Source organism: Neofelis nebulosa, chromosome 15 (genome assembly GCF_028018385.1).
Source record: "Neofelis nebulosa isolate mNeoNeb1 chromosome 15, mNeoNeb1.pri, whole genome shotgun sequence".
Lineage (NCBI taxonomy): Eukaryota > Metazoa > Chordata > Mammalia > Carnivora > Felidae > Neofelis > Neofelis nebulosa.
In genome coordinates, this window is record NC_080796.1 from 16,764,563 (window position 1) to 16,906,323 (window position 141,761).

The 141,761-nt window shown below is 49.8% G+C and overlaps 3 protein-coding genes and 1 long non-coding RNA gene across 10 annotated transcripts in view; 1 reads left to right on the plus strand and 3 right to left on the minus strand.

The window, feature by feature from the left end:
* Positions 1 to 14,021, plus strand: part of POU2F1 (POU class 2 homeobox 1) — a 185,903-nt gene extending 171,882 nt beyond the window's left edge. For all 4 annotated transcript variants that reach the window (XM_058701609.1, XM_058701610.1, XM_058701612.1 and 1 more), the window contains 3 exons: positions 2,299 to 2,641; positions 3,631 to 3,719; positions 7,208 to 14,021. In XM_058701609.1, coding sequence (XP_058557592.1) covers positions 2,299 to 2,641; positions 3,631 to 3,719; positions 7,208 to 7,518 — 743 coding nt within the window. In that variant the 3' untranslated portion in view covers positions 7,519 to 14,021. The remainder of the gene's footprint in view (positions 1 to 2,298; positions 2,642 to 3,630; positions 3,720 to 7,207) is intronic.
* A 9,286-nt stretch (positions 14,022 to 23,307) lies between these two features.
* Positions 23,308 to 96,287, minus strand: CD247 (CD247 molecule). Of its 2 annotated transcripts, none has more exons than XM_058701620.1 (8): positions 96,100 to 96,287; positions 29,083 to 29,186; positions 28,056 to 28,112; positions 27,461 to 27,541; positions 26,239 to 26,274; positions 25,385 to 25,441; positions 24,674 to 24,715; positions 23,308 to 23,457 (listed from the first exon to the last, which is right to left on the minus strand). In XM_058701620.1, exons 1-8 carry the CDS (start codon positions 96,206 to 96,208, stop codon positions 23,392 to 23,394), a joined length of 552 nt encoding a protein of 183 aa, XP_058557603.1. In that variant the 5' UTR covers positions 96,209 to 96,287; the 3' UTR covers positions 23,308 to 23,391. The 2 variants fall into 2 exon arrangements, with proteins under 2 accessions (XP_058557603.1, XP_058557604.1); XM_058701621.1 differs by having other exon boundaries at positions 26,239 to 26,271; positions 96,100 to 96,286.
* On the minus strand, positions 72,162 to 77,603 carry LOC131496232 (uncharacterized). The gene is made up of 2 exons (XR_009254389.1): positions 76,286 to 77,603; positions 72,162 to 75,959 (listed from the first exon to the last, which is right to left on the minus strand). It is a non-coding gene; the product is annotated as an uncharacterized LOC131496232 (long non-coding RNA).
* Positions 96,288 to 112,124: 15,837 nt separating the features above from the next.
* Positions 112,125 to 122,318, minus strand: CREG1 (cellular repressor of E1A stimulated genes 1). Of its 3 annotated transcripts, none has more exons than XM_058701617.1 (4): positions 121,918 to 122,315; positions 118,508 to 118,627; positions 117,117 to 117,301; positions 112,125 to 113,445 (listed from the first exon to the last, which is right to left on the minus strand). In XM_058701617.1, the coding sequence occupies exons 1-4, from the start codon at positions 122,269 to 122,271 to the stop codon at positions 113,442 to 113,444; spliced, it is 663 nt and encodes a 220-aa protein (XP_058557600.1). In that variant the 5' UTR covers positions 122,272 to 122,315; the 3' UTR covers positions 112,125 to 113,441. The 3 variants fall into 3 exon arrangements, with proteins under 3 accessions (XP_058557600.1, XP_058557599.1, XP_058557602.1); XM_058701616.1 differs by lacking the exon at positions 112,125 to 113,445 and adding an exon at positions 114,858 to 114,894 and having other exon boundaries at positions 121,918 to 122,318; XM_058701619.1 differs by lacking the exon at positions 112,125 to 113,445 and having other exon boundaries at positions 117,113 to 117,301; positions 121,918 to 122,317.
* Positions 122,319 to 141,761: the final 19,443 nt, after the last annotated feature.

Below are 141,761 nucleotides of genomic sequence, written 5' to 3' on the forward strand. Positions count from 1 at the left end.
GCCCAACGTAGGACCCAGCACTGCATCAGAGGCTCAGTGATAGAGTGATCAGATAGGCTTAGAACTGCGAAAATAACGGAACCATGATTATCCGCGTAGACGTAGTTGTACTTAGGGACGGCAGCAATAAAGGAGGAATGGTATATATTTTTGAGAAGGGCAGAAAGAGGAGTAAATGCTCCCCTTTTGATTAGCAATGAGAAAGATATGTTTACCGGATTCACTGAGACCTGTAACACTTTTGTGCAGTAGTATAGGGGGCGGGAAGAGTAGTCTCAATACTGAAATAGAGAGGTCTAATTTCCTCCCAGTTCTGTGATGTGTGAAAGCAACATTTCCTTAGAGTTAAAATGAGAAAAGAGTTGAATTCTAGGTGTTCTTAGTATCAACCAGAAGAAGGGTTGAAAATAGTCTTTTAGAAGGGCCAAACTGAATTTTTTAAGAGTCTTCTTGAGCTTAATGATGTATTTTATCACCAAAAAGTTACCTTTTACATTAAGATCTTTGTTCCAGTGGTTTGAAATATTTGTTTTGATTGGTCTGGTTCTTCTATAATGTATCAAGTCTTTTATACCTCACAGAAGTATTATCCTGAAAATTTATAGATGCTTTTTGAGTCCTCTATCCTGAGAAAATACCACTTAGGTCCTGCTTTATACATATATATGGTTGGTTATCTACTAGAACATAGTAAGTTTCAGTAAATTAAGTTCCAGCTAGTGTAGGCAGCCTGTGTTTGTGATATGTGGCATTGCTGATAACTGAAATAAAAGGGCCTGTTCTCTCTTGCCTCTCTAAATAGCATCAGAATTACAGCTCACTGGGGACGGCTGGCATCTTCTACTTTGTGGAAGGTTTTCTATCCTGTGACTGCCTTATGAGTCATTTCTACTTTAGGCAAAGAGACTTAACATTCTTTTCATCACACTTGCCTTTGTGACTCAACAAGCCCGACTTCTAGATGTATTTCAGACTTGTGCTACCCAATACGGCAGGCCCTAGCCACCTGTGGCTTTTAAGCACATAAAGTGTAGCTAGTTCAAATTGAGATGTGTTATAAGTATAAAATATACACCATTTTCAAAGAGTTAGTATGAAGAAACATCAGTACTTTTTTGATACTGGTTTCATGTTAAAATGATAATATTTGTGGATATATTGGGTTAAATGGAATATAATATTGAAAATAATTTAACCTATTTCTTCCTGATATTTTCAGTTGGACCCCTAGAAAGTTTTAAATTACATATTTATTGTGTTTCTGTTGGACAGCATTGATTAATTCCAGTGAGTGTGTTTCAGTGATGATATTTGTAATGTCAGTCAGTCGTTTGTATACAAATGTTTGTTCTCCTTATAACAAAAAGAAATTTGGCATCTTGATTTTTTAAGGTCTCTCAACTAACAGTTTCCTAGAGCTTCATTTTTCATGCTTTTATGAGATTCATAATATATTTGTATATTATTGTTTCATGAATAAGAAAATATTTACCACAATAGGCTTTTGGAGAGCTGGTTTTTGTTACAGAAGAACTACTTAGACTTTTCGGTGCAAAGAAAGCATCTAGACATAGGCTCTTAGTTATTTTCATACTATTTTCACATGTTATTATTGACACTTAGAAGAATATGTAACTTTTAGTTCTTCTTGCCTTCATTGTGTTGTTTTGATTTTTCTTTTTTTCTTTTAATTGTTTAATGTTCATTTCTTTTTGAGAGAGAGAGAGAGAGAGAGAGAGAGAGAGAGACAGAACACAAGTTGGGGAGGGGCAGAGAGAGGGGGACACAGAATCCGAAGCAAGCTCCAAGCTTTGAGCTGTCAGCATAGAGCCCAAGGCGGGGCTCGAACCCACGAACCACGAGATCGTGACCTGAGCCGAAGTCGGTTGCTTAACCGACTGAGCTACCCAGGTGCCACAGTTTTGATTTTTCTATAGAGACAACTCTATCCAAGTAGCTTTTTTGCTCATATGTTTCTTCCCCAGACCAGTTGTATTCCATAGTCAGAGCTGCTGTGATTCTTTATGTTCTGAATAAGAAATTGGACATGGAAATCTGTGTTCTCTGTTTCTTTCATGGCCGCTTTATTGCTCTTGCCTCTTAAACCGGGGTCCCTGGTTTTGGTTCTAAAGTGTTTGTTTTTGTGGTTAGTTTCCGTAGAGACGCAAAACGAGGTTAATAAAGAAGGACACAGAGGTTCCTGGATGGGAGATTAGCTTGTTCACAGTTGCGGCCAGAGCACCGTTCTTCCAGAAGCAGCCAACCGAAGGGCACTGTCTCCTCTGGTTCTCTCTGCAGGCACCACAGACAGCACCTCCAACAACACTGCCACCGTGATCTCCACCGCGCCGCCAGCTTCCTCCGCAGTCACGTCCCCCTCGCTGAGCCCCTCCCCGTCCGCCTCGGCCTCCGCCTCCGAGGCATCCGGCGCCAGCGAGACCAGCACAACGCAGACCACCTCCACTCTGTCCTCTCCTCTCGGCACCAGCCAGGTGATGGTGACGGCGTCAGGGTTGCAAACGGCGGCGGCCGCTGCCCTCCAAGGGGCCGCGCAGCTGCCGGCCAACGCCAGTCTCGCCGCCATGGCCGCCGCCGCGGGACTGAGCCCAGGCCTGATGGCGCCCTCGCAGTTCGCAGCTGGGTAAGGAGCGTTCGCACCTCGGTCGCCCCTGAGAGACCGCTAGAAGGCAGTGCTCCCCGGAGTCGCTCGTAGGGGAGACCGTCTCCATCTGAGATGCATAAAGCAAAAGAAACCCTCTTTAGAGCCATCGGCTCTTTGGAATGGGAGGCTCTGGGGGGGTGCGAGGGCCTTCCTGCGGCCGGACTCCGCTTTCTTAACGCTCGGGGAGGGCGGCCATCCTCCCGTCATTTCCAGGTGAGGACACGGAAACCAGGCCACCAGAGCTGATCTGCCCGAGCGGTGGGGCCCGGACGGAAGCCCACAATTCCTGGCTCACTCTTCTGCATTCTCCACCTGAGCTCTCTCAGCTGTCTGCTTTCTGATTTTCAAACACGGGCAAGATGCAGAGTAATAAGATCCCCAGTTGTTTATATTATCGAACAGGAAGGATTCGTTTTTCAATATGTGCCTTTCTCTGGCATCTTTTCGTTTTGTTTTGGGGGGAAAAAAAGAATGAGGTAATTCATTTTTTGTTTTTAATTTTTTTTAATGTGTATTTATTTTTGAGAGAGAGAGACAGACAGGACGCGAGCAGGGGAGGGGCAGAGAGAGAGGGAGACACAGAATCCAAAGCAGGCTCCAGGCCCTGAGCTGTCAGCACAGAGCCGGACATGAGGCTCAAACTCACAAACCATGAGATCATGACCTGAGCCGAAGTCGGGCGCTTAACCTACTGAGCCACCCAGGCGCCCCAAGAATGAGGTAATTCGAAGAAAAGTCAGCATGACTCTGCAGGTTTTAGGTTTTGTGTGGATCATATCCTCGTTTCGCTTTGTACAAGTAAGCGTCAAAGAAGGCAGTAACCAAAGCTTATTCTCACAAGGAGAATAACAGATATTTCCATGTGCTTCCCCAGCTGCATTTTCCTTTTTCTTATTCCTTTGGGTGTATTGTCAAAATGACAGATGTGCCTACATTGTAACAAAGTGACTGCTCTTTTGGACTTTCAGAGGTGCCTTACTCAGTCTCAATCCAGGGACCCTGGGCGGTGCTCTCAGCCCGGCTCTCATGAGCAACAGTACACTGGCAACTATTCAAGGTCAGTAGAATTTTGCCCCTTACTTAGACCTTTGGGTTTGTTTGTTTGTTTGTTTGTTTGTTTGTTTTTTAGTGAGGGACGTTTGCTTTGCTAGAGGTAAAGGTGATGGGGAAAGGTGGTTGAATTGACCATGCTAACTTGAGGACCAAGAAAATGTCCTTGTGAAAAAAAGGACTTCTACAAGTCCTTCTACTTTCTACAAGAAGTATAGGTGTTAATTTGTAAGAACAGCAAATATGCTTAGTTTGGAATATTACCAAAAAAAACAAATAAAATAACAGGAATTGTTATGCTGATATTTATCTTCTTATGTGAATAGACTTCAAGGCAGAATTTCCCCCTGATAAATTCATCTAAGTAGTCATCCAAGACCCATCCCCAGGTAAACACCACCAAGATAAATTCCCCAGTCCCCAGCCCCACCCCCACCCCCACGTATGAGAGCCACATAGGAGAAGGTCCTATAAGGATTATCCTTGGAGCACATTATATAGACTTCAAGAGTACTTTTAATTGTTAGGTTCTGCCCTTTGTATATCCCCATCAGTTCAGAATGTATATTCTCTTGGATTGTCTCTTTTCCAAGCCCATTGGGTCTCTTTTGGCCTTCGCATGCTATCCAGTCTAAAATGGGTCTAAATCCATTCATTCCGTATGTGAAGGGTTTGCCTTATTTAGCTTCTGAGCTTTATATGCTAAGATGCTATGTTACGTGACTCAGGAAAACAATTTGAGACATCACTATATAAATCAGAGAGAGAGAGAGAGAGAGAGAGAGAGAGTGTGTGTGTGTGTGTGTGTGTGTGTGTGTGTGTGTGTCTTAAAATTTGAATGGTTCATACTTATATGAGAGCTCTTGGGGCCAAAAATAAGCTCTTAGCCAACCTCAGTTAAGATTAGTGTTTCATGGATGATATCTCTGCAGTATACTATAGAGAATGTGACTTACAGACAAACCTAAGACATGACTTAGATTAGATTACACTTCTGGGTTTCCTGGACCCAGTTTCAACGTGCCCCGCAACACCAAGCAAGCCTTGCAGGCCAGCAGGGTATCTGAGACTTTAACTTAACTCTGACACTGTCTACCTAGAGATAGCATCAGATTCCACAGGGTAAGGGCTCAGTCCAACAAAACCGTTCCTCCCTCCCCTTCAGACACCAGTGGTAAGCCCAGGCTATGATTACCTATGCTTCTGACCAGCTACAGATTGGCGGTTCCAACAACCTTTTCCTTAGATTGATTCTGTTACTTGGCTAGAGCGGCTCACAGAACTCAGGGAAACACATTTACCAGTTCATTAAAGGATATGATAAAGTATGCAAATCAACAGCCAGATAAAGAGATACATAGGATGAGGTCCCAAACAGAGGAGTTTCTGTCCTCAGTGGAGCTTGAGGTCTGGCTCAGTGGCGCATAGAAGTATCCTGGTTCTCCAGGAGTGGAGGCTCTCCAGACAAGACCCCAAAGCTGTCCCCCTGGGTTTTTACGGAAGCTTCATGACACAGTCATGATTGACTAAGAAGTCATTGGCCGTTGGTGATTCAAACTCCATGTCCCCCTCCCATCATGTGAGGTTGGGGGTGGGACTAAAAGTTCCAACCCTCAGATCACACGGTTGGTCCTAGGGGCAACCCGTCCCCGCCCTTGGGTGGCATCCAAAAGTCACCTTCACTGATATCAAGACCCGTTTCATGGTTTTGGCTCTGAAGTGTTTTCAGGAACTGTGGATGTAGACCAGATATATCTGAGAAATACCAATTTGGTCATTTAGATGGCTGAATACATATTTCTTCTAAATATATTATATATTTCTAAATACTCTTTGTATATATATTAGAATGATTTCTTCTAATATATCATTAGAATGATTACCTTACATTATATTGACTTTCTCCTTGATGAAATCATATGTAAAATTGATGGTTAGAGCCGTAAACCTTTTGGTATACAAGGATTTCTTTTCGGCATAAGATTTGTGATAAATCACTTTTGCTCTTACATGAGGAAACCTCTGGGCTTTAGTGATGCTACAAAGGCAAATGCCTTCCCGAGGGCACAGCTGAGTATAAAACAAGTACTGTCTGGGGATATCTAGAACTCTTCTATGCCCCTGAACCTAGAATCTCAGAAAACTTAAAGCTGCACCAAATCTCACCGATCTGTGCTCTTTGTATGATCATGTCCAAGTCAGTCCCTCTAGCTTTCGTTATATATGAAATCGGCCAAAAGTTTTTAATCTAGATTTATTGGAATTTTACTTTTTCTTATTTTTTTTATTTTAGAGAGAGTGTGAGCAGGGGAGAGGGACAGAGAGAGACAGAGAGAGAAAATCTTAAGCAGGCTCTGTGCCCAGCTCGGAGCCCGACGTTGGGGCTCTATCACATGACCCTGGGATCATGACCTGAGCTGAAATCAAGAGTTGGGTGCTCAACCCACTGAGCCACTCAGGTGCGCCCCCCCCACACACAATTTAAAAAATATTTATTAAGTAATGTCTACACCCAAAGTGGGGCTCTAGCTCAACCCCAAGATCAAAAGTCATATGCTCTTCCGACTATGCCAACTGGGTGCTCCAGATATCAACCAAATAATGCCATTAGAAACCCCCTCAAACCTACATGTGAAAATGTAGTTATATGGGTGGGAGGATATTGGAAGGGTTGCCAGATAACAGAAAAAGATACTAAATGAGAGTGCCAGTTATTTAAAAGTAAAGTTCATTAATGCCTTCTGTGGAAGAGTAACTCGGGTGCTATAATGGAACAGCATTAAAAGAGCAATTCTCATGCATGGAAGCAAGTCCCAACCTTAGGTAACCCCCTGAGGCCACCGCGTCCGTACATCTCTACTGCCCTCCTCATTCTCCTTTGTGTAAGTCCTAGGAATCAAATGTGATGCCTCAGCAAGTGAAAAATTAACTTCGCCTTACATCGTATTTGGTAATATGTAATTATTTTAGAACTAAGGTCATCTTGAAAGGTGGTTCTTATCTTGTCCATCGTACCAAAATGCTCAAATTTATCAATAATGCCAGTGAGTTTGATAAAAACTAATTATATTTTAATGCCCCCATCACCGTAGCTAGGCTGTCTTTTGAATGGAAGAGGGTTACAATCGGCAATCTTCATGAAAAACAAAGCAACCAGATTTAAAAATACTGGTAGGAAGAGGGAATAGAGTTGAGGTTCTGAGATGGCAGCGTAGCTCTGATTCATTAGACAGTTCTTAACTCTCCCCTCTCCCCTGTCCTGCTTGTGCTCGTTAAATTAGTTAGAATTTCAGCCTATTTAGGTGCTTTCAAAATCATAAGGAAACTTCGTTTGCTGACAGGATGGCAGTATGTGAAGAACACAAGTCAATTAAGGGCTGCACCATTTCCACCTGGGCTGTACGAAGCCTCAGCACCCTTGATGTGTTACTTGGCTTCTCTAGAATGGTTTTAACATTCTCTTTTCTGCCTGTTTGGGGGGGGTTTTGTCTGTAGCTCTCGCTTCTGGTGGCTCTCTTCCAATAACGTCACTGGATGCGACTGGGAACCTGGTATTTGCCAATGCGGGAGGAGCCCCCAACATCGTGACTGCCCCCCTGTTCCTGAACCCTCAGAACCTCTCTCTGCTCACCAGCAACCCAGTGAGCTTGGTCTCCGCCGCCGCAGCCTCCGCAGGGAACTCTGGGCCTGTAGCCAGCCTCCACGCCACCTCCGCGTCCGCCGAGTCCATCCAGAACTCTCTCTTCACGGTGGCCTCCGCCAGCGGGGCCGCCTCCACCACCACCACCGCCTCCAAGGCACAGTGAGCGGGGCCGCGCGGGGCCTGCCACCAGCCTTTGCCACCTGCCGCGCGAGTGGCCTGCCAGCCAGGCTGAGACTGAACAATGCGATTGGCTTCCTCTTGCCATGTTTCAACAGCAAGCAAGGGAGAGAAGGGAGAAAAGGAGAAAAACGCCTACCAGAGGAAAAAAAAAAAAAAAAAAAAAAGGATGGAGACAGGACAACATTTGCCTAATTTTGTAATAAAACACTGTCTTTTCAGGATTGCTTCATGGATTGGAGAACTTTCTAACCAAAAATTAAAAAAAAAAAAAAAAAAAAGCAGAAACAAAAAATCAAAAACATAAGTGAAAGGACTACTTATCATTTCCAGCAGTCATGATGACAAGTTAAGGTGGGTTACCAATTCCGATATAGGAAGGGGATTTCTTGTTTGTCTAAATTTCTTTTTTTCTTAAAAAAAAATCATTTTTATGGGTCTGTTGTACAGGCCAGTAAGTCATAACAAGGTGTTTATAATCGTATCAATTGTGTTGGGGGTTCCTTTCTTAACTGGTACAATTTAGGCAGGCCTGTATTACTGTATCTCTATTATTATTGTTGTTGTTGTTATTGTTTTTTATATATATATATAGCGTGGACATGTTTATCTCTTGCTCCTGGATCCTACTTCAGTGAGCTCCCACACTGTGGGGAGGGAGGGCCTGGGGGTAAGGGGAGACTTACGTTCTTAACTGCGGGGAATGTTCTTGCTGGTTTCCTTATCCTTGATGACTCTTACAGAGGTGCTAGAAAATTATTTTCTTTTGCCACTTATGCAAGAGGCTTGGTGCAGAAGCTAATGGCAGTGTGTGCAAACACTCCCGCTCCACACACGCCCCCTCCCCCATCAGGTGGTGCCTTCGGAGCACTTTTGTGTAGGAAGCAATTCCTGCTGAACTGTAGCTCTCACTCACCCCGGATCATTGAATGACCCTGAGGCCCAGATCCTGCGGGGCAACGGGGCGGCGTCTGCTGTCCGTGGAGACGGCCGCGTGTGTCGCAGGGCAGGATCTGGTTCCGAAGAGCAAAGACTACTGCAGACACCTGACTCGGTGGTTCTCCTGATTCCCTGTCTCCTGAGAAATGCTCCTACTGTTGGTGTGTTTGTTTGTTTGTTTCCATTTTGTGAAAGTTTTTCATTCAGACTTCCTTTCATTTACTTAGCAGAGAGCGAATTGACTTCTTGAAATCGGGAAGCTCCTCCCCTCTGTTGTGTTCTGAAGGAACTCCCCTAGACTGTTGCCATCGAGTCTGTATCCCCCAAAGAGGTGTGATGGGAAGAGTCTGAGGCTCCCACCTTTTCCGGTGGCCGCAGACTTCCTTTTCACTGGACGACGTGTAACTTCCTCTAACCTTAAGACTCTCCTTGCTTCCCTGACTGGAGAATGCACTTACTAGCTGGGCACGGGGTCTCAGAACCTTTGAAGGACTTTGAGCAGGAACTTTGCACACACCTCAAGTGTCTCCTTGGTTTATTAGTGATGCTCCAGCTCGGTAGGTCGGAACGGCAATACACGTCTCGCTATACGCTGTAGAAAGTGATTAGCTTCCGGAATTGTTTTCAGGGTGTTTCTAGACGATGTAAATGAGCCCGTCGAAAGGAAGAGTTTATGGAAGTAGATGAAGAGGAATGAGGGTAACTTGGAAATTCAATTCCCCTTTGCGTCAGCGTACTATTATGATGTTTTGTCTGTACCAAAACATTTCCCGGACGACTGGATCACTGCGATGCGGCTCGTCTGAGCCCCCCCTCTTATTGGAGATCAGGTTCCCGTCTGGTATCTGTGGCTGCCTGCTTTTATCTCCAGTGGCCCAAGACTGCACTTTCCCCCCTTTGGAGCTAGGGTCTGAGAGAGAGTGGACAGGTCGTTTTCGTTCTGATTGCTCTGCTTATGTCCCCGAGAGAGCTTGGAGTCTGTGTGTTTGTCTCTTCACGGTGTTGGGAAAGGCAGTGATACAGATACAGCGTGTATTTTTGTGTGTGATCGTCCAAGTGGGAGACAGGCACCTTAATATTAAATGGCCAGAAACGGATTTAGTCCCTTTGTTAATTTTTCTTTTGTTGCTTCTGTCTTCCTGTTTTATTTCACGGAGTATTTAATTATCAACCTAAATTTCCTCTTCTCACCGTTCACCTTCCCTAAAATCCCTCCAAAATCAGTGAACTGCAAGCAGGGAAACTAACAAATAATGTCCATCCACCTTTTTTTATGTGTGGTGTGTTTTTTTTATGTTGTCGTTTTTTTGTTTGTTTGTTTTCTTTTTTTTAACTAAGCTTGAACCAAAGTCGATTTTTAGCAAGCTGCTGTACTAATGGACTAGTTTATAACGTGCATTTCAGACACATTGAGGAGATAGATGCTACTGACAATTTCTTGTTTCATTTGTCTTTATTTTATATAAAAGTTGCTGCTTGTTTTAATCTTTTATGTTGGTTAATTGTAATATCCTCTGGGCAGACATTAACTTGATTTTAACTAGTGTATTTAGTTCGGTGTGTAAATAGAATGGCAGTGTCGGTTACTAATTTTTCTCTTCTCCATCTTCTCTGATGTTGTTCAGTTTAATCTTGTATCCCAACTTGACATCTCTAACTTTAGTCTGTGCAAATGGTTTTAGGGCTATCACTAATAGTAGCTGCCCATTATAAAGGAGTCCCTCCCCTGGGAGTGGTAAGTTAGGAGGAAGGATTCAGGGAGGGAAATGCTGATACCCACCGTCCCAGATTAGAGGTTATAGCATTAATTTCCCAAAACTGCTGCCAAAGGAAGTGTGTGGAGTCCTAAGAGACTCAAACCCAGTGGATTAAAAGGAAGGGCAAAGAAAGGCTGTGCTTGCGTGTGTGTTTTCCTGTGTGGTTCAAAAGATGCTCCCGCTCCTAAACAAGGTTCACCAACGGACTTTAATGTTTTAAAGATACTAAGCTTTAAATGTCAGGACGATGGGCTTCTATTCTCTGCCCTGTCTGTGTTCTCTAGTCAGCCTGGGATAAGGGGATTCTGCCTCTTCGCGTGTGTGTGGATCACTTCATGAGGATAAACCTTAAACCGTGCTTAAAAGAAAGAAATCCTTAGACAAAGGTAACATTTAAAAATGTTCTCGTTCTTTTCTTATTTAAAGACAAGTTGTAAAATGAAAGGTACATTTGTACGTGTACACAGGAAACACTAAAACAGTTTGTTGATAGGTATTTAGCTTAAAATCACTCCCCACCACCATCCCTGGACATTTTGCTGATCATATGGCTTCATGACTCAACCTTTAGTCCTTTTTTACTTTACATTATAGTTATCATCTCAAGAAATGCTTTTTGAATTGAGTGAATCTCCTAAGCTAAGGTACTCAGACTTGACTTTGAACCACCTTATATGGGAAAGTCTGGAAGTTAAGGGGGCCATTTGACCAAAAGGAGGTGTTTGGTAGTTTCTGCATTTCTAAGCGTTTGGGCCACATGGGTCATCAGAACTCATTGTACATTCTTCTTCTCCCCCCCATGTTTATGCAGATTTTATTTCCTCCCTGAATTTGGTGAATGCATACTAAACCAAAGACTAATTCTGAATGCATTTATAGTGATACTATGTTTCTGTATTTGCCCATGGTAATGGGCCCTCCCCAGGGAGTGGTGAATGTAATTGAATCCTGCTTATCACAAGCAGCGCAATTTGGTCATGAACTTTATTTATACCCTGTGTGAATCTGAAGGACAGAGCAGAAAGACCTAGAAAAGGGCTTCTTATTGGAACAATATTATTGTTCCTGATTTAAGAAATAAGTTGAGTGCTACATATTAGTTTAAATGTTTCCGAATTACATAAGCAGCTTTTTAGAAGTAACAAAATGTTCATCTCTATTACCTGACACAATACACGCTTCCTTTTACTTATCTGATAAGAAAGACCAATAGCATCCCGATTTACTCAACTTCTTACTCCAGCAACGGAACCAAAGGAATCCAACTTTCATTTCGTGTAGGACCATGCCTATTTGTACTTCATGGTAGCATTATTAGAAGTTAACGATCCTTTTTTTTTTTTTTTTAAGGGAAAATAAGGTTAATTAAAAGACTTTTTGTGAGACGATGCTGTTTTGTTCTACATAATTCATTCATTGTTGGGGGAAAAAAAAAAGCACAATTATACCTCTTTTTTATGTTACTTTGCCCTGTTATCCCTCATGTATTTGGGAAGATGGGGGGATCTTGTCTGTATTATCCAGAAGCACAGATATTTTCTTGACACAAGATTTAAGGTCAGCCCAATCTTTAACATTAAATTTTCTCTTTAAATTGCTGGGAAAGCTGGATACATTTGCATATATAGGAAATCATATTTGTAGATATTTGAAGCTCCAAACCCTGATAGTAAACGTTGCAGTCAGTGTATATAATAAACGTACGGAAGAAACTCTTTGTAGTTCATAGTCTACAGTTGTTCCCAATCCATGTCATCCTCCCCAAACTTTCTTCACCGAGAAAAAAGTAAACCCGTTGAGATAGGAAGAAAAGGGAGAAGTGCCAGCCGGGAGACGTCCGCGTGCACTGAGCCCCAGGGCTGGTGGGTAGCGCTGATGGGGAGCCGGTGGGGAGCTGGTGGGGAGTGGCGCCTGCCCAGACCTCCTGCTGGCAGTATCCGCCGGGGGTCAGACCCCCTAGGGGCACCCCAGAGGTCAGTCTAGGGTTTGATAACCTTCAGTCGAAGAAGAGCCTCAACAGTTCATGATGAGATTTTGGCCAAATTCTTTTCCATCGATTCAGCATCTAAAATTGATGAATTTAAAGTTCATTCTTCAAACATGTTTATTGCAGCTGAAAATATTAAAAGACCATCCATGCTACCAAGAAAATGGCTCTCAAGACCTGAAATTTAAAGTTATTCAAATGGGCAACAGTTGGATTCATTTGATCATAACCATTGATGAGTTCATTTTGTATATGCGCATAAAAAGCATTTAATGTATGACACTGTTCATCTAATCATAGCCCTGGCCATTTTGAAGTCATTTTCAGTCTTAAACCATCTTGAAGATGACACTTGAAGATGGTAAATCTTTCTTAGCATTTACCTTCATTTTTGAGAAGGAAAAAGAATCTTTGCCATTCTTTTAAGAGAAATAACTAAGATCCTCTATTAGGCAGGTTGGCATAGTATAAATGTGAGCTTGAACAGGAGTAGGATAAATAAACCGCTTTTACCATTAAAAGCTGATACCAGCCCTGTTCTGCCTCACTCTTTCGTTAATCCAAAGAGATTAAATGGGACACCCCGGAGATTTCCAGTAAGATCATTTGAGAGGATTTCATCAGGAAGGCAGGGAATGTGTTGTTTCTCAAGATTTGTCCAGTTTACACCCAGATTTCCATATGGTTTGTGAGCTGTTGCTTTCTTCTAATTGTCCTCATTCGTGAAGCACTTAGGTCCTTGTTTTGGCTCTGCTTCTCTCCGCCTTTTCTAATAGCAGTAATTGAGTGAATCCTACTTTGATTCTGTGATCTGGAGCTCCTTTCAGCCCCTCCTCCTCTTCCTTTTCTTTTTGAATGGTGATACCTTAATCTGTGAGGGTAACGCTGGTGGGTAACAGCTAGCTTCTGGCACCTTCATGAAATACCTCAGCATAGCTTAGCATTGTTACAGACCTGGTTTTAATCTAAAAACCAAAAAAAGAAAAAAGAAAAAAACCTTTATAAATAGTGGAAATAATTCTAGCTGTAGCATTTAGTTGAACTGATGTTTATTACGGTTGATAAACATGATTGATGCTGTATGTATTTGGGATCCTGTTTATAGGTTACAATTTATAGGGTTAGGGAGGGTTGGGGTGGGGAGAGGAGAAATTGATTATGTTAGAAGGAAAATGTTGCTCATGTGTGTTTGTTTTTCCTCGTATCTGTCTTGCCAAAGGAAACTTGATTATCTCTGCAGTGGGTTTGGGATTCGTCGGCCTCTCCGTGGTTTGACCTGCACTGCAGCGTGTGGGTTACACATGGGCGGTGCTTTAGCTTCAGGGTCCCCTAAGGCATGTGTGCCCCTTCCTATGGCCACCCTTGCCCCCAGACCCTGCCAGTCCCTCCTAAGGATTCATTACCTCTCTGTGTGGCAAGAGCTTGGGCGAAGGACGCGTGTGTGGACATCCGTGTGGGTGTGTGGTTGAGAAACGGAGGCCGAAGCAGGCATGCGCCATTTAATTCGGAAAGAAAAGACAAGTGCTGCATCCTCAACTAGGAAAACTGAAGTGGAACAGGTTCTTTTTTGTCACCCTCTGTCATGGTGGCAACATTGCAAAGCCCTCCTTCCTTTTCTCATGCCAAGGCTAATTCCGTCTAGACCAAAAACGCAAACAGAAGTAAAACCGACCCGAGCAGTTGAAAGCCAGCCTGCTTGCCTCACGAGTGTGATAAGGCGTGACCTCTGGGGACTGGTAGGTTGGTGAGACTGAGGAGAGTGGTGTTCCTGGTGGGAACGTGGATGAGAAATGCTGGCTTGGGCAATGTCAAAGCACCCTTTCTGCCCATACTCTGGGACAGACTGCCGTGGCTCTCCACGTTCAGGTATGGACTCTGCCTCCAGAAAGGTGATTTTTAAATGAACCATCCGTCTCACCGAACCCGAGTGGGATTTGGTTTAGGTACCAAAGACACTGCTATGTCATTGTTTAGTCTTACGTTTTCAAAACAGGCAGAGAGAATAGGAGTGAAAGGCTGAAATTTGGAAAGGCTGTACCTATGTCTCTTTCCTTTTCCTCTCCCCTCTTTTCTCTCCTCCCTTACCCCTTCCTTTTGAAGGAAGTCTTGGTTGTCCTGGCTTCGGAAAAGAGATGAATTTTGTTTCGCTCTGCTGGCTCTGTAAAGATGGATAGAGTTGCTCAGTGTAGCAGTGATGTTCTCAGAATTGCTGGCAAATTGGGGGGCGGGGGGGGCGGCGCAAAATATGGGGGTAGAGGTGTTTTTTTTTTCTTTATTTCCCTTTATCTAACACTTATAAATAGAACCAGTACAGCCTGTTTGAGTTCAGATGATCCCTAGATGTGCTGTCTCTGTTCTGTCACTTAAAAAGGATAAGCATTTTCAAGAGCAGGATTACATGGAAAACCAAAACTCCTTTATTCTCCCAGGGAGCTGTATTATTCCAGAATGGTTTTATACATGGGTTCTAGGGAGTTGAGAAGTTCATTGTCTTGGTGTATTATTGATGGGACACAGAAAGGGAGAGAGGGAAAAGACATTTATTACTCTCTTAATATTCCGTCAAAAATTGATCAGGTTGCAGAACTTCATGAAAGCTTTATTAATAATCTGATTGTTCTGACATTATATAAAAGTGGTATTAATATTGTGTGACCTTTCAAAGCGCTAGATAGGTTTGTAAGTAGGTGATAGGGATATTGAAGATAAGAGCACTTGAAACAGAAGTTACGGGAAACAAGGTGTGCGTGATGGAACACCACTTTGAGCACGGGTCGCGGAGGGCAGGCGCGGTGTCTGGTTCTTTCTGTGTCGCTGCATCTGCCCCCTCTCGGCACGGGGCTCCAGCCCCCCCCCCCTCCCCCGGCTCCACCTTCTAGTTCAGACCCAGGACACTGTCAAAAAGGTCAGACCCCGAAAGTTAATTTACTGTAAAAAACATTGAGGTCTGCTGCAAAGTTCCCCCGCGTTTTCTTTGTTTACTTGTTCATCCTTGTTTTAAGTCAGCCCCAACCTTACAAAAGCAGCTTTTAAGGCTTCTTTCATAACCTGGCAGCAGCATTGAGTTCTCTAACATTATATCCCAAAGTCTGCAGGCAGACAGCCGGATACAGTGCCGTGTGAAAAATAAGACCTCCAAACGCTTCTTTAAAATTAGAATCTCCTTCGAATGAAACCGTGAAAAAGGACAGAGCCCCGTGGAGGGAAGGCCGTGCCCCCCCCCCCCGGCCCCTGGCCCCCTCCCAACGTCCGTGAGTCCATGAGTCCGTGAGTCTGACAACGCAGCAGGAAAGGAGATGTACTTTCAGAGGCTGAAACGGAGGGGGTTCTGTCAGGAAAGGCTGTAGCTGTAGGCGTGGGGGGATGCCACGTCTGTGGCGCTCGCCCTGCCCAGGTCTGCAGAAGGCACGGAACTTTTCTAAGAATCCAGTGGACCGATGCCAGCCCGGGTGTGTTTAAAACTGCAAATGTTGGGGGCGGGCGGGGGGAGCGGAAGACTTTGCAGGCGTGTCACAGCGTTGGCTCTCTGCGGCATCGGTGGTGTGGCCCCCCGGAGACGGAGACGGAGGGAGAGGCAGACGGGCTTCTCCCGGCTTCTCCCGGCTTCTCCCGTCCGCCTGAGCGCGTTACTCAGTCCCGGGAGGGAGGCCTCCCGCGTTAAGCCGCGTCAGACCGCAGGTCGAGTTCCTCCCTCTATGGTAATAGCAAAGGCTGGGTGAGTAAGGGTGGGACTTCCGCCCACCCCAAGTCCAGGACTGTCGTATACCTCATTTCTAACTCGTGATTGAGTCACTTGCTGTAGCTTTCTCAACCCTCCAGAGTTGCCAAGTCCGCCCCCCCTCCTCTAAGTAACGTTGAACTCTGGCCTATAGCACCACAGGACCTGCAGCCTAGGGTGGGACCTCCTAAAGCCTCTGAATGTCGCTGCTGAAAAGCTACTGCAAACCGAGGGCAAATTGCAATCTTCTGTTTCTTTTCGTTGCAAGGGGGTCTTCGCAGGTCTCTCAACATCCGCTCTCCCTGCCACCCTGTCTCCGGGGGCTGGCCAGCTCTCCCCGCCCCCGCCTGCTGGGGTGGGAGCGTCCTGTCCCCCTCTGCGGCCTCAGGGTTCTGCTCATTTTCAGGACTTTGGGTGGAAGGGAAAAAGACACCAAAGGCTCCTTTAAGCTGACTGCTGCATACACATTTCACTTTTTTTCCTTTGTCATGACCAAAAAAATAATAATAATAAATCCAAATATTTAAGTTTTTATTATTATTAATATTATTATTATTTGACAATCTTGTATCCGACGGGCTCTTTAGAAGCTGCATCCCCAGCCCTTTCACCTTTTCTTTGAATGTAGTTCCCAGCCTTCAATTCCCACCCCCAGTGTTGAAAGAAAGCTTTGCCAGGTCTTAATACTGCTGCTATAAGCCAGGGGAGGGTGGTTTCTTTGTTTTGTTTTGTTTTGTTTTTTAAATTTCCAGCCAAAACCAAAGATTCCTTAATGATTGTATAAACTCAAAACAAACAAAAAAACCAAAGAAAAGAGAAGTCTTCAGCATCAATCCAGTCTGTGGCGTCCTGGCATTTAGAGGAGTGAGGCTAGGGGTGGGGGTGGGGGGCTGTGACCCACGGGAAGGGCAGGGGGTCTGTTTTCCATGTGCTCGGGTTTGCAGAGGTGCGTCCTCGGTAGTTTTGCTCTGGCCAACCTGTGAATGTGCCGTGGAACAAATTGGCATTTCAGATTTTCCAAAACAATAAAAAAGCCGCCATCGCCGTGATGAGCCACCCCCCCAGCAACCACGGTCACCACAGGGGCTTTTAGCACGGGGGAGCTGGGAGGCCAAGGCCTGCTGCCGGGCCGCCGGACCCACAGAGTGGGGGGACGTTGAAGACACTGGTGCAGGACTGGCTGCTCTGCTGGGTGCTTGGACCTCTGGGGTCATGACAGTGAGTACACGCCAAGGTGCCCTTCTAAGCCTTTTCTTCTCTCCTTTACTGGAACTGCTTGGAAGTGGCTCTGCCCTGTTTGTGAGAAAACGTGCAGAATGATTATCGAGCTTTTCGTTTCTCCTTACCGTAGTTGGTTTCCTTTCTGCAGCACCACTGTGCAACTATGCATTGTATTTCACAACCTTTGTGCTAGGTAGATGCCTGTGACTTTTTATCTCGGGGGTGGGGGTGGGGGGGCTTGCAAATGAAGGAACTTTTTACATGGATCTTTTTAATCTCAGTTGATTGGGGGCGGGGCGGGTATTTGGTTCTAGGGTCATACAAGCTCTATCCCAAAGCAAAATCCAAATGTTAATAATATTAGCCTGATGCAGATACCAAAGATGATTTCTTTCCTGCAGAACCTTAGACTTGTGTATTAAGTACGATTACCCAGCACTTGCATTAGTGTAACCTCAGTAATTCCAAAGCTTAGATGTATATTTTGGTATATTTCTGGGATATTAAAAAAAAAAAAAAATGTCGTTTAACTTCTTGTTTGTTTCAGTGTAATGCTCTTAAAGTCATAGCATGGAAATAACTGAACTGTCCTATTCTTAGTAGTTTGAAATAATAGTATTTTTGTATGTTTTGGGTGTGTCTATGTATGTATTAACATAACAGTTTTCACTGCCTAGGTGTTCATAATAAAAAAGAAAATGAAAAAGTTCTGAGTGTACATAATATTCAGTAATAAACTTCCACCGGGTTCAATTTGGATTGCATATTTGCTGATTACCGTTCCCGACAGGGATTTTGTTTTGTTTTAAAGAGACCGTGATCGTGTTTTCCTAAAGATGTTTTGGGTTTTTTTTTCTCTCTCTGTCTTTAAATATCTTAACTCCCCCCACCACCACCACCTTTCTCTTTTCTTCCTTTGACTTTTTTTTTTCTTTCTTTCTTCCTTTTTTTTTTTTTTTTTTTTTTTTAATATTGATTCAGGGGTGTTTTTCCACTGTTGTCGAGGGAGGGTCATAAGGGGTATTGGCCCCTTGGCCTCCCAAAACTTTTGTTTTATGTACTTAAGTTTAAAATGTGAGTTTGAGTTCTCTTTTGTGGAAACTTACGATGTGGTGTAAATGATTCTTTCCAAAATTGTCCAGCAGCTTTAATGAGGCAGTGACAATTCCTAAGTAGTTGATTGGGAGTCCTTTTACATTTCTCCTTAGGTAACTTTGCAATCTGGGTGGCTCTTGTATAGCCTCACTGCCCCAGAGTGCCTGGTTAGCCATTTCCCCTCGGATAGGAATGTTTTGTAAGAATCTGCTGATAACCCGGATTTCGGGGGACCTTGTTATCTGGGTCCCTGGGAAACACACGTTTTCTGGATTTTGAAAACCCAAAACGCAAGCAACGTCACATTTTGGGGAATTAGCTGATGTGCCTCCCGAGGCCTGAGGAGGTGGTGGGGAATATGAGCGGTGCTGTCTCTTGAAAAGTGCCCTTTATATGATTCCCCCTCCTGGGGCCTCCCACCGGGGCTGTAGGCTTGGGAGAGATTGCGTAGGTGACAGTGTTTCAGAATGAAATGGTAGATTTTGTGTAGATGCATTTGTCTGCTGTAATTTTTATATATATATTAAACTTACTGTAACTGTACAGTTCGTTTCTGTTGTAAAACATCATTAAACCATTTTCCAAGTGTTTTCACATTGTTGGAGTTTCCTTGCACTCGTCGTGTTGGTATTCTGGACGCTTCCCGCACACAGACCGTCGCATGAGCCTTCCAGTTGGTCTTTTCCAGCAGGGGCTCTCAGGGGTCCCAGGCACTGGAGGCACCTTGGTTCCTAGCCCACCCCCACCCTGGGTCCTACCGCCCGCTTCCTCCTGTGTCCCCTGGAGTGCTGTGGCCGCCACACCTCTCTCCCTCCCCAGACCCTCAGGGTTCAGGGTAGTCTCCTCGCACCCCAGGGCTTTGTGTGACCGAAGCCACAGGCCCTTGACTGGTCCTGCAAGGTCACCCTTCAGGGCTCCCATTTCTCTTGTGTCTTTGATGGCAGGCCAGGTATTGAATTTGACCTTTCCACCCTTCGCTCTTTATACTCTTTGGTGCCCCTCCAACGTTTCCTGCCACATCCTGAACACCCACTCCCTGAGGGTTCTCTGAAAGAAGCTAGCCCCGGACTTGGCATCTGGTTCTCCTGTCAGAGGGCACACAACTCAACTCCACTCCCTCTAGCTTATACGAGTTCACGTTTAGCGTCTGGAATGCAGTTTGTTGAATGAAAATTTGAGGCTTTTTCTTTTCGTTTAATGTTTATTTTTTGAGAGAGAAAGCAGGAGCCGGGGAGGGGCAGAGAGGGATGGGGACGAAGGATCTGAAGCGGGCCCCAGGCTGACAGCAGAGAGCCCAACGCGGGGCTCGAACTTACAAAGCGGAGCCAAGGTCAGATGCTCGACCGACCGAGCCACCCAGGTGCCCCTGAAAATCTGAATCCTAAAGCGTATTTCCCACAGAAAGCAAACATCGCTTGTTGAAGAGCTTTGGGAGGCTAACTTCCCTGTCTCGCGACCGTGTGCGACCCGGGTCTACGGGATGTGCTCCCTGAAGTAGGAGACCGCTGTTGTCTCAAGACGTGCTTGCACCCTCTGAAGGGCCCGGAATGGGAAGGCCGATCTCGGTTCCTCTTGTCCCCTGATGTAACCCGGCTAGGCTGCTATCCCACCCCTCGGGTTTGTAGCTTGCATGTAAGTTTGGGAAGTTTATCCCTTAAAGCAATTTGCCAGGTCCTTAACAAATCTTCTGTTTGGTAGAGACTGACCTGCTCGCTCGCCAGCATGAGAAAGACCTCAGAAGGCAAAAGCCATCCCTACAGAATGGGGATAAAGTACTGATTATCATCACCCTGTAGGCCTTGTTAAAAAGGGAGTTACGTGCTAACCCACTTCTGCTTGGCATCGGCCAAGCTGAATTCCCCGCGAGAGGGTGTCGATGACATCTGCTCTGTTGCTGCCTTTCCTTTCTCCAAAAACGAGCGCTCGAAGATGCAGGACCTCCGTAGTTAGAACTCAGTCGTAGGGTCACAGAAATGTCCGGTGCCAGGCTGCCAAAATGCATCATGAGTTCTTGTGGACAGGGACAAGGTCTACAGCTACAGCTGAACAGCCGACCGAATGGCCAGGCTTTGAGTCCCCTTGGGACCGACCTCCTCTTAGCTTGAATTGATCACCTGCCCTTTTTGTCCCTGCCCAACCCGGCTTCGGTGACCGTTCTGTTCTTAGGGCATACTCCAGGAAGAAGAAAACTTGATCAGAAATACCCACATCCTACCTAGCTTCAGTGACAACAAAGTGATGCAGGTTTTTAAAAATACCGAAAGCTTCCATTTTAATTTACATGCACACGCAACGTGTCCGTGGTTCCTCAATGCAAGTGAGCGGCCTTCCTTTGTTCTAAAACCCATCTTCCTATTTTAACACTTACGAAACAGGGCTGCATCTTACCATGGATGTTTATGTTAAGAGTTGGGTTTTTTTTTTTTTTTACGTAAAATAAGTTGGCGGCACATCTGAGCCGATCAGTAGCTTCTTGGGATGGAAGGAATCCAGCTGTGCTTTGGAGGGGGGAGCCCCAGGCCCTAGGAAGGGCAGAAACTGGGCGGCACCTGGGAACGCCTCCCCTTGATCCTGGGGCTCCTCCCCCCAGCACTTGTCGCTCTCACCCAGCTGGCTCTTCTGTGCGTGCGGGCGTCTTGCCTGTGGTCCAGTAAGTGCCCTTGCCCACCCAGGTCAGCTGTGGCACCCACACCTCGCTGCTGGCTTTCCTCCCTGCCTCTTGAGCCAAATTGTTCACGGAACTGGGCCAAACTCTTGTTTTCAAGCCAGCCATACATACGGGTCACACGGCCTGCGTGTAACTCCGCGGACCCTGAAACTAGGTCTGACGTGTGAGGCTCACTTTGACTAACAGATGAATCCAACTTCGGGTGCCCGGTGAGTAGAAGACAAAGGGAGTGGCAACCCAAAAGGGGCCATCTGTTGTCTTAGACTCAAGGCCGCTAACGCCACACAGCACCCATTTCCCGTCCCGTTGCCTCGTGACCAGGTTACATAATTAGGGCTGGCTGTCATCAGCCGTCCTACGTTCTGTCCCTCCTCCGAGGCCTTCCGCCCGTGAAACTTGCCCGCTTCTCCGGTAGCTTAGCGGGCTCTGTCCGCACCCCTTCGCTGGCAGCCACCCCTCCCCGCCTGGCCCCTGTGTGTCGCGACACAGCCGTGGGATGCTGCTCTTCTCTGTGATCCGCCTGGAATCCAGCGGCAAAATTTCAAACCCCTAAGCCTGTGGTGGTACTTCTCTGTCCTCCCGGGTGGCTTGTAAAGTGCTGGGCACGGAAAATAGGTAGGTGCAGGGTAAATATTTGTTGAATGGAATTGAATTCCCCCTACGAGGCCGGATTACAAATTGGATGCCTTCTCTTCGGGAGTTGTTACGCGTTTCACCCGGGGCCCGAGATGCACAGCACTCCTGCCGGAATCCTAGGTGCTCGGGGGGGCTTTTAACAGCCACGATCTTGGGTTCTGATCTCAGACACGACCCGATATTAACTGCTAGCCTGATGAGTTGGGGCCTCGCGTACAGCCACTACTTTTAGAGGGAACCTGACGGAAGAAGACCTCTGTCGCCCTCCGGCCCTCCCCGAACCCCACAAGACGGAGGTTTGGGGCAGTGGCATGAGCGGCTGTTTGCAAGTCCCAGACCTCTGCTGACTGGCTGCTCGCTGGCCTCCCTCTGCCACCAGCTGGGCACGGAGCCGGAAGCCCTGCACTCCTGCCCCCCCCCCCCCCGCCCCCACAGGCCTGGCCCAGCCTGACGCTGCCCACTGGTACTGCACTCAAGGCCTCCAGGCGCGGCCACCGACCCAGATGGAGGCACTCCGGGCCCCCGGGCACGCCCGTGGCCACCTGTGCCCCCCAGGGAGCCACGCTCCTCTCCGGAAGTCAGTTTTGTCCCCTGACAAGGGCACCAGACGGACTGCCCGACGACTAAATTACCGTCATCGGCCGGACTGCCAAAATAAAGCCCGAATACACACATTTTCACCAAAGCGTTTATTATGCGAAAGAGTAAGGCTTCAGCAAACGAGTATAAATTAAAACTCAGCAGAGAGGGTTGTCCACTCACAGTCGCGTGCCCCGTAATCACACGGCGATGTTCCCCAGAGTCGCCACGGCCCTCGGGGCAGGGAGGCGGTGTCTCTGCGGGTCTGCGTGGGGCTGAGCCTCCCGCCGAGACCTTCCCGGTGACGTCCGTCTCTCACCTGGGGCACGACGTGAGCGAGGGCCTGGACAGAGTGTGGTCCGGCCCCTTCCCTCGCCCCCACGCTTGCTTGCGTCACACCTGTAAGGGCACCTGCTATGTCCCCTCGGGCCGCTCTGGTCACAACTCGCTTCCCCTCGGAGAGTGTGAGCTCCGCGGGGGCAGGCACAGGCTCGTTGGGTCCCTGAGTGCCTGGGCCACAGACGCTGACCTCTCCGGAGGGAATGTACGCTTGACCGAGGAGGGCCCCCTCCTGTGTGCCCCGCACCCCACCCCGTGGAGCCCCACGGAGGCTCCATGACCCCCTGCCCCTCCCCACCTCATCCACTGCAGACGTGCCCCGGCTCCCCTCCCATTGTCCCCTCTGCACAGACCTTTCACAGGGACGCACGACAGCCCCTTTGCCCCAGTTACAAGTCACCTTGACATGAAGGCACGGGTTGACAACAGACGCCGGATTTACAGCAGGAGCAAAGCCACTCAAATATGGACAGGACAATAGAGCCTATTAGGATATGTGCTAACATTTGAGTTTCCCTGGGGACTTGACAAAACATGGACCGAACATGGCTGTGAGGAGGGTGCACCCGTCTCCCAGGTGAGAGCCCAGAGCCTCCAGGACGGGGGCCTGTCCACAGTCCCCAACAAGCCAGAAGACCCGAGAACCTTCGGGGTTCACCACGGGCTCCTCGAGGACGAGGACGAGGCCGTAGCCCTGGGGGAACGCACTCCCCTGCAGAGTCCAGGGCCGACGTTCCGTGCATGATGGTTTGGAAATGGACGTGACCAAATGTTACAACGCGAAGCGTCCTATTCTTAAAAAGGAATACTTGGGTGGTGAAGAAATACGAGTGAACTGGGTTATAAACGCTTTATCCTGTGTCTTTCACAATCTGGGTGTCTTCAGGTCTGGCCTGTGATTGGCGAAATGCCCGGTGCTCTTAGCGAGGGGGCAGGGTCTGCATGTGGAGGGCATCATAGGTGTCCTTGGTGGCCGTGCTGAGCCCCTAGTGAAAGCAAATCAGAAAAGTGGGTCAAGAGCTCCGCGTGGGCTCTAGGCTACCTGGAGGCCAACAAGTGGCTTCCAGAGGCCTAGGAACGATCCCCTCGTGCCCCAGGTAGGGGCCTGGCCCCAGAAGGCTACAGAAAAAATATGTTCTATGTCCTGCTAGGAATGACCTGGAATGTCCAGCTAAATTCTTACCTTTTTCCCAGCTTCCCGAGCACTGAGCCCTACAGTGTCTGGGGCCTAGAAGAACCTCCTGTTGGACCAAAGAGGAAGGAGAGCCCCCACCCTCCCGAAACACTGAGCTGGAATCAGGGTTTGCTCCAGAGTCTGCTGTCCCTGACACCTGGGCCTCCAGGAAGCCAGGACTTGTCACAAGGAGACAGTGGCTCCCTGACCTCAGCCGTCCCCCCCAGAGCCTTGTTCCCAGGCCACCCCACTACAGTTATGTCCTCTGTCCTGGTCCCAGTCCCACTACGACGTCTCTCCCTGGTCCAGAAGACAGATCCAGGAAGCCACACACAGGAAAATTCTAGGGGCCCTTTTGACGTCATTCTGAACTCAGGCAAGCTGGGCAGCCTGAAACCTTGGAGCCCGGCAAGCAAACTGTGAATGGCCCAGGGGAGCCAGAAGTAGCCAAATAAAATCCCCCTGGGGATTATATTTTAGAGAAATAGGTTGGCTCTCCTTCGTTTGCATAATTATTCACACTGATTTGCATAAACCAGACACCTGACTACGACACTTTCTTTTTAAAGTTGCTATTTCTCTCTCTCTCTTTTTTTTTTTTTGGTCCTTCAATTCTCCCACCCATCCACCCGTCGTATTAGGTCTGAGGATCCGGGGCACAGGCAAGGCTTCTTGCAAGGGTGTGGGGCAGCACAAGAAGAGGCAGGAAATTGCTCGTGTGGCGTCCTCGACCTACATCGACCCTTTGGCAAGACCGCACGGCCTCTGTGCAGCTGCTGCTCCTCCATAGCCAGTGCCCCGGGGGCTCCCGTGGGCACGACCGTGGGAGCCATGCTTCAGTCGCTACATCCCAGCCCTGCCCCAGGGCCCGGCCGGTTCAGGGGCCTCGGGTTCGCCCTGCCCGGCTGATGGCGAGAGCTGGTGCCACCAGCAAGCAGAACGTGGGCGTCTAGCCTCGCCCCTGGTTAGACGGCACCCGGGGACCGAGGGCCCGCAGCCCAGACCGGAGGCTCTGCATCCGCTTTTACCTGGTAGAGGCCATCATGCCCCTTCCCTCTCCGCCGCTGGTTCTGTGGGAGGGAGACAAAAGGGCAGAAAGGCAGAGAGTCAGCAGCGGCCTCCGGCTCAAGGCCTCTACTCTAGGGGCCCCCAGAGAATCAGAGGTGACGGTCTCCCAGCCGGTACCCCTGCCCCTGGGCTAGAAAGGTCCTCAGGCCCGAAGACTAAGGTGAGGATCGTCTCCGATGGGGCCCAGGTTTGCTGTGAGCCATGCAGGCCCTCCGGGACATCGGAGTCCTAGGATCCCGGGCTGCGTGGGGGGCTGGCCACGCTGCTTGTCACCTGGAACAAATGGGCCTCCCTGCCCCTCCCAGAATTCCTGGCTGCTATCCATGCTCACAGGGAATGGCAAGCAGATAGTGCTCTGAGCTCCGGCTCAGAGCACACCATGGTAATTCCTGATGGTGACAAATCTGACTTGCTCGTACAAAGCGTAGTGTGTCTTAGAACCGGGACTCGGTCCCTGAAAGAACATCAGCCTTTCCTTAGCATCTTATGTACGGCCAATGCTTCGCCCCTTGGCAACCATCACAGGGGCTTTTGCAGGTGATAAGGGGAATGTAGGCGAATGGGTGGGAACAGAGGCCTACAGCAGGCACATCTGGAAGCGGAGGAGGAGCTCCTTGGGAGGAGCATCCCCATCCTGACCCAATTCTCGGGGATCAAGAAGCGGCACTCACGTCGCCTTTTATCCCAATCTCACTGTAGGCCTCCGCCATCTTGTCTTTTTGCAGTGCCTGGAAAAGAAGAGGGCACGGGACACCGATTTCACTACCTTATGCAGAAGACAGTGGGCTCCCCTACAAGCGGATGCCTTCTCGACTCCCTACTCGCGGGGAGCTCGCACAATCAAACCTCCAGTCCTTATTCACGTAAGCATCTCCGTCCCCGACCAGCTCCAACCTCACCCTGCTCCTCGGCCCTTTGGACTCTTCTCTGAGCTGCCAGCCCTTTGCACTGAGCTGAGAAGCTCAGGTTAGGTTCAAAGATAAAATGTGGAATCCTAGCCAAAGAACATGAATGTGGACAATGCGAGGGCCCCCTGGAGCCCCCAGAACCACTTATCTGAGCAAGCTGTCTCTTTACACAGCCAACACCACGGGCTGTGGATCAAGCAATTGCAGGAAGGAAGGAGAGTCAGCTCTCTCTGGTCCGCTTCATGGCAGACCCACATCAACAGTCTGAAAACCACAATCAGATGCACACCCAGAGGGGGAGGTTGACCTTTGGGCAAGAGGCAACACTCAGGAAGACTCCAGCCTCTAGAAGCAGGAGCCCCTCAGAGGGGCCTGCCACCCTATACTGGTCCAGCCTGACCTGGCCGTCCCCCGGGGCCATCTGCAGGGAACTCCAACGGCCGACTCAGGGGCTGAGGGAGGGAAGGCAAGAGAAGGCTGTTCTGTACACAGCCAGCCGCCACAGGCAGCGAGCAGGTGGGGCTTCCGGCATAGGAAGGTCAAGCGGGGCAAAGGCACAGGGCAGGGAGTGATGCCGTCACCAGGAGCCCCCCTCCAGCCTGCCCTCCTGTACTCACATTGTACACGACTTCCGGAGGATTCCTCCTCCTCTGCTGGGAAAGACAAGGGGAAGGTTAGAGGTGGAGAAGCAGGGACCCAAGGCAGGAGGGTTGCAGCGGCCTCCTTGCACCTCCCCTCCGCACACCCGGGCCACCTGCCTGCCCGCTCCCCACCAGCTCCCTCCTGCAGCCCTGCCCCCATCTCCCCCAGCCTCACAGCTCTACCTCAGCCTCTGCTTCTTAGGGCACACTGCACACCCCCTTGCACACAGGGTTCACTTCCCCGCATGGCCTCCTTGGCCCAGCCTTGCCCAGGGCAGGCCGCGGGGTCTCGGCTGAGAGCCAGCCTGCGTGCCCCCTTGCAGACATAGTGCCATACGTATCACAAACTTATAAGTGGGATTTCTGGCTGAAAAGGAAAGGTACTGAGTACCTTCATTCGGAGCGGGGCCAGCCACTGCTCAGTGAGGGAGCACTGCTCACCCCTCCGTCTCCACCCCTCCTCACCCCTCCTAGTCCAGGGAAGAGGAGAGCTGAGGCTGGAAGGCAGGGGCCAAGGAAACTGCCAGGGTCTCCTCTCCTCCCCGCCCGTCCGCTCTAGCAACGGCAGGCCCAGCACAGGGCTCAGACACAGGGGGCTGGGTAGACAGGTGTGACCAGAAACAACAAGGGAAGGCCACCCTAAAACCTGGGCAGCGGGCCTTTGGGCTGAGCCCTGCTTTTCAGAGGGCCCTCGCCTAGCCTTATCCAGCCTCCTGTCCCCACAGATTGTGGAGCTCACAGCCAAGAGAACAGAGCCCCTAGGAGCCTGGAGCCCCACCACGCTCCAAGGGGTACCTGGGACCCAGAATTCCTTGTCCAGTGGCCTCGGGCCCTTCCCGTATGGCCCTCTTCACCAGATCTGTTCCTTTGGGGGGCAGATGGCCCCACTGTGTGTGCATCTCAGGGTGGACAAGAAGTTTAAGGGCAAGCGGGTGGACCTTGGATACAAGGGTGTCACATTCACCTACAGGAGGTCCCTTGCGATGCAGAATGGAGCCCCGGGGGGGGGGGGGGGTTGGGGGAAGGAAGAGAAGGGCATGGAAGCAATGGCTCCACCTGTGCTAGTGCCCTAGGGCCCTTGCGGGATAGGATGGAGTGGGGGGGAGGGGGCAAGAGCGCGCAGGCACCGAGGAGCTCTCTCCTTGCGGCGCTGAGCACACCCACACTGGCACACACAGGCAGAGACAGGAATGCCTACCTGTTTTCCTCCCATCTCGGGATCCAGGCCTCGTCTCTTATCCAAAACTTCATACTCCTGTCTTCCTCCCAGATTGAGCTCCTAGAACCGACGGGAAAGGCTCAGGGACTGGAAAGACATCCTCTTGAGGGCTGGGCCGGCGGGACTGGGAGTTCCCTCTGGGCGTGGCTCTCAAGGAAAGGAGCAGGCCTGGGGCTGGGGTGGAAGCTGGTCCGGCCGGGTACCCGCATCTCAGAAAACGAACGTACGTTCGTTCCCCCGACTCTGTGTGTGTGTGTGTGTGTGTGTGTGTGTGTGTGTAAATAGATTCAACCCAAGTCCCGTTGCCCCAGGAGAGTGAAACCTCCTCCTCCCTGCGGCCCTGAAGACCCACTGACGTCCCCGCCCACCCGCCTCGGGGCCCCTGCAACCTGCGGGTGGGAGGGGCTCACCGGCCAGCGCGCCCTAAGCAGGACCTTGTGGACGCGGCGGGTACGATTACGGTCCCCGTGTTCCCGGGCCCTAGGGAGGCGCGACAACCCGCCTGCAGCCCGGACCCTGCCGCGGTCCCCTGGGGGGCGGGGGGCGGGGAGGGGCGACGGGAGGGTAGACTTACGTTGTAGAGCTGGTTGGCGCCCTGCTGGCTCGCGGGGGCGGCCGCGCTCCTGCCGAACTGGAAGAGGGGGCGGCGAGGTTAGAGCGCTGGGTCCGCCGGGGACGCGTGCGGCCACCGCGCTGGTCCCCCCACCCGGGCGGCGGCGCTGCCCTCGCCGCCGCCCCCCCACCCCCCGCCCCCCAGGGCCTCGGAGATCAACTCCAAGGTGGACGGAGGCTGCGCACGGTCGCGACTCCCATCGTGACCTCAGGCGTCCCTGCTGGGCGCTAGCTTAGTGTCCTTGCGGACCTGCCCCGAGGCACACACGACCTCGCTCTCGGCTCAGTTCTCTCCGCTGAGGCGCAGATCTTAACAGATCTCACAGATCCTACAGACAGCATTGGAAACCACCCGAGAGATCATCTAGGACAGCGCTGTTCCAACTTTCAAACAGAAAATTAATAAGACTGTTCCTCAGATAGCATCTTTTGCCCAAATCGACAATCCAAAAGAGCAGAAGGCTGGGGGGACCCAAGTGATAACAAGGACCCAGCCTCCTTCCACCCTCTGCTGGCACCGTGACGTCCCCCTAGCCCCAGCCCCACCCCAGCCCTTCCAAGAAATCCAGACTCTGCAAGGCACCCGCTGAAACCCGAGCTCTGGGCTCACCCTCGCACTTCCTGACACAGAACCTGAGGTTTCCAGAGACAGGCTGGCGGGGCCTCAGTCAGCAGCAGGACAACAGGACCTGGGGAGGGACCGTAGGTCCCCACCTCCCGCTCTTAGTTCCCTAAAGCCCCTTTTCTGCCAGCAGTACAGCTGCCCTGGGACGCTGGGATGTTTACACGTTTGTATGGTTCCTCGTGAAGACCCCGGCATCAGGCTGTCCCTTCCACTCTGTCAGGCTCAGTGAGACACCAGCCCACCCAAGGGGCACGCTTGGCTGGTCCCTGCTTTGCCTGGGACGCCATGCTCCGGGCCCCGCCCATGCTTGAGACTTTGCAAGTAGGGGAGCCCACACCTGCTCCCCAGAGTCCACGGTACCCACCTTTGCTCTCAGGAACAGGGCAGTGATAATGACGCCATAGATGAAAAGGATTCCGTCCACCAGGTAGCACAGTTTGGGATCCAGCAGGCCAAAACTCTGTGCCTCTGTGCCAAGAGATGAGACTGATCAGCCAGGCCCAGGGTGACAGGACACGTCCCCACCATCCTAGGGTGGCCCCATAACTGACTGGCCAGGGAAACCATGACAAGGGGGGCTGAATCCATTCCCCACACCCCATCCGACCACAGCTTCTCTCCCATACCCTTGGACCAGCACCAAGGGAAAAACCCAGCCTCCCCCAACAGCCAGACGTGACACCTGGTGGGGTCACAGATCTTGGGGAAGACCGAAGGGAAGCAGAAACCAGGCGGGGGAGTGAAGCTGTCCAGTGGACGCAGGACTGCTGCCTTAGGCCCGCTGCAGCCCAGCCGTGTGTGAGCGCCCAAATGAACCATGCACTCTGGAAGCCTCTGCAATTAGATGCCCACGTCTGGATGAATGGCACCACCTGAGTCAGGTGTGTGGCTCCCTAAGGCCTACCCACAGGGAGAGAACGGGACTGACGTTCGGATGAGATCATCCATCAGGACTGTGGGAACCGGGGTTAACTCCCCCTTCCTGACTCTGCTTCCTCGGTGCGGGTCACTGAGCAGCCTCCCACTCAGGGCAGTGGGGTCTGCGGCTGGGCCTCCCTCCCCTGGGCCCCAAGGAGTCTCATAAGCAGTAGGTACATTTGGTGAGCCCCCCCCCCCCAGCCTGAACCCGGCAGTCTCACTACTCACCAGTCCCAGCCCCATGGCCTCAGCTTTGTCTGTCCCTGTCCCTGAACCCCTTCCCTTCCCCACACACTTATAGTTCCGGGGTCACACCTTGCTCCTCCGGACCATTTGCCTCTGTGCCTTTGCATGCACTGTTCCCTCTACACATCCTCTCCCTCTGTCGCCCTGCAGCTCTGCCATCTTGTAGAATCGGATGCACCCTACAAAATGTAGCTCAGAAATCCATCTAGCCTGTCCTACCCCAAACTGCCTGTGAGCCGCTAATCCCCGCTGCCATATCAACCTTTGTCCATTTAGTTGGCGCTGGTATTTTAATATTTTTTTAAGTGTTTATTTATTTTGAGAGGGAGAGAGACAGAGTGCGAGTGGGGGAGGGGCAGAGAGAGAGAGGGAGACACAGAATCCGAAGCAGGCTCCAGGCTCTGAGCCGTCAGCACAGAACCCGGTGCGGGGCTCAAACCCACCAGCCCGGAGCTCATTGCCCTGAGTCGAAAGTCGGACGCTCAACCGACTAAGCCACCCAGGCGCCCCTTACGCTGGCATTTTAGGGCAACGGGGTTGGAGAAGGAGATATAGTAAATGTCTTGGCTAAATAAAAGCAATTGTATTTCAAAGCTCGCTGCACCGTGAGACCTGGGTTTCAGACCGTACTTCCTGCCAGGTATTTGCAGCGACTCCGCCCGTGTACCGGGCCCGCTACCTGTCTCCGCCCCTGCCAGCTAAGCTCCGCCCACAGTGGCGGCTTCTCCCAAGGTCGGAGTGCCCTCTGGTGGCCGCCTGCAGCCCCCTGGTCGGGGCTGTGGGAGCGGATACCCTGCCCTTGAGCGCTGGCTTGCCCTTACCAGTGGGGTGACTTGCGGCACGTTAGTCACCCTTTCAGCCGCCTCTTCTGTTAAACAGGGTGAAAATGCTAACATTTCTTTAATGTTTACCATGTGCCAGGCACCCCTTTAACGGAATAACTTGTCAGAACCTCCCAACAGCACGACGCAGAAACACACACAGAACTTCAGGTTTCCCCAGCAGCACACACACAGCGCGAGAGGCGGCCGGGACTGTGCTGCTCTGCGCCCTCCTCCCCTGGGTCCGGCCCTGCCCACCTTTCTCCTGGAGCGATGTTTGGGCTTCTCCCGCGTGCTGTGTGACTCAGGGCGGCGGCAGGGTTCCTCCCCTCCCCTCCCCTCCCCTCCCCTCCCCTCCCCTCCCCTCCCCGGATCCTCAAGCCTGCGACTCCCGCCCGAACTCAAGACCCCCTCTGGGCCCCAGGCAGCTGATCTCTTTGTAAACTTCCCTTCCCACAGCCCCTGCTCAGAAACTACTGGTGACCCGGTCACTCAGAACTAAGTCCAAACTCCTCATCAGGCCGGGCTCAGGCCCGATCCGGGCCCAGCTCCCCGACACCCTCCCCACGCTGCCTCTCCTGCTCCGGTGGGAAACATACTGCTCTTCCTTGGGCTCACCAGTCCTTTCCTACCCACCTGCCTTTCCTCTTCCCGCCTGCCGGGCCCAACACGCCCCCTCCACTCGGCGTGAAATGGGGCTCCTATCCCCCCACCTTCGCCCCTGGCCATTCAATGGCTGATTCTGCACCCGAAATTCTGCACCGGATGGAGGTGCAAGAGCCTGCCTCCCACAAAGCGCTCCCCCCCACCACCGCCCCACCCCCACCCCCCACGTAACTTGTCGGGTTCTGAGAGTCCCCTCCACCAAGCCTCTACCCTGGACATTGGAGCACAGAGTAGACGTTCATTAGATAGCTTGGGCTTTTCAGGGAAGTTGAGGGGGTCCACCCACGGTTGGCCTGCCCACTGGCCCCTGGGGCAGGGCCAGAAGTCCCCTGCTGACCACAGGTAGGCGGCTGAAACCCTCTAGGAGGTAAGCCAGCCCCCAGCAAAGACCACCAACGCCGGGGGTGATTTTTTTCTTTGGGGACTGGAGACGAGGTGTCGGTGGCAATTTATGGGGGTGGCTGAGACTCAGAAAAAGGGCTGGGAGAAAAATCGCTCAGCTGCCTGTCACATAAAATGAGGACAGAAAAATGACTGGACAGTAAATTTAGAACAAATGAGAAGAAATATTTCTTCCTGTTGTGCAGAGCCAGCGCAGTGGGGGAGGGGACTTGGTTGCCTCCCCCAGAGATAAGTAACAGGGACAGGTTTTCTCTCTTTCTTCCTTTCTTTCTAAAGAGCAGCGTGATTTTATGGCCGATGACAAATATGCTGTGTGTGGTTTGGTCAAGGAGAGGATATTAACCGCAACACGTTTCCCGGGGAAGGATCTTCCTCCACCCAGTCCAGCTGTGCCTGTGCTGGGAGCAGCGGGCCTGAGGCAGGCGGGGATAGCCTGGAAACTTCCCCAAAGGGATCCAGGACCTAACTCGATTATGTAACTCATCAAATATTTCTTGGGCATCTGCTCAGTGCCAGAGGATGTTGAAATAGAAGGGGCCCCGGGTGGGGTGTCAGACAGATTCTCGCCCTCCCCTTGCCACAAAGCAGCTGTGTGGTCTTGGGCAAGCCGCCTCACCTCTCTGGGCCTCAGCTTCTTCATCTGCAAAATGGTGGGTAATCACCTCTACCCTGAGGGTGTGGTGAAAACAAAGGGAAAAAAACGTGTTGGGAGGTGTTCTTGTAAATCTCCTCCATAAGGACAATGATGTCTGACATCGGGATGAGGCCTTCTGAGTCCCTGCCCTCAGGGGGCTCATGGCTACAGCTTAGAGGGGCTTCCCTCGAACAGCACGTAGTTTTCCGGGATGCCAACCCAAAAGCATGAAGCAGAGATACTTCCTGCTTCCTGCTTCCGGTTTCTTCCCTGCACCCTAACCCCCAAGGCAGAGCTCCGGTGGCCTCATTTCCTGATCCATTAGCACACATTCTGCAACCCGCATCCCATTCAGTCCCGGAGGGAGGGAGGGCGGGAGGTGTTTAACAAGCTCTAAGGCGACAGCCTTCCTGTACGACAGGAATTGTTTTATCGCAGTTCCTGCCCTCTACCCCAGTAACACGACCTGTCTCATCAGGTGATAGTGAGGGTTAAATAAGATATTTATTACTGGGTGCTGGGCCCAGCACCAACACTTTTTTTTTTTTTTTTTTTTTTTTTTGGAGAGAAAGAAAGGGTCAAATAGTATCAGGAACGTTTAACCTGGGTGGGATGAGAGGGGCTCCTGGGTGGCTCAGTTGATTTTGGCTCAGGTCCTGATCTCAGGATGGTGAGATCCACCCCCAATGTGGAGATGGCTTAAGATTCTCTCTCTCTCTCCCTCTCCCTCTCTCTCTGCCCTTCCCCATCCCCTCTCAAAAAAAAAAAAAAAATTTTTTTAAATAAATACATTGCATAAAATTGTTTCAACTGGGTAGGACGAGAGACACTGGCGCCCCTAACTTCCGGGTGTTCACAGCCACACAGCGAACCAGATCCTGCACAGGGGGCCGTCACCATTGAACCAGTGGGCATTTGATGAGGGGGCTGCCTTCTGAGCAGTCACGTGATTTCCCATTCAGAAAATGCTGCCTTCCCATCTGAGGAGTAGGGTTGAAGAAAACAAAGGCAAGCTAACAATAGCCTCCCAGCACAGCCTAGGGGTGACGGTGGCCAGCCAGGGAAAGGGGACAAGCCCTATTTGCAAAGTGGGAGAACACGGCCTCTGGCCGGGCTGCAGGACGAGAGCTGGGGATGGGCTCTGACCCCATGAGCCTTCATCTGTCCAACCTGGACCCCCACGGGCCATTCCGTGAACAGGGCACACTCAGCTAATCTGGAAAAGAAGGGGGTTCGGCCCCAATTCCCTTCCCCGCTCCACCTTCCCCAGGCCTAGCAGGTGACCCCATCCACAAGTCCCCACCACGCCAGAGCCCTGCATCTGGACACAGAGCAAAAATGGAGATTGAAGTCCAGGTGGGCCAGAGCACATCCAGGTGTCGTAGGGCTGGAGGCATCAGGCAGGTGCTCCCAGATGGAGCTCCAAGTGCTCCGAGACGGGGGTATTTTAAGTGGTTCTGTTTACTCCAGGACAGAGCATAACCTGATGACCCCTGCCCAGCAGAGCAAGCTGGAGCCTGGGAAGAGCTGGCCCTCTGCACCCAGGCACGTGCAGTACTGGATATGGGATTGGAACACGGGGGAAAAGAGGAGAAGCCTGGCACACAGCCTGCCCTTGTCCGCGGTCGTGAGGTCACTGCCCGGCCTGCTCACCGCAATCCCCATCACAGACTTGATACAGCTCAGGATGGCCAGGGCCTGGCTGAACTGGGACCCTGGACTCTGGTCACTTCCCAGCCCCCTGCCATCACACTGTCAGCCACCAGGCAGGCATCGATGAGGTGGGCCAGCAGGTTACTGTCCCGTATGAGAACCCTATCTCCCAGCAAGTGAGGGAGCGAGCAGAGAATCCCAGCAGCCCCTCCTCTTTGAAAATCTCAGTGGCGCTCAGCACTCGGTTGGACCTGGCCTCCTGGCCCACAGACCAGACCATGGACGCATGGAGATGACCCGTAGCGGGCGGCCAATACGTGGGACAGCGCCCGATCATCATCCCTAGGAGTTCTCCTTCTCTTCGGACAGGCCTTGTCGGAAACCTGCCTGATCTCGTGTGTGCACAGACGATGCACCCTGAGCCCTGGCCTCAGGCCCCGGCCCTCCCCCCACCCCCGCCCCCTCCCCCCACTGCAACTTCCTGCTCTGAAGCCCCCCACGGTGCCACCCTGATTACTCTGACTTTGACTTTAAGCATAATAAACTGAAGCTTTCCGGCCTGGGCCTGCCATGTGGCCCAGGACCTGGAACAGGTGAGACGCCCAGAGGAGACGCCATGACGACCAGTGACGGATCCCAGCGTATCTACGCCTACGGTTCACTGCATCTAAAAGTGTCATGAGTCTCAGTGAGAGTGAGCCTAGCCGTCTCCATACACCTCTTTGTCTCTATAGAAGTCCCGAGTTCGAGAAGTTTCTCGACACGGACCATTAACAGAAGACTCCAGGGCCCCAGAGGGCACCCGAGGGAGGCACCTGCCCTTACAGAGTCTAATTGCTTTGGGTGAGGTGTATTGAACTGTACTGTTTGTCTCCCAGCCAGACTGGGAGCTGCTGAGAACAGGGAACACAGGTGTCCATCTACCCGGGCCTGCCGTTCCTGGAAGCTAGTTTAACACACTAGCCCGTCTCCACCTCCAGCCAGGCTCCTCCCCCAACACACCCTGTTCTGGGAGCAGGGCGACCCCCCGGCTCCCTCAAAGCCAACTGGTAAGATGCCTTGCATCTGAACCCCGATTTGTACTTCTAAAATTACTTCCTGTGCCTGATGGAGCTCGAGTCTATGAGAGCCCAGAAGGTGGGCGGGGTGTATTATTGGGCCCAATGCAACGTGGGGCAATAAGCTGAGACCAGAGGAGTAAAGTAACTTCCTCAAGGCCACCAGCAGGCTAGTGGCAGAGCTGGATGAGACCACTGGGTCTCCTGACGCCAGGTGCTTTTCTCGCCTCTCTGCCTCGGGTGCGCCTCACCGGTGGGTGCAGGACCGAGTTTTCACCCAGCTCTGAATTCACCGCCCTTACTGTTCGCCGGGTTCTGACGTGCCGTCCCAGCAGCGTGGGGGCCTTTCCTGTGTCCCCCGTCCAACAAGCCCTGGAAAGCACAGGTGATACCTTTTGGTTTCACTTGCCCATTTTCCCTCCTCATCCGGCACAGCATAGGCCGTAGAGCCAGAAAGACTACGATTCAATCTTAGTCTTTGAATCTGGCTCTTACTGGCTTTGTGTTTGGGGGAACGGCTTTCTTAACCTCTCTGAGTTTCGCTTACCCCGTCTGCCAAAGGGGTTTAACAAGACCGACCTCACAGGGCAGTTATGCAGATGCGCTGAGCTAACAGGGCCCGGGGAAGTGCCCCGCCCAGTGCCACGCGCTCAGCTACGGGCTCAGGTGGCCCTTCTTCGCCACCACAGCAGCAGCGGGCATCCCACTTCTCGCTCTCGCGTGCCAAGGTTGGGGACAGAACCTGGTCCGCTCCCCAGCTCGGGATGGAGATGCCCACCTTCCGCGGGTCTGAGGATAAGATCGGACGACGCACGGGCATCGGTGTGACGTGCCCGGGACACCGGGAGCTCCGGTGCGGACGCTCTGATCGCTCCTGGCTTCACGAAAGGGTACCAAGGGAGCTTGCGTTTGCACTCAGCGTACCGCTTAGAGAACTCTTCGCCCTCGCATGATCTGATTTGATCCTCAGACCAACTCTTCATGAGATGGGCAGAATTACCGCCGACTCTGTTTTGCGGACAAGGAGATGAAAGCCCAGAAAGTTCACTCAGCACAGAAGTTCCCAAGAGCATCTGCTGCTCGTTCCCTGGTCTTTCCCCTTTCTCCCGGTGCTTCCGGAGTTCCCGCTCTCCAGAGAGCGTCCCGCCTTTTGTAGGCATTTCTTCTCTGACACCTTCAGCCTCTGCTTGGATACCCTGGGTGACAGGGAGCTCACCACTCATCAATCGCTGGTGGAGAGCTCTGATTTTCAGAGTTGTTAAAAAACAGCCTTGGGCCTAGTTCTGCCCTCAGAGGCACAAAGAACACAAAGTCTCCCCGTTCTATAACGCCCTTTAAAATCTCTCCCGTGTCTAGCTGGTCTCGCCCTTAATAGGAAGCACTTAGGTATCACAGCAAGAATAAATCCTTTGAAGGTGGAGAACTTGAGTCCGGGTCGTGGCTCCAGCACTTAAGCAGCTATGTGACTATGGAATAATTGCAGAGCTCTCTCACAGGGTATGTGACATTTAAATGCATTTAAATACATTTAAGCTCCCGGGATACAGGCGCTAACGGCATCATAAAGCCCACAGTTCTGGGAGGACCAGCCGGATCCCAAGCCCCCTGACCACGTTTTGCAGCCCCAAACTTGAGCCCAGGGTCGGGCTGCTGCCCAGCCCCACCCCCAGGCAAAGACACAACTGGTGATGACATTGCAGGCTAAAAATTTAGAAAACAGGAAGTCATGTGTTTTCAGGAAGGCAGAGTGGCAGCAGTCCTGGGGTGCCTGTGCGGGGTGTGATGCCCGGCTCGCGGACCCAGACCTCCCCTGCCAGGGGGTTTGCTCCCTTTCACCGAACAACTTTCACTGAGGCAGGAAAGAGAGACACCTGGGTCATGACGATAAACATCAGGTGAAGCATATGTGGGTTTTCTCATTCGGTCCTTACAGCGACTGTGAGAGTACAGCTGGGGGAACTGAGGCTCAGAGAGGTTCATAACGTGCCAAAGGTCTAGATCCAGGGTCGAGCTCAGGCCTGTCTGGATCTCCAGATACTATCTGGTCCAGAATCCTAACCACCCTTTGGCTCTAAGCTTGGACAACTCACTGGCCTCGCCCATAATACCACATTCAAACACAGCCACTATTAACCTGACGGCAGATTGCCTTCCAAAGTGTTTGTTATTTATAAGTTATAATTATTCTATGTGAAATTTTTTTCCCTGAAAAAAAAATCTGTCGTTTCCTGTTAGCATTATAATTTAACATTATATTTTCATGTTATGCCAGTTATTTATATCCCATGTTTCATGTTATTTCATAGGCTTCCTGAATATCCTTTCTAATGGTTGTGTAATAATTCTTCTGCTATTTATTTACCATTTCCCCATTGAAGGTCGTTTAGTTTCCAATTTTTCACCATTGTAAATAACTCCGTGATGAACAGCTTCATTCCTCAAGCTTTCCACAGGCTTAGAATTCAATCAATAATACTTTGAAAAATGAAAGCTAAGACAACTAGTCCGAAAGAAATATCCGCAACAGATATAAATAGGCGATTCTCAGAGGAGGAAAAACAAGTTGCTTATAAACATTATAAAGAGACTCTTAATCTCACTGCTGGTTACTACTGAAAGTACAAAATGAGAGAGAGAGACAGATCCTATTTTTCACGGATAGTCAGAAGGCCTCAGCTGTGAAGCTATGTGAAGGAAGGGCACCCCTGACGGAGGGAGAGCAGAAGCAAAGGTCCTGTGGTGGGTCCAGGCCTGGTGTATCTGAACAGCAAGGAGATAGATGTGACCAGGGTGGCATGGGAGACAGAGAGTGCTAGAAGATGAAGGTTAGAGGGTAAGAGGGTGGGGCGGGGGTGGGGGGTGGGAGTGGGGATTAGTTAGAAACTTCTCAGCCAGTAGATTTTTCTCTGAACGAGAGTGGGAGCAATTGTAGGACTTTCTCTCTTTTTATAACAAATACACATTAGTTTTGGAATTTCAAGAATGTGAATACAATTTAACAGACAAAAGCAGTCAATTGGAATAAACTTGGTTCATGGTTGCCTGGTGGGGGGGGGGGGGGGGGGGGCGGGCAGGTTGCCTGGAGATGCCCAGGCAAGCTGCAGGCCAGGCCTAAAATCCAGGCTAGGCCGCCAGGATGCCGACTGCCCTGTGAAGATCATCCACAAATTGTGCAAGTTCATCTGAAAGTAGTAATCTTTATCTCTTCCTGCCCTTGCCCCATAAACCAAGCTATGGTTTCCACACAGAAAGGGGTGTATTTCTACCGAGAGGATCCAAATCCCTTCATTCTTGTGCTTTTTCACCGTTCAGTAACATGCCTTCAGCACCCAGCTCTTTGTTATGGGCTGAATTGTGTCCCCGCCAAAATTCCTGTGTTGAAGGCCTTGGGACCTCAGGATGTGACTGTGTTTGGAGAAAGGCCTTAACAGAGGTGATTTGGCTAAAATGATGACCTCGGGTGGACCCTAAGCCCACGTGACTGGTTGATCTGGGCACGTCTTATTTGCTCCATTTTGCAGATGAAGCCACTGAAGGTCAGGGAGGTGAAGTGACTCTCCCGAGGTCCCGAGTCGCGTATCAGCAGAGCCTGGATGAGAGGCCAGGCGTTTGTTCGTCCGCACGCGGCACACAGCCCTCACATTATGCTCTCGAACATTAACACGATTTAAAAGAAATCCACTCTATCACATCCCCTCGTGTCAAAATTCCAGGCATGATTTTGCCATTTCTCTGAGACTTGAATTTATTCTGCAGATAAGCCCTCATAGTATGCGCGCGCACGTAGACACGCACGGATGTTTATTACATAATTATTTGCAGGAGCAAAACCAGAAAAACGGAAACAATGGAAACATCCACCAGCTAGGAACCTAATTAGCAAATTTTGGTATCTACATATGTAGCAGTTTAAGAAACCCAAAACACAACTGATAGTTCTGGATGTGCTGCTGTGGAAAGAGCTCCAAGATAATTAGGCGAAAAAAGCAAGCTCTAGAATGGATTTATGAATGAAAAAAAGAAAGACATATTATATAGGCTGCGTATGTATAATTATACATACAGAAATCTATATCTGCTTAGAGTTTTCGTTTGGGATGATGAGAAAGTTCTGGAAACAGTTGGTAGTGATTGCAAACAACTTTATCCACTGAATTGCACACTTAGAAATGGCTAAAACGGTAAAATTCTGTTTTGTATACTTTGCCACCATAAAAATGTTTCTACATCTATGCCTATATCAACATTGATATTGATAACATCTTTATACACGAAAAATGTTCTCCACACCTTAATTCAGGAGGAGCCAGGAAAGGAGGAGGGGAGGAGTTTACTTATTTCCCATGAATGTCGTGAGCCCTTAAATCACACGAAATGTGGGCGGCACAGTCCTAGGCTGGGCAAAAGTGGACGCACAGGGACTCATCCTCGAACTAGGCTGAGGCTCGGTGCATTTCTAGTGATCACTCACTGGGGTCTGGAAGAATCTCCAATATACAGGCATTTTCGCTATAACACCGTTTTGGGAATACGGTTACATTCACATAGGAACACGAGAACCCTAATGCCGGCAACCGGCAGGCATGATTATTATTGATGCTATTATTATCCAGTGCTGCCGGAATGAGAGGCAAGGTCTGTCCCTTCCCCAAGGCCGACAGGAGCACCAGCCCGTCTGCCAGGAAGCGGGAGATGAGAGCTCTGGCCACAGCCTGGGCCACCAGAGCCGCAGCCCTCAGCGAGGCGGGCACCCAAGAGGCCGAGCAGGCTTCTGGGCATCTGCAGCTGAGTGGCCTGGGCAGCTGAAGGCAGACCCGGGGGGGGGGGGGGGTGCTGGAACTGCAGCCCGTTCCGCGTGCTCTCGGAGCTGTCCTGCAGGCCCCAGGCCATTGAAGTCACCCACCTCCTCAGGGCGCCCCTGGCACCCATAGCAGACGCCTGCTGGCCCCACGCCCCCTCCAGCCTGGGGCTTCCTTTTCCACCTCTGTAGGCCCTCGCACTGTGCAGGACATGGTGGCAGGCTTGGGGCAAGGCACGGGCACAGGATGAGGCCTCGAGGAGCACTTCCCACTGCGCCAAGTTTCTCAGAGGTTGGGGAGGAAACACTATTTTGGCTCTAAATCAGACCTGGGCCTGAGTTTACTCCTGGGCCAGAGTAAACTGCTAATATGCGCCCCGGGATTTAAAGAGGCCATGCGCTCCCGGCCTGTGGGGTTGGGCCGCCTCCTGGAAAGGGGAAGGAGAAGAACGACTGGCTCCAGAGGCTTCTCCAGAGACGGCCATCCCCACACTCACTCCTCGGCCCCCCCACCCGCGGCCTGACCCGGGGGCGCCCCCCGCCCGGGCTGTCAGAGCCCACCCAGGCGCTCTCGGGCGCGGGGCTCCTCACTCCGACGACGCCTAAAGCCCGGCCCTGCCCGACCCCAGCCCCGGAGTCACCGGCCGAATCCATAAAGGGCAACCTTGGCCAAGAGGGAGAGGAAACCCGGGCCCAGGGAAGGGGGGCCGAGGCCCCGCTCGCGCGGACGGCCTGGGCGGGCTCCCGGCCTCGCCCCCCCACCCCACCCCCAGGGCGGTCGCCGTCGGTGCGGTTACGGGAGCAGCGGCCCCGCCCCCCCTGCCCGCAGCCGTCTCCTCCTCGAGGTTTCCTGTTGAGCTGCCATCCAGGGCCCGGGTTATCGCCCGTGATCTCCCATCTAAACTGCTCACACACTCAGGCGCCCGCCCCCACTTGCGGTCCCTTTCCCCCGAACCGCACCGCCCCAGCCCTCTCGGCGCTCACAGGTCGCCCGGCCCCCGAGCCCTCGGGGGCGGCGGGACGCCGGGGTGGGCGGGGCTGTTTCCCAGGCATCGGGCGGGGGGGGGGGGCGGGGGGGGGCATCCGAGGGTCCCTCCTGAGAGCCAGGGGTCCGCCTGGGGTGGGGACGGCGACCGGGCGAGGACTCGCCCAGGGAATGCCCACCCGTGTCCACCGGCGCGCGGGGTCTGGAGGAGCGAGACGCAGAACCCCGCCGGCTGGGCCTCCGCCCCCAGCGCGCTTCCCGCGGGAGCAAGCACAGGGGGTCTCTCTGTTCTCACACAGGGGGACTCCACATGTCGTCAAAGCTGCCGCTCTCACAATCGGCAGCTGCTTTCTTTTTGGAGCCCCGCTTGAGCGCTGTTTCCGGGCTTTCCTGGGGCACACGCCCCGCCAGGGCAGAGCCCTGGATCTGAGCTCGCCCTCTGATGGGGCACTGCTCTAGGGACTCCAACAGCAGGCGCCGGGACCGCCGCTGTGCGGTGGGGGGAGGGGGTGCTCCCCCACCCCGGGACAGCAGTGAGGAGCCATTGCTGGGGAGGCCAGTGGCCCAGGAGGTGGCGACTTTCTGGTTTTCCCTGACTTGAGCTGACCAGGTCCCGTTGAGAAGGTATTTACGAAAAATACAGATGCAGAGAATTTTGACTTGGCAAGACAGCAAAAAGTCAGTTGAGCTCGTTCCTGGGCACAGAAAGGTTTCTTTGCTCCTCTTGGCCTGGAGCCCCCGGTTTGGTGTGGGGCCTTGTGTCAGAATCGCCCCCAAGCTGCTGAATTAGTCTCTGGAGCTGGGTCCAGGGATCTGTGTTTTAACATGTGCCCCCATAGTCTCATGTACACCCTGCTTCCGGGACCAGTGCCTTCTGGGTTGGTTGGCTCTGGAAGATTCTCTGAGTGCCTCTGCCCCACCTGAGCATTTGTGGACAGGCTGCTCCCTGAGGGAGGGCAGCCCTGAGGCTCTCCATCATAGACACAGAGCACCCTGATGGGGACTAATACACACTCCATCTCCTTTGTCAGAGAGCCCCCCCGGGGGAGCCACGACTGTGACGTTGCAGATCCGTCTCGTGTCCATTCCCCACGTTTATTCGTGCCGATGTGTGATCGCAGGTGGACATCATGTCGTACCTAGCAGGGCTGACTTTGCTGGAAATATCCTGACGGGGATGGTCCTGCCCTGCCTTCTTCACATCCAGTCACATGCTAAGGACCGGCTTCCGGGGGGGGGGGGGCGGCCTGCCCAGGAAGACCTCACAGCCACCTGGGTCTTGGGAGATTCTGAGCAGCTGGTGTGAGATGCCAGCCCGGGGAGGGCCGGGAGCCGGGGTGGGCATCTCACGCTGCATCAGCACTGTCTCCGAGGCGTCCTTTGCTCCTGGTAGGGGAGCCACAGCTGCTCTGGGCAATTCAGGGACTCCGAGTGCCTTCCTCAGGGCTGTGTGGAAATGGGATGGGGGTGACCGGGTGGTCCACTGCATGCTTTAGTCCCCCTTGTTAGCTGGTCACAGACAACAAGCCCGGTTCCCAAACAGACCAGAATGACCACCAAAGGAGGGAAAAAACAAAGAAATGTTGCAGCCAAATCCGAGCTGGCATCTTGCCCCCATATCCCCTTCCCCGATGTATCCTGGATGGAGAAGGAACAAAATCACCCACCCACCCTGTTAGAGGAGAACTGCTGAAGTGAAGCCAGCCAGCCGGGAGCATAGGCCAGTGCAGCCGCGGCCAGAAACGAGCGCACTTCCGTTTTCCCAGGTGCTGCCTATGGCCCTCCGTCCAGTTCTGGCTCCCCCTGCCCCTCCAGGGATCTGCTGCACGCCTTTCTCGGCCCTCGTCTTGCCCCGCGGCTTCCAGAGCCCCCGCCCTCTGCACCTGCCACGCATCAGTTATTTTTAGTGCAAAGAGCACTTTATTTGTTACTCTCATTGTGTGGAAGGGGCTCCTTCCTACTCAAGTAGATTGCAGGTTGCTAAAGGGCGAAGACCACGGCTCCTCGCTCTTCTGTTCCTACTGCTGTCGGTAGGAAGCCCAGTGGTAGGAATTTCGGGACTCAGTAATTCCATAATTGCTTGGATAACTGAGGCACGGATTCGTTGACTGGCTGCGTAGTGGTCATTAATGCGGTAAAATGAATTTTGCCCCGTACCCATCGAAGAACCTCCGAGTTGGAAGAGAGACCATTTGTATGGGAGCCTTGGCTAATGCTGTCATGCAATGTGTGTGTCCTTGGGGAAGCTGCTTCCCTCCGGTTTCTTTGCCTCCGAAACGAGGGCCTTAATATAACAGTCTCTGTGGTTCCTTGCAGCTGTGATCAGTGTTCAAGCCGGCCATCAGAAAGAAAAATACTTAAGATGTCGTAATGAGGAGACATCACAAAGTGTCGGTTCCCAAGCGTGCGCTCCACCGTCCCCGCTGTCCCGGTGCACATGGGACGTGAGCGAGTGGGCGGGGGACGTGGCAGCTTCCGAGGCCTGGAGGGAGGAAGGTGGGCAGGGCCTTTGCTCATGGGTGGACCCCGGGGTGAGCAGGCCCCCGGCCCCGCCAGGATGATACCTGGACAAAGAACAGCCTGAGGGGCTGACCAGCCCACTGCTTCCAGTATGCCTGTGCTTACCCCAACCTTCCATTAGACTCTCCAGCTCGGCAAACTTTCACTCATCTCTCAAGGCTCTGCTCAAATGTTACCTCCTCTGGGAAAACTGTTGTGCTTCCTTCAGGCAGAGCTAAGCTCCCTTCAGTGGGCACCTGTTTCTAGTCTATTAATCATGGGTTAAATGTATTGGTTTTTTTAAAAAGTGTATTTATTTATTTTGAGAGAAACAGAGGGCCTGCGAGTGCATGAGCCTGTGGGGGAGGGGCAGAAAGAGAGGGAGAGAGAGAATCCCAAGCAGGCTCCACGCCGTCAGCACAGAGCCCAGTGCGGCCTCCCACGAACTGCGAGATCATGACCTGAGCCGAAATCAAGAGTCAGACACTTAACCAGCTGAGCCACTCAGGCACCCCTAAATCTATTGGTACACAGAATATTAGTGACATGTTCAAATAATACATTCAATATATTTTCCTTCAACCTTCAGATACCTGTTCAGATGAAGTACCTCTAAATTACAGGGATCCAAATGTGAACCTTGTAAAAAAAAAAAAAAAAAGAAAGAAAGAAAAGAAAAGAAAAGGGTACAAGAAATCCAGTACTTTCTCTGTATTTCCAGGTTGTAGCGTGTTGCTTGTATTTTTTCACATCAACAATTGGACACATCGCTTTAAATTTAGAAAAACTTCCTGATAATGAATCTGGGGGTTGAAGAAAACCATATTGAGCATATCGTTTGAAAATGTAGTTAACATTCCGTTTAAAGATAAGTAGTATTTAATATGATAATATTTCTGACCTTTCAGACAAAGCAGTTCTTGACACATTTTTGCTAATTATTCGATGATGGGTCTGTTCCCGTTAAAAATTAAACTCCACTAGGGGTGCCCCGGTGGCTCAGTCGGTTGAGCATCCGACCTCGACTCAGGTCATGATCTCGCGGTCCGTGAGTTCGAGCCCCGCATCGGGCTCTGTGCTGACAGCTCGGAGCCTGGAGCCTGTTTCAGATTCTGTGTCTCCCTCTCTCTCTGCCCCTCCCCCGTTCATGCTGTGTCTCTCTCTGTCTCAAAAATAAATAAACGTTAAAAAAAAATTTTTAAAAATTAAACGCCACGACATCTGGAATATATTTTATTCTTCTTTGACTCTCCAGTCCCTAGCTAGCTCCAGCATGAAGCAGGTAGTCATCAGGGTTTGATGAGTGAATAGCTGATCAAGTCTGATAGGTTTTGCTTGAACCCTTACTCTGAGGCTGAGCCCGGAGAGGGCTGCCTCCCTCATTTCTGTGTTTCCAGCTCTCTCCCCCAATCCCTTCAAAAGTTTGACAAGAAGAAATAAGATTAAGACTAAGAGCTTTACGTCTTCGACGTTGAGGCACAGAAGTAAGCGTCAGAGAAATCTGCCCCCCTGTGTGCGGGAAGATGCCAGAGAAAGACCCCGTTTCCCACCCGGCCAGGCTGCTGACTCGTCTTGCGGCCTGTAGCAAGCTGTTTCTGAGCTCCTCTGAGTCTGAGCAGGGGGGAGAGGGGGAGGGCCGGCGGGGCGGTGAATGCCAGGAGGGAGAAGGGCCTTGTGCGTTTCCGAGTCTCCCGTGCAGGTCGGTTGTGAGGCCGTGGGGCTGCTGGTGGGCCTGAAGCCCAGCTAGAGGGGGAAGGCTTTCCTGGAGTGTGTTTGTCAGTTTGGCAACCCTCGGCGTGCCCAGCAGCCCACGCCCGGCCAGCGCTCGCCTGTGACGTACTTCGTTTGCATGGATCAAAGGCCCCACAAAGCCTGCGTGCGCCCCTGCAGCTGGGGACGTGCTGGGGGACGTGGGCGGTGGTGGGCTGAGGGCTTGTTGGGCTATCACCTGTCTCCCAGGGACGTGGTTCACCCTGTGGCCTTGGGCCCCAGCATGGGCCCACCCCCTTCTGGCGAGCTCGCCAGTTATCTCAGTTTGGTCAGCAGGGCGCCTCCCCAGGACCACCAGGGATCAGTGAGGTCCGCTCCCAGAGCCGAAGGTGGCAGGTGCAGCACCCTCCCTCCATTCTCGTTTCCCTGTTTGATTCCACCTCTAGATTTGTAAGTAGAGACAGATTCAGGTATCCCTGTAGACAAGCAACTAGAAGACCATACAGCAAAGCGTTCCATCTCGGTTTCTGAAACGGTGGGTGCTTTACATCTTTTTTATGCCTTTCCCCGTTCTCATATAAGATTATGACGCCTTGAATTAAGAGAGAGTGGTAACGGTACATTTTTGATGCCTTGTATTAACCACCCCTGTCCTCATCCTGAGCCACACTGTAGGTCACTGAGCATCTAACTCACTCTGCATTCTTCAGGCATACACCAGCAGGATGTGGGTAGCTGATGGCACGCTGGCGTTAAAGGCTGGTGCAAACGACTCACGGCACGGCAGAAGCTGCACGGGGCCAGCGGGACACTCAGCACGGTACAAGGCGCAGAGGCCTCGGCCTCCGTCACCGGCCAAGCAGCCCGGAGCCCGTGTGGAGCCCAGGAAGCTGATGGGAGCACATCTACCTCCTCATCCCACTCGGGGCCCCACCTCCCCGCTCACATCCCAGGGCCAGGACCACGCTGGACCACTGGCCAGGTCACGGGCCAGTGTTTCCGGAAGCGGTCCCAAAACGCAGCTTGGTCTCCGGGCTGGCAGAGGAGGCCCGTGCCTGCCGGGCACCAAGTGTGGCCCTGCAGCTAGACCCGCGTGGCGGAGGGAAGGGAGCCCATCCCTGTGACGGGCAGGGATGCTGGCAAAGCGGCTGTTCTGGGACCCGGGAATCGCTGCGTGTGTATGAGCGGATCTGAATGCCTGAGTGCCCGGGGAAGATCGCCGGCCCCGCAGGCGGGGGAGAGGTGCGCCTGGGGCCTGCAGAGGGCAGTCAGCTCCAGCCCCATTTACAGAGGAGAGGCATCTGGGCCACTTCCTGGCCTCCTTCTGTCTGTAATGTCAGAGAAGAATATGAGCGGTCGATCGGCAGAAGGGGCAGACTCCCAGCCCAGAAGATCTGCCCTCCGGCCTTTGCGGCTGCGGCCCCATCCAGCCCTCCTCCAGCTTGCCTCCCGCCCGGTCCTGTCTTCTTCCCTCTAGTTTTCTCTTGTTTGTCTCCTCCCCACATTTCCTCCGATTCTCCCCTCCCAGCCTTTTCTTCCTCTGTCATCCTCGCCTCCTCTACCTCTCCTCGTACACAAACGGTCCCTTCTGGAGGCAGCATCACAGCCTGGCACCTCGGGTAGCCTGGGGTGACATGTTGCCCAGCAGCCCCGGCCCTAAGGGCTTGGGGACTGTTCCTTTGGCTAGACCCGGCGCTCCGGGGGCGGTCAGCAGGTCACCCTTCCCGGCATCTGCGCAGCTCTTCTGTGTGTCCCCCGAACAGGGCAGGAACTGCCCTGGACTACTTAGCATAAAGGTCACCCTGTCCACTCTAGTATAGGAGCCCCCCAGGGAATTGCAGGCAGGTCTGCAACATGACCTATGACCTGGGCCAGCAAGCCTTTCTTACTCCCCAGACAGGCCAGGTACAGACAGCAAACTCACATTGCCATCGGCTGCCCTTTGCAGCAGCACCCAATTAAGCGCTGCTCATTCCTGCCTCCCATCTGACTTCAAATACCCAAAGCCTCCGTAGCTGGAAGCAGAGACCTGAAAAAGCCATCATTTCTTTTCTTTCCTTTCTTTTTTAAAATTTTTAAATATTTGTTCATTTTTGAGAGAGAGTGCGGGTGGGAGTGGGGGAGAGGCAAAGAGGAGACACAGAATCGGAAGCAGGCTCCAGGCTCCGAGCCGTCAGCACAGAGCGCGACGCGGTGCCCGAACCCACAAACTCTGAGATCATGACCTGAGCTGAAGTCAGACGCCCAAACCAACAGAGCCACCCAGGCGCCCCAATCATTTCTTGGTTTCCAAAGGAGAAGGGGGGGAAGGGGAGGGTAACACACACACACACACACACACACACAGGCACTAATTCACACAAAAAAAGGAAAGTCGTCTTCACGGAGGCAGCCTGCTGGGATATTTAGAACCTGGGTTTGCAATTTGCATCTCTCTTCTCTTGATCCTGCACATCGGCCTCCAATTTAGTGCGAACTTGAACTAAATCTGGGCTAACTTATTAGCTGAACCCCAAATTCAAAGAGTCATTAGGTTTTCAAACAAAATCTAACTTTTAAGCTTAAAAAGAGCAGACCTCCTTGAAATGAATGGTTGGAATTTGATCTGAGTCTACATAAATTTATATCCTAAGGTTATTAAACTAAGGAGAATGCCAACCTACTGCCTGAATTAAAACTAGTGATTCATTTCAGCTAAATACATTTTCTTTTTCTGTGAAGACCACACCCAATTTAAAGGGGCGTGGTCAGGGGGAAACAGGACAGAAAAGGTTTGTTTGTTTATAATGTTTTGTTTGCTGGCTTAGTAGCACACAGCCCTGGAGGGGCGTCAGGGTGGCTCGGTCGGTTCAGCATCCGACTTCGGCTCAGGTCAGGATCTCACAGTTCGGGTTCGGTACTGACAGCTCAGAACCTGGAGCCTTCTCGGATTCTGTGTCTCCCTCTCTCTCTGCCCTCCCCCGCTCGTGCTCTGTCTCTCTCTCTCTTAAAATTAAATAGACATAAAAAAATAAAAGAAGCACACAGCCCTGGAGATGCCCTTCTCATTCCACAAGACCACAGAATGCCCCAGAAATCCTGACTCTGGCTAAGAAGACACACGTCTTTAATAACTGCCCCCCAAAATAGAAACCCCTGCAGTTGAATGTTTGGCTGTACATTGTTTTTCTCCAGAACGTGCCAATTGTGGCAGGTAGCAATTGCCTTTTTATTGGGCATTAATAAAGCTGTTGTTAAGTGCCCTTCCTTTGATAAGCTTAAATTACAACCGGAAATAATAAGCTTAGAATCTCCCCCCAGCCAGATGCCACTCTTCTGAAACAAAATCACCCCGGGATTGCAACTGAGCTCAGCATGAAGCCACAGTGTTCTGCATCCCAATTTGTGATGTATTGAAGGCAGCTTATTTATTTGCCTAGCCTGCATTTCTTACTGGGTTTTTACAAACACTTAGCTCCAAATACAGAGGCTGCCTGCCTGCTGTGAGTTGTGTGTTGGGTTCCTAAACAACCCCTGTTTTTCTTCTGGGGAGGAGGAATTTAGTTTCAGCACCGGACATCTCTAGGGGTTGCATCAGCCAGTAGTGGCTCTGAAATAGTCTCCTTTAGCAAACTCCCGGAGAGAAGCTGCCTCGGGCTCAGGACTGGCTGCCTCCTGGGTGCTTTGGGCACCCGCGCTGATCCCAAAAGCAGTTAGGGGCCCCAATACCTTGAACTCCCCAAAACTATTTTTCTCAGCACCCCACTCCGTCCCCCCTTCTGAAAGCAGAAAGCCACGCAAGCAGGGTGAGTGAAGATGGGGAAAAGGGAAGAATTCTGCCTGTAGGTTTTCTGGCTCCAAAACACCTGGCAACCCGTGACAGCACTAACCTGAAACTTCACTCATCTCTGTTTTAAAGGCAAAAATTGTCAAGTTGATGTAAAAAAAAAAAAAAAAAAAAGCAAGGACAAAGAACAAGGGAAGCACGATTACTGGCTGCAATATTCATCTGCCATGAACCTCTGTCCTCTTTCCTTCTCTCCCCCTTTCTCTCCCTTCTTTTCCTGTCTCCATCCTTCCCTTCCAAAGATCTGTCCAGACACGGAACAGGTTTACAAGCCTCGTGTTCAGAGCTCTGGAAGCACTCCCACTGCCCCACCCCGACCTCGTCAGCCTCCCGGGGCCACCAACTTCTCCCCAGCCAGAGGGCAGCGAGACAGAACGCAGAAAGCCGCAGATAGGCTCCCCACCTTCCTTGGCTCTGCACCTGTAGTGTTTCCTCAGCTCCTTGTAGCCGAGGGAACAAGAAGTGAAAGCGTTGGTTTCCCTGAAATATTGCAGCGAGTTTATTTATTTCACAGCAGGAATTATTTATCTAGCCCGGGCTGCCAGAAAATTCTGAGCATCTAGTCATTTGGAGGTCATCGATGACTGGCCATGCCCTCTCCATATTTCTCTGGCTACAGTTAAAGCAGTTCTTGGAGCAGTCAGCTGGGTGATATTAACTCCCTATCTTTCTTCTTTGCTAATTTGAGTGCTCAGATGATACATGGCCAGGCACAAACACACTCCTGACAGCAGTTGCCAAGGAATATTGCTTTTTTGGACTTTGACACCAGCTCCAACTTTGAGAGGAATTTAAGTGATATTTACTGCACAGAAATTCCTCACTGGAGCTCTGCTCTTCTGGCTGAGCCCGCTGACAACACATTAGATTTATTCTGGCATCTACTAGCCCGAGACTCAAACTTAATTAACTTCACTGGGGGTCTTGGTTGATGCTTTGGAGCCTGCAGCTCGGTGCAGACCTCATGATTGGGACCAATCACCATGTTTAGGAGTACCTCAAACGAGACAAACGAACAAAGAAAAGAACCCTCTCCCTCGCACACTTGTCTGACCATTTGCCGGGGTAACTCGGACCTCCTTCAGGGAAAAAAAAATCAATTCGTCTTTGGACTAACAGAGCCGGACGGTTCTGTGTATGACATTTGAGTCCATCTTTACATTGTATCACTTTGGATTTTTTTTTTTTTTAACGTTAGGACTGGGGACTAATGATGTTGGGGAAATTTACACTTCGCGATAATCCGAAGCCTGATGATTTCCCTGCCCTGCCTTTTTAACCCCAACTTTTTAAAAGTCACTCCAATGCTGAAAATAAATGTGAACTCAATTTCATTCATGAGGGAAAATGTGAGTTCATATGTGTATATATAAGCATGTGCATACACATGCATGTACTCATATCTATGTGTATGTGAGTACGTGTGTAATGTACATGGGGTTGCTCAGGGGTGGGGACTGTTGAGAAGTCTGGGGAGTGATAACCCGGTAGCACAGCCCCACTGGCCAGAGCACCTTGGTTAGTGAGTAAGTGTGAAACGGCATCAGAAGTCCTGGCTCTTGTTCCAAAAGTACTTCATCCTTTTTAACCACCTGAAAACTCTCATCTCCCATTTGGGATGTTCAAAGACACGAATTCTAGGGGGGATGTTTTCCGTTCGACAAATAATTCTTGCGTGTTGGGTCATTACCAGCCTCCCGCCTGCTTCTCTGCCTTGGCGACTCAGAACACGGCACTTTGCAGATAAACGGGAAACGCAGTAAAGGTTTATGTCCCTCGCCACCCCCCAACCCCACTGGGGGACCCTGGCAGAGGTTGGTGCTGTCTCTAATTGTTGCTAGGGTTGTGCAGCACGGACCAGAGTGCTGGGGGCTGTTCTTCTCTGGCTTGCCTGGTTTTCGATCACTGTTTTGGCCAGTCTTGGGGTTCTGCTTTATTCTCAGATTTATGTGTTTCCTTATACCTCTTGCAGCACTGTCTGCCCCCACCCCTAACCCACTCAGATGAAACCTGGCAGACTTGCTCACATCCCAGTGACCTAGGGCCTCTGTCTGGTCGCTTTAATATCCTTATGGTACGTCTGTGGGCTATTTCCCACCCTGGACACTTCCTCATTCCAGACATTTGGTAACAAATCGAAATCGCGGAGCCGTATTACGTGCACAGTTCTCCAATCCCCTCAGCCAATTCATAATTGACTTTTAAATCATTTAGGTGCGAAAGCAAATAATAATAGCCCTACTGTTCAGCAGCTAATAAATTCTAGCTCATGAAAACTGAGGGAGAAGGTTTAGACCATAAAAATTAAATATTTATATAGATACTATATCCGCATAGACATATAAATGCACATACACACGCATTTTAGGCATCACTATTCATTTTTAATTTCTGACGTGGTGTTCAGTAAGAAGAGATTTCCAGAAAAAAAAAAAATGAAAGGAAGACTTATTGCTTCCAAATTAATGTAAGAAAACACCCCTGTGATAGCATCCTCCTCCCTCGATAAAAGAAAAAAAAAAGGGACACAAAAATATTGAATTGACAAAATTATTATCTTTTCTCTGTGGTGAGAAAGGTGACTTAATATCCATAAAGAACTTAGAGCTCCCTCGGTTGAAGGATGCTCTATAAATACCAATCATCATTATAATTTATTATTGAACAGACTCAATTTTTTCATCCAAGCCATTTTTCAAACCTCTCGTAGCACAGGCCTGTCTGATGGGGGCTCTGACACAGAGCCAAAACACCTCTCCCAGACACGGAGAAGCCATCAATCAGTTTAATGTGAAGGTTCCTCAAAGTCAGCCTCTGCTAGACCGACGGGACCGCTTGAGCCACCTGCCTTCGCTTCAGCCCAGTGACCTACTGGGCCCACATCACAGGGCTCAGTCCTGGGGAAGGGCCGGTCTTTCCACCCCGGCCACCTTGCTCCCAAGAAGGGGACACTGAGGCTAGGGAACCCTCATTTTTCTCTGCCCACCACCACTGCCAGCCCTGCCTTCTGCTTGTGGGTTAACTTGTAACCCACAAATCTACAGGGGTTAACACTTCTTTTCCCAATGAACAGGTCAGTCTTAGAAGTCCTGCACCTACTGGTCGGTTGTGAATCGAGGGGATGAGAAAAAATGCGCTCTTTCCTTCCAGGCAGTGGAAGGAAGCTACGCTCCCAAGCATAGAAAAGACGCAAACTGCCCGCAAAAACAGAAGTTGCTGAAACTGAAGAAAAAAAAAAAAAAAAAAAAAAGTGATCAGGTTTCAAAATAAATCTTTCAAAAACTTTGGCAAGCGAGAATTACACATTTGTGGGACTGAGTTCACTGAACGTGCTGGACCCAAACCTGCGGCCCATAGGACTGGTCTGTCGAATTGGAAGACGGAGACACATTTGATTTGCAGGAAGGCCCAGCCGCACAATCAAGGGATTCACTGGAGAAGGGAGTCAAGTCTCTGCCCGTCCTTCCGATCCAGGAAGGACTGGATCGCTTCCCAGTCCACTTAAGAGCTTATTGTTGATGTGGATACCCTGACACGCTAAGATGGTCACATGCACTGAGTCAGCACTTTTAAAAGATTTAATTTAAAAAAAAATTTTTTTTTAATGTTTATTTATTTTTGAGACAGAGAGAGAGCATGAACAGGGGAGGGGCAGAGAGAGAGGGAGACACAGAATCTGAAACAGGCTCCAGGCTCTGAGCCGTCAGCACAGAGCCCGACGCGGGGCTCGAACTCACAGACCGCGAGATCGTGACCTGAGCCGAAGTCGGCGGCTTAACCGACTGAGCCACCCAGGCGCCCCTAATTAAAATTTTTAAGTAGACTCTACGACCAATGTCAAACTCAAACTTACGACCCCGAGATCCAGAGTCGCACGCTCCAGGGACTGAGCCCACCAGGCACCCCAGAATCAGCATTTTTTTTCATCTGATGGTTTTGTTATCCAGACATGATTTTTTTCTCAAGAACAATATTGTTAAAAATTAAAAAAAAAAAAAAAAGAAGAATGCATGATTCCTCCCTGCCCCCCCCCTTTTTTTTTAAGAACTGGGTCTGAAAGGAGAGAGATAAAGGAAAATGTGCAGGCGAACGACGTCAAGTTTGAGAATAAATCAGTGCCAAGTGTTCCTTCAGTCACTGAAGACCTGTAACAAAGTGCCAGAGTGGGTCCCTGGGCCCCTGCCAATGCCCCTGCCTCTCCCGGTGTCTCGAAGGGACTCGAGAGTCAGGCTTTGGATCTCTTTTCTCATCTTGAACTCTCTGCCTTTGTGACCTCATCCCTTCCTTCTTGGGGCTTCGAAATACCTGCATATGCTGTTGACGCCAACAATCAGACCTGCAGCTCCAGCCACCCCCCCTGAAATCCAGACTCGCACCTCCACTCCGTGTCTGATGGGCCATGGGGCTCGCTTCTGCTCCTCCCACACCAGCCTGCTTTTCCAGAGACCACGGGGTAATGTTAGGATGAATTTGATTTCTCAATTCAAAAGTGGGGGGAGGATAATTTTATATTCTATATAGCCTTTCTGATTACAGGAGTAAAAATGTTAATTATAGAAATGTTGGAAACTATAGAAAAGCATGAACGAGAAAATAAAAATTTCCCACAACCCCCCCCACCCAAACATAATCACTACTAACATTTTGCTATATTGTCTTCCAATGTTTATTCTAATGCTTTTTTTTTTTTTCCCAAAACTGGGGTCATAGCCCCGTTTTTGTTACTTTTTACTTAGGAATGCCTATTCTTGACTGTTCTTAAGTATTGTTATGTATAGTTATTTGGCAACCCCCCCATATTGCCAGAAGTATAGGTTTTTGTAGATTTTTGAGTATTCTAGTGTTGCAATAAGTATCTTTGAACACAGATATTTTTTTTTTCAACGTTTTTTTATTTATTTTTGGGACAGAGAGAGACAGAGCATGAACGGGGAGGGGCAGAGAGAGAGGGAGACACAGAATCAGAAACAGGCTCCAGGCTCCGAGCCATCAGCCCAGAGCCTGACGCGGGGCTCGAACTCACAGACCGCGAGATCGTGACCTGGCTGAAGTCGGACGCTTAACCGACTGCGCCACCCAGGCGCCCCTGAACACAGATATTTTTATTCCTATGATTATTTCTCGAGAAATAAATTAAGACACATGGGAATACATAATCGAAGGGAATAAATATTTTTGAGACTCTTTAAGCTTAGGGCTGATTACTTTCCAGAAAGACAGTGCCAATTTACACAGGGCAAATGTTTTTTGTTTTGTTTTTAAGTTATTTATTTATTTATTTATTTATTTATTATTTTTAGTAAACTGTAAACCCCCTATGATGCTTGAACTCACGACCCCAAGGTCAAGAGTCACATGCTCAGGGCACGTGGGTGGCTCAGCAGGTTGAGTGTCCAACTTTGGCTCGGGTCATGATATCATGATTTGTGGGTTCAAGCCCTGCATCAGGTTCCAGTGCACTGATGGTGATGGAGCCTACTTGAGATTCTCCCTCTCTTGCCCTCACTTTGCTCCTTTCTCTCTCTTTCTCAAAATAAATACATAAACTTAAAAAAAAAAAGAGAGTCACATGATCTTCCCACTGAGCCAGCCGGATTCCTCTACATTAGCAATTTTTTGAGAGACTCTAATTCATTGTATTCTTGGCAATGCTATGTATTTTCATTAAACAAACAAGCCCCCAAATGACCTACCCAATAGACATAAAACAGAATCTAATTTTAAAATTTGCATTTCTTTGATTATTAGTGATGTTGGGCATTTTGTGTGTGCATTTTCTTCATCGTGTGTGTTCCTTGTTATATGAATTGTGTGCCGATGACTTTTGCTTATTACTATTTTTTTCGATGTGTCTTCTTAAGAACTGATTTCTAGGGGCGCCTGGGTGGCTCAGTCAGTTAAGCGTCTGACTCTTGATTTTGGCTCAGGTCATGATCTCACGGTTCATGAGTTTGAGCCCCGCGTCGGGCTCTGTGCTGACAGCTCCCCGTCTCTCTGCCCCTCTCCCACACATGTGCTGGTGTGCGTGCTCTCTCTCTCTCTTAAAATAAATAAATAAACTTAAAAAAAAAAGAAGTGATTTCTAAGAGCATGTTACTGGAGATATTCAGCCTTTCACATCGCATATATTGTGAATATTTTCCCACTTTGTCATCTACCTCTCACCTGGTGTTTTTGACATCTAGAAATTGAAATTTAAGTAGTCAAATACTTTGCTTTTACTTATATGCTTAGAAAGTATTTCCTCATTTTGAGATCAAATATACATTCACTTATATTTTCTGGAAGGCACTATTTTCAATGATGTTCTGGAAAACAATCACAATGAAAAATTAAGAGACGGACGGCAGTAACCCAGGTTGGTGAATTTTATCTATTGCTAAATGTGTTTGTATACTCACACGTAGTATGTGTGCATCGGGAAAGCGAGTCTAGCAAAATTGACTTTTTCTATCTAAACGCAGCAAAATTAGGAAGGCACAGGTGTGGATTGTTTTCAAGGGAACAACTGCACACAGCCACGATCACTTTTTGGTGTCATGACAATTCTGTTAGGATTTGCCAACACTACATTGGGTCCCTCTGCAGCTTATTTAACTTATCACAGTTTCTTTAAAGAAATAAAAATCAGGGGCGCCTGGGTGGCTCAGTCGGTTGAGCGTCCGACTTCGGCTCAGGTCATGGTCTCGAGGTTTGTGAGTTCGAGCCCCGTGTCGGGCTCTGTGCTGACAGCTTAGAGCCTGGAACCTGCTTCGGATTCTGTGTCTCCCTCTCTCTCTGCCCCTCCCCTGCTCACGCTCTGTCTTTCTCTGTCTTTCGATAATAAATACACGTTAAAAAAACTTTTTTTAAATAAAAATTTTAAAAAAATCAAAAGGACAGAAGCATCCGTAGGAAATGCTGTCAATGTGTGTATATGGTGTGGCTGCCTATCTCGTGTCTGATCAAGCCTCAGCTCCTGTCGGGCGTGGTGGTCCCACGGCCCAGTGACTTCACGTCCTGGAGAAGCTTCCTTTTGGCCTGGGCAATGCCCTGTGCAGCCTGCATCTGTGAGTTCCTGTGCTTTTTCTCACTGTATCCTGTGCACCCATTAGCAGGCTGTGCCCTCAGGTATCAGAAAGGCCAAAGAGAGGTTATTTTTCGAGCTTGGGAACGCTAAAAAATGTTTCCACGTACACTAGTGATAATTGGTTTTTTTTTGCTTTATGACACTTTGACTTACGAAAGTTTTCGTGGGACCCTTCTTTCAGATGGCGGGGAAAGCCTGTATTCGAGTGCTCGGGCCTGGAAGGATGTCAGGTATTGACCCCTCAGGTGTCTGCCACCATTTGCTTTTTACACACACACACACACACACACACACACACACCTATGGTCTTAGGTCTTCTAAGGCCTCGCCTTGAAAGGCGGTAGATCTATATTCAGCCTCCCTATCAGGACCTCTGGGTGGTTCTTTCCCCTGAAATGACCAGCTGTCCCCCAGAGTCTCCACCCGGTGCCCAGGGGCAAGCTTGGCTTCTCCCTCCCTCTGCTCACCACATCCTCCCTTCTGGGCCTTTCCATCGTCCTACCTCCATCTGAGAGCAGCTTCCACCTGGACACTGTCGTGAAAACAGCTGTGGTTGTTTCTAACCCGCGTGCAGACCCTGTGCTCACAGGTCATAGCAGAGATGTGAGGCTCGCTTAGTCATACGCACATCTGGTGACTCGCGGGCCTTCCCAGCTCACCTACTCCTTCACCCCCCACAACAGCCTTGAGGACGAGGGGTCGTTATTATCCCCATTGTTAAAAAACAAACACACAAAATGAAGGACCTGACCGGACTGAGCTCACACCGTTGGTATGTCCAGCTGGGAGCCCTGGGCCTCCTTTCCTCTGCCACGTGCAATTTGCGTGAGCGTGTGGCCCGCTGGCCACAGTGGAACACAGTGGAACGCCCGGCCCAGACATTCCTGACCAGAGATCTTCCACGCTTGGGCAACTCTCCCCGGGAAGGGGGTCTCCCTGCTTCGTGCTGCAGCCCCTCACTCCATCACCGGGTGGTTTCACCTCTCACCGGCCTCCTGGTCACACGGGTAGAGTCTAGCTGTGTGCTTGGCAGCTGACGAATTCGCTCCTTCCTCTACGCGGTGGTGCCTCACACAGCGGAAGGCTGTGCTTGGCCTGTGCCCGTTTGGTCCTTCTATGCCTTTTTTGTCTTACACTCGTCTCGGTGGGGGGGGGGGTTCTGCCTGCTCTGTAACCCCCCCAATCTCCACCCCCCCACCCCCGGCAAATTAGATCAAGCTATGTGAACCCAAGGTACCCCACTACCCCCTCCTTAAATGTTTCTCTCTGATTTCACTTGTGAGATAAATCTGCCTAAATATAGATAGATGGAGATACTGAATATTCTCACTGCCCTGCTTTCCTTCTACCTGGTTCTGAGTCTGGGGGGGTGGGGCTGGCGCTGGGGAGGGGGAGCCAACCTCAAGCAAGTTACTGCCTGAGCCTTTAAAGTCAGATTTTAATCTCCTTTCCCCTCCACCCACCCACCCACCAGCACAGTCAACGTCCTGAGACACCTGCTTGGCTGGGGGTGCGAGGGTAGCGGTAGTGGGGTGGAGGTTGGCTGGGGTACACTTGCTTGGTATGCGGAGAGGAAAATTCTGCCCCTGGCCATAGAGTCTAAACCAGAGCCTCCAAGAGATCTTTTTAGGTAACAGCGGCCAGGCACAAAACACCCTTAGCAAAAAACAGCAGCCCTACCTTGGAAAAGTGCCCCCGGTCTGGGTAGGAAATGTACAACACAAATGGGACTCTGGTCACACTGTACACAAGGACACTATCAAAGACCACTGGACTTATGTCAAAAGGAGCCAACTGGAAGAGGGTCCCACTGGCCAATGATAAAATCAGTTCGACATCAGTAAGAAAAACAAGTACAACGAATCAAAACACTTAAGTATGTTTCAAGCCAGGGCAGATATCATGACACTAAAACCAACAAACAGGGGCGCCTGGGTGGCTCAGTCGGTTAAGCGTCCGACTTGGGCTCAGGTCCCGATCTCATGGTCCATGGGTTCGAGCCCCACGTCGGGCTCTGCGCTGACGGCTCGGAGCCTGGAGCCTGCTTCGGATTCTGTGTCTCCCCTCTCTGCCCCTCCCCTGCTCACTCTCTGTCTCTCAAAAACAAATAAACATTAAAAAAATGTTTTTTAAATAAAAAAACCAACGAACACATTTATTGCTCATCTTTGGAGGATGCCGGGGAACTCAACCATTACTGAATTTTTTACTGAAAAAGAAAAAAAAAAAAAAACAACCCACACACTGCTTTTTGTAATAAAGTGTATCAAACATACGTACAAGTAGAGTAGTAGAGGGAACCTCTGGGCACCTGTTACAGCAGCCACAGATCTTCTGGACCCCTGCCCATGCCCCGCTCCCAGAATTATTTAGAATCAAAGCACACACATTGCCCCTGTCATTTCATCTAAAAATAACAAATTATTGTAACTAAGGGGAAGGAATCAAGCATTTATCCTGAGTATCAGGATAACCAAATAGTTCATGAAGGGAAGCTTTTCTTTTTTCTTTTCTTTTTTTTTTTTAATGTTTATTTATTTTGAGAGAGAGAGAGAGGCAGAGTGCAAGTGGGGGAAAGGCAGAGAGAGAGGGAGACACAGAATCTGAAGCAGCCTCCAGGCTCCGAGCTGTCAGCACAGAGCTCGAACCCACGAACCGTGTGATCATGGCCTGAGCCAAAGTCAGATGTTCAACCAACTGAGCGACCCAGGCGCCCCCGGGAAGTTTTTCTTTATAGAAATATTCCACCAAATAAACAAAAGCAGAGCTAACCCCCAACAAAACAGCAGCTCGGGGCATGATCATCAGTGACATCTCACTACATTATCAGACTTGAATCTGATGAAGCCTCCAGATCCAACTTTCAGTTTAGAAACAGACGGCAGGCAGAGGAACAAGTCCCAAGACGCCACGGGGAAGCCATCAGTGAGATTCAGACCATGGGAAATCCTATGGGACAAACACCCCGGCTTCCTCAGCAAACACAGTTCGAGGAAATAAAGGGGGTGGGGTGGGGGGTAGGAAGCTTTAAGTACAAAAGACACGAAACGACATAAGCCAGTTAGCTCCTAATGCAAACAAACGGAAAAGTGAAAAAAAAAAAAAAAAAAAGAAAGAAAGAAAAATGAGGAGGTTGGAGAGGTTGAAATACACAGTAGATATTTGATGATATTAAGGAATTATTGTAAATTGTCTAAGTAGGATACCGGAATTGTGGTTATGTTAAAAAAAAAAAGGGGGGGGGGGGCGCCTGGCTGGCTCAGTCGGTTAAGCAACTGACTTCGGCTCAGGTCATGATCTCACGGTCCGTGAGTTCGAGCCCCGCGTCGGGCTCTGTGCTGACTGCTCAGAGCCTGGAAGCCTGCTTTGGATTCTGTGTCTCCCTCTTTCTCTGCCCCTCCCCCACTTGTGCTCTCTCTCTCTCTCTCTCTCAAAAATAAATAAAATGTAAAAAAAAAAAAATTTAAAAAAAAAGGTCCCCATTGTTTAGAGATACTTACTGAAATGTGTACATGAGATTCATTTTATCATTTTCTATGCTTTTATACGTGTTTGGAACTGAGACAGCCACCCCGCTCTCCCCTTCAGAAGTCAGAGCGTTGGTTAGGGGTGACCCTACCCCCGTCACTACAACACCGTGTGTCGAAATAGCAATTTTCCCAGGCTGCTGACACTTTCTCTGAGCTCTGGTGAGCTTGGGTTGTGAGTCCTCCGGGGCCCCAGGCCCAGGGCCAAGCCCTGCCCCTGCGGAGGGAACGCTCCTTTCAGGGAGCTGGCTCTTTATCTATAAAGTGGGAGCAATAAAACTCTGAATTCCCAGGGTTGTCACGAGGATAAAATGGCATAATGTGCGTGAATCTGCTTTCCAACCCAAGTAGCAACCCGCAGCGACAGTAATAGCTCACACGTATTGAAGGCTGACTGCGGTCCAGATTCGATTCTCTGAGCTTCGGATGCATCGTGTGGTTCATTTATTTCTCGTAAAAACCGACAGGTGGATGCTGTCGTTCTCCTCCTCTCCCCAACGGGGACGGTGAGGCACAAAATGTCAAAGGCGCACCGTCAGGTTTCCAGTCTTGGCTCTTATGGATGGAAGACAGGGTTGGCCACCCTGTTGTAAGCTGAGGGTAGGGGTGGGGGGGGGGGGAGGAAGCTACAAGGAGCTCCCTCTCTGGAAATATCTTTAGACAGAGGCGTTTGGGTGTCTGAGAGGTCTCTGTTAAAGTAGAAATTACCCTGAGATGACAACGCCTTAAGCACCACTAAAGCCTTAACATGAAATTGTTTAACTGGATTCCTCGCCCTCCTTTATCAGGAGCCTGAGAGAAAATGGGACTGGTCAGGCCAGGAGACACCTGGGCAGAAGGTACTGGGGATTAAATCTCGTGACCTTGGCAATTCTACCTGGAGGCTGCCTTGACCCCAGTCTCAACTGATCAGCGCTGGGGAAGGGAGAGGTCTCAACTGATCAGCGCTGGGGAAGGGAGAGGTCATCAGATTCAAGTCTGATAATGTAGTGAGATGTCACTGATGATCATGCCCCGAGCTGCTGTTTTGTTGGGGGTTAGCTCTGCTTTTGTTTATTTGGTGGAATATTTCTATAAAGAAAAACTTCCCGGGGGCGCCTGGGTCGCTCAGTTGGCACGCTGCGGACGTGCCGTCTGCACGATTCCAACACTCTCCCAGAAGACGCCTCCCTTACTGACCGGTCCTACCCACTCGGACTCTTCCGGACCGGCTCTTGTGACTGCCGGTGACTTCTTGGTTAAAAGACCAACTGCACAACTTGGAAGCCCTCTGGAGAATCACAGGTGCTCCTGGGGCAGCCTCGGCCTCCTTCCAGGTTCTGGGTCTCCCCTCCTGCCCGGACGCCCCCAGGCAGGCGAGATGCCGCCATTTTGATCCCCACCAAGGTGTCATGAAAGTCCTCAGCCAGCCACGCTAAGGCCCCTGGAAACTCTGACCCTCCCTTTTTCTGGGCTGTGCTCTGCAGAACCAGGCAAAGAATCAAAAGGCTGGAAGAGCCAGGCTGCGGAGCCATGAGGAACCGAGGGAGTCGGAAGAAATACTTTTGGCTCATCACGGTTTGGCTGTTATTCATAAAAGCCAATGCACTTCCGGCTACAATGACGGAGTCTACGTCCAGCACACGCAGGTAGAGAGGCTGGCTGCAACCTGCCTCGGGCAGAAGTCCCCGCAACCATGTTTTTGTGTCTAGTTGCCCAGTTAAAGGGACCCAGAAACGCCAGGCCTGCCCAAGTGAAGGCTAGCATGGCGAAGGGCCTCCCAGGCTTGAACGATGGCTGAGATGAGGCTATTAAGCCTGAGAAAGATAAGGCTTGGGCCTCAGAGATGCTTTCAATATTTGAAAGGCTGTTTCCTGGAAGAAAGCATAGATGTGCTGTGCCTGTGTGTGTGTGTGCTGGGGAGTTTGGTGGATAGGAGTGCAGGCTCTGGCATATGAATGTCTAGTTTATTTTTTTTTTTATTTTTTTTTTAATGTTTATTTATTTTTGAGACAGAGAGAGACAGAGCATGAACGGGGGAGGGGCAGAGAGAGAGGGAGACACAGAATCCGAAGCAGGCTCCAGGCTCTGAGCCATCGGCCCAGAGCCCGACGCGGGGCTCGAACTCACGGACCGTGAGATCGTCACCTGAGCTCAAGTCGGACGCTTAACTGACTGAGCCACCCAGGCGCCCCATGAATGTCTAGTTTAAATCCCACCTTCTGTGCCTTAGTTTATCTTATCCCTGAGGTGGGAATTAAAAAGTAGTACTTATCTCCCAGGGTTGTTGTGAGATAATATGAGTTAATATACGTAAAATGCTTTGTATGGCCTGACTCATGCTAAGTAATGAACTCTAGGTGAGTAGAGCGTTCACAACTGTCAGAAAATGGAAACTTCTATGATATGATAAATGAAGACTGCACGATCCAAATTGCACGTGGCGTGATTCCAGTTTTGTTTTGAAAACACACACGGTTTTGGAAGAACTCTAGAAGGAAATGTCACAAAAGAGGAGATGATTTCTGGACAATAGAGTTATGGGTGATTTAAGTGTTTACATTTTTGAGTATTGCATACTTTCAAGGTAAGCACGTATTACTTTATAAATGAAAAAAGCCCCATTCTTAATACTCTATTTTTTTCTTTTTTTATTATTAAGTAGGGTCCGCACCCAGCATGTAGCCCAATATGGGGCTTGAGCCAATGACTTCTTGGTTAAAAGACCAACTGCAAAACTTGGAAGCCATGAGCCTGAGATCAACACCTGAGCTGAGAGCAAGAGTCAGATGCGTAATCGGCTGAGCCACGCAGGTGCCCCACTGTTGTGTTCTAAAAAGGCACAAGAGGGGCGATGGGGTGGCTCAGTCGGGTGAGTGTCTGACTCTTGATTTCAGCTCAGGTCATGATCCCAGGGTTTTGGGAGGGTGCCCTGCGTTGGGCCCCATACTGAGCGTGGAGCCTACTTGAGATTCTCTCTCTCTCTCTCTCTCTCTCTCTCTCTCTCTCCCTCCTTCTGCCCCTCTCCCCGACTTGCACTCTCTCTCTCTCTCTAAAAAATAAAAATAAAATAAATAGGCATAATATGCTTTAAAAGGTAGTGAGATCCTGGTCATTAAACCACACAATTACTAGAAGTATTCTATCTAGCCCAGGGGTGCCTGGGTGGCTCAGTCGGTTAAGCATCCGACTTCGGCTCAGGTCATGATCTCGCGGTCCGTGAGTTCAAGCCTCACGTCGGGCTCTGTGCTGGCCGCTCAGAGCCTGGAGCCTGTTTCGGATTCTGTGTCTCCCTCTCTCTCTGCCCCCCACCGCTCGCACTCTCAAAAATAAATAAACATTAAAAAAAAAAAAAAGGATTCAAGCCCGTATGACTCATGGACAGTTCACTGTTTAATCCCAACCATGTAAGAAGCCAGAGCATTAACAGAAAGACTGGAAGGAAATAGGCGACCCCAGTGGCAGTAGCCGCCCCGCGGTGATGGGTGACAGCGTAGGGCCTTGTTTGATTCTTCCCTCTTTCCTATACTTTTAAAATTCTCTAAATTCAACGTGCATTACTTTGAAAATGGCGGAGAATATGAAACGGAATGAAAACTAAAAAAAAAAAAATTGTTTTTAAATGTCAGTCTAGATTAGCTCAAAGGCTCCAGTAGGCCTGCCGATCGAGTTACCTTGACCATGATTCTGTGACCACAAGATGGTGGCAATTACGTCACATGACACATCCGCTTCCAACCACCACACACTGCAGCCTGATGGCGGTCACGGCCCCCACCTTCAGACAGACCGCCGGGCAGTTCTGGTTTGTTTTTACGTCACATAGCAACCCCCCCGCCTTCACCACGCGGCTTCAGCGTCTCGTATTCTGGTCACCCAACTTTCCACTTATGTTCCCGGTCTACGTGTCTTCACTCTGCCGGGACCCCCCTCCGTGGGGCCTCACTAGCTCCTGCCTTGTCTGTGCCTCCACTGCCCCTGGGACCCCCTCCTCTCTCCTGTCGATCCAGATCCTATGTATCAGTCAAGGTCACTTCTTCCTCGCCAAGTGCCCCTGAGCTCCTCCTTCCCTAACCGGACCGTCACAGCCACCTTTTTACTTGCTTGCTGACCTTGAATCTTGCCTCTCCTGGGTGGGTGTGAGCTCCCCAACTGTACTTTTTGTCTCCTGTGCCCCAAACCAAAACATCCAGCTCTGTGCAGAGGGGGTCCTAAGAATCCAAAAATGTGCCTTGTTACCCAATAGCCACCGGCCCTGGGCCTGATGCCCCAGGGTCAACAGAGGCCCGGACCCCATCGGGCAGACGCCCCGGGGAGCTGAAAAGGCAGCGGGCCTGCAGGTTAGAGGCGATTTTTCAGGACAGCCCTACAGTTCAGGCAGTCCTGCGCGCCTCTGAACAGGGGGTTTCTGGTTTAGAGTCGCTCAACACGTGCTGAATAGAGAGGAACCGGAAAGGTCTCGGTGGGTTCCTGAAAATGGGAAGCAGCTTGGGAAGGAATACAGAGCAAACAGAGTAGTATTCATTCCGCTGGAGAAAGCACCGACACGACACTCGTGTTTACCATGCAAAGAATACTGTGGCAGGGGCACGCGACCCGGGGCTTCCTCACCTCCCAGAGGCCACCCCTGTCCCCAGTCCCGCCCCCCACCTCCTGCGGTGTCTTCCTGCTCAACCAGCCAATGAGCCAACGCGAGACCCCTCCAGCTCCCAAAGCCTAGTTTAGAGCCCCCTGAACCTCACACTGCAGGCTCTGGGGCACGCCAACAAGAGTGACTCCAGAATACCCTTTCGGGTAGCGGTAGGGAAAATAGCGACTTATTTTAAAGGACGGTTTAAAGAGGCCCCTTTTAAACCTTTTAACTCATCGACCCACCCTGCTTTAAATCAAACGTGAAGGTGCACGCGTAGGCCACATAACATATATAGTGCTTTTAGTATAAAAAGATACGATCATCTTTCTTGTAATTTTGATTTGGAAATGATTTGGCTACGAAGAATTCACTTAATTTGTAACCGGCTGGGATTTCTTGGCTTTTTATCATACTTGGGAATTTTTGTAACGTGAATCTAACTAGCGCCCGTTTTCACACGTAAGATTCATGGGGCTGTTCAAGTCAACGATCAGGCTGACAGAGAGCACAATTACGGTATGGCTCAACACTCGGAGTCTAGCCTATTGGTTCTCAACCACGACCCGCTAGGAGGTGTCGCAAGAAAATTGTTACTTAGAACAGAATACAGAAACTGGGAAATAACTTCCTGTATAAAAAATGTTAAATGGAGGGGGCGCCTGGGAGGCTCAGCTGGTTGGGCGTCCAGCTCTTGCTTTTGGCTCAGGTTATGATCTCACGGTTTGTGAGATCGAGCCCTGGGTCGTGACAGTGCAGAACCTGCTTGGGATTCCCTCCCTCCGCTCTCTCTGCCCCTCCCCCCGCTTGTGTGCATGCTTTTTCATGCATGCTCTCTCTCTCTCTCTCTCTCTCTCTCAAAATAAACAACTAAACATTTTAAAAGACGTAAAATGGAGTCAAAGCCTAAATTCATTGTCACTCATTTGCTTTCCAAAAGCTTCCTTGACTCCGGGAGAGATTTGGAAGTAGGGTAAGGGGGGAATTTTGTAAGCACGCGGGGAAGCACGCAATTTGGGGCCCTCCGTAATGTTGGGCGGAGGCTGAAAGAACAATTCAGAATTACTGCTCTGATCCTTTCGTGTGAAATGTCCTCTTTCTTTTCGAAACCATTAAGTTCCTCAAGGATAGATGTGCTAAGTTCATGATGCAATCTGGTACCGGGCACCAGGGGCTTGAGAAATGGCTTCTTGGGCCGACGGATGCGTAATACTCCGGGTGGACCCATGTTCCAGATGGGACCCTTGTCCCAACTGTCTCCTGGAAAAGCAGTGGGATCACAGGATCCTCGCTTCATTAGTCCCGGGAGACTGGTCAGGGGTCCCTGCTTGCCCTCGTCACTGGGGACACACTGAGGCTCAGGGCAGGTGGGGCCGAAGCCCAGTGCTGGTGCCTAGCTGCAGCAGCTGTCTGTACCTCTCACTGGGGGGTGATCCCTGCCTGGGTGGCCTGCCCCCTCCCTTCCCGGCCTCCCCACCCTCACCCACTGGACGACCCTTAGAAGGGTCCATCCGAGCGGTCTCAGCGGGAATCAGAGGACTTCCCTCTGGCCAAAAGTCCCCCAGGACTTCAGCCCCCCTGCCCGCCCTCCTGGGGCCACTCTGATCTCTGCCGTCCTGGGACGAAGGGGTCAAGAGGACATGTTCTTCCCTCCTCTGGGTCCTTTCAGAACCCGTACACCCTTCCTAGTGCTCACAAAATCCTGCAGGTGCTAATGGTAAAAGAAGGAAGGCTGGGGACCTGCCCCCAACAGCCACGAGGCTGCTCCACGGTCAAGCACTGGCTTCACGGTCACGTGGGCTTTGTTTCGAATCTCATCCTACCTCTGCGGGGCTGGGGTTGAGTGAGCCTTCCTCCTCTCCCGGGGTCCCTCAACAACATCTCGATTGGCCACCCCTGCCAGCGTCCCTCTCCTGTCTCGCGCCCTCGCCAGAAGCAAGGCCTCCGGAGGCCAGGCCAGGCGATGGCCTTGAAGAGGGTGTGACTGACCCCAGACGGGAGAGGAAATGCAGCTGCCATGGAGGCAGCAGCCCACGGAGGCCCAGGCCCTGGGCCTCCAGGCACGGTGGAGGATGGGAGTGACTTTCAGGAATCCTTCTGGACTCATGGCCACAGGGCCTTATGTCCCTTCTCTGGAACAGAGCCTGGAGCTGCCCCACCTTGAGCAGGGGAGGCGGGATGGGCACACGCTGCCCAAGTTTGCTCGAGGGGGTGAGGTACAAAACTGGAGGGCGGGAGAGGCCGTTGTTCAGCTCCCGGCATGGGCCCTTTCTGAGCTGCCCAATCCGATCCAGTGACCCCACAGCTGTGCCCACAGAGCAGCTAACCAATACCTTTAGCTTATAAATTATAGTGCCCAGGGGAGGAAATCAAGCCTCTCTCGATTCGGTGCTTAGACCCTAAAAATGGCCACCCTCTGGCTCTTACTCTGCTTTGTCACCAATCTTGGACGTTCTCGTGCCCTTTAAAACGTTCAAGCTGCTTTTTCTCCACAGGGGAGCTGGTGTTTATTACTCTCTCCTGTGTTCCCAGCCCCGGTTATAAATGTTTATTTCATTGACCCCTCAGAATCTGCTCAGGGAGATGGGTCATAGTCTTGCCGTCTTACGACATGCAGAGGCTCAGAGAGGTTAAGTTCCTTGCCCAAGGTCACACAGCCAGTAGGTAAAGGGGCTGTTCTGTGAGGCGGCAAGGCCCACATCACTTGCAGAGATCACTGCGGCTGCTTCTGGAGGCCGGCTTGGGGGTGGGGGTAGGGCATGACGGGCCCCCTCAGGACGATGACAATGACAGTGACCATGTAAGTATTTCACATTTGCACGGCCCTTTACAGCAGTGCTCCTCGGCTCAGAGTTCGGGATGTGAGCCCAGTTCTCCTGGCACAGAATCGCCTCAGCCTCAGCCTCTTCCTGAGGGACTCGAGACATGGCTCACCCACTGCACTGGCCCCAGTGACGGCAGGAGGGTCCCGAGCAGAGGCCTCCCAGATCGTGCCAGCTGGTGTCCCGCTGTCCTACCACGTGTGAGGCGGGGCCCGGGGCCTTCAGACCCAGCCCTGCTGAGCGGTGGCCAGCCCAGCAGCTGATGAGGGGAGGGGGAGGCAGAGTGGCCCTAGGGGTGGAAGCTACACCAGGCGGGGTGCAGGCTGCAGCCATGGCTCTTCCAGATCATTCCTCATGCTCTGGCACAGAGGTCAGTGGCCCCCTTTTGTTTTCTTCTTGTTTCTCTGGGAGCAGGTTGTCCTTCGGGAGACGGACTCCTTTACCTCCAGTCATCAGATGGATGCAGCCCGCCCACCCTGCCCCTCTCTGCGCCTGTTTTCTCTCCTTCCCTCACCTGCCATTGGTCATAGAGGATCCTAAACCTCCTTCTCAACCACTGGCCCGCCTCCCGGCCCCCCACAGCCCCCTCCTTGCTCCTTCCCCTCCAGGGTCCCACAGGCTACTGCGGAGTTCCCGAGGCGGGGGAGGCCTGGAGCCCTCTGGCCAGAACATCCTGAGAACGTGGCCTACGTATAGCCCCCACCTTTGCCACTGCAGGGAAACAGAGGCAGGCCAGGGGCTGGAGGTGGCAGGGGCGACACCTGCCTGAGCAGACCTGTGGGTGGCCGGCACTGTGAGGGTGGGGTGGCCCTGCCCCTCAGCTGACCTTGTGGGGAGCCAGCCCTAAGGGGCCGCAGGAGCATTTATGATGCAATAGCAGCCGAAGGATCTCAGGCCCTGGGGCGCACTGCTGGAGGCTGAAGGAGGTGATCTGGTGTGCACCTGCCTCTCTTGAATCCCCAAGATCTCCCTAGGACCGGTGCCCTGTCTGTCTGTCTCTTTGCAGCCGCACTGCTGGCAGGCACAGGGAAGGAGTGGCCCGCTGGTCAGGGCTTCCTTGACGGGTGACACCGGGGCAGGGGCGGGGGACATGGAGGGCAGAGCTCGGGAAGCCTTCCTTTCAAGGCTGTCTCCAGCCTAAGTCGCCACATGCCCTCTGGCTGGGTCCGGCTCATCTCAGCTATTCCCCATCAAGGACAAGATGAATTTTGCTCCCTGCTTCCCTCCGGCTGAGCCCAGTAGGTCAGATGGCCATGGGATGGGGGTGGGGAAAGAAGCCATGGGGCTGCCCAGAAGGTCAAACAACAAGGTCATTAACCAAAAAGAAAATGACCTGAGGGCTGGGGCGGGGAGGGGGCCAATTTGTCGTTGGGCCTCCTCCCCTCCCCCTCCCTCCCTGTCCACACTGCCCCTCAGACCCCTTCAAGGACACACCCTCTGCTCAGAGGGGCAGGTGGCAGCAGCTCGGCCGCTCCTGAGAGGCGACGAGAGAAGAGGTATTGCCAGGCCGAAGAAATGAGCAACGTGGAAAAGTCAGTGGAAAGAAAACATGTTTTCATCGCAGCAAAATCAAGAAACTGGTTCTTGCACCAACCCCCTCATTTTTCATATGAGAAACCAAATTCAGAGGGGACGCAGGACACCACAGCTCACGAGTGACGTCTCGGGGAGGTGGAAAGTGTCCTGGCCTTGGAGGCAGGAGGGCTGTGGACCACAGGCGGGTCACTTGACCTCTCTGAGCACCGGAGCGAAACGAGGATGCACCAAGCCTCGAGGCCCGTGGCGGGGATCAGCGGGGATCGCCTCTGTGAAAATACTTTGCAGACTGAAGAACGGGAATGCAACAGACGGGGTGCGCGGCAGGGCTGGGTCTAGGGCGCAGACCCCCACTGGCCCCGCCCCGCGTCCCGCACTGCACCTGCCCGGTGGCGCAGCACCTGTCGCCGCTGGCACGCCGCTGGTTCCCACGCTATAGAGGCCAGTCTCCGCTACCACATCCTTTCTCTCTGGCTTGTGGGCCCGGCTGCCTGCCGAGAGGGTCAGCACAGAATCGTCCCCCCCCACCCCCGCCCCCGTGAGACACTCCGACCACTTCATGCAGGGCCACCACACGTCGCTCCTGCGCCTCTGCGTGAAGTAGAAAAAGGTAGCTCAGTGGAGGACGGGCCCGGGCGACAAAGCCACTCCTCCAGGTGGCTGCTCCTGGACCCACACTGTGAGGGGCACGGGCAGCTCCCAGGACCCACTGGCGGTCTCCGCCCGGCGCCTTGGTCCCGCGCTCAAACGGATGGCTTCGCCTGGCCAGCTGGTCCCCGACCTCCTACTCTAACGGTGCCACGTACCATTCTTCCAACGGTGCCGTATGGAGTGTGTTTTTGTGACAAGGCAGCATGGCTGAACAGAGCGATCTGGGGGTTAGAGGATGTGGGTCCCGGTCCCGCAATAACACTTGCTAGCTGTGATCCATTCAGCCTCCCCAAACCTCAGCTTCCCCATCTGCCAAATGGGAATGATCATCACCTCTTTCAAAGGGTCTATGATTCGGTACAAAGGAGATGAAACGATGAGAAAGCTTTGTAAAGTGGAAACCAGAGTATGGCCCCATTATTATCACGTGTTCTAACGAAAGCTAAAAAAAAATAATTCGGGGGGCGCCTGGGTGGCTCAGTCGGTTGAGCGTCTGACTTCAGCTCAGGTCACGATCTCGCGGTCCGTGAGTTCGAGCCCCGCGTCGGGCTCTGGGCTGACGGCTCGGAGCCTGGAGCCTGCTTCCGATTCTGTGTCTCCCTCTCTCTCTGCCCCTCCCCTGTTCATGCTCTGTTTCTCTCTGTCCCAAAAATAAATAAACGTTAAAAAAATTTTTTAATTAAAAAAAATAATAATTCGGGTGCTAAGATGCCATCATGTTAAGACTTTCCTTGAATTTGGGGGGGGGGAACCTTATCTGAAGGAGCCAATAAATATTTCCCTTTCTGCGTGTGCACGCGTGCTTTTATGCCGCATGTGGGAGCATATTCTTGAAGTTTAAGTGGCTCTTAATAAAAACTCAGGAAAGTGAGAATCTGTGGACACCAGGGAGGACGCCGGCCCCGAGGGTCTCCTGCAGGACCGGCTGGCTGTCTTTGGGGTGAGGGCAGCTCCGTTCCTGCTTCTGGAATCCACACCTGAGTTGACTTGGAAAGCAGGGCTGAGAAGCACAGAATGGATTTGTGAGGTTTGCATACCCGACAGCCTGCAAAAGACCAGTCCGAACCCAGGGCAGGATTTTCCCAAGAGGGATGTGTCACTACGGAGTACCCAAATGGGGGATAGCCAATAGGTTCTTCGGATTGTGTCCCCCTCCATACTCCGTGTTTACAGGGACAGATTTTGTGTTCTCAGATGAGAGGTTCAAACATCCGTGAGGTTCCCTTAGCACGCCAACAGCAACCGTAAAAGCGCCCACATTTCACCCTCTTTGCAAATATGAAATGTTACCACGGGCTTTTGGGTCTGGAAACAGGGTCAGTTAAAGATGGCCTGCCTGCCTGGTGAATCGGTGATACTCCCTTGGACACACCAGCAATGCCGTCTGCTCAGTCAACTCTGTTCGTTTTCTTTCGATCCATGTGGTTTGGCCGTGGTGTTCCGCACGGGGGGGGGATATCCCCATATCCCCCCCACCCCCACCCCCGTTCAGGGATGAGAGGAGCAAAATTGGGCTGCTCACCTAGAGGTTCTGTTTGCCCAGAAAAATGGTACAGCAGCGACGCAGGGACGCAAACCCAGAGTGACACCAGACAGGGACTTGGGCCCTCTTTACTGAGATCCATAAAATGTGATGCAACTGGCCCACAGGAGAGGCCGATGGGTTCCTGGCCCACTGGTTTTTAAAGAGCAGGAGCCTAGCGGTGGAGGAGGAGGAGGAGGGAGGAGAGGAGGAGGAGGAAGAAGAGGTTGGGGAGGGGGAGGGGGGCTTTTGTTTGCCTGAAGCCCAGGGGACGCCTCCAGGCTCCAACTGGGATGCATTTGTTCCTTCAAGAGGCTTTTGAAATGCGGGAAACACAAGGCCCAATGCCACCCAGCCCTGCCTCTGACCTGTGGCCCCCCCCCCAGGTATCGGGACAGCCAGGCCCGGTGAGGAAACTGGCCTTGTGCACAGGAGGGTCCGCTGCCTATGGCCCCATCCGGACCCGTTTCGGGCCTTCTGGGCCCACTGGAAAGTGACTTGCCCTTCTTAGCGTCCCTCCCAGCACAGAGCTACACTGTAGAAAGCAATCAACGTCCCTCGGGCAAATACGTGCATACAGGACCCGTGTGCCGCACAGGCCCCACGGCCTCAAATTCCGAGAACAATCCAGGTGCCCACCCTCGGACCTCTGCTGCCTTTTCCCTCCATCCAGCAGTTTCCTCAGAAGGAAATGGAGATTCCTCAGAAAATTAAAAGCAGAACTACCATGTGATCCAGGAATCCCACGTCTAGCGCTCTGCGCAGAAGAACTGAAGGCAGAGTCTTGAAGACGTATTTGTACGCCCATGTGTCTAACAGCATTATTCACACTGGCCAAAAGGTGCAGGCAAACCCTGACCAATAAATACAGGGCTGAGCAAAGCGCGCCCCCCCCAGGCAGTGGGGTATCACCCAGCCTTAAAGGAAGGGAATTCTGACCAATCCACAACACGGGTGAACCTTGAGGATGTAATGCTAAGTGAAATAAACCAGGTACAAAAGGACCAGTATCTTATATGGCCACCCGTCGGAGGTACCTAGGGTCGTCAAATTCACGGAGGCAGAAGTCGAAACGGTGGTCGCGGGGGCTGGGGCGGAATGGGACAGGGGCGCTGGTGTTTCACCAGTACAGAGTTTCAGTTTTGCAAGATGAAAAGGGACATTTCGACATTAGCGGGGGTTGCACAACCATATAATGTGCTTAATGTCACTAAGCGTGCACTTAGAAGTTATTAATATGGTAAATGTTATGTGCTTTTTTTCCCCACAATAAAAACATCGGTGGTGGTGCGGCGGGGGGTGGGGGGGGTGGGGGAGGATTAAAATTGTAATTTGCTATCTCACAATTGTCTGAGGCAGGGGTGCCTGGGTGGCTCAGTCGGTTAAGCGCCCGACTTTGGCTCGGGTCATGATCTCCCGGTTGGTGCTCTGTCTCTCTCTCTTTCTCAAAAAAATGAATAAACATTTAAAAAGGTCTTTTTTGATAAATAAATAAATAAACCAATTGACACATGAAGGCTGTCTGGTCACTATTCTGAATATGTTCACGATGGCATTTGTGAGGGAGGGGGACTGACAGAAGAGGTGAGCGGGGGTCATGGCTGGGGCAGGCTGCTTGTGGACAGGAGGGTTTAACCCTCGCGGCACCAAAGCAAAGCGGAGACCTCACCGCTGTCACTTGATTACTCCCAGTTGGCCATTACTGACTTTTGCTGAGTCCAACATTCTCCACCACCTTCAGAGATAAAAGTAAGCCGTGGCTTATAAAATTTAGAAGCTTAGGTGTGCACGAAGAAAAATAAAATGAAAGCAACAGGCTGGCGAGGTCTGTGAAACCTCTTACCTAGCAAGGAGGGGAATTTTCCTCTCCACGCGTAGGCTGTCTTCAGCTTGAAATCATAAACAACCTCCCCAGCCAGGGTTAGCCCCAGGTGGGGGACACCCTGCTCCCCTAAACCTCCTTCTTGAACAGGTCCCCCTAGTAGGAGGTGAGAAACCACTCAGATCCATCTCAAAGGGACCCCTCCGGTATGTGTGGGTGTGTGTGTGTGTGCGTGTGTGGGAAGGAGGCCTTGTCCAGGGGCACCCAGGAGGGTGTCAGCCAAGAGGAGAAGGCCTCACAGTCACGGAAGTGAGGGGCGGGGGAGGCGGTGCACGGGTCTGCTGGGGGCACAGAGGAAGGCATTGTGGGGGGGATGTTTGGGGGTCCATCTCACTCCACTTCTGGGCAGGTGAAAATGATTCCACGGTCCCCCTCAAACCTTTCCCGCCTCCTCCCCCACCCTCCATTTTCTTCATTTGTTGTCTGTTTTCTGTCCGTCTTCCCCATCTGCCTCACAGAGCAGAGCATCGGCATATAAGAAACAGCTGTTCGTAGGGGAGCCCTCTCTCAGTGTCAAGGGCACCATGGGTCATATCACAGCAGCCACGTGAGATAGGTGTTATGCTGCCCATTTTACAGACGAGAAGGCTGAGGCTTATAGAGGTTAAGTAACTTGTCCAAGGCCACACAGCTAGAATGCAGTAGAGCAGAGATTTGAATGCTGACAGTCTGCCTTCAGAACTCAGGCTTGTCATTGTGTTGCTGTATTTTTTTTAATTTTTAAAAAATGTTTATTTATTTTTGAGAGAGAGAGAGAGAGAGAAAGAGAGTGCAAGCAGGGGAGGGGCAGAGAGAGAAAGGGAGACACAGAATCCGAAGCAGGCTCCAGGCTCCGAGCTGTCATCACGGAGCCCGACGCAGGGCTCGAACCCACGAACCGTGAGATCATGATCTGAGCTGAAGTCGGACGCTTAGCCGACTGAGCCACCCAGGCACCTCAGTGTTGTTGCCATATTTTTTTTTTTTTTTTTTTACAAATTCTCTTCCCTCCTCTTATCATTCCCCTTCCACAGATTCCTTTTTTCATTTTTCTTCCTTAAGGCAGTAAGTCTGATCATAATGGTGTCATCAGAGAACGGGAGAGAAGTTTGACTGATAAGCACAGAAGGCAACCAGGCTCCAGCTCATGACGTGAATGTAGATGTATTTCATGCCTGCCTTTTCCAGAACAGCCGAGTTCCAGTGCTGGAAGGAAACTTACTAATTATCTCTGTCCAAACCTTCCATAGCATACAGAAGAAAATAGGATCAGAGACATCAAGTGAAATGCTTAAGGTCGCACAGCGGGGTAGTGGCAGAACCCAGCCCCAGAAGGTGGCCGCCTAAGGCCGAGACTCTTTCTGTTCTAGAGGCTTTCTCCATAGATGGGTGTCTGCTGGGTGGAATCATTATATGGAATCATTAACTCATCCCGCGTTTACGAAGCACTCATCCTGCTCAGGCCTAGAAGCGGTAAAGCCTACCGGTATGCTCTTACTTTCGCCGAATCTGTGTCTGCAGGTACAGCCTCGGGGACCTTGGACATTCTTTCTGGGGCTCAGCTGTGAGGGCACTAAAGGCTGAAAAATGAGCACGTGGCTTAGGGCTATCATAGGGTGATGCGGGCTGAGTCTCCCCAGGGTCATTAGGGGAGCAGGACAAGCAGGAAGATGCAGGTGGGTCAGGAGTAGCTTGTGGAGGATGGAAGGGGTCGGGGTAGTGTGGCTGGCAAATAAAACCCGCTTTCTAGGGAGCCATTTGCTCTCTGTTTCTTGTATCACACTAACCATTAAGTCGAGATCCCTGGGGCCACTGCAGCAAAGCCTCTGCCAACCATTTAGGGACTGGTTCCATCTTTTCTGGAAAGGATCAGATGGTCTCCTTCTGCGTGGGCAATGGCCAGGTACTTGGAACATTCTAGAGACTGTTGGGTTGGCTGAAGGGTTTGGAGTGGCTCCTCCACACCAGTGTGAGCAGGAACTTGGAGAAATCGTGTAGCCCACCGGGCCCCAGCTTGCCCTCCTATGACGCGGGGATGAGTTTTTCACCTGTTACCTTCTCAGGTCTGCTGTGAGGGTCAGATGAGCAGATGGGGGGTGGGGGGTGGGGTGGGTGGAGAATATTTAAGCAATGGGTGCTGAGTGTGAAGGTCTCGTCGATAATCAAATATGAGGAGGGGCACCTGGGTGGCTCAGTTGGTTGAGCATCCAATTTCGGCTCAGGTCACAATCTCACGGCCCCTGAGTTTGAGCCCCGCGTCGGGCTCTGTGCTGACAGCTCGGAGCCTGGAGCCTGCTTCCGGATTCTATGTCTCCCTCTCTCTCTGCCCCTCCCCTGCTCATGTTCTCTCTCTTTCTCAAAAATAAATAAATAAATAAACATTTAAAAAAATCAAATACAAGGGGTAAGGTGACGATCACATCAGATCTTGTACTCATTGGACGCTAAAGCTGGAGGGAGGATTAGAGACCTATTCCAAGGCCTTATCCTAGGGCAAAGAAGTCCGGGGTCCAGAGAGGGGGAGTGGCCTGCCCCAGTGGGGCTGGAACTCAGCTCTCGTCCGCTTGGGTCTTGTGTCCCTGCCTAGCGTGGGGGGGGGGGGGGCCCTCCACAGACACAGTGGGAGGAGAGGACAGGGGGCCCAGTGACCACCTGGAAGTGGACTTCTCATGCTGTCGTAGAGAGACTTGCAAAGTCCAGTGTGAGAAAAAGTTCCCAGCAATGACACAGTGGTCAGGATCGCAGGCTTTGCAGTGGGACAGTCCCTGGGCTACATCCAGGCTGGCTATTTGCTAGCCGTGCGGTCTCCCTGAGCCTACGTTTCTTCATCTGTAAAACGGGGAGACAGACACAATTGCAATTATGGATGTGTCGGGCCTGGCCTCGAGCCCAGCACTGGCTAAGCGCTCATTAGATGCCGGAAGTCATCTAGCTCGGTGTTTAGCACACAAGAGCTGAATAATTATTTGTTGAACAAATGACACTAAGTAATACTTCCGTTCTTATTGCCCCTCAGTAAACTCCAGCCCAGCTGCTAGAGTGTTGGTGCTAAAACACAAAATTGCATCTGTTTGCCCGTCCAGGTCCTTAACTTCCATCTCATTGGGTATAAAGCATCCTTCAAGCCCGTAAGCAATTGCCACTCTCGTTGGAGTCCCGGCTGGCACCCAGTATCTCTGACCCCACGTCCTACTGGCCTTCCCCTCACTTGGCCTACCTCTCCCCAGTTCCAGGAACATGCCAGGCTTTCCCCAGATGTCCACTCACTTCCTCCTGGGGTGGACTCTCGTGTCCCCTTCTGAGCAAGGACATCCCTGCACACCCTCCGTACGCCCATCCCCTCCACCACCACCCTGACCTTCCCTGTGCACCTTCCCTGTGTTATCTTTCCTCTTAGCACTTCTCACGACCATTGCACGCATCACCCACTTACCTCAGTTATTATCTGTCTCCATCTTTAAAATCTTTTTAAACTATTTTTAAATATTTAACGAGCTCTGTGAGGTCTAGGATTTTTTTTTTTTTTTTTTTGATCTGTATGTTCACGGCTGTTCCCAAAGCACCTAGGACGGTTCTTGACACATACTAGAGACCCAATAGATATTTGTTGAATAAATCAATGAACGAATAACATTGACGGTGGGTTTCGTTTCTCTTTCACGCGGCAAGAGTCGTGGAACAAAGCAGCAAGTAGGCGGGTAGTGAGTTGTTCCTCACATAAGTGTTTCCAATCCAATCCAATCTGGATTTCCACCCACCCGGGACTCTGTTGAGCGATAGCCATGTTGGAAAAGAGTTTGGCCTTGATGACCTTGAAGTCACTTCTGACTCTGACCGCTGTGCCTAGCTGGGCCTGCCTGTGCGGAAGCAGGACCACGGGAGCCCTGTGTGCCATCCAAACCCCCAACTCCCCCCTCCCCCCGTGGTTAGCACCTGGCTATGGGTCTGCTCTAAAGCAATAGCTCACCACCGAACACTGAAATGACGAGATTTTGCACCACCTTGGCCTTGAAGCCTGCTCCATCCGCTCTCTGTGGAGTCGGGAAGGGAGTAGGGAGAAAGAACCTGAAGGGGTGCTGGGCTGAGAGAGAAACGAACCAGACCGGCTGACACGCACGACCCCCTGAGTGGGGCTGAGAGGCGAACACAGGGCGGGAGGCCGAAAATCACAAGCAGGGATACTGCCTGTCCAAACGGGGACCGAGCTGGTTGGAAGGTCAAGCTATGGGGACTGTTTCTAGACGGTCTGCCTACATTCCCTGAGAGACGTCTTTGCAGGAGAACGCTGTGTCCGCTGCGGTCCTCGGTCACCATCACGAATGCCTGGGAGGAACGACGCGGGTCTCGGACTGGACCACCATGACCACAAATGGTCACCAGTTCCGTGCTTTGGGAGCAGCCGGGAGGGGTGTGGTAGATACCTTGTCCCACGTGAGACCATCAGAGGGAAGTCAGGACTCTAACATCGCCGTCAACGATGACACCAGAGATCGGCCCCAAGGAGAAGGGACGTGGGCGAGGGGAGACTTAGCAATTCCACCGCCAGGAATTTATCCCGAGGAAATAACCCCAACTGTGGACACGGATGAATGCAGAGGAATGGCCACAACAGCACCATCATCATAATGTGTCGAAATGTGAAGCCATCTAAACGTCCAACCACAGGCAGTGGTAGCTCTCTAGGCACTAAAATTGATGTGGAGAAACGTTTGACCACAGGGAAAGACGGCCAGGATTGATTGTTCCGTGAAAAACACGGCTGCAAAACTAAATGCACCTATTCAAACCTCGAAGGACAGTCACCAACATACTAACGAGTCGTGGTGGCAAACTTTGACAAAATGATTTTTGTTTTTGCTTTGTCCTTTTCCATATTTTCCAAGTTTTCCACGGTAAGTGTGCTTTGACCCTGTCATCATTAGAATGTGAAAAACATTTTCTTTTAAACCGTGTGGGTTTTAGGTTCTAAAAGCAAAAACTAAAATCCATCCCAGTTTTAAATAGAATGGGCGGTGAAATGGCTGACTTCCAGGTCATGTTGTTTTCTTTTCTTTTTTTTTTTTTTAATTTTATTTTTTTCAACGTTTTTTATTTATTTTTGGGACAGAGAGAGACAGAGCATGAACGGGGGAGGGGCAGAGAGAGAGGGAGACACAGAATCAGAAACAGGCTCCAGGCTCCGAGCCATCAGCCCAGAGCCCGACGCGGGGCTCGAACTCACGGACCGCGAGATCATGACCTGGCTGAAGTCAGATGCTCAACCGACTGCGCCACCCAGGCGCCCCAATGTTGTTTTCTTTTTTTCCCTTTTTATTTATTTTATTTATTTATTTATTTATTTTTAAATTTACATCCAAATGAGTTAGCATATAGTACAATAATGATTTCATTCCAGGTCATGTTTTGCTCATTTCTCATTGTCTACAGGGCGGGGAACGTTCTTGGTGGTAAATTACTACTTTTAGGAGGAACATTAAATAAATAAAGACAAGAAGATTGTTAAGTGCTGCTGGTATTTGTTTTGGAAACAAATCTCTTTGAATACCTGTTAGCCTGGAACTTAGAATTAAATTAAGACACGGAAGGGGGGCACCCGGGTGGCTCAGTCGTTAAGCACGACTCTGGATTTCGACTCAGGTCAGGATCTCATGGTTCATGAGTTCAAGCCCCGCGTCAGGCTCTGTGCTGACAACTCAGAGCCTGGAGCCTGCTTCGGATTCTGTCTGTCTCTCTCTCTCTCTCTGCCCCTCCCTGACTCGTGTTCACGCTCTCTCTCAAAGATGAATAAACATAAAAAAATAAAAAAGATGCGAGGATGAGGGAAATAGCCTGGCATAGCAGGAGCACTGGACTGAGAGTGGGTCCTGGGTTGCAGATCTAGAATCACAAACTCTCACCGGGAACAAGCTCAGACCCCCATTTAAGGGGCACCTCCCCCCCCATCCGTGACCTGACTTGCACCTGCAGCACCTTTCTGGTCCGCCACCAGCCTCATGACGGCCACCTCCTTTCTCAGGGCTCCTTTCTTGGTGAAATAGTGATTGGGACGTAGGAGATCCTTTACCAAGCAGAGACTCCGTGAAGCAGAAGGGGAAGAGAGATGGTTCCAGAAAAGCCTCCTTCATCGTTTACCTAGGGCTGGCCTGGCCTGTGCGGCTCTCCGCCATCACTTCCTGCCCTCTAGCCCCTCCTCCAGCCCCCGGCCAAAGGCAGCAGCTTCTAAGCTGCCCTCAGAGAGCTGCCTTCCCGTCCGCCCATCTGGTCACACTTCTGTCACTCTGTGGCTCCTAACTGGGGTTGGTTACGCCCCGGGACAGATGAGCTGCAAAACTAACAATGCTTTGGCTCTGTCTACATGAGTCCACATCTTCCAATCCTCCATTTTGGAATGCTCAGGTCCCCCAAGAGTCAGAGGAGCAGGGACGTCGGGGTGAGGTCAGGTGCAGAGGGCCTTGAGGGGCTGGGGGAGAAGAGCACATGCTTCAGGGGTCAACCGAAGACCCTTGAGGTCAGGAGCAGACAGACATGGCCTCTGGCATTTCCATGGGGGTGCCTCAGGCACTCCGCTTGGCAGTTCTACGCATCTGTTCAGGCATTTGCTTTTTTTAATTTGTGGTAACAGAAAACATTTATTGTAGGGCTACTGTGTGCCATCTGGGCTAGATAACGCATTATCTGCAGTTCTCCCCCGCAACCTTCAAGGCAGGCAGAGTTGTCTTCGTTTTATAAAAGAGAAGGCAGTTTCATAGAGGTCAAGCACCTTGCCTGACGTCACATAGCTAGGTAGTACTAACGCCAGAATTTCAGTCTAGGGTTGGTTGCCTCATAAGTCTATCCTGCTTCCACTTTCCACCGAAACCAACCTCCCTCCATCTCGCCACCTAGATGGAAATGCCGATGAAAGACGAAGGAGTCACTTGCCAACCGTGGATGCCCAATATCAAGTGAGGGCTTTGCACGGCTTACGGCTGTCCCCCTTGGGAAGACCCATTCCAAAAGCCATGCTCACAGGGCGTCCCCGAAGCCGTCATTTCAACCGCTGTTGGGGAAGTGACTAGCAATGGAGTAATTGGCCACCTCCTGTGCTGGTCAACTTAACGGCCAAAATGAAGTCAGATTGGATGGCCCATCACAGCTTAACCCATCACCAAGTGATTACAAACAAAAATTATGACCTCAGTCACTGGCTCTCAGCCAGGGGCAGATTTTGCCCCCTGAGATATTGACAATATCAGAAGACGTTTTGGGTTGTCACAACTTGAAGGTGTTAATGGGAATCTAGTTAGAGGTCAGGGATGCTCCCAGACATCCTACAATGGACAGGACAACCCCCCCACCCCGGGCAAAGACCCATCTGACCCCAGATGTGCAGAGGTTGAGAAACCCTGCTGCAAGCACTCAATCCAAAGGGATTTGACACAAGTGGACACTAATTAAATGTCAGAAAGAGAAATTGGGAAATCGTCGGTAGGGTTAGCTGTGGCTAAGGGAGTCCACATCCTATTAGGTCAGTCAGTGGGCATTGTGTATTTTTTCCAGTTTGTCTTATTCAAGAGTGGTCTATGGAATTTACTTAGCTTTTCTTTGGGTTAAAACCAGGAATGGAAAATTTAGCCTCTAGGAGGAGAAGAAACAGAGAATGAAAAATATGTGTAATAATGGAAGCTCGTGTGCAAATTTTAGTAACACGCATTCTCTCTATATAAGGTTATATAGAGACCTTATATAAGGTCTCTTATAGAAGAGACCATGCCACCCCTCCGGGCCACAGGTATATACATACATCACCCACCCACATGAACTCATAGGAGGAGAGCTTGGGTTTGGATCCAGAAGAATGGAATTCAAAGTCCAAATCTACCAATAACCAATCTTGAACAAATCGCCTTCTTTAAGCTTCAGCTTCTCTACCAGTAAGAGGGAGCTCTGCTGGAACATCCCAGAGGGCTGTAGATTTTTCACGAAGAATTTACATAAAAGCATTTGGCAAAACGGCCAAGTATGATTTAATCGTCCACATGATCACGCACCCACAGAGGGCTTCTCCTTCAAGGGCTGCATGGATTCTTGGTACCCCATTTCCCCCCATGATCACTGCCTATGTTGGTTTCCCCTGGGTGACTTTATCTCCTATGCCACACTGGAGGAATACTCTCCGTGGCATGAAATGAAAGATTGGATTCGACTTATTTTACTCATGGCCCAAAGAAGAGTATTGCTTCTGAGAGGACGGTGCCTCCCGTTACAACGAGAAGGCGAGGACGATCAGGCAGACAGCATCGACGATACAGCTTTCCGGTTTCCAAGGGACAAAAGCTGGACATCACACAATGCTTTATCGTCCCCCAATAATTCTTCCCACTTGGAGCCAAACTCTGTTGGTCTTTAATTCTTGTCTGCTTCTGTCTTTCCTTAAGTAACAGGACGCTGGATTTTCACTTCCAAACTCAACCCAATTCCGAGGACGATAGAAGGTTTAAAACGCCATCTGCCACCCTTTCGTTATGACCCGAGCTTCTGGCGTGAATTAGAGAAGTGGCCTCCACGTGTCCATGTGCTGTTAATGAACTTGTATCTACTGATTTCGACGCACTTTTGGCGATTCAGACACACATGCTTTCGCATAACCGCTCGCCTTTCTTGCCCGTAAAGGCTTGTTGCGCAGAGCAGAACTGTTTTGAGCACGGCTGAGCCACATGTTGTGATGTGCTGAGTTCCTGAGAATAGAGACTCCGGGGGGAGGGGGGTGCAGACCTTTACTGTTGGGGTCTCCTTTCAAACCCAGAGATGGAAAACCGGGCCTAAGACGTAGTGAAGGTGAGTCTGGGCCCAAGCATCTGACTTCTGATCATTGCTCTTAACCAGGGGTTGGCAAAGTGTGGCCTGTGGCCAGATCTGAGGGGCTGTGGGTTCTGTAAATAAAGTTTGGTTGGCACATCACCACGCTCGTGGGTTTACATATCGTCCGTGGTCGCTCTTACGCTCTGCCAGCCAAGTTGAGTAGTTGTGAAAAAGACCACATGGCCCGTAAAGCCCAGGATGCTTACTATCTTGTCCTTTCAAGAAAAAGTTTGCTGAGCACTGCTTGACGCTGGGTGTCATCGGAGGGACCCCAGTGGTTCACACCTCAGGCGTACGGGGAGCACAAAGAAACAAATGCCCGAATCCCTGTGTCAAGAATCCTTCCGTTGGAAAAGCGACGTGTCACTACACGAACAGTTCATTAATAATACAAGAGTCAGATGACGACATGGGCCAGCAATCAAGGAGAGCACAGTGCAGCGACCTTAAGAGCTGGCATGTATCGGGCACTTAGGTCCTGGGCACCAAGCCCAGTCCTTCTCACGCATTACAGGGCCGCTTCCTCACAAAAAGAGACAGTGGCCCCTACCTGAAGGAAGACCATGTTCCAGATTAATGGTTGCTAACAAAAAGAAAAGGAATCGTGAGATTGTATTTTTTTTCTCTCATGGATACCCTTTCATTTATTTGTTTAGGCTTTTTTTTTTTTTTTTAATATTTTACTTTGAGAGAGAGAGAGAGAGAGAATGCATGAAAGCAGGGAAGGAGCAGAGAGAGAGGGAGGGAGAGAATTTTCAGCAGGCTCCACCCTGAGCACGGAGCCTGATGCGGGGCTTGATCACACGACCCTGGGATCGGGAACTAAGCTGAAATCAAGAGTCAGATGCTTAACCGCCTGAGCCACCCAAGTGCCCCTCATGAATACCCTTTGGGTACATCTTCCTGTACCTTCCCTGACTCCTAATTCCCACCCCTGCCCCCCTCTTTCTCACACGTACGTGTACACGTGCACAACCCCCCCCACACACACACACTTTTTTTGCAGCAACAGAGAAAATCAAGGTCATCCCTAGTCCCCTACGCACCTGTGTGCAAACGAACAGGTGTCCCTAGAATGAGAATGTATTCTTGGCTGAAACACACTTTCCTGGCGAGTCAGGGCTGGACCTTAATCCGGTTTCTCAAATGCTCATTGACTGCAGAAAGCTACCGAGACAAGTGGCCCATTTCTAGTGACTCTTCCCGAGGAGAACATGCTTGAAGCATTTCTTTACTCAGAACAAAACCAGAACCGCCCTGCCTCACAGCTGGGGCCCCTGGCAGCTGTGACCTGGAAACATAACTCTTTCTTCTTCCCTCCCCAGCCAAGGAGACCACACGGAGGGCAGGAGGGGCCAGCCCCAGCTGCCACCGCGGCCTCTCCTCCTGCCAATGGAGGCCACTGCTATGGTGAAGCCAAGATGTCAGAGTTGGAGCAGGAGAAAGGAGGCTCTGGAGCAGACAGAGACACTGTCTAAAATCCAGAACAAGCCCCGAAGCTTGAATTACCATTCAGATTCATTTCGAGATCGCAGAATGTGCTGGCGATGTTTTTCTAAAGGGCAACCCCGGTGCTCCCGAGATGGGAGGTACCCTCCCTTCTGACAGACTTCTTCCATTTTCCGGAGGGAGGGAGGAGACAGAGCTGGCTCGGCAACCCCCCAATCGGCATCTCTGCCGGCCGTTTCAGCAGGGGCTCGACGGTCACCCAGGTAGGAAATGAATGTCTTAAGCTGCAAGTGTCCTTCCCTTAATGATGCCTGGTGGCAAAGACCCGTGTCTTTATCGCATGTTAACACGCCTCTTCCCTTTCCTCATTGAGCCGCATCATGGCGAATGGCAATTAGCGTTCAAAACAAATAAACTGAGCCATCGTAGAGAGAACCTTGCCAGATAGTCTTAGGAGAAGTTGAGAAGCGTCGTCAGGACCAGACCAGGCCAGCAGGGCATGGGGGCAGGCTGTGCATCAGGGTCCCGAGGGCCCTGAGTGGAAGATGCCCCCAGGCTCTCTACCCCAGGACCCGCCCTGAGAGTGGGGAAGGAGGGTCCAGGGATTGGGGTGGGGGCTACCGAGAACATTCGCAGGTGTTTGCTGGTTTCCTCAGATGGGGACGTTGTGTTGCCTCCACCGGACCTGCCCTTTGCAACTCCCTTCTCCATCCATCACCCTTGAGGGTGGCAAGCAGCCCTCAGCTCCTCCCTTGAAGTTCATGACAAATGTCAGGCTCTTATTCCCCACCCAGAAGCAATACGGTTTGTGGAGGAGGGGGAGGGGCAGGCTGCCCGGGGTCAAAGCCCAGCTCCGGTTTGTGCTAGCCACACGCCGCCGAGCCTCCGTCCCCCCACCTGCAAAACGAAGACCAATAAAAGTGCCACAAGATTGGTTGACCTAAAACATGTGAAAAACACACAGCGAGCGAGTTCCTCTCAACAGGTGTTAGCTGTTCTTGCTGCTTGTCACTTCACTAAACCAGCCAGACATCCATCAGCCCTTGTGAGTTCTCGGAGCTCGGCGGCTGGGACTTGTTACAAGCAGCATTGTCCTGCTTGCACAGAAAACACATTCAGGATGAAGTAAGGCGCGTGACTCTGCTCTGAATTTTCTTTCAACCTCTGATAATGTTTCTGACAATGAAACATATCGTTAAAACACACTCTCTTCACTAAACAGGAAAATTACTTGAATGTCTCTCATTAGCTTTAATCTTCTCTCCCCAACCAGGTTAACCTAACAGATGCCCTGTCACTATAAGAGGCAAGTTTGGCTGCCAGAATCTTCTATCAGTGGGTCACTGTCCCTGTGGTCACCGCAGGCTCTGGACAACCTCAGCGGAGAAGTCAGAGATGCCACTGATTCAGCCACACAAAGGCATTTTCTTTTCCCTCCCGAGGGGGGGTGCCTGGCAGGAGGGTGGGAATCCCGGGTGAAATGGCATTAACAGAAAACCCTTGAAGGGAAATCCTCCCAAGTCCTAAGAATCCGTGCTGCCCACACTAGGTTGGGGAACAACCAAAAGGAAAATCTGGGCATGTCCCTCTTTAAGAAAATTAAACGTGGGGCGCCTGGGTGCCTCAGTTGACCAAGCATCCAACTTGATGTCAACCCAGGTCATGATCTCATGGTTCGCGACATGGAGCCCCTCTGTGCTGACAGCGTGGAGCCCGCTTAGGATTCTCTCTCTCCCTCTCTCTCTCTCCCTGCCCTCTCCACCTGTGCTCTCTCTCCCTCTCAAAATAAGTAAACGTTTTTTAAAAAGAAAATTAAATAGGTATGTTCGTTCTATGGAAATCCGATAAGTGAAAACGTACACTAATGAAAATTGCTAAATTAGAAAACAAATCCATCCATTCCTAAATGATTTGATAACACGCTTCTAAGCATGTTTTCTGCTCATGGAGGTGGCCGGTCGGCCACCGTCAGGGCCTCATAGGCAGGCTGAGCTAACACCACCCAGTCACCTGAGCTCCTGGTGGTCGCCATGCCAACGTGCCATGCATCTTCATGGGCACCTAAGACCCAAGCGGCCAGTTCAGGAAGCTCCATTTACTTACAACATGGCAACCTGAAGGCCTAGAGGACTGACGGCTGGAGTAAAAATCCAAAAGTCCTGGGTTCAAGTGCTGACTCTGCCACATACTTTCTACGTGACATTCAGCTGGTTTATTGATTTCTTAGGCAAGCGTTTCTTCCCTGGTAAAATCTCCAACTGGAACTTGGAGATATCTATCCTCCCCAGCTCAAATATTCTGTGATTCTGTCACATCAGGCCAGCCGCACATAGAAAGACTTCCCAGAGAGGTTCCATCTACTCTTCCTGTCACTGAGGTAAAATTCACTGGCAGCGTTGGACCCCCCCCCCCCACCCCAACCTAATCATATTACCACAAGCCACTTCTGATTACAAGGCAGTTAAACAACATGCGAGGCGCATGCTTGACGACTTTGCGAAATTAATTTCTCATAAGAATAAGTGCAAACTTAAAGTCACATTATTTTTAACAGTGCACTTAAATTGAGACATTAATTTTTTGCATTGCATTATTTTGAATTTGCATAATTCAAAATCCAATTACATGTGACTTGTGTATTCTCTCTAAAAGGGTTTTTTAAACCTTCGAGAGAGGGAACAGAGGTAGTAAAAGAGATTGGCGATGACGCTGGGTCAGACTTGATGGAGAAAGACCATGGGTTTGAGCGAACCCACAGGATGACTATCCAAGACCATAGAGAGGATGCCCTAGAGAGGACCCAGGACCCAGAAGCACAATACAGGTTTCCTTGGGTCACCACTCTGTACTGAGTTTGAGATGACTGGCCAATTTGGAAGTTAGATTTCTCCTTCTCCTCCTCCTCCTTCTCCTCCTCCTTCTTTCTTTTACAAAGAGAGAGAGCATGAGTGGGGGAAAGGGGACAGAGGGAAAAAGAGAGAGAATCTTAAGCAGACTCCATGCTCAGTGCAAAGCCTGATGCAGAGCTGGACCCCACGACCCTGGGATCATGACCTGAGCCGACATCAAGAGTTGGATGCTCAACTAACTGAGCCACCCAGGCTCTTCTTCTTCTTCTTCTTCTTCTTCTTCTTCTAATTGAAATCACTCCCAGCTTGAATGCTGCTAGAAGATGTTCAACCCCCAAATTAAAAATGCCTAAAGAGCCAAATCCTCTCTTTATTCTTTGGCGCAGAGGAGCCATTTTGTGCTCTTCAAAATGGCTGACAGGAATCTTCTGAGGAAGCTATGGTCTGAGAACAAACTAGGGATTCGATCAACTTCAAGGCTGAGACTTTGTGTTTAGAGCCATAGCTAGAAACTAACGGATGTTGTTTTTTCCAAACAAACGAAATCAAGAAATTGAAGATAAAAACTGTTCTCTAAATCTTCCCTTCCACATTCTCCCCCCTGCTGGGCCCTTTAGATTGCAAGAGTTCGTGATTATAACTTTATTCACAACCCATTTGAGGTTTCCAAGCAGCTCCCTCCCCAAGATGAGATGACAAAGCTTTGAAAATTAGAGGCACCCCTCCCCTCACCCCAAAGAGCTATCCTTGACAAGGCGCGCTCTGTTGAAACGGAAGGAATTTGCTTTATAGCAGCCTCCCTTGTGGAATTATGTATGGGAGCATTTAACAATACAGCATTTGCAATGGGCAGGTGAGAGCTGGCCAACTTTTTAAAGGGGATTTCACACACCAGGTCAGCAGGGAGATGGATAGGTGAGCTGCAGTGGATACAATTATTTGACTTTCTGAGCTGTTCTTTTTGAAGCCTCTACCCTTAATAGAAAGAAAAAGAATAATCCTCTTTGCCAACCTTTTGTAGCTCAATCTTTATTGTTCCCACTAAAATCCAAAGAAAACGGACAAGATTCATTTTGTCCAGAAAGCATGTGTGTATTTTATATAGGTCTGAGCTTTGAAGCATTGATAGTTAAGTGGGAGAAAAGACAAAGATTTCTCTCTAATCTGAGGACATCAAAGGGGGAATTTCTGAAGCGCTCTGGCCTAACTCAAAACGGCCCTGGGTGGTATCTCCCGATATACCCCTCCTTTGCTACTAAACTCAGCGTGGAAATTAGCACAGGCTCACAAAATGACGACAATTAGGCCAGACCGTACAGAAGCAGGCCTGTGGGTAAATTAAGACTTTGAGAGAACGTGACCCACTGGGCCAGGGAAGCTTTTCTTTTACTTACGGGCTCTCAGTGACTCAGTGGGCATCTCTAAGACACTGGCCTGGTCACTGGGCTGCTTGGCCAACCATCTGTAGGACTGGTTGTTTGACTTTGGGTGCAGGAGATGTGCTTGGTTACTATTTACTCATTGCTAAGTCCAGTAGCTGACCTGGACTTTTGAACAATCAAAAGTTTGAACCATCAGATTGTTCAAGTATCTGTTTGAACAATCAGATATTAAAAATAATTGTCGGTCTGGTGCCACCAACTCTCAATGGCCAAAGTAGGCCAAACCCACCTGGTTGGATTGCTTGCCATTCTATTCCGAGGGCAGAAATAAACAAAGAAAAGCACCACACACATTTGGACAACTTTAGTCAAAACACAGAAGATGGCCACCGTGGAAAGAACTGGTGAGAACTGGGGGAGCTCGCGACGCTTTCTGCTGACGGGGAAGTTCCTGAAACTGTTTTCGTACTGGGCTTCCACTGTGCGAAATACTCACCATCGGGAACTCTCTGGGTTGGGTTTTTAATTCTGAGTTCTAAGAACAGTACATTTTCCACCTTCTTTTGTCACCTGACTGCTGGTAACAAACGGGTAAGAGCGGGCCCAGGAGAGTCACGCATATCTGGACTTGATTGGAAGGGGGCCTACGGGTTTCCACAGGAGGCAGTCAGCGTCTTAGTGGAGGGAGCTGGGAGGAAGAAGGACAGGACGGCGTGAAGGAAAGACAGCAGGCTCACGTCGGGAGGTGGGGACGTTCTGAGGGGAGTTGGGGGACCTGGAGACTCTGCGTCTATAAGGAGGCCACCCCTCCTCTCCAGGATCCTAGCGATTCTAGTCTGGACTTCTCGCCCCCCTCCGGCACAGAATCTCTGGAAGGTGCGCAGAGACGTCTCAGCTCTAGTGTGCACCTCCCTAGATTGCCAACTGTGAGTCCGACCAACGTGCCAGGCACACCAAACCAGTCCCTGGTGCACACAGAAACACATAGGACGTGCCCGGGACGTGTCCATCAGTGCACAGACGGGCACATACGCACACCAGGCACAGCAGTGCGTGAACGCTGGACACCAGTGCATGCACACACACACTGGAACACACCAGAACACACACACACACAAACACACACTCGCACATGGCATCCCACACCAGCACATGCACAGTAGGGCACGGGCGCCTGCACCCCCACCAGAGCACTTGGGTCAGCACGCACTGGCACACACGTTTGCTAGGACCGGGCTTGGGCACAGGCTACTCCCATGGTGGAGTCACCTGGTAACAGCTGCCTTCTCCCCGGAGCAGGTCGCTCTGGCCATTCTGGGCCCTGTCTTTTTTTTTTTTTAATTTTTTTTTTAATGTTTATTTATTTTTGAGACAGAGCATGAACGGGGGAGGGGCAGAGAGAGAGAGGGAGACACAGAATCCGAAGCAGGCTCCAGGCTCTGAGCGGTCAGCACAGAGCCCGATGCGGGGCTCGAACTCACGGACCGCGAGATCGTGACCTGAGCAGAAGTCGGAGGCTCAACCGACTGAGCCACCCAGGCACCCCAGGTTGTCTTTTTCTATTCTTTCCCCCCTAACACCTCTTCTCTCCAATTCTCCATCACCACCCTCAGCCCGCATGATGAAAGGGCAGTTCTAACTCAGGGGCCGTCACATTATGTCTTAGACCCAGGCGGGGGTATCGCATGGAGGGGAACTGGCGAAACACAGAAACGCAGCGCTGAGTTTCTAGTATCTACAGCGACAGAGAGAAGTAGGCATTTGTTATATCCTAAATGGTGGCGTCGGCTTACATTCTGGGCTGTCCTCCCCAAACCCCAAGGCTTGCAAAGGCAATGCACTCTTAGCCCAGCGCCCTGCAAATGTCCTGTGGAAGCTCTTGAACACTCCTGTCCCAGCCGTCCTGCCGGCCAGCTTTGGGAAGGTACCAGAAATTCACATAGGTGGTTCTTCAATGCTTCACGTACTTTTCTCTGCAGCGGATTTCTTAACTTGATTTGTTTTGCTCCAGTCACCAGCAAAAGGGTTTGCCCTCCCTGAGCTCAGCTCAAGCAAATGCAAGGGGACTCAGGGCATAAATCATTGAAGACTGCTCACAGACGTTTGTCATTCAAAGGCAATTCCCCCACTCCTTGAGGATTTTCACAAAAACAAACAAGCCAAAAAACCAATCTCCACTCAGTCTGTGTGTAACACTGTACTGTTCTTTAAAATCTCACACATAAAACCTTACACACTGTATGAAGACACGTTTTTATCCAACAGATCAATTACAGGCTATTACTTAGAATCTAAACCTCTCAAATACGATTTAACCTCATTTAGCTTTACACGTTTGGTTTTCACGTACACGTAGGGCGGCGGGGCTTGCGGAAGGCGAACACACAGACCCGTGTCGGTTGCAAACTGAGGGCCATCCCTCCCAAGACAAGCTCCCAAACAGCTCTATTTCTTAACAGTGAAACAGATAAGAAGGATTTTACCAAATCTGTGGGAAACCCGAGCTCAGAATTGTAGCAACGTGCCAGAGAGAAACATAATTCCGTATTAACTACCGAATATTTCGTACACTCGGCAGAAAAAAAAAAAGCCTATTACACGAGGACATACAGCATCAAAATTATTATTTCTTCCAAGATTGAGAGGAAAACAGTAAAGGATGCTTATTAAAAGGAACGCCTTCACAGGTCGGCCTCAGAGTTCAGTCACCAGGGGTATGACATTGTCAAATGACGAGCGAGCACCCGGGAAAGAGGCTGCAGAGAACACTCGAGAATGTATACACGGGACAAGGTTGTCAGAGAAACCGGCTTTGGGGCCTCGCTCTACTCTTAGGCCAGGTCATCAAAGCTCGGAGCCTCGTTGTCTGTGTTCACAAAGAGAGAACCCTACTGCTTCACCTGCTACCCGCATAGGAGGGCAATGAGGACCCAGTACGTAAGGGTGTAGGAAGTCACTTCGTAACTCTAAAGGGATGACTGCGTTCAGAGAGCGGCGGTCTGGACGGGGCAGGGATCCTGCCTGTCCTTGTTTTCTAATGCTTTCCATTTATTTATTTTTTTCCCCCCCTTGAGCTGAAAATCAGTTGCTGAGTAGCACAAATCATAGCAGGCAAGCAAAGTGGTTGGTGGAAACTCCTGACACCTCCCCCACTGCAGTCGCGCTGCTTCAGACAGCAATCTGCTCTCTCTTCAAGTCACTTCTTACCAACCAAGTCCTTGGGTGCCCCCCCCCCCGCCCCTTGCCCCCGATACATCTGCAGTCAGGGCACGAGCACAAGGGTTAATAAGCCAGAAAACGTTGGGCCTCGTCCTTGGATTTTTCACGCCAGAGGCTCCCGCGAGAGAGTTAAAGATATTGTGATAAAGGTGGAAGTCCAGACCTAAAAAGTATTTGGAGCCGCACGGAGTCGAAGTTTAGTTTCCGAATCCTGGGAGCCAATGCCAGCGCGGTGGGGGCCGATAAGGAAATGTTCTCAAAAAGTGCAATTTCAAGACCACATGCAATTCCTTTGCTAGGTGCAAGGCACATTCGACTCTCTCCTTTCTCATCTCACAGATGAGAAACCAAAGCCCGGAGAGAGCTGTCTACCCAAGTTCACCCCGCGATTTAGCGACAGAGAAGAAAGATGTTATCCAGCTGTCGCCCTGGGAAAAATGACGCTTGTTGTCTTTTGCAGGTTGCGAGACTGGGGCCCACATGCTGACTGGCTACGACTTTTCGGGGAACCTTTTGTGAGCGGCACTTCTGAGTGGCGTCTCTGCTCCCCAGTACCCTGCGGGAGGCAGACATGACTGCCGCCATCTTATAGAGGAAGGACAGGCTCTGAGGGCGGCAGCTCAGAATCCAGATCTTTCTAGCTCCACGGCCCGCTCTCTCCCTCCACTGTGTAGCTGCCCCAGAGAAGACAGGACACTTGCAGACGGTCAGAGTTAGGAAACAGTTCTCTTTCCTCCACTGGATCGTTTTCAACAGAAGCCTAAAGTATCCTGCGGAATGTTCTTTAACTTACTCTTTTAACTGTCAACCCGGGAGAAATTAGCCCAAGGACATAATTCAAAAGACAATTTTAAAGCTACGTATGTAAAGATTTTCTTGCAGGCTTAGCTATAATAACAAAAATTAGAAACAGCCCAATGTCCAACAATAAAGAAGTAGGAAACTACGTTACATAAACTCTGGAAGTTTACATAGCAATTAAAAACCATCGTGAAGGCTAGGCATAAAAAAAAATGCTCACGATAGATTATTAAGAAAAATAAGCACACGGAAATGCTTTTATGATGGCAACCATAAAAAGATTCGTGTACACTCTTTTTAAAATATTGGAATGGAACATAAAGAAGGAAAATTGAAGTTATTGGGCTAGCTTGTAAGATTTTGGATTTAAAAAATGTGTAACTTCCTCCAATGAGTTTGTGATATTTTTGTGAAAATACCTCAAATTAAGAGAAGCGATAGTTACTTGGAACATTTAGTTGGTAACTCAGACCAAATCAGACTACACCGGCTAAACTGCTTTTTTCTTTCCATATTTTGAGGCAATTGTATACTGTGATTTTTGCCATCATCCACAAACTCTTATTTTTCTCCTGGTGCCTCTCATTAATGAGTTTTTTTTCTTTTTTAAGTTTATTACTTAACATTCTCCCACAGTGCATAGCCTTGTTTATTTTCTGCTTTTTCCTTAGGGTTTAAGCAAGTCAGAAAAACGAACGTCTTTCTTCATTCGTTTACGTTTGAGATATAATATTATTTGAATCATATGAAATTATCTTGTTTGTAGGTCCAAAAACAAATAGCGGAAATTTTATATCAAAAATTTTAATAACAGCAGATTGTGTCTTGAACCATCCCAGCAACTCATTTTGAGTCACTCTGTTCCCTCAAACTGTCCTGTCCCCTCCACCAGCCAAATTTTGTTTGGTTGGTTGGTAGGTGGGTTTAGATTTAAATGCTAAATTCTCAAAAAAAATAAAAAAAATTTAAAAAAAGGCTAAATTCTCTAGAAGGGAAGTCCAAATAACACCATTCCAATATATTCCTCGTAAACCATTAAGGTTAATATAATTACGTGGAAACATCTAGAATTCTCTCGTTCACCCACTTTAACTCATTTGACACGTATTTATTGCGTGTGGACTCAACTCATGGCAGTGTGCTAAGCGCTAGGCACCTCTCTAAACAAGACTGAGGTGTCTTTTCCCTTGGGGAACATAGACTCCTTTTTGCAGGCTGGGAGGGATGGCTAAGAAAGGTGGTGACTCACCAGATCAGTTTGTTTCAACTAACGTGCCAAGTGACTGGTTTGGATTCTTTATTAAGCAGATTGAATGTTTGCTCAAATTGATTTAATCTACCATCAGGTCGGTGTTAATAAGAACTCGCCCTGGCCCAAGCAGAGAAGAAGTCTATATTGAGCTGTCCCCGCTGTTTATTTAATCCATTAGCTGACCACAGGTACGTGTGGCTCAGGAGAAAAAGACTCCCGAAGGGTGTCTTTGGACAGCTCTAATGCAAAACAGTTCCCGAAGAAGTGCCTTAACCGTTCTAAATAAAACACAAGACACGATGCCTGGGGGACTCTCGAAAGTAAGACTGCACATCCAGTAAAAGTTAAATCTAATTTTTTAAAGACAAAGGCAAAAATTAAAAAAAAAAAAACATTTTTCAAAACATACAGCAGTGGTCAGTTATCTAAGCGACAGCTTCCCAGAACTGTTTCTGGGGGACATTTCACAGCAGTGGGGTCTCTAAGCCAGCAAGTGGGAGAAATGCCAAAGGAGAGAACTTAAGCAGCTCATCTGGATGAGCAGTGCCAGTGACAGGACGTCGAAATATTGGTGAAAATGCCATTGTCCTGGCACCACTTAGGAGTTCCCCTCATGTCCAGCTCTGAGCAGCTTAAGCAGAGATCTGGCGTTCGAGACGTTTACATTTAAACACCCAGTCACTGGACACCCATGCCAAGCATTCAGCTTCGAGATTTGTGTGGCCATCCCGACCAGTGACGAGCTGGTGGACTTTGCCCTCTAATTTCCTCCCTCTAACTATTTAGATTATACACTTGGGAGCATGTTTTCACTTTGGCGGAGTATCCCCTACAGAATAAGTGTCTTAAAAAAGAAAAATGGCGGTTCGAACCCTCATCCGGTGACCTGCCCAAGCTTTGATGCTTGTTCACAGTTGGCCCCCCCCACCGCTCACATGTTCCTGTGCTGTAGGCTCAGAAATCAAAAGGAGGATGAGTGGGACTTCGACAGATGGAGAAAATGTCCAGTGCTGTTTACAACCCAGCTGAGAGCAAATTAAGAATTCTAACCATGGGTTTCCATTTCCTGTTGCTAGATGTTGAGAACAAGAAAACAGACCGTGATGTAATAATAGTAATAATTAATACAGCTTCCATGTATTGGCTGTCTGCTCTGCATCGAGCATATTACATTCATTTCTCATCTTTACAGTTCTGCAAGGAAAGTTATCCTTACTTTAGAGGGGAGAAAACTAAGGCCCGGAGAGGTTAAGTAACCTGCCTACCGTTGCACAGCTAGGAAAGTGGCAACACCGGGATTCCATCTATGATTGGCCTGACTTTTGCCACCACATCCAGCCATCTCCTTGAAAGTAGAGCTGCAAACCAGCCTGGGGGGCCTGCTTTTCCTGAGGGTTTGGGGCCGCGCTGCATCTCCCGGCCAGAGAAAGGACAGTGGCCACACTGACCAGCTGGAAGCATTCTTGGCCACAGTGGGGTAGGGAGGTAGGGGTACTGAGTAGCTGAGGGCCCTGCAGGCAAAAGCGTGCCCCTGCCGCTAGGCACACCACCTTTGTCGCGACTAGCCTCAGACCCCGGCGACCGGCTTGGCAGACTCTCACCCAGGGAGACCTCCTCCCGTAGAGACGCTCGGTCATTATTTGCTTTGACCCTCACGATCTGGGCATTTCCATAAAAGGCAAATGGAAAGATCTCTAAAAGGCAGACTTTTAAAAAGTTTGGAGGGGCGCCTGGGTGGCTCAGCCGGTGGAGCGTCCAACCTCGGCTCAGGTCGTGACCTCGCAGTTGGTGAGTTCGAGCCCCGCGTCGGGCTCTGTGCTCAGAGCCTGGAGCCTGCTTCGGATTCCGTGTCTCCCCCTCTCTCTCTCCCCCTCCCCCGCTCATGCTCGGTCTCTCTGTCGAAAATAAATAAACGTTAAAAAAAATTTTTTTTTAAAGAGTTTGGAGATAGGTGACTTCACTGAGCAAGAAAAGAGAGACCTCAGCTCAAATTCTGTCAGCGGCCTTTCCGCGGAGCAAAGTTGTAAAGGCAACACGATGCCATTTGCAGCCCTGGGGGTTACAGGCCCAAGTCTCTCCTCACCTCACCTCAACTGGGCTGAACGCTTGGAAGAACCCTCTCGGGGGAGTAGCTGAAAGGGCCGTCCCCACACCAGCACAGCAAGGGGCCTCGCATGATGGAAAATCCCGTCCATCCTGTTTCTTCCTCCTGGGCGCTGTGTGTGGAACTGGGCAAGGCCCACATCTCGTCTGCTGGGTGGGGTCTTGTTTGTCACTCGTGGCAGCCACCGTCACCCAAGCAGCTTTTTTTTTTTTTTCCCCTCATCTAACTCTAGTTTGCTGCTACCTTGGCCCCGAGGCCAACACAAACAGACCGGTGAGGAAACCGCGTAGAAGTACCTCGTGGCCTGAAGCCCAGGGTCTGAAGCCATTGCCATCAGCTGTTCCCCTGAAATCACTGAATCCACTGGCTACTGTGGCATCAGGGACCCTCTTGTCCCCCGCACGCAGGACGGGCCCGGGACTTGCTCTGGGGCCCTCACCTCACAGGGCCGTGTGACTCACACCGAACAAGGCTCTTCCGAGAAGAACGCCGTGACCTTACAGAGTTTTCAGAACCCCTGAGGTGTCAGGCCGGGGCTGTGCCATGTTCCCTGTCAGGAACAGAAGCACCAGGGGCCTCCCCTGCCCTCTCAGCACTGTCGCCAAACGCTCTCCCGCACTGAGGTGACCCGTGACGTGGAGAAGGGACATGTGTTTGTGACCTGTCTTCCTGTTTCTTTAGGTTCAAATACAGCTGCTCCTGTTTCTGGTAAAAATGCCATGATACCAATCTCCTGAGACGGTCTAGTTTGTCTTTCTTTTCACATGTGGTCCTCATAATTTGGCCTAGACAACACAGTGGGAGTGAAAGGAGTCTAGAAAAGCCCAGCTCCCGCGAGCTAAAATGAGGTGAGGAGTAAGTTCTCTCACTGGTCGGTTGTTACTCACGATGGCGACTTAACAGGTCCTCTCATCCGTCCCTACGTTCTGTCAGCGTCTCTAGCTTTTTGGCCTCAGATAGAGGGCTGCTTGCAGTGAGGGTGGTGGGTGAGTCACTGAGCCACGATGGGTGTGTCCCAGGGCAGCCCCTGGCCGTGGGGGGGCAGGGACACCCATGACAGAGCTGAGTGTAGACACGGGCCCCGAGGAAGGCCCCTTCCGTCCTTCGTGGACATCGCTGCTCAGTCCCTGCCCCGTTCAGGTGCTTCAAGTCAGCCGGACTCACAGCCGTGACCCCGTCTGACCGAGAGAAGTGTTTTTTGTTGGCAAAGGACAAAGGAAAGAAGCCAAGTGACAGAGCCAGCCAGGGGGTACGAGGAGAAGACGCAGAGACGAGACGAGCGTCGCAGTACGAAAAGTGGCCTGGCTGACGTGTTCTCATCCCATCCAGCGTCTGTTAAATACTCCCTCTCTTTTTCTCCGCACTGGGCCTGCCTCAGTCGCTCCTCTGCCCCCTTCCTCCCTGTCCTTTCCCCTCCACGGACTGTCCTCTCTTCTGTTAGCACTAGAAACACCTGTATTGGGGGCAGGTGTGCGTTGAAGCAGCTGGGTCTGAGCCGATGCCCAGCTCGGCTGTAAGGGAGCAGATCCAACCTGCTCAGCTTCGAAAGAGACGCCAGCTCCTCGTTACCCCTCCGCTGCGTACCCACCCCCCACCTCCCCCCCCCCCCCACACACACACACGCAAGAAGAGTTTCTGGAAGTTCCTTGCCATCCATCTGTCCGGCCTTACCTGTTCCTGGGAGCTGTGCCTGCAGCAGGGCCATGATGACAAGCACCTTCCACATCACCTTGTCCTTTCCCCCAGGGTGGCACCAGGAGGCCGAGGCTGTGGCAGCCATGGCTGGGACCCAGAAGAGAGACGGTGTCTCTGCTTTGTGCTGCTGCCTCCTCAGGAAGCAGAGGACTGTGGGGCCTTTGAGAAGGCAGACACCTGCCAACAAGGCCAAGAAACGCGCTCCCCCTTTCGGTTCATAGGCAGGAAGCTCTGGAGGTTTGAGGGTTTGAGGTGTGTGTGTGTGTGTATGTGTGTCTACATCTTGCTTTTTCTCTCATTTAACCATTGTTTTACTCTCCTTTTCTCCTAATTTTTGTTTAATTTTTATCTAACTCCTATCTTGATGGGTAAAGCCAGTCCCTAGGCGAACAGGTGTTCCCAATGCGTGTAAGGACATTTTCCCGGACTTACATATTTTTTTTTTATTTTTTTTTTTAACGTTTATTTATTTTTGAGACAGAGAGAGACAGAGCATGAACGGGGGAGGGACAGAGAGAGAGGGAGACACAGAATCTGAAACAGACTCCAGGCTCTGAGCCGTCAGCACAGAGCCCGACGCGGGGCTCGAACTCACGGACCGCGAGATCGTGACCTGAGCCGATGTCGGCCGCTTAACCGACTGAGCCACCCAGGCGCCCCTGGACTTACATATTTTATAGATGTTGGTGAGACGGCAGAGCTCTGGATCCAGGAGAAATGCAGAGACAGAATACCTGGGCTTTGGTGCCTATCTCTGCCACCCAGGGGCTGTGTGGCCTTCAGTAACTCACTCAGCGTCTCTAGACATCAGCATCCTTACCTGTAAAGCAAATGGCTGGAGTAGATCTGAGGTTACAGATCCAAACTTGGCCTGAGTTGGAACCACATAGTATTTCAAATGCTTTTGCTGGTCGTCAACATTGAAACACTGGCATAATTCACAATAATAAAAAGATAAATACCTACAAACAAATGTAATAAAAAGCGTTAGTTAGATCTATATGAAATAAATTTTAAAACATTACTGAAGGATGCAGAAGGGACCTGGGTATATGGAAAAGTCTATGGTCTTTGATAATCTTAAGAAGACTACAATTCTTTGTAAACGAATCAATCCATTCCACTAAAAGTATCAACACACAAATAAAACTCCTACAATTCAACAATAAGAAAACATAACCCAATTAAAAATTGGCCAAAGATGGGGCTCCTGGGTGGCTCAGTCAGTTAAGCGGCCGACTTCGGCTCGGGTCATGATCTCGCGGTTCATGAATTCAAGCCCTGCGTTGGGCTCTGTGCTGACAGCTCAGAGCCTGGAGCCTGCTTCAGATTCTGGGTCTCCCTCTCTCTCTCTGTGCCTATCCCGCTCAAGCTCTGTCTCTCTCTGTCTAAAAAATAAATAAACATTAAAACAAATTGGCCAAAGATCAAAATAGATATTTCTCCAAAGAAGATAAGCACACAAGAAGGATCTCAACATCGTTAGTTATTAGATAAATGCAAAGCAAAACTGCAGTGACACTGGCCATGGAAACATTGTTCTCGAGATGTCTCCTCAGGCAAGGGAAGCAGGAACAAAATTGGGACTATTTTTAAAAACTATTGGGAATACACCAAAATAAAAACTTTTTGCACAGTGAAGGAAATTATCAACAAAATGACAGGGCAACCTATTGAATGGGAGAAGATATTTGCAAATGACATATGCAATAAGGGGTTAATATCTAAAATACATGAAGAACTTAAGCAACTCAACACCCAAAACTGATTAAAAATGGGCAAAAGACCTGAATAGACATTTTTCCAAAGAAGACATCCAGATGACCAAGTGACATGAAAAGATGCTCAACATCACTCATCATCAGGAGATTGCAAATTAAAACCACAATGAGGGGTGCCTGGGTGGCTCAGTCAGTTGAGCATCCGACTTTTTTTTTTTTAATTTTTTTTTAACGTTTTATTTATTTTTGAGACAGAGAGAGACAGAGCATGAACGGGGGAGGGGCAGAGAGAGAGGGAGACACAGAATCGGAAGCAGGCTCCAGGCTCTGAGCCATCAGCCCAGAGCCCGATGCGGGGCTCGAACTCACGGACCACGAGATCGTGACCTGACCGCTTAACCCACTGAGCCACCCAGGCGCCCCAAGCATCCGACTCTTGATTTCAACTCAGGTCATGGTTCCAGGGTCATGGGATCGAGTCCTGTGTCAGGCTCCACGCTCAAGATTCTCTCTCTCCCCCTCTGCCCTTCTCCCCTGCTCTCTCTCTTCTCTAAAATAAAATTCAATAACTAAATTAAAAAAAAGACAACGAAATATCACCTCACATGTGCCAGAATGGCTAAAATTAAAACAAGTGTTGATGAGAATGGGAAGAAAAAGTAACCCTTGTGCACCATTGGTGGGAATGTGAATTGATGAGGCCACTGTGGAAAACATGGATGTTCCTCAAAAAATTCAAAATTGGATTACCATATGATTCAGTAATTCCATTACTGGGTATTTACCCAAAGGAAAGGGAAACACTAATTAAAAAAGATATATGCATCCCTATGTTTATTGCAGCATTATATTTAAAATAGCCAGGATACAGAAGCAACCCAAGTATTCATCCACAAGTGAACGGATAAAGAAGATATGGTATACATATACTACGGAATATTACTCAGCCACAGAAAAGAGTGACATCTTGCCATTCGCAACAACATGGGTGGATGTAGAGGGTATAATGCTAAGTGAAAGAAGTCAACCAGAGAAAGACAAATACCATATGATTTCACTCGTATGCGGGAATTTAAGAAACAAAACAAATGAACAAAGAGAAAAAGAGACCAAAAAAAAAACAAAAAAACAAAAAAACAGACTCTTTGATACAGAGAACAAACTGGTGGTTGCCAGAGGGGAGGGGAATTGGGGGCTGGGTAAAAGAAAAGAAGAAGAGGAAGACAAAGAGGAAGAAGAAGAAGAAGAAGAAGAAGAAGAAGAAGAAGAAGAAGGAGGAGGAGGAGGAGGAGGAGGAGGAGGAGGAGGAGGAGGAGAAGAAGGAGGAGAAGAAGAAGGGAAACCCATAGTGAGATCCTACTTCACACCCCCTAGGGTGGCTAAAATAAAAAAGACAATTAGTGTTGGGGAGGGTATACAGAAATTGGGACCCTCAGGGACACCTGGGTGGCTCAGTTAAGCAACAGACTTCAGCACAGGTCATGATCTCTCAGCTTGTGAGTTCGAGCCCCGCGTCGGGCTCCGTGCTGACAGCTCAGAGCCTGGAGCCTGCTTCCGATTCTGTGTCTCCCTCTCTCTGCCCCTCCCCCACTTATGCTCAGTCTCTCTCTCTCTCTCTCTCTCTCTCTCAAAAATAAATGAATATTAGAAAAAAACTTAAAAAAACAAAGAAATTGGGAGCGCATACATTGCTGGTGAAAATGTAAAATGATAAAGCCTTTGTAGAAACCAATTTGGCAGTTCCCCAAAAAAGTCAAACAGAGTTGTCATAGGACACAAAAATTATGCCTCTAGGCATAGACCCAAGAGAATTGAAAACACATGTCCACACAGTATTATCATAATAGGCCCAAATTGGAAACAAGCCAACTAGGGAATGGTAAACAAATGTGGTATATCCCCCAAATGGAATGTGATTCAGGCATAAAAAGGGATGAAGAGGTAAGAGGTCTCTTTTTGGGGTGGCAGAAACTTCTAGAATTAGATGGTGGGATAGTGTACAACACAGTGAACATAGTAAAAGTCATTCAGATTACATTTTAAAATGGTAAGTGCGATGTTACGTGAATTATATCTCAACGCAAAAAAAAAAAAAACGTTAAAACAAGCAATATTAATTCTGTGCTTGCAAGTAATTTCTCATGGTCTATGGTTTGCTTTTTCATTTTCTTAATGGTATTCTTTGATGGAAATGTTTTAATTCTGATAATACCCAATTTATCAATTTTTTTCTCTTATGGTTTGTGCTTATGTTCTATACCCAATTTGTTGGGAGCTTTTAGCATGACAAGAGGTTGTATTTTGTCAAACGCTTTTTCTGCACCTATCAGGATAATCCTATGACCTTCATCCTTCATCCTATTCATGTGGTGTATCATGTTTATGGATTTGCATGTGTGAAACTATCCTGGAGTCCCCAGGCTAAGTCCACGTGATTAGGGTGTACAATTCTTTTTTTTTTTTTTTTAACGTTTATTCATTTTTGAGAGACAGAGAGCATGAGCGGGGAAGGGGCAGAGAGAGAGGGAGACACAGAATCCGAAGCAGGCTCCAGGCTCCGAGCTGTCAGCACGGAGCCCGACGCGGGGCTCAAACTCACGGACCGCGAGATCGTGACCTGAGCCGAAGTCGGATGCTCAACCGACTGAGCCACCCGGGTGTCCCAGTGTACAATTCTTTTAATGTGCTATTGAATTCGGTCTGTTAATATTTTTATTGAAAATTTTTGTGACACCTGAAACTAATATAACACTGTATGTCAAGTATACTGAAATTAAAACAAAAACTTCATAAAAAAAAGGAAGAATTGTTGTGTCTGTGTTTATCAAGGATATTGAGCTAAAGTCTTCTTGTAATATCTTTACTTGCCTTTGGTAATGTTAACCTTGTAAAGTGAGTTTGGGAGAATTCCCTCCTCTCCCACTTTTTGGAAGAGTTTGAGGATTGGTGACCATTCTTGAAATGTTTGGTAGAATTCCCCAGGGAGAACATCTGATCCTGGGCTTTCCTTTGTTGAGAAAATTTTTTTTTATTTGTTTTATGTTTATTTATTTTTGAGAGAGAAGAGAGAGAGTGCGAGTGGGGGAGGGTCAGAGAGAGAGGGAGACCCAGAATCTGAAGCAGGCTCCAGGCTCTGAGCTGTCAGCCCAGAGCCCAACGCCAGGTTCAAACTCTTGAACCGCAAGTTCATAACCTGAGCCGAAGTCAGATGCTTAACCAACTGAGCCACCCAGGCATCCTGAGAAATTTTTGATTACTGACCCATTAGTAGTGCAGGATTATGTGGTTAAGTTTCCACATACTTGTGAATTTTCCAGTTTTCTTCTTCTAATTGATTTCTGGTTTTATACCCTTGTGGTCAGAAAAGACACTTGGTATGATTTTGACCTTCTTAGGTTTGCTAAGATTTGTTTTGTGATCTATCGTATGATCTATCATGGAGAATGTTCCATGTGCACTTGAGAAGAATGTGTTCTCTGCTGCTGGATGGAATGTTCTGCATATGTGTGATAAGTTTATTTGGTCTAAAGTGTGGCTCCAGTCCAACGTTTCCTTATTGATTTTCTGTCTGGATGATCTGTCTGTTGTTGAAAGCAGGGTATTGAACTCTATTATTATTGTTGCCTAATTCTCCCATTAGATCCGTTAGTATCTACTTAATTACATTTAGGTGCTCTGACATTGGATGTGTATACATTTATGACTGTTATGTCCTCTTGAAGAAATGACCTCTTTATTATTAGGTAATGATCTTCTTTATCTTTGTTACATTTTTTTTGGATTAAAGTCTATTTTGTCAGATATAAGTGTAACTACCCCTGCTCTCTTTAGGTTTTGACTTGCCTGTTAGGAACATCTTTTTCTGTCCCTTCACTTTAAGCCCTTAAAACTGAAGTGAGTCTCTTACAGGCAGCATATAGTTGGGTCTTGCCTTTTTTTTTTTTTTTTTTAATTCATCCAGTCATTCTCTGTTTTCTAATTGAAGAATTTAATTCATTTACATTTAGTAGAGTTAATTATTGATACTAACGTCATCTTATTACTTGTTTTCTGGCTGGTTTGTAGTTCCCTTGATTCTTCCTCCCTCTCTTGCTTCCTTCCTTTGTGAACTGATGCTTTTCTGTAGTGGTAAGCTTTGACTCCCTTCTCCTTATCTTTAGTGAATCTACTATAGATTTTTGCTTTGTATTCACGATGACACTTACTTAAAACATCTTTTAGATATAACAGTCTAATTTACACTAGTAACAACTTAACTTCAATCACATACAAAAACTCTACCCTTTTGCTCTCCCCTTATATGTTTTTCTGATTATTATTTTATTTTGAGAGAGAGTGAGGGAGAGCACACGCAGGAGCAGGGGAAGGAGCAGAGAGAGAAAGAGAGAGAATCCCAAGCAGGCTCTGCGCTCTCAGTGCAGAGCCTGACACAGGGCTTGGTCCCACAAACCATGAGATCGTGACCTGAGCTGAAATCAAGAGTCAGACGCTTAACTGACTGAGCCACTCAGGCTCTCCTTCTTTTATGTGTTTGATGTCACAATTCACCCATTTTTATTTATTAAATGTGTATTTATTAAAATTATTATAGCTATAGTTATTTTTAATACTCCTGACCTTTAACCTTTATACTAGAATGAAATGGTTAACACAGCACCATAATACAGTATTAGGGTATTCTGAATTCGACTATATACACTTACCTTAACTAGTGTGTTGTACGTTTTTATATGTTTCACCTTACTAATTTCAGCTTGAAGGACCCCTTTTAGCATCTCTCCTGAGGCAGGTCTCCTGGTAGTGAACTCCCTCGGCTTTTGTTTGTCTGGGGAAATCTTTATTTCTCCTTCATTTCTGAAGGTTAACTTTGTTGGGTAGAGTATTGTCGGTTGGCAGTTTTTTCTTTCAGCACTTTGAGTATATCGCCCTACTCTCTCCCTGCCTGTAAGTTCTCTGCTAATGAACTTATAAGGGTTCCTTTATAAGGTACCAGCTTCTTTTTTCTTGTTGTTTTTGAGATTCTCTTTATGTTTTCTTTTTCACAGTTTTATTGGGATGTGTCTCAAAGAAGATCTCTTTAATTTGAGTTTGTCATATGACCTATGAGCTTCGTAAACTTGGATATCCCAATCTCTCTCCAGATTTGGAAAATTCTTGGCCACTGTTTCTTTCAGTAATCTTTCTGTCTCCTTCTCCTTCTCTTCTTCTGGGACTCCAATAATTCACAAACTGTTTTTTTGTTTTTGTTTGTGTTTGTTTTTGTTTGTTTGTTTTTGCTGGTATCCCATGGATCACGTAGACTTTCTTCACTTTTTTTCACTTTTTTCTCTTTGTTCTCTGACTGGATCATTTCAAAGTTCCAGTCTTCCAACACACAGATTCTTTTTTCTGCTCGATCTATTTTGCTGTTGACAGTCTTTACTGTATTTTTCACTCATTGTCTTCTTCAGCTCCAGAGTTTGTTTATTTTTTTAATTTCTCTTTGTTAAAATTCCCATTTTGTTCACGTCTCATTTTATTGACTTCCTGAATCATCTTTCTGTGTTTTCCTGTAGCTCAGTGACTTCCTTAAAACATCTATTTTGAATCCTTTGGTAAAACACAGCTCTCCGCGCCTTTGGAATCAGTTACTGGAAGATTACCGTGGTCCTTTGGTGGTGTCATGTTTCACTACTTCTTCATGTTCCCCGGAGTTTTGTGTTGCTGTCTTCACATCTGAAGTAGCAGTGACCTCCTCCAGTCTTTACTGATTGCCTTTGGGGGAAAATATCTTCCATCAGCCGTGCTAGGGATTCTGGGACTTTCCCAAACCTTCTGTCGATATGTCTGCTCCACACTCCTTGCTCCCTCCTGTGGCAGAATTCATAAACTTGTACGCCCTCTCTTGGTCTTGTGACGCGCCAGGGCCACCTGCTGACAGCCTCCCTTTCGCTTTCCCAAGGGTGGTGCTAAAGCTAAGTTTGTGGTCACTCCCTGGTCCACGGATTCAGGTTGGCCTTCTGTGCACACTCCTGGTAATCTGCCAACACTTGCCCGCACTGGTGCCATCAGGAACACACCCGGGGAACCAGGTGTGTAGGGAGGCACCCAGAGCACTGGGGTGTCTGTGAGCCAGCTGGGCGGGACCTACAGGCAAGGCATCCCCAGCAGCTCGTGGGCTGGCTTCTTGATGGGATCCACAAGGCAGTTAGTAAGATTCACTTCCCTTTAACATGCTCCAAGTGTCCTATCTGCCCAGTCTCTTCCTGCCCAGTCAACCTGCCCAGTCTCTTCCCAAGTCATGTAGCTGGTGATTCAGTAGCCTGGATGGAACGAGAGAGAAGCGAGACTCTGTAACTCTGTAACAGCATCCCTCACAACTGGAAAAGCCGAGCACTCACTCCTGTGCTCTCACTTTCCCCCGCAGGAGAAATCACAGAGGCCAAGAGATCTTAGCCCCCGAGCTGTGCCACCTCAGGGGTGGGGTGACGCAAGCAAATTCAAGTTGTTCCTCTTAACCACCTTGATGTACCCAAACTCGTATTTTTTTCTTGTTTTTCCAACAGTGTTGCAACTTCTTCTCTGGTCTCTGGACTTCCACAAAGGTTCTCTTTGTGTGTGACTGACGCAGTGTTTTCCAGGGGCTCCCAGATGGTGGCTGAGAGGAGCTAGTTCATGGGCCACTGTAGGGTCCACAGCAGGGACTGAGACCTGTCTGCCTGTTACCTGATGCACAGGTGGGCAAGACTCCTCTCAGATCCCTTGGCATATAGTGCTGGATCCCATGGCTCCCACAAGGGCACTTTTGTCCATGGACTGATGCCAAATTGTTATTAAGGGTGGGACATGAACAAGGGATGTCTTATTCAGACATGTTGCTGATGTCACTCCAATTTTGCTCTGAAGCATCAACTATTCTCCCTCGGTTACCGTCTTGGTGAAGCTGCCAAATTAAGGAAGGCAAGTCAGCCACATTCTCCCTGGAATTCACACCCCGGAAGAGTGAAACAGGACCTGGAAACACCCCCCTGTCCACTTCCCCTGTTTGGACCCATCCCAGGAGTGGCTCGTGGTCTGTGGCTCCACGAACACTGTTCCAGTAGATTTCCTTTTCGCTGAAATTACCCAGAGTAAGTTCCTGTTGCTTGCCACCAAATGATCCTAACTTACACACTGAGATTTTTGGAAGCTGCGTTAGCTTTCTATCGCTGCATAACAGATTATCACAAACTTCGTGGCTTAAACCAACACAAACTTCTTATTTCACAGTAACGTCGGTCAGAAGTACAGGCACAGCTGGATTCTCTGCTCAGCTTCCTGTGAGGCTCAAATAAAGGTAGGTTGACTGGGGTGGCAGTTCCCATCCGAGGCTCAGGAACCTGTTCTAAGGTCTGTGGTTGTTGGCAAAATCTATTCCCTTACAAATATGGAACCGAGGTCCCAACTTTCTTGCAAACTGTTAGGCAGGACTGTTTTCAGAAGCCAGAGAAAACCTGCAGTTCCTTGAATGTGGCCCCACAGGCAGTTCATGGCATGATGTTTGCCTTCCCCCCGGGCCAACCCGAGCCCATCTCTCACTTCTGCAACCAGCTTGAGAAAACTGCTTTTAAAGGGTTTACCTGATTAGGTCAGGCCCACCCAGGATAACATCACATAATCGCAGGAGTGATATCTCATCATATTCACAGGCCCTTCCCATAAACAAGGAGATTGTACAGGGCGTATACACCAACGTATGGAAATTCTGGAGGCCATCTCACAGTCCTGTCTCCCAAAGAGAAGCTGTAAGAAGCTCCTTCCTTCTTCCTCTGTGAAGATTAGATGCGCCTGGTATCTATCTTTTTTTTTAATTTGTTAATGTTTATTTATTTTTGAGAGAGAGACAGAGTGCAAGCGGGGAGGGGCAGAGAGAGAGGGAGTCACAGAATCCAAAGCAGGCTCCAGGCTCTAAGCTGTCAGCACAGAGCCCGACGCGGGGCTCGAACCCACGAACTGTGAGATCATGACCCGAGCCGAAGTCGGACACTCAATCGACTGAGCCACCCAGGCGCCCCTAAAAGATTCTCAAAGGTGGCAAGAGATGGCAGAAACAAGCTGGGAAGTGGGTAAAAGTAAAGAGATGCTGTCAGGGGAGGAGAAGAATTCTAACCAACTGCGAATTGCCATCGGTAGTCAAGGGGCTTCCACGGGAAAGAGAGCTGCTTCTGCTTCAATGGGGACCTTGCGTCCCCGGTCACTCTAGTGTATGTGTCATATTTACTCTTCGTTCTGACTCAGCAAGGTAGTCAATAGTGCTTGTACAGTTCCCGTTTGATAGTTACAGAAGCCGAGACTCGGAAAGATGAAGCAATTTGCTCAAGGTCACAAGGCTGCTAAGTGGCCGGAGCAGGACTGGAACTCAGGTTTTCCCGGTGCTGGTCCACAGTGGTGGAAAGACACGAGCCCCGGGTTCGAATCCCAGCCTTACCACGTGCTGGCTGACGGTGTGCTCCTCGGCGGACGATTGAAGGGATGAGTAAAATACGTTATGTGCCCAGAATAGGTGTTGGGAAGAATTGGTTCCATGTACACCATTCAGGGGAGGTGACATTCCCCATCGTTGCCTGGGGAAAGGACTCCAGGGGCGAGATGCTGTGCGCAAAGTCCTTCTGGGAATGACAGGTGCCCCAAGGGAGTGGGGAGGGTTGCTGATGGGGCGGGTGGCATGGACAAGTCCTCTGGAGGGAGGGAGGTCTCCGTCCCTGGGCAGGGCCCCCCTGTGCTTCCTCGTCTTGAACCTCACAGCTCTTGGGCACCACGTTGGAACGCACTGCCTCTGCCCCGTGTGGATCCAGCCCCCGGCCTGGTGGAGGCGATAAGTGTAGCCACAGAAGCCTATCAAGTCCATTCCTGGGCATCTGAGCAAACCCAAAATCATCATCTGCCATGAGCGAGCTTCAAACCGGGAGATGCCAGGGTATCTGAGAGCCCGGATATTCTCCACCGTTCCTATGGCTTATCCCCTCCTCCGACTCTCCCAGACGGCCTTCCCCTCAGTGCAGTGTGGCAGGGAGCTGCGGCTGGGGGAATACACGAACCCAGGAGAGGGTCCCAGCTTTGCCCTTACCTGGCTGGGTGGCCTTGACCAAATCACTTTGCCTCTCTGAGCCTTGATGTCTGCAGCTCAAAGACGAAGGGGCCGAACTTTGAGGTGGATTTTTTTTTTTTATTACTTGAGACTGGAAAACATCCGGAGAAATCAACAGAGATGGTCCGGGCTCCTCTACCAGAGAAGCGGCTCCCGAGGGCTGCCTGGTGCCGTGCCTCGTACATACTTGAAGTTGGGTCAGTATTTGTCAGATAAAAAATGGCCGTCTTCGTGTTTGTCATCAAAGCATGAAAAAAGCAAAGTACTTCCTTCTTCTTGTCTTCAAAAAGAAAAGACGGAAGGGCCAAACTAGATGGCCCCTGCGTGTTGCCTTCCAGCTGGAAATTATATTTACATATAACAACTCCTGCCTGTCCAGCGCCCTCCCCTTTCAGCCCTGCCAGCTTACCTAGCCCTGCGGCACTTAGACTGAGGGTGCAGGCCAGATGATGGCCTTGTGTCCAGGCTTCCAGATAAGGGACACACACACACACACACACACACAACAGACCCAAAAGGGAGTCCCTTGTGCAAAGCCCACATCACCAAACTGAGGCTTAATACCTAACCTAATTGCACTTTCAGCCTTCTCCACGAACATAGTCTTAACTGGTCAGTCTGGAATTTTCTGGTCAGCACCAGTGAGGGTATCTACCCCAAAGGCCCTTTTGTTCCCCCAAAGAGAGATGAGGTGATCCACGCTTTCCCTGTCCCTGCCCTCTCCTGCCTATAAGAAGCCCCCCTTTTTGTGTAGCTCCTGGGAGCTCCCCTCCACTTGCTGGATGAGATGCTGCCTGATTCAGGAATCATTCAATAAGGCCAATTAGACCTTCACAGGTTGCCGCTGGTTTGCAGGGCTACACTCCGTCCGATTGCACCGGAGAGGCTCTGACTTCATGCAGCCTGTATTTTGGTCATTTGCCAAGGGGAAGGACCAACTGAGTTTGCACGCAATGGGGGCAGCTGGTGGCTCGGAAGTCCTCTCTCAGCCCAGCCTGGACCTTGGGGATTCCCCCCCCCCCCCCCCCCCCCGCCATACAGACCTGTGTCTCGCTCGAGGAGTAAGTCTGAAGGGAGCCCACCTCTGGGGGCTGCTGGGCAGGGACAGATGGGTCCCCAACTAGACCTTTATGGCTCCTTAGGATGGTCACCAGCTTAAGGGAAAGGTAAGGAAGTTAAAATAGGCAAACAGGGGCCCTGAACTCCAGCAGGGCAGCTGGTCTGGCCCTGGGTTGAGAGGACTGAGCAGGATTTCCCTGCTCTGGGCGACCTTCCCTGGACAGTTCAGTGCGGCTCCACGGGGACCTCTAGCCACCGCTGTTCACACTGCAGTCCCCAGGCTCTTCTAGCTCCTGGCCTGGGGGGCCTGACCTCTCACCAGCTTTCACCACAGGGTCCCAGAGCTGCCCCCCTCTCCTGTCCTTGGACATAGCACACACCCAGCACATGGAGGGGCCCGGGGGGTCTGCTCCCCGTGCACGGTGGAGGCCAGTGACTAACACACGACAGGCGTGACCTTCTGGCAGTGTTATTACCCAGAAAATGGCCAGTTCTTTGCACCTCTACAGGCTGACCAGCTCATCGACGCAATGGGTGGCCTCGGGCCATCCCGCACAGTAATACGGTGACAGAGACTAACCAATGCCAATCGCCCACCTACAGGAGGGACCTCCAGCAGAGCACTTGCCAGAGCCACTCGGCTAAGTGGTGGAGTCGGGATTGGAACACAGCCCTTTGGCTCCTGAGCTTACACCCTTTCCTGTACTTGGCACTGTCTGCCCCCAAAATGTCAGTGCACTACCTGTGAAACGTGCATTCTTCTGACATGTGACCCTTGCCATTTCTATGCCAACATTTCTTCAAAGGACCCATATGAACCAGCCGCTTGAGGGGTCACTGGATTCTTAGGGACAGAGCTAAGGAGCCAGCCTGAGGTGCGATGGCGTGAACACCCCCAAACTAACCATCTGGGGACTCCAACTCCCTCCCTATAGAAGGGAAAGTAATGTGTGTCCCAAGCAAGGATGAGATAAAATGCTGTGGATGAACTTATTTGTAAAATCAAGTCCTATGACAATTATAACCTTTCGTTTTGAGAAAACTCAGCCTACGGGTTGCCACTTGATATTTGAAGCAAAGGAAAGCAACTAGTATTTGAGTTTTTAAATGTCCAATGTTACCAGTAACCTAAGAGTCGTCAATTAAAAGCATGTTATTTTTACCTATCAAATTCAGCGCCCTAGGTGCGCACTATCCCATGTCGATTGCAGGACTAATTGATAATCGATATAAATTCTTAGGAGCAATTTGGACCAAGTACTGACAGCTTTTGGCTTGGGAATTCCGCTGCTGGGAATCTCTCTAAGGAAATAAACAGAGATGTGGAACACACTCTATGCAGAAAGAGCTTCCTCTTATGCCAGGGAGGAGTTGGAAGTCACTTAAATGTTCAAAAACTAGAGAGTGAGGGGCGCCTGGGTGGCTCAGTTGGTTAAGCATCTGACTCTTGACTTCGGCTCCGGTCATGATCTTGTGGTTCATGAGTTCGAGCCCCACACGGGGCCCTGCGCGGACAGTGCAGAGCCTGCCTGGGATTCTCTTTCCCTCTCTCTCTGCCCCTCCCCTGCTTGTGTTAAACATTTAAAAAAAAAAAAAATACTGGAGAAAGTGACAACAGTCCTTAGCTTCTGTCTGTCCAGTGTCCCTTTCATTAGCCTAACTTTTCCTTTTCTTTCAGGAGCCCTCCTGCTTCAAAATTCTCCCAGTCCCTGTCGTTCTGAACCCCCAGCTGCAGGGAAGGACACAGGACCCAACTCAGCCAATGGGAGAAGCCCACTCCTGGACACAGGAATTATTCAGGAACGATTCTCTCACTGGGCAAGATGTATCCCCTTTGCCGTAAGATTAAATTGGCGGCAATTAAAACCAACACAGTGGAAAGAGGAGCCAGGAGAGGAAGACTGAGTTCGAAAGGAATATTTTAAGATCAGCGAACTCTTTTTGCTTCAACTACTTTGACGAGGTTTCCTGCAACAGAGCGCTAATCAGACCATTATTTGGTACCCGGAGGACCCCAATCTAACAAAATATCCTGCAGCCATTCTAAGCTGTCCTCATGAATGGTTTCTGGTAACATAACAAGCTTATGATTTAAGTGAAAGTGTGATATATGATCACTAAACAGCATGATCTTGATCTCATTTGAATATTTCATGGACACAAAAATTGGAAGAAAACACATCAAAATATTCACAGCCATGCTGGCTGGTGAGATTATGAATTTTTAAGCTTAAAAAAATGTTTCCACACAGATACAGATATGTATATACACACACACACACACACACATATATACACATATATATATACATACACACATATATATACGAAAAAGATAAAGTTTTATTCATTGATTTATACCTCCTTTGATTCCAAAAAGGACTTACATTATAATGGTCTTGTCAGATGAAAATTTATAAAGCAGCTGCTCTGAAGTGACAGTTTGGAATTCCCCTAAAAAACACTGACCTACAAGCTTTGCACAAAGGAGAATGGTTTTTTGGTTTTTTTTTCATTACTAAAACTGAAAACAAGCCCCACTACAGGAAAGTAGGCTCTGCTCTTCGATTACTTTGTGACCTTCAGTCTGAATATTACTAAGAAGGGAGCCATGACATTAACAACCTCAAGCCAGATTATTTGTGCATTGATTTCATTGGGCCCTGCCGCATTTCATAAAGGATTGCCACCACCCCGTTTCATGCCTCCAAGGAATCTGAACCTGGACTAGAAGACAGAGTAAATGCCAATTATCGGCCACGGCCTGGTAAAGACAAACAGCCTTGACCTGCTAAGCACAGACCCAAAGCCAACATCCACCAAATGCAGCCATCTGGGCTCAGGTTCCGTTCCCACTCCCTTTCTACTTTTATTCTTTTTTTTTTTGTTAAAGTTTATTTATTTTTGAGAGGGACAGAGCATGCGCGGGGGAGGGGCGGAGAGAGCGGGAGACACAGAATCTGAAGCAGGTTCCAGGCTCTGTCAGCACAGAGCCCAACGTGGGGCTCAAACTCACAGACCGCAAGATCATGACCTGAGCCGAAGTCAGACGCTTAACCGACTGAGCTGCCCAGGCGCCCCTATTCTCTTTTCTTTGTTTTTAATTTTTTTTAATGTTTATTATTTTTGAGAGAGAGACAGCGTATGAGCAGGGAGGAGCAGAGAGAGAGGGAGACACCGAATCCAAAGCAGGCTCTAGGATCTGAGCTGTCAGCACAGAGCCCGATGTGGGGCTCGAAATCACTGACCGTGAGATCACGACCTGAGCCGAAGTCGGACACTTAATCGACTGAGCCACCCAGGTGCCCAGTTATTCTCTCTTTTCTTGATCACGGCCTGCCTTGCTCTCTGCCAAAAAGCCAGTCGCCATTTGATACACTCACCCCTTATCTGGTTAAGGGGGCGACGCTGTCCCTCTTTTGCTGTAGGTGGAATAAAAAGGGACCCGAAGCAAATGACACGGAGGGAGTGATAAATTCCTAGCAGCAACAGCATGAGACCAAGCCTCTGCTTTTCCCCTTGCCCCTACGAGGCTGCCTTTGCCCCAGTGTCCTCTCATCAAGGCCGTCCACCCACAACCCGGCCCAGGGTGTCATTCTTAAGGATCTGATCCCCATCTCCAAGAAACCAGAAACAAGAAAACAGCGTCTCCAGAAAAGTGGTCTACAGCACCCTCTGGTGGTCAGTCAGAACATAACAGAGACTTCGTCTTCACATCGAATTGTAAAGGGATCTCCGGCACCTGCTATGAAAAAGCGGTTGACTTTCCTATGTGATAACTGGATCTTACCTGAATACAGGTATGTTTTTATATAATATGATGGAGACAAAACTCACAACAGTGCGGTAAAGGTAGAAAAGCAGATACCCATCATCAACTTAATTCTATCACAAGGAAAGCCCCCTGACAAAGGTTGCATTCTGGCCACCCCCCAAGTGTTAGGACACGAGCTGTTTACCAACAGGAAAAAGTCAGATTATTCACCGTAAGCTCTGAAACAGCCAAGGGCTGATTTAACAGCATGCTAAAATAAAAACGCAAAAGGGTTTCACCAGCAATGAAAGAAAGCGTCACAAATATTAACATCTACGGTTAAGAAAATAAATCCAACACATTTCAGGAAAATAACGCTTTTAATTATGTTGAGGAATAAACCTATTTTACCAAGTTTAAGATAAGTCATTTTTCTTAATCAGAAGCCATTTGCTGAATTTTAGGTAGGTTCGTTCTGTAGTTTTCAAACACGATGACTCCCATTCAACTTCCTTCCTCTTAGCTAGCGATTCAGTGGCTTGATTCCTGACACACTTCTTTACGAGGCACCTTCCCTCATCTTCAGAAATCACGTATATAGGCAACAAAAGCAAACAGTTTCTTCTTTTCTGGAGAAATGTGGTTGGTTTTTAAAGTCGTGTTATCTTCTCCCCAACGACCCGTTAGGTGGTAACAACATGGGAGCCATTTGAAGGTTCAGAAGAGCTGAGGAAGCCTTAGGCCACTGTTGACAGCGCCGTTATTTAACAAGCTACAGAGTGCACTGGGCAGCCGCGGGCTTTGGACCTGGCTCAAGCTGGTCTATGTCCAGGAAACTTAACTTACAAAACAGGGAAATGATTTCCACAAAATCCCCTTCACCCCTCTTTTTTCTTTTGCAAGCCATGTGGGGGCAAAAAGTAAAATAAGACCGCGTGTACATGTGCGTAGGTGTGTCTTGAGTGGAGGACGAGGATTATACGGTGTCCACACAGGGGGGCAAATGACATTCAGAAGCTTTTATGGACTTCTCTCGTTCTAGGTAATTATCACTTCGGATTTGAAAAGTGGAAAAAGAAGTTCTTTTATAAGAAGTATCGCCCTACGTTGGATCAACACCACCCAGGACAGTCAGACACAAATGGACCACAGGGAGGAAGGTCCAGCAGTGGCCCACCACAGTCTGGCTCGGCCACATACCTGCGGGCGCGTGGTGACACAGGCCAGCCCTGCCGAGCAGGCTTGGGCAGTGCTGGTGCAGCCATGGGTGAGCGAGGCCCCCTCCCCAGCCCAGGGGGCTTCCGGAAAGCACCCACACGTCTTCAAGTACCTTCAAACACCAATGGGCAATCTAAATCTGGTACCCACCCCTCTTCCAGAAGCCCCGTTAGAAAACCATTTGGAATTGACAGACCAAAGCTTCTTGGGTCATAATGAAGGCATAACTCTATGAAAATGGCTTCAAAATTTGAAAAAAAAATAAAAGATCTAGCAACCACGTCTTCCGAGAAATCCAGGATCAGTCCGGCGCTATCTTGTAAGCGAGCGAGCGAACGAGCAAGCAAGCAAATCAGCACGTGCATCTGGGAAACATTCCACAGAGATGCATTAAGCCCTTCCAGTCTGTGGGAGCATCCCAAGCAACCCGCCGGGTGCTGTTAACTCGCTGTATTCTGCTTCACCTAGAGAAGGCAAGAGAGAGGAAGAATGATTTCATTAAACCGAGCTGACAAATCCTACGAGTTAATCGCTGACGACAGAAACTCCTGATCCAGGAGCTTAAAATTTGGAGCTAATTTCAGCCGCTTCAGGTACTCAAGAGTCGCCTGGGCTTGCTCCGGAGTTCTGGTATCAGCACGTGTAGGGTCGGGCCCTGGAATCTTCATTTTCGCCAGCGCCCCTCGCCTCCGAGTGCGGTGCCGCACGCTCCAGGAAGCGCCGCCGGGATGAAGCACAGATGAGCACCAAGGACACCTGACAGCTCACTTAAAAGACAACAGCATTTGAGGACAGAAGGGAATCAGCCAAGTTTCCCACGACACTGAGTTTAGCCGGGGAGGCGACCTGGACCCCCTTTCCTGCCGCAGTCTGGCCACAGCTATGAGGAAACCACGTCCAGGTGAGGGAGACCGGGCCAGGAGGTGGCTTACAGCCTCCTACTCCCTGTGCCTGTGCTGGGGAACCTTCGGGAGCACCGGGGCGGGGGGGGGGGGGGGCGGGAGGGGGCTGGGGTGAGCACCCTGCAGCTCAGGCTCAACGGTGACAGGAGGCGACTGCTGATACCCCTGAGAACCGCCCACTCAGGGACGCCCGCAGATGCGCCGTGTGGCGGCAGAACCTTCCGGTCCACGTGCAAATATGTTCGTGGTCTGGACCCAACAGTCCAATGAGCCACACCAGATCCGGTCAGGCCCCACGTGAGCCCTACTAAGTGGCACTTGTACTGAAGCTCTCTCGAGACTCCACCAGAATGCAATGGACTTCAGAGGCGGAGGCTTTATGGCATCTGGAGAAGTAACATCTTCCAAAACTGAGCTGCGCAAGCCGGCCATTCTGTAAAGCTCCAGAAAGCCATGAGGCCCCTGGGAGCGGTTCCCTCGGATCGTGCAGGCTCTTGGCCCTCACAGACATTACCCTCTCCTGGGCTACAAGCAAACGAGGTGGGTAGGATGATGAGGGGCCCACTCCCGGACTCCGAAATGGACAACTAGTGGTCAGACGTGTCTATCTCTAGGATTTCGGGTGTCCTGCCTTAGAAGGGGTCAGACTCTGGTCTAGCCTTTGGTCCTCCTCTCCAAAGGACAGGATAATGCTCCGTCTTTTCTCTGAGCTGCAGACAAGGCTCACTCGTCTGTGAAATAAAATGGGAGCCTCAAATTTATCTCTTTTACTCACTTATTCAACAGGGGCAGCTCATTTTTGTTATTAAAGCAAGCACTGCCCTCGGGCACGTCATTTATGCAAAAATAACTGTACATGAGAGATGGTCACGTCTTACAGAAGTAAACTTTAACCAGCTTACTGGAGAATTCACTGCCCAGTCATGATGCTGGAACTGCTGTGTCTGTATTCCTATAAAGTCAGGTGGTTTTGTGGGTCCAGAAGAGAATCACTGGCCTGTGCCTCTTCTCCTGCATATACAGAAGCAACATAAACACCACTGCCAGATTCTTTACTCAAAGGAGCTGAGGATCTTTGTCTCAAATTATCAGCCCGACAAGTAGCCAGTGTTTACTACACGCCTGTTCTGGGCCATGCGCTGTCCTAGGCCCTGTCTGGGATTGATTGACTAAATAAATAAAGGCCGAGCTTTGCCGTAAAGAAATTTACAAGGGTGACGGGAAGTCAACGCTCCAATGTGGAACTGTTCTACAATAGAGTAAGAGACAAAATAAAGAAACACTGAGAAGGAAGCCCCCAAATGACCATGACCTACGGGTCTAACTTAGCATCGTCACCCTAATCTCTGCAAACAGCAGCCAGTCATTACAGCAGAGGTGCATCACATGGCTGACACCGGGCGAGGAGCCCAGCCAGCCAGCAGTGAGGTGACCAGAGGCACAGTCGATCTTCGTGGGTAGAAGCAAGGTGGGGGCCCCGGGGCTAGAATGCCAGGGTCTCGGTCCAGGCACCAGCACATACTGGCCATCAGACTTACTCTTCTGGGCTCCAGCTCTCCACCTTCCAGACGAGGAGAAACACTACCGAACGTCTGGTGGGGAGAAAGCAGGCGGTTCACGGCAGCCCGAACAGCACCCACCGAGCCCCAGCTATCACTGGCTGTTGGGCCTTGAGGATGTCAACTATGCCAGTGACCCGTGTCACCCGGGAAAAGTCCCAGTCCTCTGTATTCCTTCATTTGAACCCTGACCTAATGTCATCTGGATCATAATGGATCTGATCACACCCCTTTTTCCTGTTCTTTTCCCATTTCCAGGCTATTTTCTTCTTTGTTCTTTCCCAGGGCCCCTTGGGTGGCAACCTCCTCATCCCCAAGTGTCCACTTCCTGGTGGGTGTCCCACACGGCCCCCCAGCATTCACAGCACTGAGGTCGATGGGCGCAGGACCGCATGCTCAGACTCAGATGTGTACCATTCGTAGTCCAGAAGTGCCGAAGTCTGGTGCTCATGGGAAAATGCCATCATGGGCCAGAACTGGGCTCCAACCAGGACCCCAAAACATAGCCTTAAAACAAGGTCCCAGGGGCGCCTGGGTGGCTCAGTCGATTGAGCGTCCGACTTCAACTCAGGTCATGATCTCACAGTTTGTGGGTTCAAGCCCCACATCAGGCTCTGCACTGACACCTCAGAGCCTGGAGCCTACTTCAGATTCTGGGTCTCCCTCTCTCTCTGCCCCTCCCCCGCTTGTGACCTCTGTCTCTCTCTCTCAAAAATAAATAAAAACATTAAAAAAACAACAACAAAACAGACAAACAAGTTCTCAACCTGGTGTCCAAGCCTATAGGCAGAGTTCAGGGCTCTGTGAACTTGGATGGAAAAAAGAGGTTTTCATTAAGCTCTACCTGAAATTTATCATTTCCTTCAATGATGAATGTGGGCAATAAACCCCAGTAGTGACAGCGTATCTGTGACTGTCATCAACAGAAATAAAGAACCCACAGATACTTTCACATCATGTTAGAGCTGTTGCAGATGTCTTAAATTAATTCAGCCCTCACTACTCAGAAAGGACAGTAATATTATAGACTCTCTACTAAATCTTATTTAATATGTTCACTAAAAAGTCAACATGTTTTTTAAAAGTCAACACGTGGGGCGCCTGGGTGGCTCAGTTGGTTGGGCGGCCGACTTCGGCTCAGGTCATGATCTCGAGGTCCGTGAGTTTGAGCCCCGCGTCGGGCTCTGTGCTGACAGCTCAGAGCCTGGAGCCTGTTTCAGATTCTGTGTCTCCCTCTCTCTCTGACCCTCCCCCATTCATGCTCTGTCTCTCTCTGTCTCAAAAATAAATAAACGTTAAAAACAAATTTTTTTTTAAAAGTAAAAGTCAACATGTTACTATACCACACGTTTAAAAAATATTTTTATAAAAGTAGTTCAATCCATGTCAATACATTACATTATATTCATATAATGTATGAATTAACTTATGTTTTATAAATGTATTTCAATGCATTCAATACATTACATTCAATACAATATAGTTGGTTTCCATTGTATTTCCAATGTATATTATACTCCTAAAAAATATTCTGAGGGGGGATCAGAGGCTTTCCCAGCTTGCCAAAGGGTCCCCTGGTGGAAGAAAGAGTTAAGAGCCCCCTGGCTTTAAAAGATTGAGGACCGCAAATAAAAACAGCAATATTAGAAAGAAGAAAGCTGTGTAAATACTTACTGAAATGTGACATTATAATATTCTTCGGGTGTCACTATTTTGGGTCCACCGAAGTAGTCCAGGACCCAGATGTTGGTTATATTCAACTTCGCAAAGAACCAATTGTGGCTGGAGGGCCACGTTTTCATCTCAGGGTGTCGGACGAACAGCGACTGCTTGGCAAAGTCCATTTCTGATTCGTTCACCTAAAGGACACACGTGATGTAAACGACTCATGGCCGCAACCCCGTTAAGGATGTGTGATTCTTCTACAGATCCTAAAGTGCTCATTTAGTTATAAATCCTGATCTTCGACTTAAGGAATCAAGAGAAAACGAAGGAAGCACGCAGGAAAGCAGAAAACAACAGAGTCCAGGTGTCGGCAGTAAGAGATTTACTGAAGTGGGAACCCATCACCGGCACCAGCATTCAAGGTCGAGTGGTCATTTGGAGCTGTCAGAGTACCCGGCACCGGGCACGTTATAAAATGTCAGGGTGCCCGTCCCGTAGAACGTCAGCCCACGTACCCCAGGACAAGCCATCTTAAACACGGAGACGCAAGTTCACAAAAGATAAAAGTCTTTCAAAGAAGCACCGTGGAACTCAAGAGTATTTGCCACCCCTCCTTTCTCTGGTGAAATGCAGCCACAGGGATGCGGCCACACAGAATGTCCAGACCATAAATCAAACTTGTCTGAGGTCAGCGTGGCTGACAGCGTCGCAAAGCAAATGTGTGGGTTCGGCAATCAGATCAGCGCTAGGACACCTTGCCCTCTGCCCTGCAGCAATCACCCCACTGTCTAAACCCGCGTCCGGCCTCCGGTAACGGGCACCCCTCTCCTCGCTCACTTGGTAGGCTCTCTGCCGTAAGCCACTGTGAAAATATGGAGACAAGGAACCCACACGTGGGAAATATTGTGCAGTGAGCAGCATGGCCAGGAGCAGAGACCTCTGGTTGAGCAGACGCACCTTGCAGAGCTACATCCATTCAGCTTCAAACAATAGTTCGCTTTCTGCGTAAATACCTAATCAAACACCTATACGAAATGAACTGATTTAAGTCTTTAGTTTTCATGAAATTGCATATTATCTCAACCACAAATCATTTTCATTTTATTCTTAAAATATCTCCTTTCATTGTTAATAGATGATGCTTTTTTTAAATTTATTTACTTATTTTGAGAGAGAAAGGGAGCACGAGCAGGGGAGGGGCAGAGAGACAGGGAGAGAGAGAATCCCAAGCAGACTCCACCCTGTGCGTAGAGCTCGGGGCTTGATCTCATGACTGCAATCTCGAGATCATGACCCGAGCCGATATCAAGAATCAGACGCTTAACCGACTGAGCACCCCCAGGCCCCTCAGATGATACTCTTCTAAAACCTGTCTGGGTTCTGGTGGGATAACCACTTACCTTGGTAACAGTTCCTGACAGAATTATGTGAGCACAGAGGGGACTTTGGGGATCAAATCCCTGTTTCCTGCAGAAGTTAGTCTGTGCCAAAGACATGGTCAGGGTAGCATGTGGATTCTCCTGCAGAGAGAAAATAAAGATACTCCCACATAAAATATTTGTCTCTGGAGAGGTAATAAATTTCACAAGTTATATACACACTGTCCCTAGAGCTGGACATTCTTCCATGAAACAATGCATTGTAAAACACCACTGACCACTTGAGAAAATCACCTGTTGGATAGAGACTGATCTTGACCTTTCCTCCCAAAAAGCAGGGGGTAGGGTTTCAGATTTAAAATGAACTCAGTAAGAATTATTTTAACACTCTTTTTTCTTAAGCCTTTAAGCTGTTTCATATGAACCAGAGAACTGACAATTACAGGATCACCCAAATACAAGGCTGGTCTAGAGCTTTCACTGAAAGATCTAAAGGCTTAGACTCCGATATGAAACTAGTGTGTAAAAATACCACAGTTGTTCAACGAGCTAATTGTATAGTTTAAGCAAGAAAGTAGCTGAATCATGTTTTTTGGTTATCTTACGCTAGCAGAAATTGTCATGTGATTTCAAAACTGGAGAAGTTGTTCATTCCTGTTTTAGCAGTAAAAGAAGAACACTTAGACTCAAAAAGTGAAGCAGGCAAAATTCTCAATTCTTTCTTATTCAGAAATCAGCTTCGTGAAAGGCACTGCTGACAGATTACAGCAAAATTCACACGTTGCATTTAGCGCTTTAAACGGCTTGTGTGGAAAATTCTGCCATCTCATGGTGACCCATCACAACACTGGTTATAAAGGGAACTCCTTGAAATCATTTAGCCAAACATTCACTGTCTATACACTATTAGGCAAGGCGCCATAGGAGGAAAAAAAAAAAAAAGTCCTTTCTCTGTGACTTTATAATGTGGTTGTAAAGTCAGACATAAACAAAACTTAAATAATGCAAAATGACACAGAAGAGATCAGAAGGCAGCATATAACTAATCGCCAAGTGAACAGTACAGTTTAGGGTAAGGAGATGTCAACATAGCCTGGAATGATATGGACAGTACAGGGAGCCTCAGAAGATTTTCAAAATCGGGACAGAAGTGGGATGACGTATTAAAGGTAAAGGGCATTGCAGAAACAGAACTGGGAAAATGTGGGACATGACTGTAATGAGAAACCCAATCTACCTGAAAGAGAGGCTTCGGTGGGATGGGGGTAGGGTGGGGGGCTCAACTCCAAGCTAAAGAGTCAGAATTGTATTCTGTAAGGCCAATGTCTGTCTGTGCTTTCCAAGAATGACCTGCCTGGAGAGCTTGTTAAAATGCTGACTTCTGGGCTCCAGTCCCAGCCCTGGTGTTCGTATTTTTAACAAACATCCCAAATGAATCTTACGCAGCTCTAGGCAGCCGGTTGTTGTTAAAGGCTTCTGGGCAGAGGGAAATGCTGAGTGGCATTGTGTGCATGTAATCGGGTGGGTGGGTGACAGGGAGAAGATAAGAGGCAGAGGCGGGAGGAAAAGCAGAAACTATAAACCAATCTGGTTAACTGATGGAATACGAATCAGACTCATTCTGATGTGGCCACACCTTTTCAACTGCCATCATGGATACCTGAAATCCTGGATAGGTTCCTCACACTGTGTCCCTAGATCTGTCAAAGACCTGAGCTGGAGTTCTACCTGGAAGTCATCAGTGGCTGGTCACTCACCAGTGACGTCTGTCACTGACATCCGTACAGTCCCTGTACGTCTTACTTTTCCTCCTTCCTGCAACGCAGATGACCATATCCGCACGAGTTTAAATAGGGTCGTGGGCAGTAGTTCTCCATCCCCTCTCCCTCATGAGGAGCATTAGGGAGGGAATGGGGAGTTGTTTTTTTTTAATAAAATACCTCGGCACTATATTTTTAAAATCTTCCCAGGTGACTGTGTTTGCAGCCAAGGTTGAGCGTCACTGATTGAACAGAATGAGCTTCCTTTGGGCAAATGCCTAAGAGGGTGGAGGGGGCTGGGAGTAAGGGAAGGCTGAACAGAGGTGTCTGTGCCTTAAAAGGAGGCAGCTGTTTCTGGTTTTGCTCAAAGAATTCAAGCCCCCAGGGCCACGGATCTTCCAAGAAGTTAAACATTTAGATCTGTAATTGAAATCTCAATTTTTGAATGGTGGTAGCTACAATAGTCCCCCCACCGCCGCCCGTTACCCACGGGGGGATACAACCCAAGACCCCCAGTGGATGCCTGCCTGAAGCCCTGGATAGTACCGAACCTCATACGTCTTTTTCTACACACACACACACACACACACACACACCTGTGACAAAGTTCGATTTATAAATTAGTCATAATAAGAGATTAGCAACAACAGCAAATAGAACGGTACAATTATACCGTAATAAAGGTTATGTGGATGTGCTCTCTCCAAATATCTTCTTGTCCTGTACTCACTCCTCCTCCGAGGATGATGAGAGATGATCAAATGCCCACATGACGAGATGACATGGGGCGGCTTTTGCAACCTAGCACTAGGCTACTAGACTGTAAGACAACCCCTCAGAAGGATCTTCTGCTTCTGGAATGCAGTTGACTTCAGGTACCTGAAACGCTGAAGTGGAACCAGGGATGGGGGGGGGTGGGGGGGGGAAACTACTGTAACTCAAATTTGTTAAAAACCAAACAGAACTCTGTGGACCAAAGACAACTGGCCCGAGGGACACGGGCAGCTCGTGTGCCACCATTCTGTGTCTTGTATTTTGACGGCAGACAGACCTGGCATAAAATTCCAGTTTGGCTACTGGCTCTGGGCAGGTTATTTAACCTGTCTTATGCCTCTAGTTCTTCATCCGAAGCCCACTGCTGGACTCAGTGCGCTGCACAGCGGTCACACCACTCTCGGGACAGCAGGGGTCCACCAGAGTTGTAAACCTGGCCCTGCCACAAAAGGTGGGCACGGGATGAGCACCCAGACCCAACTCAGTGCTGCTCCTAACCAGGGAAGGTCATGCGCACCGGGGGCCTAAAGACTGCATCAATCACTCACGATGTTGTGTATTAGCTTCCTGCTGCTGACAGGAAAATTCCTAGGAAGGGCAAGCCCTGTAAGACTTTTAGTAACACGCGCAGCCGTGCCCCAGGACGAGTCAGGGATGCGAAGTCCTCCAAGTAGACACTGGCAAAGAATTCAACCCGGAGGCGGGGGCGTGCGTGAAATTCCCGGCCCTGAGTTGCCCAACAGTCAGAAGGCTGCAAAGCCCGCCCGGCCAGCGCGGGAGAGAAGAGGCAGGGCTGTGGGCCGCGAGCAAATTCTTCCCTCTGGTTGCCCCGCCCTCCGTCCCCGAGCAGAATTTTGGCGACCGAAAGAAAGGCTGGCCCTGTCGCCGCCCGCTCACCTGCAGGTTGCCCACGGACTGCTGCAGCGGGCTCAGGTAGAAGTAGGGCACGCCGCTGCCCGCGCCGGGGGGCCCGTCGCTGAGCGAGAGGACGTCGGCGAAGGCCCAGCCGCGCACCGCCTGGTCCGTGGAGAGGGTGGCCAGTGCGCCCCAGTCGCAGACGTTCGTCACGAAGCGGGCCACGCGCGCCGCGTCCTCGCGGGGCGGCAGCGGCGGCAGCGCCGCGGCGGCGTCCCAGTCCCCGTGACCCCGGCCGCCCCGGCCCCGCGCCGGCGCCACCAGCAGCGCCACCAGCGCCGGCGCCAGCAGGGCGGCGAGCAGCGCGCGCGCGGATCCGCGGGCTCGGCCGGCCATGGCGGTGACTGCTGCGAGAGGCCGCAGCCCCGCCACCCACAGGCGCCCGAGGTTAGCCGAGCGCGCCCGGCCCCGCCCACCGCGGCGCAGGCCGGCCACGCCCCCTCCGCGCGGGCCAATCGGAGCCGGGGGGGAGGAGGGGGCGGGTCCCTTGCGTGCTCGGCTACCTACTGGGGCGGGGACTTGTTTAGCACCTCCCCACCGCACCTGCCCGCCGCCTCTTTCAGGGCCGGGGAAAACTGTCCCCAGTGCGAGGTTTGCTGAGGCTTAGAGAAATTAGGGAAGTCGCCTAAATCATCCTGCTAGGAGAAGGCGGGCGTCTTCACACACACACACACACACACACACACACACACACACACACGCCTTTTGAGGATACCTTTGGATACGGATATCCAACAGGCACGTGAGAAAAAATGCGGCATTTTCTATCTATGCTCCTCTTTTCTGTTTACTTCACTATCCGTACCAAAGTGGGAAAGACAGAAGGCCCCAAGTTTAGCACCTTACAAGCTGCTCCTGGCCCAGGAGTCTCTCAGAGACACTAAGGGATTGTTGGTGGACTCTCGGTGTTCATGCACAAATTTGAACTTCTCGAAACCGCTTTTGGACCTGTTAAGTCATCTGAGGGGTCAGTGCTTTCACAAATCTCTCACCCTTACTGCCCCTCTCAGGCCATGCTCCTAAGAATCTTCTTCCAGGAAGAGCATTGTGAGCCCTGTTCGCTGTGCCCCGTGTGCTGTTCACTCAGCGGTGGGCACGGCTACCTCAGTCCCATCCGCACACCTTCTCATGATGATATTCTAGGAATCGGTAAATAAGTTCATACCACCTGACCTACTTTCTTTGTACCCATAAGCTTTGGTCACAGCTCCTGGAGTGAATCCTACTCTTTCTGGCCTGGCTTTAAATCCCCATCTTAATTGTTATAAATGCTGCGTGGTGATGCTTGTGCAAGAGTTCGTCAGCTTTGTAAATCCGGCTCTGGCAGATACCTGGCCCTCTGAGGCTGAGCTGTTCAACACAGGTGAAGTAATTTCATTCGGTCACTGTGGGCCAGTCATGTGAGCAGGTGTAGGCAACAGGTATGTGAGCCAAAGTCCGGCCTCTGCTTTCAAACTCACCCCCCCCCCCTTATTCAGCCGAGAAGATTCTCAGGCTACTCAGTGAGAACTTCTGTATAGAAAGAAGACTGTTTACTGTGAACGGGAGTTTTCAGTTCCCTCTCGTAGACAAAGAACGCCGTTGCACACACTGCTTTCACCTTGGGGTGAGAGGAGTGTGAACAAGCCTTCATCAAAGTCGGTTTCCTTTTTAACAACTGAATTGGAAAGAGCTTCAAGCTAGATGGGAAACTATGTAGGGAGAAATTTAAGCGGAGGAAAATCGGGTTTATAATTTTCAAAACAAATACAAGTAATTTGAGTAGCTGCCTTAACCTGTTAAGGAAAGAGTGTACATAATTGCACATTTGGAGTTCTCATCTCACCACTGCCGCAGTCAAGTCGTGGACCACGGGATTTCCATTTTACCTTGTTGGACCTCAGTTTTCTCATCTGAAAGGAGGTTGGATTGGATGGTATCTGACAGCTGTTTTGGCTGTATAGTCTGTTAGCAGGCAAAATATGGGCCTTTGGTGAGTTTCGCAATGATGTTTTCACAAGAGGACCGAAAAAATGTTTTTTACGTATTGCTATGCCCCTTACTGCCAGTATTCAGAATAACACCAGGCCCTAGTATAGCTCCATAACAAAACAGGTGCCTGGAACTTGGTCTCCGTGCACTGGAGCTTTAACATGAGGTCTACGGGGGCACCTGGGTGGCTCAGTCGGTTAAGCGTCCGAGGTCGTGATCTCATAGTTTGTGGGTTCAAGCCTGGCATCAGCCTCTGCACCGACAGCTCGGAGCCTGGAACCTGCTTCAGATTCTGTGTCTGCTCCTCCCCTGCTTGTGCTCTCTCTCTCTCTCTCTCAATAATAAATAAATAAACATTTTTTTAAAAGAACGAGGTCTACACAACCCTCCAACTTCAAGCACCTCTCCTCAGTGTCTGTCTTTGCACTACTCCTGGTGCCCGGGTGCCCCACATTCTCCTCCTCATCTATGGGCATGGCCACCTCACTGCCTTCCAGATCTCCACTCAGATGCAGTTCCCAGAGGTGCCTTCTTGACCGCTGTTTCTAAGAGGCCCTCCTCTCTTACTCTTCAGTGGAGAGCACTGTCCATTTGTTTCATAGCGATTACCACACTCTAATAACTATATTTATTTATATAGCTACTCGTTCCTGTGTCCCCTGCTGGAACCCAAGCTCCAGGAGAGCTGGAATGTTGTCTGTCTTATCCACCCCTGCATTCCCAATGCATGAAGTAGGCACTCAATTAATGCTTATCGAATGGCTGCCTGGCTAATAATATCTGATGGAATTCTTTGCACATAAGGCCTAAAATCAACAGTAGGAAGCGAGGCTGACCAAGCGGAGATGCTCGAGAATAACACTGAGGTACTCGAGCTCTTAATTGGCAAACCCTCCTCGTTGGAATATTGGGGAAAACCCTTAGCTAGGAGTGGTTGGACCAACCATCCAGACCCTGCTGCTTCTCATCTGGACTTTCCATCTCTATTTGAACAGGCTGAGCTGCTCTCCATCCCCCATGGACCCACCGGGAAATAGTTCTCTTTACGTCTGGGTTTGACCCTGGTCAAGAGCCCACCCTGCATGCTTGCCTTTTCACACAGTGCTGCCCTGGTTCTCTGACTGGGTCAGATCCACACTAGTGCTGTGTGGATGAGTTCACAAGGGGTAGAGGAAACGTGGAGGAAGGAACCTAGAAAAGGCTCCATATCAGGGGCAATTGCTGAGTTGAACCTCGAAGGATAAATGGAAGCTTCGTAGACAGTGAGACAGTGGGCGGGGAGGAGGAAGGGAAGAGTTCTACACTGAGGAAGTAGAACATACACAGGCAGGGAGACACGGGGTGTTGGGAAAAAGGAGCTGTAGGACGAAGGGAGTATAAAGAGCCAACGGTGGGTGGTGGGCCTGTTGACGCCAGGGACTGTGGTCACCTCCAGGCTCCTCTGGGAGAAGGTCTGCTTCTAGGCTCATTCACAGGTAGGATGCAGTCCCTAGTGTGTTTTCGAGTGAGGGTCTCCGTTTCTTGCTGGCTGCTGGTTGGAGGCCTCCCTCCAGTCCTTGTCACATGGCCTCTGCGTAGGGCCGTTCACCTCCTGGCAGCTGGCTTCGAAGCAAGTGGCTGAGGGAGAAAGACAGAGGGCCGGCAAGATGGAAGTCAGAGTCTTTCCATGACTTCTTTACAATGTCAGAGTGACATCCTGATGGGATGGGTGATGGGAAGGCTGGGGGATAGGGGCCAGGTCCCGCTGCCGTGAGCGGAGGTGGGGGACCATAAACCCAGAGCGTTACTGTTAACGTGACCCGCTTTGTCTCCGGGCAAACAGAAGCTACTTAGGTAGGTAAAGCTGTCGTTGGGAAAAGGGGGAAACCATTAGCTAGTCAGCTGGCTAGAGACTGTGTCTGAAGCGGATGAGAAGCTGGCTTTTGTCAAGGTCTTCAGGTGACAGGCGGCAGACTGAATCCCCTATTGCTTCTCTACAACCTCCGAGATGCTTAGGTCCAGTGTCAAAATCTTCACTTCCCCAGAAAGTGGATGAGTGGTGTGGGGAGGGGTGGGGGAGTTAGGGAATGTGGGCCCATTAATAGTTTTTCCTAAAAAGGGAGAAGGACAATGAAAGCTAAGTAGCGACAGACAGAATTGAATCGTCAAGACGCTGCGTGGCTCGCATATGAGGCCCCTGCGTCATTTAGATCTTAACGCACCATTCCTTAAACCACTGTTTGAAAAATATTTCTAAGTTTTCATGTTTATTTATTTATTTTGAGAGAGAGGGAGAGGGAGAGAGAGAATCCCAAGCAGGCTCCATGCCGTCAGCACGGAGCCCGAGGAGGGGCTTTGATCTCAAGAACCGTGAGACCGTGACCTGAGCCCAAATCAAGGGTCAGACGCCTAACCGACTGAGCCACCCAGGTGCCCCAATACTTCTATTTTTCATGTAAGGAGCTTTTGCACGATAGAAAAAGCTACACGTATTAAGCATGGGCTTTATTTTCGACAATCACAGGTTTTGATACAGACAAGGATGACTTTACTTTGGAGGTTAAATTGTGACAGAAGGTACTGTTAGCCGCCGGGTGACCACTAGAATACCAGCTGTGGTAACTACAATGAACTAGAAGTCTTTTACAGGCTTCGCCGTATAGATTCCATCAAAGACGTGTGAAAAATCATAGACCAGAACAACCGGTAAAAAAACACAACTCTCAGGGGCACCTGGCTGGCTCAGTCTGTAGAGCATGCGGCTCTTGATCTCAGGGTTGTAAGTTCGAGCCCCACATTGCTGTAGACATGACTTTAAAAAAAATTCTCATGCTCCTTAAGTAATTATAAGCAGAACATGTTCCTTCTTTCCAGACACCCTCCAGCAGCTACTCGTTCCACTGAATGTCCGTACTCCTTTGCATGCCCACGAGGTCCTACCTGGGCTGCACCCGGCTGACCTCTCAAGCCACAGCCCCTCCGCTCACCCCCTGCCCCAGCCACGTGTCTCCTTGCCGTCTGCCAACACCTCAGACCTTTCCACCTCAGGGACTTTACCCTGGTCTTCCTGACTCCGGGAACTCACTTCTCTGAGCTCTTCTCAGCCTCCTCCACTGGTTAAGGACAACTTCAGGAAGAGAGACGCTCCCCGGCCACGCCTTCCCACACACAACTTGCAGTCATTCCGGGCTCTGTGACCCCGCTTTATTTTCTTCCTAGCACTCACCACCACGAATAATTATGTTTGTCCGCCCTCTCCGCTAGAATGGAAACTCCGTGAGCAGGAGACTAAGTTGGTCGGTTCAGGCTGCTGTAACAAAATACTACAGACCGAGTGGTTTGAAAACAACACAAGTTCTGGAATCTGGGAGTCCGAGATCAGGTGCCGGCATGGTCAGGTAAGGGCCCTGTGCTGGGTCAGCGGCTTCTCCTGGTATCCTCACGTGGTGGAAGTGACAAGGGGGCTCTGGGGATTTCTTTTCAGAAAAGCACCAGTCCCGACCTAATCGCCTCCCAGAGGCTCGGTCTTCTAACACATCACACCGGGCGTTAGGCTTCCAAGCTGTGGATTTGGGCAGGACGTGAATGTTCAGACCTGAGCAAGGACCCTGTGTGTGTTCAGTCTGGAATCGCCCCAGGCACAGACAGTGTTCAAGCACTGATGGGTGGACGAATTAGTAAATGGGTGATTAAATCACGGGCAATAGTTAAACATTTTGGGGGCTGGGTTTTCTTCTATAGCCTGTACAGATTAGAGCACAACTTAAGATCCCATCTTAACGCCTGTCACCGGAGCATACTCCTTCGGTCTTTGCATCCATCTCTTCCCCCCAGTGAAAAGCCCCAAGGATTCTGGACACTCTTCAGACTGGGGAGCTGATCCTGTCACTATTGCCGTGTGCAAAAAGAAAGAATTTAACCCCTGGGAAACCACAGCCCTCTATGGACAGGCTGCATTCGGAACCTTGATCTGAGCTGTTGCAGACAGCCTGCTTTCTACAGACAGGAAAGCTTGAACCCAGAAGGCCAGGAAGCATCAAAAAGCAGCATCAGTCGCTGAGGAGGCAGAAAGGAAGTACCCTGTCGTCGCAGGCAAGATCTCCGGCAGTGGCGCCGCCTAGAGGCCACTTCACACAGATTCTTGGCAACGGTGGTGTGAGACTGGGTACCAAGATGAGTTAGGACAGCGGAAGCTAGAACAGCCCTACAAGGCGCTAGAAGTCAGGAGAGTGAAGAAATCAAATCCCCACTCTCTGAATGCTTTCTGCTTTCACCCCACCCCTCCACGGAAAGGTTGACAATGAGGAGTTCATCTGTCTCTCCAGTATAACAGCAGATTCGCCTCCTCCTAATGATCAGGGTCTTTTCATGCTGATCTCTCAGCATGAGAAAGCCAAGGTGATGGGTGGATGCATGACACCCCTGGGAGCCAAGACCTCTGGACCTGCAGAGCCCAGCATTGTGGAGCAGGAAGAGCACATTTCCAAAATAGACCACTTGGAGCCATGATAAGTAGGACCTCTCTCACTTTTACCCCTTTTCCAAGCCCGAGTAGTCTACCTACTGGGGACACGACACCGTATAATGATTGGTGGCCAGGAATCCATGCTTGGTCCAGGAGGATGACACCAGTCCTCACATGGTGTCAACTCCAGCCCAGCACCTCAGCTGTGCCTTCCAGAGGGCGTTCCGTGGCTCTCTCAGGATGGCATTTTCTGAGTGTTCTGGTAGGTGAAGGACCAGTGAATCTCAGGGTCATGGGCCCACTGCTGCTTCCCCTGTGCAAGCAGATCTCTTGGTCCGACGTTAGGTTGTGAGAGATCTCATTTCTGTGGATCAAACACTTCTGAACTTCCACTTCCCAGAAGACGGAATGAATATTCCTCTTCTCTATTCCTCCCACTAAGTACAACTGGAAACTCCGGAAATTATACACATATTAAAAAAAAAAAAACCATAAGACTCTGAAAGGTGGAGAACAAGTGGGTGACCGGCTAGAGGCCACGGGACCTGAGGAACGACACGGTGGCGGTTTCTCTGGATTTTCTTCTGTCTCATATGTCCCAGACTTGCAGTAAAGAAGCTGGCAACCTGGAAACACCAATGGGCATAGATGGGGGAGGGGGGAGTCCCAACAAAAGTCTGTTCTCTTTAGCCAAAGACCAAGAATGGATCATTCTAGCAAGGCAGAAACTTTCAGACAGTAATCTCTCTACTCCAGCCAAATACCATAGAAAAAAGCTAAGACTCCACCTATGCCCAGCAAAACCAGGTGGAGAGACTTTCCACCATCACCAGGCCATAACCACTCCCCACCCCCACACTGGGGTAGGGTCAGAAAGTAGGGCTCATGTGTCTCAACAGTTCTTCCAATGTGTCAGCCATTGTTTGGTCATATGGTCTGAATAACACGATGTCAGCAATAAGATGGACCAATGTGATGACCACGTCCCATGGCCCAAATGCCCAGGTCCCTCTACTATATTATTACAGAAGGAGGGAAGGTTCTAGAGGAGCAAGAATGTATACTTTGGACTCCCACATGAATAAGAACTGTTTCAGATTCTCCTTCCTGACAGGGCAAGAAAGGGATGTGGATCCAAACCGACGGCCACATACCATGGACACATTAGTGTTAATTCACTAGCAAAGAGCACGTGTAACAGCAGCTGCAGTTGAGGCTGTGACTCGGTAGAGCTTGCCACAGTCTCCTGTCATCCTCCACGGTCCCTGTCAGGCCGGGGTGATAAATTAAATGGAGACACACCGGCGGCCACCAACGCACGTCCTTTGTGTTCTCAAGGGTGGCACGAATCACCACTATTCTCCCCTATGACACGGATGGCGTAAGGGGACACCTCAGAGGATAGCAGCGGGCCTTCCCCGCTATGATACCTCACTGTTCAGGCCAATACAGGGTTCCTGCTGACCCTCAAGTTTGCCCACTTCAAATTATACATTGGGGACAGGGAAAATGACCCCCGGGAGAGCCTGTGGACCCCAGGAGAGCAGCTGTGAGCCAGACCAAGGCCAGCTGTTACCTGGTCCCCACCTGCTCCTGCTGTGACGAGGGGCTGAAGTGATGCTTTGGGTTTCCAGGTGTCGTATCACCTTGAACCTCAGAATACACCCTTTTCTCAGCGTACAGTTACCTAACTACATAGCTCTTACTTTTCGTGGGAGGGAACTACTGGGGACATCATTGTCATTTACACCTGCCATGGTGTTACAAGGCCTTCTTCCAAGGGATTCAGCCTCTTCTCCGTTCATGGGTTCTAGGTCTGAAAACTGAGCCAGCTCTTAAAACTGAAAAAGGGATTTTTAACTCTTCATTGTGGTGGCTGCTCCCAGTCTCCGAATGACTCACTGTGTGTGTGTGTGTGTGTGTGTGTGTGTGTGTGTGTGTGTATGCCCCCAAACAAGCTCTCAAGGTCTATTTGTAGGAGAACGTAGAGGACTCGAGCTTCCAAGAGTCTAGACACATCCAAATGAGGTGCTGCACTTTCAAAAAAAAAAAGGTGGCGGTCTGCCTTTCAAAAAAAAAATGAATTTTTTTAAAGAGCAATTCTAGGTTCACAGCAAGAATGAGGGGACAGACGTGTAATGACACGCACACAGCATTACGATGTTATACAGAGTACTTTCGCTGCCTCGGGATCCGCTGGGCTCCACCTGTCCGTCCCTCCCTCACCCCCACCCCCACCCCCGAACCACTCGTCTCTTTTTTTCCAACGTTTTTTTTTTTTTTTTTTTTTATTTTTTATTTTTGGGACAGAGAGAGACAGAGCATGAACGGGGGAGGGTCAGAGAGAGGGAGACACAGAATCGGAAACAGGCTCCAGGCTCCGAGCTATCAGCCCAGAGCCTGACGCGGGGCTCGAACTCACGGACCGCGAGATCGTGACCTGGCTGAAGTCGGACGCTTAACCGACTGCGCCACCCAGGCGCCCCTACCACTCGTCTCTTTACTGTCTCTATAGCATTGCCTTTTTCACAGTGTCATACAGTTTGAATCATACAGTATGGAGGTTTTTCAGATGGGCTTCTTTCACTTAATAATATGCGTGTAAAGTTCCTCTGCATCTTTCCAAGGCTTGATAGCACATTTGTTTTTAGCACCGAACAATCTTCCGTTATCCGGATGTCCCACAGTTGATTTACTCATTTCCCTACTGAAGAACGTACTGGTTGCTTCCAAGCCTCGGCAATTGTCAGTAAGGCTGCTGTAAACATCTGTGTGCAGATATTTGTATGGACATAAGTTTTCAACTCCTCTGGGTGAATGCCAAGGAGTGTGATTGCTGGATTGTTCGACGAGTACACAGAGAATCCTCATTCCTCCCTCCCTAGCTTATGTCACTTATCTATAAGTACGTGCCAGCATGCATATGTACCGTACGCACACATGAGAGCTTGCGTAATCAAATGCATTGTTAGTATTATTCATTTGTCTACCAGACAAATGGAGGGAGAGGCCGTCTTCCTTTCTGCCACATAAGGGAAGACCATCGAAGAAGATGTCCTCTCTCCCTCCATTTGTCTTTCAGATGCTCTCAAATGGTTACCTGGGAGGACAGTGTCTGGGTAAGTGTCAGCAAAGTGGCCCTCAAACTGACGAAAGCACGGACGTGAGCCTGGACGAGTTCTTGTTACTACAGAGCCCAAGAGAAGGTCTACGTGCAGACGTGGCTGCGGTTGGGGTTCAAGTGATGACCTCCAGGTCTGTTTCTTCCTACCTCCTCGCTCTGCTCTCCCCTGTGTTGGCTCCTTTCTTAGACTCCAGGTGGGAGCAACCCATCATAACCTCACACATCCAGGGCCAGACAAGAGCCTCTGTGCTGGTAGTTCTCCAAGAAGTCTTGAATTTCTTCCCATTAGACCAAGTCCCATTGGTGGAATGTTATACAGCAATGAAAATAAATTCTCTCTGCCCGTGTCAATGTCAACGCACCTTAGAAATACAAAGTTGAGTGGGAAAGGTCAAGTTGCCGAAGGTGGCCCATCCTATAATGCCTTTTTTTAAGCTCAAAAAGAAGCAAAATTTAGCTTATATAGCTTATAAATAGATACGTGTGTGGCAAAACTATTTTTTAAAAAGTCTTAAGGAATTTAGGGCGCCTGGGTGGCTCAGTCGTTAAGCATGTGACTTCAGTTCAGGTCATGATCTCACGGTTCGTGAGTTCGAGTCCCACATCCGGTGAGCATGAGTCCCACTTCAGGTGAACACGAGCCCCACTCCAGATGAGCCCCACTTCTCTCTCTGTCTCTCTCTCTCTCCCCCTTGCCCACTTGTGCCTTCTCTGACTAGATAGATAGATGATTGATTGATAGATAGATAGATAGATAGATAGACAGACAGACAAAGCCAAGGAATTTAAAACACAAAATTCAGGATAACAGACCTCTACTGGGGAAGTGGAGGGCTGAGAGGAAGACGTATCGGCAGTTTGGGGGGTATTGGTAATAATCTAATTTAGGTGTTATATATGTATATATAATATCTCTCTATATATACATATATATGAACATATTTACTTTCACATGAAAAAGAAATTTCTTTTCCCAGTCCGGCAAGGCAAAACTCATAAAATAAGCCCGAGACGAAAAAATAAAAACTCTTTCACCCGGTGACAAAAACCACACAGAAAATGTGTTGTCAGTTTTGTGTGCCCAGGAAGGTTTTTTCGGGTATTCGTTTATCTGTTTTCTGTCCTTGGCCTGACATACCATATAAATGACTATATTTTTTTTTTACTTCCCATTTTTCTTTGGCTGCTGGGAAGCTCCAAAGTGGATTTCTGACTTCCTGTTCATCATTCTTGGACCCTGGGACCGGCCCTTCCATATCGACAACCCCACTTCCTTTGTGGTCTTATTTCAACAGTTAAAATGGTGTCCGCCTCTCCAGTCCAGGCTAGAGATGTACTTTAGCCAGACTGCAGTTGCTTTGACACGAATTTACCTTTTACCTTTTCATCTGAGGGGAAAGGCACAAATCCTAAGTGTGTGGCTCCCTTACACGTTCACAAACTGCACACACCCATAGAACCAGCCCAGGTGAAGACTTGGAATGTTCCAGGCAATCGTGCTCACGTCTCCTCCCGGCGGTCCCCGCCTCTCTGAGGAAAACTACCAGCTGGCTTCTAACCTCAGAGATTCCAATTTGAAATTTTGTTTTTGTTTTTGTTTTTTATTTTTATTTTTATTTTTTTTTAATTTTTTTTTCAACGTTTTTTATTTATTTTTGGGACAGAGAGAGACAGAGCATGAACGGGGGAGGGGCAGAGAGAGAGGGAGACACAGAATCGGAAACAGGCTCCAGGCTCCGAGCCATCGGCCCAGAGCCCGACGCGGGGCTCGAACTCACGGACCGCGAGATCGTGACCTGGCTGAAGTCGGACGCTTAACCGACTGCGCCACCCAGGCGCCCCTGTTTTTGTTTTTTAAATGGCATTTCTGAAAGTTATATCAGGAAATCTGTGTTTCTGCCATCTTCTGAGGAAACCCAGTCAGGTGGCCTGGGCCATTTTAAGGCAGCTGTCCCTTAGAAAGGTATGGTTTCTCCAGCCCCACCTGGCTCACCTCCTCATTTGTCACCTACCCGGCCACTGATATAAGTCTTACCACACTTGCCTTTTTTTCCATCACTTGATTCCAATGTCAACGTGTTTGTACTGTGACCACCCTGAGTCTTTCGTACAACAAGACAGCATTGGATAAACAAATAAGTAAATCAAAAAGGAGGGATAAGAGCTCCTCTCCAGCCATCGGATATTCCAAATAAAGAAACTTCCTTAAGGCAAGTGGAAAACAAAACAAAACAAGACAAAACAAAACAACAGAGCGAACCTAGTCCCGTTTACATTTCCTGGTTTATGTACCAAGGAATAACCTGTAAGAACACATGGCGATTTCTTGAGCCCCTTTACCTTTCTAACATCTCTAATCTTTGACGCCCCCTGCCTCCCTCTTTGTGACAAATAACAGTAAAACTCCACACTGATACAGAACAAAACAAAATAGAAGTCAGGGGAAGCATGAGAAATCAGGTAACGAGTTTGAGTGGGAGACGTAATCTTGTCTGACGAGAAACACCCAAAACGTTCCCGGGACGGCCCGTGAAGCAGGACTCGGGGATGGGCTGTGGCAGGAGAGAACCTGGGCCTCTGGGCTTGTCACAGCCGTATTACACGTGTGCAGTTTTCAAAACGCTAAGGATGGAAAGAAGCAGAGGGATTTCGACCCATCGCCTTTTCGGGGTGTATCTCGTGAACTGCTTTTGCTCCGAGGTAAGAAGGAAGCATGAGTGTCTGCTCCTGAGATCAGAAAGGTTTTTTTTTCTGGGGCACCTGGGTGGCTCAACCGGTTAAGCGGCCGACTTCGGCTCAGGTCATGATCTCTCAGTCCGTGAGTTCGAGCCCCGCGTGGGGCTCCGTGCTGACGGCTCAGAGCCTGGAGCCTGCTTCAGATTCTGTCTCTCTCTGCCCCTCCTCGGCTTGCGTACTGTCTCCCTCTCTCAAACATAAATAAACATCAAAAACTAAGTAAATAAAAATAAAAACCATAATAGCATGAACCTTATCTTAATAGAAACAAAAATGAAAGACCTCTTTCTAAAAAAGGTGACATGACTTTAATGTTGTCCCCCCTCGGAATGGCTTCTACCGTTGACTGACCTTGTCGCCTGGTCTACGTCTGCACGACGACGGCACAGACTGGTAGAGGTCCCCCAGTGCCCATTTCCCCCTTCTTCCTCTTGCGACCAACCCCCAGATTTAGCCCGGCACGTGGCCGTCTAAAACGAAGAGTACATTTCCCAGACCTCCAAATCCCTGCCCGCCGGGTATGGCCATGAAACACAAACTCGGAAAACGTCCTTAAAGGGAAGGAGTACATCTGTCTTCACCCTTCCTCTTTCCTGCTAGCTGTAATACAGAACGATGACAGGAGCCCCAGCAAACGGTCTTCAGCCACATGCTGGAGGTCAGGGCGGTGGAAGGAGCCTGGGTCCCGACATTGCAGAGAGCCGTACGAGACTCATTCCTGCGCGACAGAAGTAAGCTCCCATGTTCGTTAAGCCACTGTGATTTTTCTGTTACGTGCAGCCACACCTAATTCTGACTGATCCACTCACTTGAGTTTCTCTATTCTAAAATCAAAGCAATTTTGGCAAACATCTTCCCACATCAACGTGGCTTAGAGCAGCAAATCTTTCCCTCAGGTTAGAACATTTAATTTTTTTTTTTTTTCAACGTTTTTTATTTATTTTTGGGACAGAGAGAGACAGAGCACGAGCGGGGGAGGGGCAGAGAGAGAGGGAGACGCAGAATCGGAAACAGGCTCCAGGCTCCGAGCCGTCGGCCCAGAGCCCGACGCGGGGCTCGAACTCACGGACCGCGAGATCGTGACCTGGCTGAAGTCGGACGCTTAACCGACTGCGCCACCCAGGCGCCCCTGGAACATTTAGTTCCTGGGGGAAGGGGCACAAGTCTAAACTAATTCGTCCTGCAGGGCTGACCAGGAAACTATACTTTAAAATTCACGTCAGTCCAGGGCGTGTTAGTCAGAGATTTTTGCCCCAGTGAGCGATCGCCGGCATGGGCTTGGAATTCTTTTTCCCCCATCTAGAATTCTCACGACCCCATTTTAAGGCAGGGTCTTGCCCCGGTTGTTTCTGAGTTTAAAATGCAGATTCATGGATCCACTCTAGAACAATGAAATCAAGATCTTTGGTGGGGGGGGGGGAGGGGGGTCCCAGGGCTCTGCATTTTATTTTATTTTTTTCTTCTTTTTCTTCCTTTTTTCATGCATTTTAAACAAATATCTTAGTAGGTCCTGAGTCCACGAAAATTTGAGATTTTTTTTGACGCCTCTTTCTTTCTTTCATAAGCTGGAGGAGACCCCAAAATGTTTTCTGAGAGACATTTTGGCTATAGCTTCTAGGCACCTGTATTTCACCCTCCACTGAGATGGGATAGGGCACCAGCCCGCCATGTGTCTGGATGGAATCCTAGTTCTCTTTTCCCTTTTAGTTCGTAAAGGCGCAATAAACTTCTTTTTTATCAATAACACAGGTTCTTGAGGAGATTACAGCCTCATATTCTGCCTTGTTCAGTTTTATCAAAATCCTAGTCAGGACAAATAATGTCGGTGGTAGATTTCCTGAGAACAAGGGTCCACTCACTTTTGTAGCTATTCTAAAATGTACCCTTGAAATGTACCAGAGTAGCAGCGACTTGCCTGATTGGATTATACTGTTTTCTCCCCTTGTTTGGTTTCATTTTTGCTGCACTGTACCTTGGAGTTACACTATCAGCCTTACTTTGAACACTGTTACAAGCAACGACTGTAGGAGATTTGTTACTATGACTATGGCAAGGGCCTTGGTGAGAACGTTTCCCATCGACTCAGCCCTCCCATCACGAGAACCCATGAGAGAATTGCTCAGGTCCCAGTAGCAGACAGCACCGTCCTTCCAAAGAATAATTGTTTGTTTTCACCTAATGGATGTGATAAATACAATTACTGATTGTTTGTTCCTCTTTGCCTTGGTTTCTCTGAGAGATTTCACAATGAAATATCTTGTGACCTACTTTGAGCAAATGAACAGATATGCATTACTTTGTGCTGGTCTTAGCCCTGAACTTTACATTATTACATGTTTTCCTACATCATACCTCCCAAACTACATATTGCGTCATTTGTGTGGTATGTTTTTGTTTGTTTTTTAAATTTTTGTTTGTTTGTTTGTTTATTTAGTTTTGAGACAGAGAGAGAGACAGAGCATGAACGGGGGAGGGTCAGAGAGAGAGGGAGACACAGAATCTGAAGCAGGCTCCAGGCTCTGAGCTGTCAGCACAGAGCCCGACCCGGGGCTCGAACTCACGGACTGCGAGATCATGACCTGAGCCGAAGATGGCTTAACCAACTGAGCCACCCAGGCGCCCCAGTATGGTATGTTTTTTAATAAGCAACGGCTAATCTTTTGTAAAGGGATTAGCCTTGTAGAGGGAGGGATAGATGGAGACAAATCCTGATCTTCTCGATCCACATCTGATTTCCTCTATCAGTTTTCCTCTTTGCATCCCCTCCCCACCGAAACACACACTCAAAAAGGAAGAGGTCTATTTTTTGAGTAACATAAAAGAGAGAAATAAAAATGCTATGATTTATAAGTAAATACAACTGTTTCTAAAAGTAGTCGGGGAGAGTAGCAGGGGGGTGGGGGGAAGGCAAATGAACAGAAAACGAGACAAAGATACAAGAAATGAAAAAGAAAGTGTAAAGGAAGAAAAGGAGCGTGTAAAGAAGTAAGGATCGTTGTCAGATTGGAACAACAGAAGTTCTGATTCTCCAGGCTGGCACAGGACATCAAATCTCTCAGCTAGGAAGCAAGGAAGCGCGTTTCAAGATTACCACCCCTCACCCTCTCCCGCTGGTCCTACCACTTCGTACTTTGCTTCTGGGTAAATTTCAGCAGGTTTGGTGAGTTGTCACCATTTCGCCCCAGCAGGTTTCAAAGACATAAGAAGGAAAGAAGAAGAAGAAGAAAAAAAAAAAAAAGAGTGAAAACTAAAGTGCTTCATGGTAATTTGCCAATAAATTTCACATTAAAAAAAAAAAATCTGTCCTTCTCTTGGGTTCAAACGTGTGTTGTCATTCTCACACACGAGGGCACTGTTTCTACAGTTTACATTCCTGTGGGGCCCTGATCCTGGAACTCCCAGCTGGGGGCATGGAGAGAAAAGGGGTTGCCTGTGTGTTCTAGGCTCACCAGGTTTTCCAGGATGGGTGGGACACGTTCCAATGCACGAATGAACAGTGTCCAGGGCTCCAGGGCCCGCAGGCCAGCCTTCTGCTGCTGGCTGGAACCTCCTGAAGATCAGAACCAATGAACTGCGTGTCATTTTGCTGTGCAGCAACAGAATTAGGGTATCAAAACACCGCCTTTGGAGTCTGACCTAGAATCGAAGATGCACGGAGCAAGTTAAACTCTTCGTAGCCTAAAACGGAAGTATTGTCCCATAGCGCCGTGGGGAGGACGAAACGCGATGGCTGATCTACCTAAAGCGTGCAAAAGAGCACGTGACACATTAGAGGGACTTCTACTTAAGTAGAAGCCAGCACCATTTGTCCCTTAGCAGTACTGACATATAGTGGTGCTCGATACGCGTTTGAGTGAATGAGTGAATAACCGGAGTGTGTAGAATTAAAAAGATTTTACTGGATGAGGAAAACAAGCACTTTCAGCCTTTTCCAGGGTGGAGTCGGCTTGCCGACTCACCGGAGGGCAAAGTAACCAGTCTAGTAAGTGGTAAGCACTCTATAGCTGTCATCTTTCCTACTCCTCGTTTGACTGGCAAGAAAAACGGGGATCCGAGCAGGGAGAGATGGTGTGCCCAAGGTGTCAGAGCTGATTAGTGAATCCAGACAGGAGCCCAGGACTCCCGAGTCCTAGCACAAAGCTTAACCCTTAGGGAGTCACCACACAAGTTGGGACCTGAAGGGTGGGAGGAATGAGGGCCAGGAGCATCTTTTTAAATATATATATATTGACGTTTATTTATTTTTGAGAGACAGAGCGTGAGCGGGGGAGGGGCAGAGAGAGAGGGGGACACAGAATCTGAAGCAGGCTCCAGGCTCCGAGGGATCACCACAGACCCCGACGTGGGGCTCGAACCCACAAACCACAAGATCGTGGCCTGAGCCGAAGTCAGACACTTGGACACTCAACCGACTGAGCCACCCAGGCGCCCCAAGGTGCTGGGAGCGTCTTAATGGACTGATCCTAGAAAACAAAAGACTTTTGGTTTGACAGTGCTGGGGAGAGGCACCCTTACCCAGCAGTGACCCCACCCGGGTGTGGAAAGAGCTAGAACCACAAGAGAGCCTCTCACTTGCTCTGGGGCCACCCATGGTTGGCCTCTAATCTGAGGGATCTGCAGGGAGAGCTCTCACTTCCTCAAATGTGTTTCTTCCTGTGTCACAAGGAGCCTTGGGTCACCTCCTTCCTTTGTGCAATGAGGTCCAAAGAGCAGTTTCTGCCTCTGCTTCTCTTCTTTCCTGTTACCACTTTCTGTAGCTTTTCCAGACCCGGCTCTCAGGCTGCAGCCTTGCTCCAGCCCCAGTTGACTTTCTCTATGAGAAGCTTCCCCCCCCCCGCCCCCCCCCCCGCCCCCAGCTTCCTGACCTCAACAGAATAACAGAATGACTCACGACATGAGCCCTGAGGTCCCTCCCTTCGCCTAGGTAAAGCGGGCTGTCCTGAGCAGTCCCAGCCCTGTACTTTTGATTCACCAGCAGGAAGCAATAAAAGGAACTTTCCACGTGCCTGCTGTAACCATACTTCCCAAATTCAAGAGCAGGACTCATTACCCGACTGGGCACGTGCCTTTTTAAGGACTTCCAAGCAAAAGACATGGAACTGGGCCATGCCATGAAATCCGGGATGGATGGCTGCCATGCCCGTACCTCATGGGAAATTCTCTCCCAGGGGGATGTCTGCCGGAAGTGCCATCTGCTTTTGCCACAGATTCAAAACTGAGTGCGACTCAGACACCAGACACGGTGGGCCATTGGTGAACTCCTGCTCGGGTCCTGCCAGGAATCAGGAATCTGAACAACTGTGTCCCGAAAACTTCTCTCCTTGATTTCACGTGCTGGTCGTAGCTACATAAAAACCTTAGTCCCATGAAGACTTTGCAAGGCACTTTTACCTTCAACTCTTGGAATGCAGCTATGATTTCTTTCTTTTTTTTTTTTTTTTTTCTGAGGGAGAGAGAGAGAGAGAGAGAGCTGGGGAGAGGGGCAGAGGGAGAGAGAGAAAATCCTTAAACAGGCTCTATGCACCAACTATGATTCTTTAAAAATATCAGTCCAACAACCTAAGTGTATCCAGGAAATACTCTAATGACCCGTTTCACATGGCAGGTACTGTGCTGTGCACTGTCAGAGATAAAATGGTGGAAAATGCCATTAACTCAAACTCTCTTGGGTCCCTGCAGTTGAGCATCTGACTCGTGATTTCAGCTCAGGTCATGATCTCACGGTTTGTGAGTTCGAGCTCCGCGTTGGGCTCTGTGCTGACAGCTCAGAGCCTGGAGCCTGCCTCGGATTCTGCGTCTCCCTCTCTCTCTGCCCCTCCCCTGCTTGCACTCTCTCTCTCTCTCTCTCTCTCTCTCTAAAATAAATAAACATTTTTTTTAATTAAAAAAAAAAAAGGCCACGACAACAGAAAACAACCTCTGGGTGTCCCAGGGCAATAGCTTCTGCTTTTCAGGTGACCGTCACCTGCTCTAGGCTCTCGGAGACATTAGTTTGAGTCTCCCAACATCCCAGTGAGATGGGCAGACTAACTACCACTACGTATTTGCACAGAGGGGAGGACTGAGGTTCAGAGAGGTTCCAAAACTTGCCAAGATCACGCTGAAGAGGCAGAGCTTTGGCTCTGAACGAGACAATCTGTCTCTGAATCCAGACCTTTTATTTATTTATTTATTTATTTATTTTAACGTTTATTTATTTTTGAGACAGAGAGAGACAGAGCATGAATGGGGGAGGGTCAGAGAGAGGGAGACACAGAATCCGAAACAGGCTCCAGGCTCTGAGCTGTCAGCACAGAGCCCGACGCGGGGCTCGAACTCACGGACCGCGAGATCGTGACCCGAGCCGAAGTCGGCCGCTTAACCGACTGAGCCACCCAGGCGCCCCAATCCAGACCTTTTAAAGAAAACGTAAATGGCCTCTTCAATCCACGCCAGAGCTTCCTAGAGTTGTTGTGGTAGCAGTTGTCCGTTCTCCCCAATATCTATCGTCTTTTTCTACAGCAATAGAAGTCCTTACTGCACACTAACAACTCAGCTAAAGACTGGAGTTCCCAATTTTCCTTGCGGCTACAATTGCCTGGGTCATTCCGTTTGGGCCAACATGAAAGATAAGCAGAAGCGAGACGTTCACTCTTCCCGGTCGGCCCCTTAAAACACAAGCCTGTGGTCTCCTTCGTGGCGGTGGGGATATGGAAGGTGATGGAAGGTCTGAGGAAGCCGTTTTGGAGTCTGAACTAGTCACCTGAAATTTTATGTGAGCGGGAAATAACTTAGTCTGAGTCCCTGCGTTTCGTTATGTCTGTTACAGCAGCCTAACATTTACTCTAACTAATCCCCCACATCCCTACTGTCTTTTGTCTCACTGGCCCACCTCGGAAAAGTATGCAGGCATCCGTCAGCCCACACCAAGGGGTTCTAGACTTTGATAAGCAGAGAGAGGGCCCAGAGTGATGCTGCCACAATCCAGAGGTCTTTTTACGAGCAGGGTGGATCCGGGATACCTGGAGGGAAGAGAGCCTTGTGGCATTCGGGAAACACAACCACGAGGGCCATTATTTGGCTGACGTGCTGAAACCATGATTAGAGCCTCTGGGCTCTTGGGGCCAGAGGGGCCTGGGCAAGAACGGCTGCTTGGTTTGAGTTCAGGCGCCCCAGTTCCAATGGCTGCGATCTCCACCAAGAAACTTGTGAAAGGCCTCTCTCTGTGTTGGACTGACACCAGCCCGAACCACTACCAAGTATCAGGAGAAGCTTTCTAAACAAATCAGGAACAATTCGACATTGTGCAAGATCGCCGTCTGTGTCCGAATCCCACAGCGAGCCTTCTTGGATATCTGCTGACAGTCCCTGGGGAGAGGAGTTGCTCCCCTGGGAGATCAATGCTTTAACCCCACCTCCAGCCAAGTTCTCGGCCCTCACCTGCCCCCATGTCGCTCTTCTTGGGCAGTGGGGCCAGGAGAACCTTGGAAGATGAGCTCCAGTCCCCCTTGCCCATCCCTTATCAGGGGCTTGTCTGTCTTCTGTCTAGTACAGTCAAGCGAAGGTTCATAA

Bases quoted from the DNA above. Each gene is read 5' to 3' on its own strand.
- CD247 (XM_058701620.1), bottom strand. From the start codon at position 96,208: ATGGCTGCCACAGCCTCGGCCTCCTGGTGCCACCCTGGGGGAAAGGAC. The intron at 24,716-25,384 runs GTGAGTGCCGCT...TCCCTCCCACAG, and splicing joins AGATTGGGATAAAAGGCGAC to AACCAGCGGCGGAGAGGGAA. The intron at 23,458-24,673 runs GTAAAAGCGGAT...TGCTTTCACTAG, and splicing joins GGCATGATGGCCTCTACCAG to GGGCTCAGCACGGCCACCAA.
- CREG1 (XM_058701616.1), bottom strand. From the start codon at position 122,271: ATGGCCGGCCGAGCCCGCGGATCCGCGCGCGCGCTGCTCGCCGCCCTG. The intron at 118,628-121,917 runs GTGAGCGGGCGG...TTCTCTCTGCAG, and splicing joins AGTCCGTGGGCAACCTGCAG to GAGAATCCACATGCTACCCT. The intron at 114,895-117,116 runs GTAAGTATTTAC...CTGTATATGCAG, and splicing joins TATTATAATGTCACATTTCA to GAGAAGAGGCACAGGCCAGT.